Source organism: Onychomys torridus, chromosome 4 (assembly GCF_903995425.1).
Source record: "Onychomys torridus chromosome 4, mOncTor1.1, whole genome shotgun sequence".
Lineage (NCBI taxonomy): Eukaryota > Metazoa > Chordata > Mammalia > Rodentia > Cricetidae > Onychomys > Onychomys torridus.
The window spans coordinates 100,944,589-101,046,747 of record NC_050446.1 but is presented as its reverse complement, the minus strand read 5'-3'; the positions used below and the strand labels follow the sequence as shown (position 1 = coordinate 101,046,747).

At 41.9% G+C, this 102,159-nt stretch overlaps 2 protein-coding genes and 3 non-coding genes across 13 annotated transcripts in view; 4 read left to right on the top strand and 1 right to left on the bottom strand.

Moving 5' to 3' along the window:
• The first annotated feature begins 27,759 nt into the window (after positions 1-27,759).
• On the top strand, positions 27,760-27,919 carry LOC118583328. The gene has a single exon (XR_004944906.1). It is a non-coding gene; the product is annotated as a U1 spliceosomal RNA (small nuclear RNA).
• Positions 27,920-34,842: 6,923 nt separating this feature from the next.
• Positions 34,843-89,959, top strand: Gabpb1 (GA binding protein transcription factor subunit beta 1). 8 transcript variants are annotated; one of them, XM_036184430.1, is made up of 9 exons: positions 34,843-35,074; positions 57,942-58,049; positions 62,841-63,008; positions 64,593-64,787; positions 66,534-66,645; positions 66,974-67,087; positions 72,316-72,498; positions 79,435-79,550; positions 88,493-89,959. In XM_036184430.1, the coding sequence occupies exons 2-9, from the start codon at positions 57,942-57,944 to the stop codon at positions 88,643-88,645; spliced, it is 1,149 nt and encodes a 382-aa protein (XP_036040323.1). In that variant the 5' UTR covers positions 34,843-35,074; the 3' UTR covers positions 88,646-89,959. The 8 variants fall into 8 exon arrangements, with proteins under 8 accessions (XP_036040323.1, XP_036040320.1, XP_036040325.1 ...); XM_036184427.1 differs by having other exon boundaries at positions 72,313-72,498; XM_036184425.1 differs by lacking the exon at positions 34,843-35,074 and adding an exon at positions 35,116-35,135.
• On the top strand, positions 83,953-84,111 carry LOC118583326. Its single transcript, XR_004944905.1, has one exon. It is a non-coding gene; the product is annotated as a U1 spliceosomal RNA (small nuclear RNA).
• LOC118583252 lies at positions 86,749-86,850 on the bottom strand. The gene has a single exon (XR_004944842.1). It is a non-coding gene; the product is annotated as a U6 spliceosomal RNA (small nuclear RNA).
• A 10,845-nt stretch (positions 89,960-100,804) lies between the features above and the next one.
• Hdc (histidine decarboxylase) overlaps positions 100,805-102,159 on the top strand; it is a 20,228-nt gene continuing 18,873 nt past the window's right edge. For both annotated transcript variants that reach the window (XM_036185856.1, XM_036185855.1), the window contains exon 1: positions 100,805-100,850. In XM_036185856.1, the coding sequence (XP_036041749.1) occupies positions 100,820-100,850 (31 nt within the window). In that variant the 5' untranslated portion in view covers positions 100,805-100,819. The remainder of the gene's footprint in view (positions 100,851-102,159) is intronic.

Genomic DNA, 102,159 nt, shown 5'->3' with positions numbered 1-102,159 from the left:
CTTGGGGTTGGGGGAACTGGAGAGATGGCTCAGAGGTTAAGAGCACTGGCTGTTCTTCCAGAGGTCCTGAGTTCAATTCTCAGCAACCACATGGTGGTTCACAACCATCTGTAATGAGATCTGGTGCCTTCTTCCGGCCTGCAGGCATATATGCAGACAGAACACTGGATACATAATAAATAAATAAATAAACCTAAAAAAAAAAAAACCACAAGTTTGGAGATTTAGCTCAGTGGTAGAGTGCTTGCCTGGGTTCGGTCCTCAGCTCTGGCCAAAAAAGTTGCTTAGGGTAGAGTTGTTGGCCCTAGTCACTAAATCCCTAGGGACAGTTCAAATCTTTAATGTTTAATCTCGAAACAAGTCTATAAAATGAAAGTACTTACTAGATAGGCAGCCATTAACCATAAAGAATAATAAGTGTCCAATACACCAACGGTGCTTCACATACAGCCTTTAAAATAAACGTTAATTTCCTTTCCATTACAATTAGGTACATGCAAAAAAATAATCTTGTGGGGCTGGAGAGATGGCTCAGTGTTTAAGCACTGATTACTATTCCAAGGGACCTGAATTTTATTTTCAGCACCCACATGGCAGCTCACAGCTGTCTGTGACTCCAGTTCCATAGCAAAATACCAATGCACGTAAAATAGAAATAAGTAAAAAAAAAAAAAAAAAATTGTATTCATACTTAAAAGCCAACACTAACATACTATTTGTTTTCCCAACATGTAAAGACTGATATAGTAAGATATTGTTGTAATGCTTGAAACTATTCAGTAAAGAGTATTAATAGTTTTTTTTTTTTTTTTTCCATGGGGCCGGGGAGATGGCTCAGTGGTTAAAAGCACTGGCTGCTCTTCTAGAGTAACCCAGGTTCAATTCCCAGCACCCACTAGGCAGCTCACAACTCTGTAATTCCAGTTTCAGGGAATCCAACACCCTCATACAGACATACATGCAGGCAAAAACACCAATGCACGTGAAATAAAGGTAGTTTTTTTTTTGTTTGTTTTTGTTTTGTTTTGTACTTAAGAAATTGTTTTTTGAGGATGGATTTTAGGAAGATTTTTTTCTCTGCTGAGCATTTGTGGAATTGAGTAAGTAAAGAAACACCTAGAGCTGAATTTGAGAACATGGAGAAGAATTTCGGATGTTCTGACAGTTTGAAGGAGCCAGTAATGTAAATTGAAAGAGGAAGAGAGACATTATTGGAGTGAATCAATGAAAAATTTCTCTGGGCCCAACAAGATGAATGAAAGCCTTATCAAGTATGTAAAGACCCACCGGTTTCCTAGTGAGAACTTACTCAGGGTTTGAGAATCTGAGCTTGCCTTACCCAGCAGGGCTGCGTAATGGGATGATTGGACCACGGGTGTGGTTACCAGGTGTTTGGAAGGGTCTGCAGTTGGCTGTGCGGTGTGCTTTGATGGCAAGGGGGAGAGTTTTGCCCCCCCCCGGGGGGGGCATTGCTATAAAAAGCCCTTTGAAGAACCAGAAGGGGCCAGTGGATTTTGATCCAGGTCCTCCCGAAGCTATCCTGTGTTTCTGTCTCCTTTCTGCTATCTTGATATCTAAAAGTTTCTTATTCCTCTCTCCTCATAAAAACCCTTTAAAACGTGGGAGCCGGCCCCCTACAGATGACGCCCCAACTAGGGACTTAGGTTAAGGCGAAAGGATGATAAATGGCGCCGGTTGTGGCGTGTGACACTGGTGACCACGTGGAAAGGTCACAGCCACAACAGAATCCAGTGTTAGCTTTCAGAGCTTTATTAGGAAGGAAAAGGGGGAGGAGGGGAAAGAGGAGAGCCAAGCCCGGAAAGAGAGAAAGATGGTGGTGGGGGGAGCAGAGCAGAGCAGAGAGAGCAGAGAGAGACAGTGGGGTCTGCGTCTGGCTTTTAAGGTGCGTACATAGTCACCAGCACACACTGATGATGTAAGACGAAAGACCCAGAACTGTGCATGTGCAGTCATGTAGCTGGAATGGCGCAGAATCCTAACATAAGGGACCCCCACACAAGCAGATTTGACAATCTGAGTTTGATCCCTGGAAAGCACAGACACACACACACACACACACACACACACACACACACACACACACCTGGTGTTCCAAAAGTTGTCCTCTGATCTCCATGTGCTTCCCCTCCCCAAGAACCATAATTTTTTTTTAAATCTCTGAAGATGAAGTACCAGAAAGGTTTTTAACAAATACTGTTTTTAATATTTACCTATAGTTATTATTTTTATCTTTATGTATGTATGCTTATGGGTGCCTTCTGACGCCAAAACAGGGTGTCCTACCCTCTCGAGCTAGAGTTACAGGTAGTTGTGAGCCGCCCAATGAGTTCTGGGAACCAAACTCTCCTGGAAGATCAGCAAGAGCTCTTAACTATTGAGCCATCTCTCCAGCCCTCACCTACAGTTATTTTAGTTGCATTGATGTAACTCTGCTTCTGTCTCCTTCCACTGCCAGCAAACAATTCTTCTTACTTACTTTTTACCTGGAAAATCCAGTGGCCACACCTATCAGGACCTTAGAAGAATTTCCTACAAGGCAAAACACAGCCACCATACTCTCCTAAGAACCAGAGAGAGGAACAGAAACCAGAGCAAATTACCTACTCAACAAAGGCAAGACCAGATATCAGCACCTAGAATTCCAATCTTTCCAAACACAGATGCCTAGGCACCAGGTAAAAACACAATAACAGCCAGGACAATATATCTCCACCAGAGCCTAGCTACCCTACTATGGTAGGCCCAGAGAGTTGCAACTTAGCTGAAGCAAAGACAAAGACCCTACAATAGCCTTTATAAATATGATAGAAGTCCTTGAAAAGGAAATTAATAAATCCCTTGAAGAAATCTATGAAAACATGAACAGTGGAAGGAAATAGTTCAGTACCTAAAAGTGAAAATAGAATCAATGAAGAAAACCCAAACTGAGGAAAATCTGAAAATGAAAAATTTAGGAATTCTAACAGGAACCTTATAAGCAAACGTCACCACTAGAATACAAGAGATGGGAGAGAAAATCTCATGCACTGAAGAAATGACACACACAACAATAACAACAAAATAACAGGAATCAACAAGCACTGCTCATTGATGTCTCTCAACATCAGTGTTCTCGATGCGCCAGTAAAAACACACAAACTAACAGAATGGACGCAAACATAGGATCCATACTTCTGCATCCAAGAAACAGAACTTCACATCAAGGATAGACACAATCTTAGCTTAAGAGGATGGAAAAAGGTTCCAAGCAAATGGACCTAAGAGGCAAGCTGGTGTGGCCATTTAATATCTAACAAAATAGAGTTCAAATCAAAACTAATCAGAAGAGACAGGGAAGGACGCTACATACTCATCAGAGGAAAAGGCCACAAAAAGGACATTAACATCTATACACCAAACACAAGGGCACCCAATGAAGAGTGATTCTTATTAGTCATAACAATTAAAGCCATGAGTCAGATATCAAGGGTGAAAGCTGAAAGATCAAAGAAGCAGAGTAGCAGCCACTAGAAACTTCTCACCGCTACGAAACCTCAGCCCTAATCCAGCATCCTGTCTCTACAAAACCTCAGACTGAGTGGGCCAGAGATTCTGTCTCCACTTGCCTTATATTCATCTCTACCTCCCTCGTGCTGAGATTAAAGGTGTGTGCCACCACCACCTGGCTCTGTTTCTCTTTTAGATTTGTTCAAGCTCAGGTAGCAAAGGGTGGCCTTGAACTCCTGATCTTCCTGGTTCCTCCTCCCAAGTGCTGGGATTAAAAGTGTGTGCCATCACTGCCTGGCCTCTATGGTTAACTAGTGGCTAGTTCTGCCCTCTAATCTCCAGGCAAGCTTTTTTTTTTTTTTTGTCAGAACACAAACAAAATATCATACAACAACCCAAGTCCATAAAAACTGCATAAATCATATATTGATCTTTACACACTGATAGTGGGAGACTTCAGTATACAACTCTTGCCAACAGACAAGTCATCCAGACAAAAACTAAACAGAAATTCTGACTAACTGACAGTATAAACCAAATGGACCTAATAGATATTTACAGAATATTTCACCCAAACACAAAAGAAAATACCTTCTTCTTATCACCTCATAGAAAGTTCTCCAAAATTGACCACATACTTGGACACAAAGCAAATCTCAATAGATGCAAGAAAATTGAAATAACACCCCACATCCTATCTGACAACAACAGATTAAAACTGGATATCGCCGGGCAATGGTGGCACACGCCTTTAATCCCAGCACTCAGGAGGCAGAGGCAGGTAGATCTCTGTGAGTTTGAGGCCAGCCTGATCTACAGAGCAAGTTCCAGGACAGCCAAGGCTACACAACGAAACCATGCCCCTGTCCTCAAAAAACTAAACTAAAAAAACAAAAACAAAACAAAAACAAACAAACAAACAAACCCCTATACAATACCAAATTGGAAAATCGAAAAGAAATGGATGATTTCCTTGATATATACCACTTAGCAAAGTTAAGTCAAGATCAAATAAGCAATTTAAACAGACCTATAGCCCCTAGTAAAATATAAGCAGTAATTAAAAGTCTCTCAAACAAAACAAAACAAACAATAACAACACAAAACAAAAAAACAGGGCCAGATGGTTTTATCACAGAATTCCACCAGACTTCTAATGAAGAGTTGATGTCAGTAATCCTCAATTTATTCCACAAAATAGTAACAGAAGTGACATTGCCCAATTTATTTAATGAGGCTATAGTTACTGTGATACACAAAGCATATAAAGACCCAACAAAGAAAGAGAATTATAGACCAATTTCCCTTGTGAACATAGATGTAAAAATATTCAATAAAATACTTGAAAACCAATTCTAAGAACACATAAAAAAGAATCATGATCAAGTAGGCTTCATCTCAGAGATGCAGGGAAGGTCCAGCATACATAAATTAATAAACGTGGTCCACCACAAAACTAACTGGGAGTAAAAAACCACATGATCATCTCATTAGATGTAGAAAATGTTTTTGATAAAATCCAATACTCCTTCATGATAAAAGTACTAAAGAGATTAGGGATACAAGGGCTATACCTCAACATAATAAAGGCAGTTGCACAGCAAGCCCATAGACAACATCAACTTAAATGGAGAGAAACTCAAAGCAATTCAACTAGGAAAAGGAAATATAAAAGATAGTATGAATGGGTGGGGGATACTAGAATGGGAGCTTCAAGTTGGAAGGAAGGAGAGAAGAGAGAGGAAATATGAGGAGAGAGCGAAAATTAAGGGCCATTTTAGGGGTAGTATGAAAACCTAATACAGTAGAAGCTTCCTAAAATATATACATATACGACAGTGGTCTAAATGAAATTGCCAAATAATGGGAAGACAAGAGCCCCAACCAGACATCTCTTGTCACCAAATGAAGCTTCTAGTGCTGGGATTGGGTTACATCTAATTGTGTTGTTGGCCAAACTTGTTGGGAACCCCCAGACAATCCAAGCTGTTGCCAAGACTACAGGTTGCTCTCTGAAAACTGATGGTAAGGCCCCATTGCTGAAGACAGCACCTATACAACTCATTGAACATGGAGAAGTCAAGCTAGTGCCTACATATAACCATCACCCTTACATGCTAGCATCTTTGGTACAAGAAGTTACTCTGCATGCTACCTAGGGAGAAATGTAAACACCAACCCGGCCACAAACCCTTTGATCTACAATGATATCTTGCCTGGAAGATATGCTAGGCTTGACTTAGGGCCCATTCCCATGAAATGGAACCTATACCCGACACTGCTTGAGTGACCAAGAACTTGAGACTCGATAGCATAGGGACCTAGGGTAAAACCAAATACTACTGTTCTTAAGAAAACAAAAAGGTAGCCATACATGACTCCTAATGACATTCAGCTATACTCATAGATCAATGCTTTGCTCAGACATCATCAGAGTAGTTTCCTCCTGTAGCAGATGCAAACAAATACGAAGACCCACAGGCAGACAATATGCAGAGAGTGAGAGACCCTAGAATACTCAGTCCTTTATGGGATCTCTCCATCAAATCCCTCCCCGTTGGGCTCAGGGAACCCCATGGAAGAGGTGGAAAGAGTGTAAGAGCCAGAGAGCATGAAGGACACAAGAAAACAGGCCCTCTACATCACCAAGATCCATGCACATGTGAACTAGTAGAGATTGAGGCAGCATACACAGGATCTGCACCAGATGGGGTCATAGAGCTGAAAGGAAGAGTGGACACGTGCTCCCATCCCTAACCCAGAAGCTATATCCTATTGATAACCACTTACAAACGAAAAGTTAGTTTTCTTAGAGTCTCACTGAGGAAAAAAACTTCTCTTAAGGATAGGCTCCAATCCCAGCAGTAGATGGCCAACAGAAAATGAACTCAAGGGCATCTTTGGAGGCTCCTTGTCTCATAATGTCCTGTCAGGGATTTTTCTTTTTAAAAATACTCCACTAATTTAGAAATTTGTCTTCTTTTCTCTTTTTACCCTACATGTCATTTGTGTATATATTATGGCATCCAGTTTAGTGTTTTTATGGGATTCCTGAGTGTGCAAACGAGTGAGTTGCTGTTTCTTGTGCCCTCTCTTAGGCTCTTTTCTTTCTGTCTTGTTTTATCCTATTCTGATGTGTTAGTTTTTGTTTTATCTTATTTTATTTTATTATTATCCCTTAGAAGCTTTTTTGTTTTCTGATGAGAGATAGAAAGGGATGGGATATGGGGGGGGTGTGTGGGGAGGAACTGGGGGAAGTAGAGAGAGAGGAAACCATAGTTAGGATATATTATGTGAGAAAAAAAATCTACTTTCATTGAAAGGAGGAAGAAAGGGAGGGGGTAGATAAATTGTAATTAGGCTCTGGACCTGCAACATTCCAAGCTGTCTACAGTCATTGAGGTTTTAATCATCAGTCAGCTTTTGCAGATACCACTTCTTTCTAGGAATTCTCATTCACTGCAATCATTACTTTGGTCTGTTTAGGGGATAACTAGGTAGGGGTGTGTGTGTGTGTGTGTGTGTGTGTGTGTGTGTGTGTGTGTGTGTGTGTGTGAAGAAAACAGGTTCATATACACACAGAGAGAAAAATTAGAACATGAGCATATGTCCTTTCAGTGTGTCGCTTAACACAGCAACACAGTGTGCATCTTAACACAGCACCACAGTGCGCATCTTAACACAGCAACTCTTAGCTATTCAGAGTGTAACAGAGTGCTTCTGTTTGAGTGAACATGAAAAGATAAGAGAGTGGATGGGTCTGCTTACACATGCATGTGGAAGTAGGGTAGTGATTTAGGATATAAGAGAAATTCGTAAGTAGATTTGTTTACTGCTTTGTAATTGGACTATATGGAAAAGATCAATTAATGCTTACTCTCTCTGCTGTGACTACATATGGCCTGTGTGAGTCTGTCATGTTTGTGTGTTGGAAGCTTGGTTCTCAGTGTGGCGGTGTTGGGCAGTGGTGTGGATCCTTTGTGAATCAGGAGCTAGTGAGAACACTACTCACAGAGGGGACTGAAGTCTTACTGGTGAGACTATAGTTCTTGAGAGACCATTGTTATCCAAGTGAGTGAGCCAGACCACTGACCCTTTCCTTCACTTCTTAAATTGTCAAAAGACCCTCTTTTTGTGCTGTTAGGGGATAGGTGAGTCCTCTTTGCAGCTTTCCTATAGCCTTCTGATTAATGTATCTGTATCTACTGAAAACACACACACACACACACACACACACACACACACACACACACACACACACACCAAAACTACAAAAACCCCAGCAGAGTGAACTGCCCCGACAGAAGGAAGCAGGGAAGCAGCAGCCTGCAAAAGCAGCTGTAGCAACCAAAGAGAGAGAGAGACTTGATTAGGAAGTTTTAGTAACTTTCCCTGGGCTGGGGCGTCTTCTTCTCCCCTGCAGGTTTGACAGCTCTTCCCTGAGTGAGCCTAGCTCTTCACTTTGTTTGCATAGCTACCTTCACCTCACCAGGGACAACTAGGCATGAGAGGAGCCCTATAAATTTGGACTCCAGCAAACAAAAGGTGGCAGAACTGCTATAGGAGGCAGAGGAAGAGGAGAAAGAAGACGTCTGAATCCATCTCCTGACTCGGACTGTGTGAGCAATCAACCCTGATGCTCCTGCTCAATTAGAGGAAGATGCCTGAATAGAGAGACTTCGGAGCTCAGCTCTCAGTTCACTGAAGAGGAAGATACCTTCATAACTCCCTGGAGAAACACTCATTGAGATCCCTGTACCTGAGGTTTCTGCACTGGACAGGAAGCTCACTTGAACCAGCCTCCAGGACTCCACAACTCCTGCCTCAGCCTCTGAGACTGCACTGAATTCATTCCCGCAGTTAACCTGAGTTCTCTGCAAGAACAGCAAGTGCCCTTACTCACCGAGCCACCTCTCCAGCCCCCTGTCAGCTCTCACCTGAATTTCCAGCATGCTGGCTTATTCCATGTGATTTGAACTTGCCAGCTCTAATAATTGCATAGCCCAATTTAAAAAATCTCTCCCCCTTCCAAATAGAAGTTTGTATATACTATACCCTTTATATTTACTATATGTATAGTATATAATTTGATATGTATTTTGTATACAAATGAAATTTATATTTAATATATCCATAGTTGGATATTATATATTTATGTGTTTGTACCACTGGGTAATCAAACCCAGGTCCTTGTGCATGATAGGGAATCAATCTACCATTGAACTACATCCATCTCTGAAAGAGATACTCTTTCTCTCTTTCTCCTTTGAACTCCATTTCTTATCCTTGTTGTCTTCTCTATGTCCCCTGAGTATTGTGCACTTAATTGTTTATTCACTGCAGAGTGTAAATCAATCTATCTTCCCCTCCTTTTCCGAAGCTCTGTGCAACCCCACTTCTGCAAGTGGATTCTGAGTGTCTGAACAGAATTGGGGGATATGAGGCCAGCTAGAGTGGAAGGAGGAATCACACTGGAAGGTTTTGCTGAAAATAAATCAATTTGCCCAACTACAACCTCATGGGCCAGTACTCTACAGAGGAGAGGCTTGGCTTAAGAAGTGCTCAGCAAATGCTATTTCCCAACAGAGCTAATTATCTCACAGTGATCCAGCAAGCTTTTGTAAGCCTCAGGATTGTGAAACCATTCTATGCTGCAATCCAAGTAATAACAGATGGAAAGATTTTTAGAGTTATGAGATGTAAGCAGGGCGTGGTGACACATGCCTTCAGTCCCTTAAGCTCGGAAACAGAAGCAGGCAGGTCTCTATGAATTTGAAACCAGCCTGGTCTTCATAATGAGTTTCATGCCATCCAGGGATATGTAGAGAGACCCTGCCTCAAAAATAATAATCACAAGTTGTCTTTAAGAAACTTGTGATTCCAAGGTTAAGCTTAGAAGTAGTGAAGGAACTAAAGTTATCCCCTTTAAACTGTGTGTCCTTCTGCAGACCCCTCTTCTCAACAAGCTTGTTTTCAGACCATCACCCTGTCACTCATGACCGGCCAACTAGGGCACCAACCTCTACTTTCAAGACTGTGATACCTTCCCTTCAAAGATGTGTCTATCAGAACGATTTCTGTGTCTCACTCTATTACCAGATAACCTATCTAATACCAGTCTGCTAGCCAGGTTATCTCTGCTGGTCATTTATGAATGGCCTTCCAAGAATCTTCATAAACATCATCCCTGAACCTGGGCCAGCCAGATGGCTCAGCTGGTATAGGTATGTGCAGCTAAGCCTGAAGACTTGATGGTGATCCCTGGGACCCACGTGGTAGAAGTAGAGAAATGACTTCTACAAATTGTTTTCTGACCTCCACATATATGCTGTGTCATGTGTGTGCTCCCCTATGCCCTAAAATAAAAACCACTGTCTTTCACCAGACTCTTCCGTTACTAGTTTGCCTCTGTTGTTGGGATACAAAAATGATGCAGACACTCAGCTGAAGTCTCACACTGACTGAACATGTCTTCCCAGTTTACACGTACTGCCACTAGCCTCATACATTTGGTGCTTCTTGTACTGTCTGTTTTTGAAGACTTTTTTCAGATTTATATCTTTGTTTTGTTTTATGTATATAAATATGCAAATGCACCACGTGTGTGACAGGTGCTGCAGTGCTGGACTCTGGACATAGAGTAAGTGATGATTCTGAGTCATCATGTGGGTACTGGGAACGAAACCCTGGGTCCTCTGCAAGAGCAGTAGGTGCTCTTACTTAACCTCTGAGACCTCTGAGCCAACTCTTCATCCCCTTGTTTTTGCCTGATTGAAAGGCCTATTAAGGAACAGTTTTCCTGTACAAATGATGTCAGAGTGAAGAAGTTAAACCTTTGACCAATTATGAGACAACAAAGCCTCAAATTAAGATCAGAATTTGACACATACAGTCTGAGAATCCTTTTAATATTTCTTCTTTCTGTTTCTTCTGTCTGCTTAACAAATACCTTTTGAGTTTGTAACACAGAGGAAATGCTGAGGTGGCAGAGTATAATATTGAAGAGCACACATGCAGGATTGTTTTTGCCCGTGTGTGTGTGTGTGTGTGTGTGTGTGTGTGTGTGTGTGTGTGTGTGTGTAAGCCAGCAGTTGATATTGGGTGTCTTCCTCCATGACTCTCCACCTTACTTTTTTTTTTTTTTTAAGCTGAGGATCGAACCCAGGGCCTTCTGCTTGCTAGGCAAGCGCTCTACCACTGAGCTAAATCCCCAACCCCCACCTTACTTTTTGAGATAAGGTCTTCCATTTAACCCATAGCTCATTGTTTTGGCTAGGATGGCTAGCCAGTGAATTCAAGGAGTCCCCCACTGACCGGGCCTGGATATATACCTGTGTGCTTTCTAATGGACTTTCTGTAGGTGCTGGGATTGGCTCAGGTCCTTATGTTTTGCTGCAAACATTTCACTAACTGATCCATCTCTCCAGCTATGGACATGTGTGTGTGTGTGTGTGTGTGTGTGTGTGTGTGTGTAGTTAACAGCCCTGTCATCCTAACCAAATGGTCCTTTTTTAAAAAAAGATTTATTTATTATGTTTATAGTGTTCTGTCTGCATGCTTGACTGCATGACAGAAGAGGGTATCAGATCTCATTATAGATGGTTGTGAGCCACCATGTGGTTTCTGGGAATTGAACTCAAGACTTCTGGAAGAACAGTCAGTGCTCTTGACCTCTGAGACATCTCTCCAGCCCTGGTTTATCTTTCTTTCTTTTTTTTTCCCTTTCTTTTTTTTTTTTTTTTTTTTTTTCTGAGACAGGGTTTCTCTGTGTGGCTTTGCGCCTTTCCTGAAACTTGCTTTGGAGACCAGGCTGGGCTTGAACTCACAGAGATCCACCTGGCTCTGCCTTCGAGTGCTGGGATTAAAAGTGTTTGCCACCACCGCCCGGCTCTAACCAAATGTTCTTGCACTTCAGTTTTGTCAAGTAGAGATGGTAATAAGAGGATCTATTTCATAGGGTGGTATGAGGATTAAAATATTTAGGACATAAGAAGTTCTTGGCATGTACTTGGTCCTCTACTATATTAGCTAGTTTCATGCTTAACTTTTTGATGTCTAATGGGAGTTAAGTAGCAGGGAAGTGGATTGTGGGAAGAAAGAACTTTCTAGATAAAGGAACATCTTATTTGAAGTTCTCACAGCAAGAAAAAAGGGCATTAAGAGAAGCTGATGGAAACTGACAGTGGCTGGCGAGATGGGCAGGGACCAAATTATTTTTTAATCGTGAAAACTAGGAAAATCATGTGAAGGGTTTTGAACAAAGTGTGGGGGGCACAATCTAATTTTCTTTTCTAAAGAAAATCTCTGTTGCTATGGGACAGAACAGCTTGAAGGTAGAGAAAGGTTGGGAAAACAAGTGAGCCACTAAGTACACTTGACAGGTAATTTACAGTCTTGGATCAGGTTGGAAGTAGAAGAAAGGGAAGTGTACAAGGTCAAGGCTTTGAGTGTTTGTTGGGAGGGAGCGGGAAAATGCCTGGCGGCATTAGCTCTGTTCTAACCTTTGATTACTGACGGGGCCACTCATTAGGAAGAAGAGCCAAAGAGCAAGACATGGGTGAGAAGAGAGGACTCGGTACTGGGCTGTTCAGATGTGGGCTGTGGAGGTGGCCCTCAAACAGATCTCAGTGTGGGGAAACTGGATACCCAGGCCTTGAGTTGAAGGTACAATGTGTCTCATCTGCTCTTCAGAGCACAGAGTCAAGATGGAAAGGGAAGTCCCTTTCCAGTTAAACAAGACAAACTCAGCGCGTGATGGAAAGGGAATCAATATGTGTCTACATTTCCACATCTTTCTCTTATGAACTTTCAGAGGCAAGCAATGACTCAATTCAGGCTGTCCCTGTACTATTTTGAATTAAGAATACGTAGTTTACAGTCAGCTGGGGATAACAAGTCAGTTGTGATGAACAAGAGATCAGCAGCACTGAAGAGACCCTTGCTTCATTGGGACAGAAGCTGCTCATTATCTAAGGCTGAAAAATCAGCTGTGGTTAAGAAGAGACCAGTACCACTTAAGTATTTCCTCTGGGTCTGCATGAAGAAATTGTGGACCAGAGGGCCACCAAAGCTGCATCTCAAGATGGCAACCAAACTTGGAAATACATGAGCCTTCCACATGGTACTGGTTTTAAGGGCAAGAAGGGCTCAGAGAGAACTTGGAGTTCGGTAGCAGGGTTTGAGTCCCCAAAGAGAGGACAACAGAGGTCACTGCTATGGTGCACTGAAAATGCCAGGACTGTGGGATGACAGACAAGAACAATGACAGGTGTAGAGTGGCACCAGCCTGAGCTTATAAAACAAGCTGCGTGTGCTTCAAACCTCAGACCCAGAGAGGTGGGGCTACCAGCAGATCATGGTTGAGTCCCAGATGTTGACCGCTGGACTATTCATACTGGTGGAATTTGGTTTTGCTTTGCTTTGGTTGTGACTGTGCCTTGGGTATTCCCTTTTTGTTTTGTGTTTGTTTTTCTAGACAGAGTTTCACTGTGTGGCCCTGGCTGTCCTGGAACTCACTCTATAAACCAGGCTGGCCTCAAACTCACAGAGATCCACCTGCCTCTGCCTCCCCAGTGCTGGGATTAAAGGTGTAGTCACCTTGCCTGACTGGGTATTTCTTCTTGAAGTAAAATGTATGCAGCTTGATTTTTACAGGAGCTATAGCTGAGAAACTTTGAACTTTAAAAGAGATATTGAATATTTTAAAGAGATTGAACTTTGAAAGTTTGACTTTTTTTTAAACCTTTAAAGTTGAACAGTATTTTATGTTATATTAATATGAGCTGTAGAGGAAAAAGGAAAGGTCATACTTTCTTTGTCTTTTGTTTTGTTTTGTTTTGTTTTTTGTTTTTTGAGTTTTTTTTGGTACAGTGTCTCACTATGCCTGTTGAACTGGCCTGGAACTCACAGAGATCTGCTTGACTCTGCCTTCCTGAGTGCTGGGATTAAAAGTGTGCACCATTAAGCCTGACTAAAAAGGTCATGGTTTAATAGTAATGTATTTGTGTGTTAAGATAACAACAAAGAGTCAACTGTGCTGGTTTAGGGTTTTTTTTTGGGTTTTTTTTGTTTTTCCCAACTTGACACAAACTAAAGTCATCTCTGAAGAGGGAACCTCAATTAAGATAATGCCTCTGTCGCATTAGCCTGTAGGCGAGACTGTGGGACATTTTCTTGATGAATGATTGATGTGGGAGGGTCCAGAGCACTCTGGGCAATGCCAGCCCTGGGCAGATGGTCCTGGGGTATATAAGAAAGCAGGCTGATGACCTGATGAAAGCACACACCTTTAGTCCCAGCACTTGGGAGGTAGAGGCAAGAGGATCTCTAGGAGTTTAAGGACAGACTTACACAGAAAGTTACAGGCCAGCTGGGACTACACAGTGAGACTCTGAGTCTAACAACAACAATAAGAAACAGGGGCTGGAGAGATGCCTCAGAGGTTAAAAGCACTGGCTGTTCTTGCAGAGGTCCTGAGTTCAATTCCCAGAAACCACACGGTGGCTCACAACCATCAATAATGAGATCTGGTGCCCTCTTCTGGCTTGCAGGTGAACATGCAGGCAGAACATTGTATTCATAATAAATACAATAAATCAAAAAAAAAAAAAAGAAAAGAAAAAGAAAAGAAAAGAAACAAGAAACAAGAACAACAATAAAGACAAGGAACCTCCACAATCCCCGACCCCCACCCCAAAAGAAAGAAAGCTGAGCAAGGCTTGGAAAACAAAGCCAGTAAGCAGTGTTCCTCCACATTCTCTGCTTCGGTTCCTGCCTTGAATTCTTCCTTTCATGAATTTCCTTTCATGATGGACTGTAGCTGTAAGATAAAATTAACCTTTTCCTCCCCTGAGTTGCTTTTGGTCATACTCTTTTTTTTTTTCCCCCCAGAGCTGAGGACTGAACCCAGGACCTTGTGCTTGCTAGGCAAGCACTCTACCACTGAGCATCTCTGATAACCAGTCACTCTGAAATCCATTCTTATACACACCACTGCTTTTATTTCTGAAGCCATTGATTCTATCCTTGAAGCGGATTGGTTAAGAAGACAAGATAGGATATTCACTTCAAGGATAGAATCAATGGCTTCAGAAATAAAAGCAGTGGTGTGTATAAGAATGGATTTCAGAGTGACTGGTTATCAGAGAAAGCATAGTCACACAATAGCAGTCTATTGCCTAGAGAACCTGTCAGAACCAGTAGCTCCTCAGCCCAGGAATCTAGATTCCTCAAAAATAAAAGGGATGGATTACGAAGTCCCGGTCCAAGCGTGAAGCCCTGGAAAGTACAAGTCTGCATTCAAAGGCTAAAGAATGTGGCATCTAGCATCTAACATCCCTGGACAACCGCAGCAACAAACAACAGACCTGCCCAAGTATCGTCAAGCGTTGAGCACAGCTGTCAGCCTCTCCTAGTCTCCCATCCTGTGCAAGTCTCGGCCTGCCAGGCATGCTGTTCACTTGGAGGATGACTTTCTTACTCACTTCATGGATCTACATGCCAAACATTTATGGAAGAAATATTCTCAGGGACACACCCAGAAGTGTACTTCCACCAATTTTATAGTCTCTCACCTCAGTCAAGTTGACAACCAAGTTCAACCATCACAACATGATACAGGACATCTTTTATATGTTTATTTGCTGGTTGTGTGTCTTCCTTAGAGGGTATCCTAGCTTACTGTCTATTGCTATGCTAGCTCACTGACCAAAAACAACTTGGGGAGGGTAGGCTTACCTGATCCTGATCACAGTCCTGATCACAGTCCATCAGGAGGGAAGTCAGGGCAGGAACTCAAGACAGGAACTGAAGCAAGGGCCTTGGGGGAGTGCTGCTTATTGGCTTGATCTCCAGCTTGCTTTCTTATACGACCCATCACCTTCTGTCCAGGGTTGGCACTGCCATAGTGGGCTGGGCCCTCCCACATCAATCATTAAAGAAGGAAATGCCCCATGGACCGACTAGAGACCAATCAGCTGGAGGCATTTTCTCAACCAAGGCTCCCTCTTTTCATATTACTTTAGTTTGTGTCAAGTTGACAAAATTCTAATCAGCATGATGACTTATCTGTTTGGGTCTTTGGTTAACTATCTTTAATTTATCTTACTTACAGTACTGAAGATTGAACCCAGGGCCTTGCATACGCAAGGCGAGTCTTCTACGACTAAGCTATATCCCTAGCCTTCTTACATTTTATCTGAGCCCCTGACACTGCTGAGCTCATTCAATGGCTCTGGCAGGCAGGCAGGCCTTGAACTTGTGACCTTCCTGTCTGGGCTTCCTGAGTAGCTGGGACTATAGGGCTGTTCAACTAGGCCTAGCTAGGGTTTAAAATCTATTTTGGAAATTTGAAAGTTCTTTGTACATTTTGGATAATGCCCTTTAATACACATGCCTTTCATGTTTTTTCCTGGCCTGCAACTGCTTTCCTTCTATTGTGTATTCTCAGTTTTTGAGAGTATAAGAGTCTTAAGTTGAGAAGTTTAAGCATCTTTGCTTTGAATCATTTGAAGTGAGTTTTTTGTTTCAAGACAGATGAAGAGATGTGGAGGCAGAAGGACTTCCTGGGAGCTGAATGTACTTAATTATGGGAGTAGTTGTTTACATTTTCACTAGGTGGTGAGTGTCAGAAGCACTCTTGTGTTAAGAATGTTATACACTAGGCATGCTGGTGCCTCAGCACTTGAAAGGATGAGGCAGAAAAATTGTGAGTTCAAGGCCATCCTAGGTTATGTAGCGAGACACTTGTATCTACCCCAGTATTTTTTTTTTTTTTTTTTCGAGACAGGGTTTCTCTGTGTAGCTTTGTTCCTTTCCTGGAACTCACTTGGTAGACCAGGCTGGCCTCGAACTCACAGAGATCCACCTGCCTCTGCCTCCCGAGTGCTGGGACTAAAGATTTGCGCCACCACTGCCTGGCCCCTACCCCAGTATTTTAAGGCCAAGTAGGCACATGCTATATGGCCTAAGCTGCCTGGAACTAACTATTGTAGCTCAAGCAGGCTTCTAACTCCTGCCTCAGTTTCCCTAGTGTTAGGATTATAAGATGAATGACCACACATTTAAAAGAGGTGTGTGTGTGTGTGTGTGTGTGTGTGTGTGTGTGTGTGTGTGTGTGTTATAACACAGGGCCCTCTACAGCACAGTATCTGGTGTGGAGATCTTTTTTCCCAGGCATTATGACAATGCTATAGCAGAAAAGCTAATGAGAAAATTAGCTGGTTAATCATACATATTAAGATTTTTACTTTAAACTGGACAGTGGTGGCACACGCCTTTAATCCCAGCACTCAGGAGGCAGAGACATGTGGATTTCTGTGAGTATGAGGCCAGCCTGGCCTACAAAGCAATTTCCAGGACAGGCAACAAAGCTACAGAGGGAAACCCTGTCTCAAAAAACTAAACAAAACAAAAAGATTTTTACTCTAGTCAGAAAAGAGTGAAATTCAACCTTGTGATCCTCATCTTTATTTTGCCCCATTAAAAAAAAATTTAACCCAGCAGTGGTGACGCATGCCTTTAATCCTAGCCCTTGGGAGGTAGAGGCAGGTGGATCTTTGTAAGTTCGAGGCCAGCCTGGTCTACAAAATGAGTTCCAGGACAGCCAGAGAAACCCTGCCTTGAAAAATCAAAAAAAAAAAAAAGAAAGAAAGAAAGAAAGAAAAAAAATTGACTTGAGATGGCAGGAATTGGAAGAGTTTGTTCTTGAGTTATATTGGGAAATTCACACTTGAATTGTACTGGGAAATGCACACTTGAATTGTACTGGGAAATGCACACTTGAATTGTACTGGGAAATGCACACTTGAATTGTACTGGGAAATGCACACTTGAATTGTACCAGGAAATGCACACTTGAATTTTACTAGGAAGTGCATACTGGAAAAGGAAAAGGATCCATTTTCTTTTGGATTGTGCTCCTTTAGGAAGTCTGAGTCCCAGGAAGGCCTATAAATGATAGTGAAGCCTAAAGGCGAATCATCACAACCTTATATAGGGTCTAGGAATGAGAGGCAGCAGAGAGGACTCAGTGGTTAGGAGCATGGTGCCCTTGCAGAGGCCCCAGATGCAGTTAGTTCCCAGCCCCGACATGGCAGCTCACAACCACCTATAACTCCAGTTCCAGGGGAACTTGTGTCCTCTGCTGAACTTTGTGGGCCCCTTCACACGCATGGTGCACATACAGACACTCAGGCACACACAAACACATAAATATATTTTATTTAAAAAACAGGAACAGGTGGAAAGATACAGTGTGTTCTTGGGTTAGAAGTGCAATGTTATTTGGAATGTCATTTCTCTCCAAATCCCATTTTCAGTGAAAGGAAATTCCCATCAAATTGTACATTCTCTGAGACAATAATGCATTATTTTTAAAATCAAGAATTCATAATACCCAGACATAGTGATTGCTCCTATTCCCAACAGCTGGGTTCCTGAGGTATAAAGACCACAAGCTCAAAACAGATCAAACAAAGAACAACAAAATGAATCTTTAATATGAAGCATACTTTTACTTTTTAAAAATTAGCGCTGGAGGCTGGAGAGATGGCTCAGAGGTTAAGAGCACCAACTGCTCTTCCAGAGGTCCTGAGTTCAATTCCCAGCACCCACATGGTGGCTTACAACCATCTGTAATGAGATCTGGCGCCCTCTTCTGTGTACATAATAAATAAATAAATCTTTTTAAAAAATTGCTGCTTTAAGGGGGCTGGAGAGATGGCTCAGAGGTTAAGAGCATTGGCTGCTCTTCCAAAGGTCCTGAGTTCAATTCCTAGCAACTCCATGGTGGCTCACCACCATCTACAATGAGATCTGATGCCCTCATCTGGTGTTCAGGCATACATGCAGGCAGAACACTAGATACACAATAGTAAATAAATAAATAAATCTTTTGCTGGGCAGTGGTGGCGCACGCCTGTAATCCCAGCACTCGGGAGGCAGAGGCAGGTGGATCTCCATGAGTTCCAGGCCAGCCTGGTCTACAGAGCTAGGCCAGGACAGGCTCCAAAGCTACAGAGAAACCCTGTCTTGAAAAACAAACAAACAAAACATTAGCTTATCAGGACTTTCCCATCTATCACTCACATGCCTATGTTAACGTTGGTGGTTTTTTGTTTTTTGTTTTTGTTTTTGTTTTAACTATTTCTTCTAAATGGTGAGTGATTTATGAGTAAGGAGTTCACTTCTACTACCACACCCTGCCAACACACATATAATTCTTGATCTTTACCCTTCTCCATCTCATCATTATTTTCTCTTAAGCTTCATGAAATACCTACATAATCTCAAGGAGACCAGAAAAGGGTCTCTTTATGTAACCTAGGCTGGTCTCTAACTTTTTTTTTTTTCCGAGACAGGGTTTCTCTGTGTAGCTTTGTGCCTTTCCTGGAACTCACTTGGTAGCCCAGGCTGGCCTTGAACTCACAGAGATACCTGGCTCTGCCTCCCGAGTGCTGGGATTAAAGGTGTGTGCCACTACCGCCCGACTTTTTTTTTTTTTAATTTAAAAAAAAGTTTATTTATTTTATGTATGAATGTTCTGTCTGCATGTATGCCTTTATTCCAGAAGGAGGCATCAGATTCCACTAGAGATGTTTGTGAGCCGCCATGTGGTTGCTGGGAATTGAACTCAGGACCTCTGGAGGAGCAGTCAGTGCTCTTAACTACTGAGCCATCTCTCCAGCTCCCAAGCTTTCTTTTACTTACTAACTTGTAGAAATACTTATTCTGGGCATGAACCTTTTTTTTTTTTTTTTAAGATTTATTTATTTATTATGTGTACAATGTTCTGTTTGCATGTATCCCTGCAAGCCAGAAGAGGGAGCCAGATCTCATTACAGATGGTTGTGAGCCACCATATGGATGCTGGGAACTGAACTCAGGACCTCTGGAAGAACAGCCAATGTTCTTAACCTCTGAGCCATCTCTCCAGCCCAGAGCCTTTTTTTTAAATTTATATATTAACATATCTTATTTCATCCTGTAGCTTGCCTTTTAATATTTTTATTGGTGCCTATTATCGTTCCAATGGAAAACATCCCCACAAGGCTCAGGTATTTGAACACCACCAGATGGTGGTGCTGTCTGGGGAGGTCATGGAACTGTGAGGAGGTGAGACATTCCTGGAGGAAGTGAGCCAAATGAAGGTGGCTGTACAGCATGGTCCCACTCTGTTCTCTCTCTGCTTCTTGACTGTCAGGCTGCCTCCTGCTCCTGCTGCAGTGGCTTCCTCATCATGATGGACGCGATCCCTCTGGAACTGTGAGCCAAACAAAACAAAACAAAACAAAACAAAACAAAACAAAAAAGCAGTTTTCTTCCCCAAGTTGCTTTAAAACAAAAACAACAACAACAAAAAAACCCCTCACTCTGTAGCCCAGGCTGGCCTTGAACTCACAGAGATCCGCCTGCCTGTGCCCCCTCCCCTGATTTAATTTTTTTTTTCCTTCCGAGATAGGGTTTCTCTGTGTAGCTTTGGATCCTATCCTGGATCTCACTCTGTAGACCAGGCTGGCCTCGAACTCACAAACACCCACCTGCCTCTGCCTCCAGAGTGCTGGGATTACAGGTTTGCGCCACCATCGCCCGGCTCCGACTTAATTTTTTAAGAAGGGGAACATTGTGATCTGTGATATGAATTCTGACGGAGTCAGACCAGCAGCTTTCTACAGCAGGAATACAGGGAAAGTGGCTACACAACTCTACTTCAGTGCAGTGTCCCCACTGAAAAGGCCATGTAGCAAGCTATTCAGAAGTCAGCATTTTGGTTAAGTAACTAATAGTTCTTATAAAAGTAAAATGCAGGGCTAAGGTTGTAGCTCAGTTAGCAGAGTGCCTGCCTAGCATGCACAAAGCCTCAGCACTGCATAAAATAGATACGCTTCACATCTGTAATCCTAGCACTTGGGAGGTTCATAGTGAGTTGGAGGCCAGTCTTGGATGCATGTGACTGTAAATAAATATTTTGCAGGTAAACACTGAGACAATCTGAATTAGAATGTGAGATTCTTTATCTCCAGTCACAGAAACATTTTGTCTTTCTAAGGCGAATCTCTTCTTGTGATTTAGATGTGAAATGTCGCCTATAGGCCCCTGTGTTTGAACTAATCCTCAGCTGGTGACAGTGGTTTAGTATGTTGTAGAACCTTTAGGAGGTGGGGGGCCATGCTGGAGGAAGTGGGTCACTTGGGGCAGGGTGGGGAGTATTATAGCTGCCCCCACTTCCTGTCTGCTCTGCTTCCTGACTGAGATCTTGATGTGACCATCTACCTTAAGCTACTGCAACCATGCTCTACCTGCCAGGATATAAGTGAAAACAAATCTTTGTTCTCTTAATTTGCTTCCTGTCGGGTACATGGTCACAGCAACAAGGGAAATTCCTAATAGCATTCCTGCTGTTGTACCCAGAGTCCCCCAAAGACCACCAAGAGACCAAATCTGATGCAAAAGCCAAGAGTCTTTGTACTATTAAGAGTTAACTTGGGACTCAGTCTGATGCAGCAGCAGAGCAGGAGAGACCCTGAGTAGCAATGGGCAGGATTTTTGAAGCAAAGAGGCCCTTGGGGTCTGCAGACTACATAGGAACAGACTCAGGATTGGATTATTCGGGTGGCAATCATGTTAGTAACTTTTAATTGGCTAGGGTTAGCTGGGGGTTACAGTTACCATTTTGGGGCAGGCCTGGACAAGTCCCAGGCTCTGTCCTTGAGCTGCCGGGGAGGCTGGCTGGCCTAGCATGTACTGTGGGGGCTGGCTGACTCAGTGGCCCAGGCTCTGACCTTGACTCATGCACATAGCTCTAAGTTGGTGAGGTGTCCCAGACAGTAAATAACTGACTGAACCTTGAACAGTCAGAGTTTGTGCAGAAAGGGAGCTACTGCAAGGACTATGTCTTTTGTTCATGGCCCTCCCAGAAACTGCTTGCTCAAGTCTCAGGAAACTGACATTGAGGCCTGATCTCTGAGAGAAGACTGAGCAGCCTGCTATGGGGTCGGCTTGGTCCTTTTCCCTACCTCTGACACTGAGCTTTCCCTGTTGTTTATGGCCCCCTCTTCTACCACAGCTCTTGAATCTATGTAACAGCTTCCCTCCAACCTACAAGCCAGTCTCTCCCATTCATTTTACTAAGGAAAGCCTAACTACCGTCCTCACACACTCTTCCTTCACTGCCAAAGTCCCCAAAACAATCACATCTGGTGCCTGTGCTTTCTCATTTCTACCTAATTAGCTGGCCCTGTTTTTTATTGTGCATTTGCTCTTAGAAAACTGGCCAAAAAGCTAGCACATGATCGTATTTGCCTCTTGTCTCTACCAGTGTATAAAAACTATGCTTTTAATGCTTCCCAGAACCAGGATGTCCAAACTGATTTTTCCCATTCCTCCTGAGACTTTTCTCTCATTTCTTCTTTCTGTTGAGATACTCAGGTTGTACTGAATGTATCATTATAACCCAATCGTTCCCCATAAAAAACAAACATACTTCTTGGGACTGTCTTCCCTACTACATTTTTAGTCTCAAAAACAGGTTTAAAATAATTTAAATTCTTGCAAGTCCAGTTTATCTTAATACCTTGCACAGAGATAGCTGTAATCTATTTGAGTGCAGGTAGCCCCAGGCTAGCCCCCAAACCACTGTGAAGCAGAGAATGACCTGAATTCCTCCTGCCCTCACCTCCCAAAAGCTGGAATTACAGGCATGTACCAACATGCCCAGTTTATAGAAATACCTTACATTCTTATTGGTCAGTGTATTCATCCATTTTCTATTGATAACAAAATATCTGAAGTTGAGCAGTTTAAAAAGAAAAGAAGTTTATTTATTTTACAGTTTTGGAGCCTGAAAGCCCCAGATGAGGAAACCTAGGTCTCTTCTCCAGTGGGAGCTTTCTTGTGTTGCAACATGGCGGAGCAAGGGCAAGGCAAACAAGGAAGGAATTCATGTAAGGGCAGCCTCAATCCGTAATTACCGTCTCTCTTGGGATCTACCCAGGGGCCTGGAAGAACTACATTATTTCCTTCTGCGGACAGCGCTCCTTACCTCATCACCTTCTAATGGGCCCTACCCCTTTAAAGTACTCTCTCAACTTTGCTACACTGGCTTCTAAGGTCCAGATAGGAACTCTGGGAAGACACACTCAAACCGTAACAGATGGCAATCATTGAAAAGCTAGAGATATGGCCTTGTCATTAACGGCCTTGTGTAGGCTGGTAGGAAGGTCCTTCCACAGGCTCCCTACACGATTGGCACACTAGACTTGCCTTTTCATCAGGTCAAACTGCCACACCTCAAGAGCACAGTGTTCCAAAGCTAGAATGCTAGAGACAGGCCCAAGGAAATAGCTATAATATCTTCTTTGCACCTGTCTTCAGAAAGTGGTAATTTAGGTTTCTGTTAATAAGTACTGCCGCTTGGGAAAGCTGTTCACTTATTTCTTCATCGTTTTGTAAATCGCTTTGTAGAAAAGGAGGATGTTAATTATTCAGTAACATGGGTGGAACTGTCACAGAACCAAGACTTGAAAGGAGTCTGTACGACTCTTAAGCACAAGCTCTTTTTGCTTCATCTTTAACACACTCATGTTTCTGCAGAAACAGCTTTGTGGAGAGCATAACCCTCCAGGACCAAACATCAAATTTACATAAAAAACGTCTTTGAGGAAATCCTTGGGAAACTTCCAGAAACAAAGATCCTCAATTTATAATAAGAGCACTGGAGACTCACAGCAGGGAAAGTGAGGCAGGTTATTTTGCAAAGCCAGGCATCAGCCTAGAATGGAAGACACACAGATGTAGCCAGCCGCAGTCCCTCCCTCCTTCTCCCCACTTGATGAGTCATCAGTAGGGACCGATCTTAGGTCTTCCTGCTCCCTTGATTGCAATACTTGTCTTTTTCTCAATGAAAACTGGGAGTCATTTCTGCAGTTTATATCCTGTTTATTTTCAAGCTTATCATGCACATGATCTTGTCACCATTTTGGTGGAAGGTTTTGCCCCTTTTTAGTTAGGGTTCTATCGCTGTGCTGGAACACGATGACCAAAAGCAAGTTGGAGAGGAAAGGGTTTATTTCCCTCAGGCGTCAGTATAATAGTTCCTCACTGAAAGCGGTCAGGGCAGGAACTCCAGGAACCAAGAAAGCAGTCAGGGCAGGCATCTGGAAGCAGGAGCTGATCGATGCAAAGGTCCTGGAGGAGTGCTGCTTATTTTCTCTCCATGTCTTGATCAATCAACTTTCTTATAGCCAGGGGTAGCACTACCCACAGTGGGCTGGACCTCTTCCCACCCATCATGAATTAAGAAAATGACCTACAGGCTTGCCCACAGCTGGATTTTATGGAGGCATTTTCTCGGTTGATGCTCCCTTCTCTCGAGTGATTCTGGCTTGTGTCAAGTAGACATAAAATTAGCCAGCACCCCCCCCCTCCAGTTAATCTTTCCAGGAAATACCCTTATAGACTTCCTCAAGCTTGTCTCTTAGTTGATTCCAATGCCGATGCAGCTGATAGCAAAGATTAACCATCACAGTGACTTCCTGATTAAATCGGTGCTCACTATTTTGAGAGCCTGGGTGTTGGTTTGAGTGAAAATGTCCCGTGGGCTCAGATAGTTGAGCACTTGGTCCCCAGTTGGTGGCACTGTTGGGTAGGTTTAAGAGGTGTGCTCTTGCTGGGCGGTGGCGGCGCACGCCTTTAATCCCAGCACTCGGGAGGCAGAGGCAGGCGGATCTCTGTGAGTTCAAGGGCCAGCCTGGTCTATAGAGTGAGATCCAAGACAGTCACCAAAACCATACAGAGAAACCCTGTCTCGAAAAAAAAAAAAAAAAAAACGAAAAAAAAAAGGGGTGTGCTCTTGCTGGAGGGGGTGTGTCACTGGGGTAGTTTCCACATTTGAAAATTTGCTGCTCCAGTCATTGGGCCCGCCTGCTGCTATGCTTCCCACAGTGATGGTCATGGACCACTATCCCCCTGGAACCTAAGCCTAAATAAAACCTTCTTGCTAGAAGTTGCCTTCGTCATGGTGTTTTTGTTTTTTGTTTGTTTTTAGAGCTGAGGATCGAACCCAGGGCCTTGCGCTTGCCAGGCTTGCTTGCCAGGCGAGCGCTCTACCACTGAGCTAAATCCCCAGCCCCCGTCATGGTGTTTTATTCCAATAAGAAAGCAACCAACACAGTGAGCCCTGGAGAAATTTACTTGCTCCATGTTTTAAAAAAATAATAGCACATTTGTTTATAACATAGTTTACTAAAAAGTTTAAGCTGATTGTTGGGACTACTCCAAACACAAAGATTCATTTCAAAGTATCAGTGCTGAGAATGTGGCTGGGGCACTGCCCCCTCCCCCCAAAAACCCCAAACACCCCTCCCAGAAAACAAAACAAAACACAGATCTTGCCTCAAATAAACAGTTTGTTCTGGAACCACGTAAGAGTGATCATGCCTGGGAACAGACTCAAATTGCCCAAAATCCTGTATTTCAACATGGTATCAGTTTCATGAAGTTTTTATAGTAATAGAACAAAGACAGTGATAAATCCAAGCCTTTCGTTTTTTTTCTAGACAAGGTCTCATGGTGTGGTTCTGGCTGGCTTGTAACTCATAGAGATCCACCTGCTTCTGCCTCCCGAATGCTGGGATTAAAGCTTGAGCCAGCATTCACCTTTTTCCCCCACAGCAGTCCTAAGCTGGGGGTGGTGGCAAATGCCTTTAAGCCCAGCACATAGGAGGCAGAGGCAGGAAGACCTTTGTGAGTTTGAGGTCAGCCAGGGCCACATTAGTGAGTTTTTCGAGACAGGGTTTTTCTGTGTTGCTCTGGCTGTCCCAGACCCAGGCTGGGATCTGCTTCCTATGTGCTGTGATCATACCATATGCATACACGACCAAGCCTGGCTTACACACTTTAGTCTTTAATGTTGTTTTATGTATGTTTTCCTAAGTGCATGTATATGTATCACACGTACACAGGTAGCCACAGAAGCCAAATCTTCATGGAAATGGATTTACAGATGGTTGTGACCTATCCAACATGGATTGTGAGAACCAAACACTATAACAGGAGAAAGTGGTCATAACTGCTGAACCACCTCTCCAGTCACTCAAGGCACTTTTAAAATACACTGGTAGAAATGTCTGCTTGCCGGATGGTGGTAATGAATATCTTTAATCTTGGCATTTGGGAGGCAGAGGCTGGAGGATCTCTGTGAGTTTGAGGCTAGCCTGGTCTACAGAGCGAGTTCAAGAACAGCCAGGGCTACACAGAGAAACCCTGTAGTTTTCCAACCCAATCCAACCATCTGCTTCACAGCTTAAAGGAGAGCAGCAAAGTCTGCAGTAGGTCTCAGGTGTAACCTGCACACTCCCAGCTTCTGGGGCAGGAGAAGCTAAGGATCTGCTTGTGCAGCTCAAAAGGATTCACATTAGGTTACACAGAGACAGGCAATAAATTGTTGTGGAGGGGGCTAAGATAGCAAGGAAATTGGGCTCAGGGCCTGCTTATTTCTACTTTCCGCAGTTGAATTTCTGGTCAGTCAATCCATCTTATAGAATGTTTAATGCAGGTGTGGCTCCTTTTTTTTCCACCCCCTTCTGGGGACTTCAGCTAACGTTGTACAAGATCTCCAATGGAGATGGGTGATCAGATATTGCTTTTGCTGACCCAGTATTCATTCTGCAGTCCTCAGAACAAGGAGTAACTTCCACTTGTGTTAGTTAATATTTTGTTTATTATATAATATTGTGGTGCACACTTTTAATTCCAGCACTTTCTGGGAGGCAGAGGCAGGCAGCTTCTCTGTATGAGGCCAGCTTCTGTGAGTTCAAGGAAACCCTGTCTTGAAGCTCCCTAAACCTCACCCCAATTTTATTTTTAAGTATTATTTTTATATGACTTAAGTTGATGTGGTGAGTTCTTTGATTGGTGTAGACAAAGTAACTGAAAGTCTTCTGGAAGGAGTGCACCACTCTGTTGTGGAATATATATGTACTTTAACTACATAAAGGAGTTGTGTTTATTTATGCTGCATTTAATTATGTAAAGACGTGTTGCTGTGTCACTTGCTTGCCTAAGGTACCTGATTGGTCTAATAAAAACCTGAGCAGCCAATAGCTAGGAAGGAGAAGGAAGTCGGGGCTAGCAGGCAGAGAGAATATATAGAAGGGAAATCTAGGCTCCAGAGAGAAGAGGACGAGGGAGAAAGAGAGGGACACATCTGGGGCCAGAAGCCAGGCAGCTGCCAGCCAGCCAGCCACGGAATAGAACATACAGAAAGAAAGGTAAAAAGACAAAATGTAGATGAAAAGAAACAGGACAGCCTAAGTTAAAAGAGCTAGTGAGAAGCATATGATAAGGCCAAACATTCATAACTAATATTAAGTCTCCATGTCATGACTTGGGGGCTAGTTGGTGGACCAAGAGAAAGCCTGCTACATCACTCTAAATGCCATTAAGAAATTTTGGGATTCTTGGGAGGGGCTAAAACTACCATTATGAGAATCTGGAAGATGTTAATTCTAATCCTCATGTGTCAGTTTGAGGGTTTCAAAACTTCAGTGTAGTCAGTAAATGCTGATGTGGTCAAGTAGCAGGGGAGCTAGCAGTGGAGGCTAAGGATTGGACATAATTCCTACTAATAGTTTAGCAAAGAAAGGGATTTCTTGGGTTGGGGATTTAGCTCAGTGGTAGAGCACTTGACTGGCAAGCACAAGTCCCTGGGTTCGATCCTCAGCTTAAAAAAAAAAAAAAAAAAGGATTTCTTTCTTTAAAATTAATTTATGGTGACGCATGCCTTTAATCCCAGCACTCGGGAGGCAGAGCCAGGTGGATCTCCGTGAGTTCAAGGCCAGCCTGGGCTACCAAGTGAGTTCCAGGAAAGGTGCAAAGTTACACAGAGAAACCCTGTCTTGGAAAAACAACAACAAAAGAAATAAAAAACAAAACAAAATTAATTTATTTATACTTATTGCCTCCCATATGCTCATAGGGAGTGGCACTATTAGTAGGTGTGGCCTTGTTGGAGGAAGTGTGCCACTGAGGGGGTGGGCTTTGAGGTCTCATATATATTCAAGATATGCCCAGTGTCTCAGACCACTTCCTGCTGCTTGTGGGACAAGATGTAGGACTGAGCTCCTTCTCCAGCACCATCTCTGTCTGCTCGTCATCATGTTGCACCATGATGATAATGGACTAAACTTGAGAAGGTAAGGCACCCCAATAGAATGTTTTCCTTTGTAAGAGTCGTCATGGTGTCTCTTCACAACAATAGAGACCCTAACCAAGACACTATGATCATATAGGTGGGGTTCTCAGGGCAAGGTTCATCCATTGTAGTCTGGATATGCTGAACCCTACGATTTCTCCCAATGTGGAAAATCTGACTATATTAGTTGTGGCAGTGGGGATTGCATTTATTCTGTCCCTTACAAAAAATAAAATACTTTAAAAATTACATGCATGTATTTTTTTTTTTTTTTTTTGTGCGGGGGAGGGAACAGGTACATCCACATGCCATGGAACACATGTGGCAGTCAGAGGACAACTCACAGGCATCAGTTCTCTTCTACCACGTGGGACATGGGGATCAAACTCAGGCCATCAGGCTCGGTGGCATGAGCCTTGACCTGCTGAACCATATCACTACCTGTCGTTTAGCAGTTTCTTCCAGGATTTGATTTCACATGGGGCAGTTCATTCAGACACAGGATGTTTACAGGGAGCTGAAACAATAAGATGGAGGTGAAACTCTATCCTGCAGGGAAGTCTGTTAATCTCAGGAAGGAAACAACTCAAATAGCCTCAGGAAGTCCCTAAAAACAGAAAGATTCACTAGGCTCCTCCCTCCCCAAATGTGTAGATAAGCAGTAGAGACTCCTGAGACATTCTTAGACAAGACAAGCTGCCTAGAACAGGATTTCAACTTGTGGGTTGAGACCATCTGAGACACTCCCTCAGTAGCAAAATCAGTTACGAACTAGCAACAAAAATAAATGTTTGGTTGGGGATTTCTTCCTCCTTTTATTTTTTATTTTTTAGTCTGGTGTGATCCGACACAGGACAGTCTGGGAATTGAATTCAGGTCCTCTGGAACATCAGTCAGTGCTCTTATCCATTAAGCTATTTCTCTCCTCTCATGGTTGGGGATTCCTAAGACCACTGGAAATATGTATTTTCTGAGGGTCACAACCCACATGTTGAGAACCACTGGCCCAGAAGAATCCCAGACAAGAAACATTGCTTAGAAGAAGCAGAGACCGGCCAAGCTGCCTGGAAGACATTTAGAACAACTGAACTACCTGGAAAGGACATTCTCCAAGCTGTTGAGTGGCCTACAGGCTCTGCAGTGTGCCCCAGGCTTCCAGCTTTTGTGAACTGTCTCCCACGCTGGGTTGGGATTTTGGTAATATAACTGTCTTTGAGTTATTTCTGGCCCTGTAAATAACCCTAATTAAATTCTGGTGTTCACCAACTTGGACTTTGGTGGTATCTTTATTTTGTTCTGCCATGTTCCCCATCTGGTAAGTAGACATTTGTTCACGTCTCTTCCCAGGAATAGTCACACCACATCATCCCAGAAAGCAGTTTCTTTTTTTTCTTTTCTTTTCTTTTTTTTTTCAGAGCTGAGAACCGAACCCAGGGCCTTGTGCATGCTAGGCAAGTGCTCTACCACTGAGCTAAATCCCCAACCCCCAGGAAGTAGTTTCTTAAAATGGATTCTGTTTCTGGTGAAGATGCTACAAACACTACCAAAACAATCGTGAAGGATTCAGAGTATTAGATAATCTGTTGTCATTGCTTTTCTTGGTCACTGTGATCAAATACAGGACAGGAGGCAAACTTATGGAGTGAGGTTTATTTTGGGCACATCTTGGCACGGATGGCATGGTAGTGGGAGCCACTCTTGGCTGCAGCAGAAATGTGAGGCTACTGGCTCACGTCTAAGCAGGTCAGGAAGCAGACAGGACAGGAAGCAGGGTTGGGCTATAAATACGAAGGCTTGCTCCACCCCCTCAACCAGCACTGCCTATAGCTAAGCCCTACCTTCAAAATGTTCTATAACATCTCAAAACAGCATTCTAGCTGGGGACCAAGTATTCAAACATCTGAACTTGGGGGGATCAATTCACATCCAAACCTCAATATTTGCTAAAGCAGCAGCAAGGTGAACAAAATGCTGTCACAGAGTATCTATCGCATGTTACAGGGATGGGGGAGGTGGCTCAGTGGCAAAGTGCTTGCTGTGAAAACACGAGGACCGGGGTTTGGATGCCTACATATAACAGAGCCCAACCTGGACTTCCAGACCCATTCTGCCTACTCACCAGCCTACTCACCAGCCTAACAGCCACCCCAAGCACTGCGCTGCCCAGTGTGTATAGAGTTTAACACAGATCTCCATTCCACCCATCTGCCTACCTAACCATGATGCTCCATTACTGTATGTAAGATGACCTGGTACTCCAGGTGTAGATCCCCAGAGCCAGTTTGCTACCATACCTACATCAGGATACCTCGGGACCATGTGACATGCTGTGTGTCTGACCCAAGATAAAGACTCCAGTGTGGTCTCTACTCATCCCACCCCCATTGTAGGACGTTGTGGCATCTTGTGCCCCACAACCAAAAAGCACTGTCCATTTCAAATATGGCTCCACCCCCTGCCACCCAAAAACCATCTGCAGAAGCCAGCAAGCCCTCTATAGACTTGATGATCAGCAGCAAGAACTTTATAAGCCTACAGAAGGGGGCTGGAGAGATGGCTCAACAGTTAAGAGCACTGGCTGTTCTTCCAGAGGACCAAGGTTCAAGTTCCAGCAACCACATGGTGGCTCACAACTATCTATAACTCCAGTTCCAGGGGATCCGACACCCTCTTCTAGCCTCCTCTGGTCTTTCCAGGCACTAGGCATGGACAGAGACTTACATTCATGCAAAACACCCATACACACACACACACACACACATACACACACACGCGCGCGCGCGCGCGCGCGCAAGAACATGAGATATTCTTGTACTAATAACAGTTCTTACTATAAAGTACAAAAAATAAAATTAGATTTGGCATCTTCTGAAAACTTGATCCTTCTGACTCTCTTCATGCTTCTAGAGTAGCATTATAAAAATGATCTGAAAGGCTGGGATGTAGCTTGGTTAACAGAGATCCAGTCCTGGATTTGAGCCACAGCACCACATGTAGTGGTGTATACCTGTTATCTGGTAGGGACTAGAAGACCAGGAATTGAGGGCCATTCTTAGCTACACAATACCCTTCCTTAAAAAAACAAACAAATGCAGGGCAGTGGTGGTGCACACCTTTAATCCCAGCACACAGGAGGCAGAGGCAGGAGGATCTCTGTGAGTTTGAGGTCATCTGGGTCTACAAAGTGAATTCCAGGAAAGCCAAGGTTGTTACTAGAGAAACCCTGTCTCAAACCAAACCAAACCAAACAACCAAACAAATAAAAAGAGATACATTTATAAAACAAAATTACTGGAAAAGGGAAATTAAAAAAACATCCAAGAGCTAGGCATGGTGATGCATAGGCAGGTGGATCTGTTTGAGGCCAGCTTAGTCTACAGAGTTCCAAGGACAGCCAAAGAAACTGCCTAGAAAAAACAAAAAATCATGCAACAATACAGTTCTGGATGGTACATTTACAGATATTAATCTGCGCTCCATGCTTCTAAATGCTTACTCTTTTTTAAATGTCTTGGCTGGTAACAAAGTGAAGGGTCTGCAGACTGACACTAACTAATGAATTGGACTTTTGGCGGCATTGTTTTAGAATAATCAAAGCTAACTGAACCTCATAAAGTCAAAACAATAGAAGGAAGCATTGGTCTTAGTCAGGAGTCACCACATGGCCACCTAGTGGCCTCTTTCTAGCCTTAAACAGAATGCTGGCCCCCAAATCACTCATGGGTCAGTGTTTCTAGGGTTGAATTCACAATCCTTTAGCTTAGCATTCAAGGCTTTCTGGCCTAGTCTCAAACTTTTTTTGGTAGTGCTATGGATACTCAGGGCTTTATGCTTTAAATATAACTTACACACTAGATTTCAAATAGTGGAAAAAAGAATGTAAAATACTAAATTAGCTGGGCGACGGCGCACACCTTTAATCCTAGCCCCTCAGGAGGCAGAGCCAGATGGATCTCTGTGAGTTCGAGGCCAGCCTGGTCTACAGGGTGAGATCCAGGACAGGAACCAAAACTACACAGAGAAACTGTCTTGGAAAACAAACAAACAAAAATCAACTCTATCTTTATTTATTTATTTAAGATTTTCGAGACAGGGTTTCTCTGTGTAGCTTTTGCGCCTTTCCTGGAACTCACTTTGGAGACCAGGCTGGCCTCGAACTCAGAGATCCGCCTGCCTCTGCCTTCTGAGTGCCACCACCGCCTGGCGGCAATCTTTAAGACATTAATTTCACATTTTTAATGCAACTACTACAAAATTATACGTAGCTTATATTTCTACCTGATGGCAGTAGCTTAGGCAACCATACTCAAAGCTTAGATACGCTATTGGTTCTTCTTCCCCTCCCTCCACACTTAATGGCTTAATGTCTATTAAAGCTGTGTTTTGGATCCATCTGCTCTCTCCATCTCTACTGCCATGGCCACGCCACTCCGTTCCCTACGGCTATCAATGACCTCATCTTCCCAAAGCTGCAGTTATCTCCCACCATCCCTCCTTTGCTCCTTGTCTACTTCAGCCACCTGGATCTCCTTTCTGACCTCCCACCCCCGCTGATTTCACAAACTGCCCTAACTTCTTCCCAGTCAGGGCCTAGCTCAGAGCAAACGGCAGGTGAGCCCACCTCTGACCAAGTGCCAGTATTTAGTCTGCTTTCTCACTTTATCCATCCCCCCCCCCCTTTTCCTTTGTGAAACTATTATGGAACATTATCTCTCTTTGTTTGAAATCTTTAGTCTTTCTTCCCTTGATGTTCTTTGTTGCTACTTTTATCTTTTCTAGTACACAAAACAGTATCAGGCAGAGTGGGTGTTCCAACAAACAACTGCTGAATGAACACAGCTAACGGTTGATTAGACAGGACCGGGCTTTACGTGATCAAAGAGGCGTAGCCTTTCCCAGCACACATTCCTCTCTGCTTCCACTCCCAGTGAACACATTACCATCCTTCAGGTACTCCTCTGACACACTTGACAGTCACCTTTGACATCTTCCAGACAGTCTCTCATCCAGTCAAACAGATTCTCCAAATTCTCAACAAGCAGTTGTGATTTTCTTCATTTCTACTTACGACTACCTCAACCCAAGTCATTATAGCCTTCCCAATGACTATTTCTCATGCCTTAGACTTTATTTATTTTTGCTTTTATGGTTACATGACCAGTCAAAGACATCAATTCATTCATTCATTCACACGGCATTTGAGGCTGTCACTAAACCTCTACAGGTACATCTCTGGGAATGCTTAGAATGATGTCTTTTTTACTTTGCTTGTTTCTTAAACCTTTGCATTATTATTCCTTTGGCTGGGGGGCCTTCACCAATTCCCTTACTAATGTGAACCTGATTCTTCCTTCCCACGTTAGTGTGTGTGTGTGTGTGTGACCCTCCTCCGAAATCACACCAAAATTCGGCAGCTTTCCTGCCATTGTAATCACTGATAATGTATACTCGTTTATGACCTATAGCACAACAAAGGCAAGAATTTTGCGGCAACCATTTACTCAAAATGTTATGGGAAGGTGTGACAATTAAAAAAAACCGTAACAGCTGGATATATTGGCTAAACCTTTAATCTCAGCAACTGGGAGGCAGAGGCAGGTAGATCTTTGTTGAGTTTGAGCTCAGCCAGATCAACATTTTGAGTTACAGGAAAACAGCCAGAGCTTCACATATTCACATAGTGAGGCTCTGTCTCAAAAGAAAAGCAAAACAAAAACTACAAAAAACCCAAAACAATAAAATATTTAAAAAAAAAAAAAGACTATTGTCCCTCCCCCCATATTGCTTACTTTGCTATTCTTTAGTTAAGTCACACTGACTACAAACTTTCACCATGTTAGTAAAAAGGGCAAGTGGAGACACAACGATTACGCATTTGAAGGCATCTTAGGATACATTGCCGGAAGTGTCCCAGATGCCAAAAGTTCCACGGGTAGTGGACTTCCCTGTTGAACATACCAAAGCGAGTAAGTTAAAATTTACGAGGTTTTTTCTTCATAAATCGCCATCTCCCAATACACTTTTGGTACATTAAAAATGAAACTCGCCAGGGGTTGGGGATTTAGCTCAGTGGTAGAGCGCTTGCCTAGCAAGTGCAAGGCCCTGGGTTCGATCCTCAGCTCAAAAAAAAAAAGAAACGAAACTCACTGGGTGGTGGTGGTGCTCACCTGTAATCCAAGCACTCGGGAGGCAGAGGCACTGGGATCTCTGAGTTCAAGGCCAGCCTGGTCTACAAAGCCAGTTCCAGGACAGGCTCCAAAGCTACAGAGAAACCCAGTCTCGAAAAAGAAAAAACAAAACAAAACCCAACCAACCAAAGAAAAAACAACAAAACCAAAAACAAACAAAAACAAAACACTCAACGCCCGGCGAAGTAGCGCACGCCTTTAATCTCAGCAATCCAGAGGCAGAGGCAAGGGGGTCTCTGTGAGTTCAAGACCACTCTGGTATACAAATTGTTAGGACAGCCAAAGGCTCTTACAGAGAAACCCTGTCTCGGAAAATAAAAAAAATCTTGACATTGCAGGCATGGAGAAAAGTGTCACTATTACAACATAAAACAACAACAAAAAACCACCAAAACCGCAGAAACATTCTCCTCACACACGATCAGTTTACGCCAGGTGAAGAGGACACATCTTTTGTTCTGCACTGACACCTCCAACAGCGCCTCCGGGTCTACCTTCCAGGAAGGACCACTCAAAGGTAAATCCTAGGTTCCTAGTGGCCCTTCCGCCTGCCGGGAATCTGCTACAACACCCCACGAGCAAGTTTAAGCTCCAAACGTCCCGCAGTCCCCGGGTTTCGGGTGCCACGCCGGGGAGAAAGGACGCTTAGCACACGCACCCTAGTTCCCACACATCCCGCCCCACGGCGCGGAACACCCGGCCGCGCACATGGCCTCCGCAGCGCTCACCCCGCTGCCGCGCAGGCGCCGGGCGAGCCGGGACTTGCGGTCGCCCAGTGGATCATTCCGCCGCAGCCTTTGTGTGGCCGAGCGCTAGAAATGGCTTATTTCCTTTCTCTCTGTTTAAAGTCAAAACCAGACCCTTTCGTCCCTTTCTCCCGCCGGAACGGGGCTGGGGGAGGGTGGCGGCAGGCCTGCTCCCGGGGGCAGAGGGGCGGAAACCGGCGCGGGCTGGCGAAGCCGCCGCAGGCATGCTGGGAGCTCGCCCGCCGTGTCCCTCCGCGCCGACGGGGACTTTTCGGTGGGGATTTTGGGCGCCGACCAGACGCGGCATTTTCGGAAAATAGCGCCCTGTGCAGCGAAGCGCTCTGTGTGTGGCGGGGCCGCGTCAGCCCTGCCGGCTCCGAGGCGCCGCGGTCCCCGCACCTCCTCCCGCTGCTCCCCCGCCGCCGCTCCCGAAGCTTTTCCAGGTCAGTGCGGGTCTGTGTAGGGCCCTGTTACCACCGGATGTGGAAGTTGATCTCTTCGCTGGTAAAAAATAATTCCACTTCCCCCGGAACCCAGATCATCCCCGCGATTTCCTGTTTATTGCATTAAGGCGCCGGGTTTCCGGGGCTCCCGGCCCCGCTCGTTTCGCGGGGGTCGGCGGGGTCGGCCTCGGTGTCCGCGCCGCCGCCGCCGCCGCGCTTTGTCCGCCCGGCGCTTGGCTTCTGGGAGGGGCGGCAGACATGGTGGCGGCCGCCGCCCCCTCCTCGGTCAGGCGCCGCGGCCTCCTGCGGTCCCCACGGGCCGGGGCTGCGGTGGGGTCGCAATGGCCGTGGGGGTCCGGGCCCGTGGGGCGGGCGGCTGGAGAGGCGGCGCGGCCCCCGCCCGCTCCTTTGTCTCGGCGGCCTGAACGCCGGGCTGGGCCGGGCCGGGCCGACGACAAGCGGGAAGGCCGGGCCCGGCCGCGCTGGGGCCCACGGGGCCGGGAGCGCTCGGGTCTCGGCGGGAGCAGCCGGCCCAGGGCAGGGTAGACGGGAGAGCCCCGAAGGGACGGAGCCTGCCAGTCTCAGTGGTGGAGACTTTTGCCCCGGAGACTTTGCCTGCGGAACCCACGCGAGCGCGGGTGCGGGAAAGAAGCCGCGAGTTTCGTCCGGTGATCTCTTGGCTAGGCACAGATCGGTGTAGAGTGTGCTGTTGTGAACCTCTCTCCCACCGGGTTGAAGCCGCGTGCCTCGCTTGAAGTGTGCATCTCCAAAGCGAAAGCTAAGGGAATGGCACGGGCCTAATTGCTGTGTTTTCCCTTGAAGCTTTTGCTTTTAAGCCCGCTTGGACTGTGTCTGAGCAGACACATCTGTTTAAAGCAGGGGCGAAACCACAGAATTTCCGAAAGCGAGCTTCATAACGTGGAAATAATTTTTTAAGTTCTTTCTCCAGACACTGGTTTGCTGTCTATTCAGGCAAGTTACTTTCTGAAGTGTTAAAGCGTTGGGGTACTAGTCCTTGTGAAATAGTTGCCATTTCCAGAATTTAAAACGGACCGAATTTATTATTATGCGGAAGGTAGTTTATTTCACAGAGATTCGTCCAGGTTAATTTAATTCAACTGATAGATTTTGACTTAGGCCTTCAGACTCTGACTTTGAATTTTAAGGAAACCGATAACTATTATCCCTTTATTATTCTTACTTTGTGAAAAGTGGAATTTCTGTGTAACTCAGGATTTAGGCAAGAGTCACGTTCTTTTGCAATTTTGCAAATTGTTTTAGAGCCTAAACAGAAAACAGATTCTTAAATCTATTTTTTTTGCATGCAGTCTTGTGATATCATACCACGCAACCACTGGAAAGCACTGTACATCATGCTTTTTATTCTTTTTACAAAATATGACACCCTACCCTGTTTCTCACCATGTAAGTACAGTCAGGATATTGTACAAGACAAACTTTAAAAAATATATGAATGAGAAGAATGATTCCTATATTTTGGGAGAGAGGGCTCTAACTTTTTTAAAGATGGGAATTTTAGATACCAAAGCATTACAGAGATTATAATTTGCCGATGGTCTTGAAGTCTCAGGAACATTTGGAAATAGGCAAAGTGACAAGAGATTTTAAAGTTCTAGTTTTTGTTTAATGATGTACACAGATAATAAAGCAGATTTATGAGCATAGTAGATGTGCTTGTAAAGACCTGGGTATAAATAACTTTTTCAAGAGGACACTTTTAAAGCACTGTAGAGTTCCAGACTTCAGTTGAAAATGAGTGAGGCCTTTGAAACAAAGCATAAGTAATATGCATATATACTGTGCATATATACGCTCTTAGCTCCCTCTGAGTCAGTCTGGGTTTCTTAGGTGTGGGTGATTAATGTGTAAAATTTCAAGATGAGTTTGGGCCTCCTGGTTTTGAACGGAAGCTGAGTTTCCAGTGGTTTCTTGTGACCTCTAGTCTGAATCTGTCAGTTGGCCTTTCTCTGCTGTTCCATCAACAGGAAGCATCTGGCCACTCTTCGTATCATTGTCAGAAAGTGCCAGGTACGTTTTTAATGTGTGCTATTCATATAAAAAAGATTGGATCTTAGTTAATTTTATCTGATTTTCGTTGTTTTTTCCCCCCCTCCTTCCCTGGCATTTTGAAAACCTTTAAGTATCTCTTCAGGTAACAGTTAGGGCAAACATCACATACTCAAAATGTGTCAGGTGACATTTTAAGTCAGAAGTTCACTTTTGAGGGAGCTAGAGTTTCTTTCAGGTTGCCTAGTGCCTGTCAACGCACCAATGGGTCCAGCCCTCATTTCACTGTGAGACGTTAGAGACTCTCATGTTCTTGGACATCTGGGAACTTGTTTATAGATCAACACATAAGACAGTTTGACACCTAAAGCCAGGCGGTGGTGGCACACGCCTTTAATCCCAGCACTCGGGAGCCAGAGCCAGGTGGATCTCTGTGAGTTCGAGGCCAGCCTGGTCTACAGAGTGAGATCCAGGACAGGCATCAAAACTACACAGAGAAACCCTGTCTACAAAAACAGATATTTTGACATCTGTATATGATATGTAATGATCTGGCATTTCTGTCTCCTAAACTTTGTGTGTGTGTGTGTTGGGACCTTTTCAATTTCTCTGCTTAGTTTATAAAATAATAATTGTAAACTTTCTACTTGAAGTCAGGTAGCTTTCCAGTGACCCCAACCATGGCTTTACAACTAATAATTATGTTTCTATAGCATTAATGTCTCAACTTTGGGTCAGTGATAATTAGCAGTTTACTTTTCTGAAGATATTTGTTCCTTTATCCCTATAAAAGATACATTTAGTGTCAGAAGAAATTAGAGTTAAGACCTGTTTCCTCAGAACTCAGCATTGTAGTGTTATTCAGACAGGTTAGTGCATCTGTATTTGCTCTGCTTATGTTTATGACATCGAAGTAGAGACTTAGGCTGGAAGTAATTTCTCCAAAGATAAATCTTGATTTATCTTGATGTAAAAAGCTGTGAAGAATTGCAGTTGAAGCATTGTTGATAATCAGAGATGTTCCTGACTCTTCCTGTGTGCCTTGGTTATCTTCTTCGTACAGGAGGGATCATTCTAGCACCTATCATGGTGATGGGAATTGTTAAATGAGTTAGTGCATAGATAACTGGTTGGAATGATGCCTTAGGTCAGTGGTTCTCAATCTTTCTAATGCTCTGACCCTTTGATACAGTTCCTCAGGTGGTGACCCCCAACCATAAAATTATTTTTATTGTTACTTCATAACGGTAACTTTGTTATCGTAATTGTAATGTAAATATCTGTTTTCGGATGGTCTTAGGTGACCCAGTGAAAGGGTCAGTTGACTCTAGGTTGAGAACCATAGCCTTAGTTACCAGACCAGTAAGTTTTACTAGGTGGGTTTTTTTTTTTTTTTTTTCCTTACAGTCTCAATTTAACCTCAGTTTGCCCCAAACTCACTATGTAGTCCAGCTGGCCTTGAACTTGGTGTAAGTACTTGCTTCATCCTCTCAGATGCTGGGATTACAGGGATGAGCCACCATGCCCAACCTAGTGTACATAGTTATCGTGGGGTCTCAGCCCCACTATTCAGAACCCTTGAAATCAATAATCTTGGAGTGTGTGTGCGTGCAGTAATGTTACATAACCTTTGGAAGGAGTCCAGTACAATAGCTCCTTTCAAACATGTCTATTTTAGCTGGAAATTATTAAGATTTTATGCCTAATGGGACTTACTAACTGGCTTGCTGTCAGATTTGGTAAGATTGCTTTGCATTCATTCATTTGTTTGTTCGTTCATTTATTTGCTTTTGTATGGGTGCAAGAGGGCCATGACACTTGGAGATTACAATTTGGGACAGTTAGGGAGCCATCTCACTCCTTTTACCACATGGGGCCTCGGATTAAATTTAGGACTAGCTTGGTGGCAGAGGTCTTTGCCCTGGGGCTGCAGAGAGTCTGAGAGCACTCACTGCTCAATCAGAACATTCAAGTTCAGTTCCTAGCACCCTTGGCAGGTAGCTCACAACTGCTTGTTATTCCAGTTCTAGGGGATCTGACCCAACTCTTCCAAACACTTGTGGGATACATAACATCTTGTTCCTGTGCATCACACACATAGAAAAGCCCCTTTACCCACTGAGCCAACTCACTAGCCACTGTGATTCTACTTTTTAAAATTAGGCTAAATACACTGATACTGTAATTTTATTATACCATACAGCATCTTTTTCTAGAAGTATCTCGAGTGTCTACTAAAGTTAGTTGTTTCAATCTCATTACACTAGAGAGGTAGGCTACTGCTGATCTGGTAGTATATTATAGTAGTGATTCTTTAAAAGAAGTGAGTAGGGGCGTATCATGATACTGCTTTTAACATAGCTCCCACCCATTTGGTAGATGTAGAGAAGTGGTTATCAAGGCCATAAAATTATACTAGACTTAAGTTTCGTTCATGATGAAAAACTATCTGCTGGCACATGGTGGCACACACCTTTAATCCAAGAAGGCAGAGATCTCTTGAGTTCAAGAACAGCCTGGTCTACAAAGTGAGTTCCAGGACAGTCAGGGCTACACAGAAAAACCTTATCTCAGTGTCCCTTTACTTAAAACAAGGTAAGACTATTGGAAGTAGCTACTTTGCTGTATCTCCCTTGTGTCTATAACACTTATATCCAAACAGAAAACATTGGTGTATAAGTGATATAAAAGTTTTCCTTTATATTCAAAATGTTTATGTGAAATCTTTGGCCTTTACCCATGTGACTGATTATTCTTTTTTCCTTAATATTGTGGTCTGAATGTGTCCTGAAATTCATGTTGAGGATACTAGATGATGAATGTAAACCCCTTATGCGTGAGGTTAGTGCCCTTAACTGCAGACAGCCAGTTTGCCCTGTCCGTGTAATGGTGTACACCTTAAATCCTAGTGCTCAGGAGGCAGAGGCAGGTGAATCTCCATGAGTTTGAGGCCATCTTGGTCCACATAGAGAGTTCCAGGACAGCCAGTGCTACACAGAGAAATTCTGCCTGGAAAAACAAAAAACAACAACAAAAGAATGTTGTTGACCCATACTACTGTGATCTTGGACTTTGTCCTCTGGGACTATGAGAGATAGCGTTCTCTTGTTTGCAAACCTCCCAGTTGGGAGTTGTTGAGTCTCTCAGACTGAGACAACTTTGTCCAGTGCATTTTGACATTAGTCACTTTCGTATTTACCGTGCTCCCTTTATCAGAACTTCCCAGCACTGATTGCTTTAGTTTGACCTCAAGTCTTAGCACATGTGAGGTCTAATGGTTAGGATCTTGACCACTTTAAATTGATGGTGAACAATGTCAGTAGTCTCATGCTACTTGGGAATAATTTTGTTAACCTCATGTTTTTGTTTTCTTCTATTCCTCTTTAACTCTCAGTTGATATAGTTGACTTCTACTTACTGGAAAAATACAGAGTATAAGCTTGTACATTGTTTATTGTCACTATGGTGAATTTCAGTTCTGCCATTTTGTAGACTATATGAAAGAGGAATCTTGTATTTTCAGGAACTAGCTGCCATGTGTGACTTTTTCTTTCTGGTTACACCATTATCTGTAAAGGTTTATTCCCCCTGCTTTCAAATATACAAACATAAAATAGGAGACGAAAATAAATTTCAGAATTTACTCCAGTGTCTGCCTCATTCCTTTATTTCATTACTGTTAAGAGCCCAGGTACAATTTTTGTTTAAGGTTCTTTTATTTACTTCCCTAACTTACTGTAACACTGGATATCATATTCAGACTGCTTAAGAGAACTTCTTTTTGTCAGTAATAATGAACTTTATCTTGTTTATATGGAGCTAATATAGATAAATTGCTTGACATTATTTAGGAAAATTTTAGATTTATACTGTATGTATGAGTGTTTTGCCTGCATGTATGTATGGGCATCACTTGCATGCCTGGTTCCTACAGAAATCAGAAGAGGGCTTCATATCCCTGGAATTGGAGTTGTGGCTGGCTGGTACCATCTTGAGGTTCTGGGGATCGAACCCTGCCATCTGCAAGAGCAAGTACTCTTGACTGCTGAGCCCTTACTGCAGCTTCCTGCTGCTTGTCTCCATAAAGGCTCTTGTTTACTTCTCTTGATCTAGTATTCTGTTCTTAAGCCCTTATGATTCTTGTCTTTGTGTTGTGTTCTCTTACCAGTGTTATCATTCCTGCCAATGATAAGGTCCTCTCCTCCCCTTTTTTTCCTTTTCAGATGGCTGTTTTATATGCTGCTGGTGTTTGAGAGTGCTCATGGGTTAGTGGAAAGCGAAAGAATTTTCAGCACCTGTAGATTTATTACTTCCTAGCCTCCTATCAGTCCCCCGTTTTCCTATCTTGAAGTTGTCTGTGATATGTGCTTTTCCTTTATTATATCCACCAAGCAGTAGTTTTCTTAGATTCTCCTTCCTTGAATTCATCCTGCATATAGCTGCCAGGATAATGTCCTTGAAACTTCCAAATCCCATGCTCCTAATCTAAAAGTTTAAGGACAGAATTTGGCTCTGTCCTTTGTCCTCTCCACTGTGCTGTTGACCTTTGCATTCACCACCGTGCCAATCGACATGACTTGAACCTGTGCTGAATAAATGTTTGGGTAGGTAACCCTTTGAATAACCCCCAGTAGTCTTCAGTCTTTACAGGCAAAAGTCAGCTTTCTGATGCTCAGCCTTCTTCATACTGCATACTGTTTCTTTGACCCTATTCATGAAACTTCTCTGTTTGTTGATAATGCTCTTCCCCTTCCTTCCCCTTTAAAACCCAGTCAGATGCTTATCCTATACCAGGCTCTTCAGCTCTCACAGTAATGAGCACAACAAAACAAAACTAGCAGCTGCCTTTTGAGTGTAGGATGTAGTAAACAGTTCTGGTTGGGTGGTAGCTAATGAGTGAAATAGACAGGAATAAAGCTAGGCAAGGGGAGAGATGGTGTGCTGTGGCTGCCACTTGAAGTGGTGAGAAGAATTTATTTAATACCTGGCTGTCAGAGTGAGGGAACATGTTCTGGATTGAGGTCCTAACGAGGGAGCGTGCTTGGCTTGTTAGAAGATGCACTGAGACCTATCTTTGAACTATATCGCAACAATCAGTAGTTTTCAAGTTGTTTTTAAAACTTGGATGGGCCTCATATATCAAAGCAGGTACTATTGAGCTACACTTTCAGTCCCCAGATATCTTAATAGTAGCCCACAGTAGGAAGTATATTATTACACACAGTGGTCATATTACTTTGTTTTTGTGCATATGTGCACATGTAACTTATATGCTCAGATTTTAAAAGAATAGTGGTTCTCTTAACTCATAGAATGATGTGTCATGAATCATGGTCTTGAAAGTAATTGAAATCTGGTATATACCTACTTCTCTTAGTTATGGTTTCTGTTGCTATGAAGAAACACTATGACCACAGCAATTCTTATATGGGGCTGGCTTGCAGAGGTTTAGTCCATTCTTGTCATGGCGGGAATCATGGCAGCATGCTGGCAGACATGCTGGAGAGGTAGCTGGGAGTTCTGCATCTGGATCTGCAAGCAGCAGGAAGAGATGGTGAGCCACTGGGCCTAACTTGAGTTTCTGAAACCTCAAAGCCTACCCCTAGTGACATATTTCCTTCTACAAGGCCATACCTACTCCAACAAAGTGACATGTCCTAATCATTTCAAATAATGCTACTCCCTATGAGCCCATGGGGACCATTTTCATTCAGACCACCACACTAAAGGTTTTTTTTTTTTGGTCTGAACTATATAGGCTGTTTTTCATTATAATCCATATATTATTTTCTTTTCATTGCTAGCAACACATTTTTAAGATTAACACACTGCACATACTGAGTACAGTTGTTTTTAAGTATTGCTGTTTTAAAGTATTCATTTAATAGATATAAATCAATTCTGTGCTATAGAACATGAGAATTCATTCCTTCTCTCCATTGAGAACTTTACCCCTAACTATCCTCTCTATTGCTTCCCAGGCTTTTGTTACCACTATCTCATTCCTAGAGATCATACTGAACTTCTACATGTAAACAGCAGTGTCTTTCTGTGCTTGAGGTCTTAACATAGGTAATCGTGTTGATGCACATGACAGTTTCATTATTTTTCATGGTGAAATACTCCATTTATAGACCACATTTCTTTATCCTTGATGGGCATCTAAGTTGATTCTATGTCTTGGCTGTCCTGAATAAATAATACAATAAACTGAGTGCAGCTCTCTCTTTGGCATGCTGATATGATTTCTTTTAGGATGTCAATCCAGTGGTTGGATTGATTGATCACATGACAGTTCTCTTTAGTTTTTGAGGAATCTCCCATTATTGTTATTAATTTACAATCCTGCCATCAGGGAGTGATTCTCTTTAGTCTTGCTAGGACTTATTTATTTATTGAAATAGCTTTAAAAAAATTTATTTATTTATTATGTGTACAGTGTTCTGTCTGCATGTATCCCTACAGGCCAGAAGAGGGCACCAGATCTCATTACAGATGGTTGTGAGGTATCATGTGGTTGCTGGGAATTGAACTCAGGACCTTTGGAAGAGCAAGTATTGCTCTTCTGAGCCATCTCTCCAGCCCTTGAAATAGCTTTTTTAATTAGGTTGAAATGGTCTTTCATTTTGATTGTGGTATTTGGTTTTTGTTTTATTTTGAGACAAGGTCTCACTTTATCTCTGACTGGGCTGGAACTTGCTTCTTGGAATAGGCTGTCCTTGAACTCTGAGATCCACCTGTATCTGCCTTGTGAGTACTCAGATTAAAGGTGTGTGCCACCATGCCCACTCTTCATTGTTTTTGATTAGCAATTTCTTTAAAGGTCAGTGGTGCTGAATGATTTTTTTTCTATATAATTTTTGGTTGTGTGTGTGTGTGTGTGTGTGTGTGTGTGTGTGGCAAAACCATGCTGAATTTTATTTTATAACACAGATGTGTACATTGGTGAGGTGGGTTTGACTGAAAGCGCTTTTTGTTTGTTTGTTTGTTTGTTTGTTTTTTCGAGGAAGGGTTTCTCTGTGTAGCTTTGCGCCTTTTTCCTGGAACTCACTTGGTAGTCCAGGCTGGCCTCAAACTCACAGAGATCCGCCTGGCTCTGCCTCCCAAGTGCTGGGATTAAAGGTGTACGCCACCACCACCTGGCCTGAATGCTTTTCTAAATGGTACTTTACTTAATCTTGTACCAATGTCTAACCTTTTTCTGCTAGCGTAGACATAAAATATTGCTACACTTTAATTCATAATCTCTAGTCATCATTTTGGTTTAAAAGCTCAATTAGAAAGATACAAGTAGTTTTCAGGGGGGCATCTGTTATGAAGAAAATTCTCTTGCTGTCTTGAAAATCCAAAAGAGAAAAAAGCGGTAAAATAAGGCAGGAGGTGGTAGCATAGACCTGTAACCCAGAATTCACAGGCAGAGGAAAGCGGATCTCTTGACTTCTAGACCAGCCTGGTCTGCAAAGCAAGTTCCAGGATAGTTGGGGCTACATAAAGAAACCCTGTCTAAAAAAACAAAAACAAGAGTGGTAAAATATATAATAATTTCAAAATATGAGGGATTTGTTCTAGTTCTTGTATTAATTGCTGATTTATGGCTGAATTCAAATGTAGGGTATTTTAAATTACTAAAACTTAAATTGTAGGAAATCTAAAGTTATAATAAATCATTTTTAGGATAGTTTCTGTGTTTGCTACAAAGATAAAAATGACAATTTCCTTCCTTGCTTATCTTAATTTTTTCCCCTCTTAAACACTATGCATATTTTGTTATCAAACTCTTAATAAATATTATGTACATGGTAGTGGTTAAGTTTTTAATCATTTTTAGTTTCTAAATTTTCAAAGCATTTTAAAACTAAAGCATACAAAAAATGAATAAAAGATTTTATTTTATGTATGTGTGTGAGCCTGAGTGTATGTATGTGCACTACGTGTCTGCAGGCGTTTGTGGATTCCAGAAGAGGGCATCATATCCCCTAGAACTGGAGTTAACAGGTGCTTGTGAGCCATCAGTGTGAGTGCTGTGAACTGAACCTGGGTCTTCTGCAAAAGCAGTAAGTGCTTATAACTGCTGAGCCATCTCCAGTCCCATTTTATATCATTTTTTTGGTGGTTGTTATTTAAAAAAGAAAGATTGATTTTTATTTTTAAATTTGTGAGTGTAAGATGTCTAAGACATTGGATCCCTTGGAGCTGGAGTTAAAGACAATCGTAGCTGCCCAACATGGGTGCTGGGAACCAAATTTGGGTCCACTGGAAGAGCAATATGTACTCTTTTAACTGCAGAGTTACCTCTAGCCCCCATATTTCTGCTTCTGAGAAATATATATGTTAGCATCATCTGCCAATTTTTCTATGAGATAATCAATACAATCTTTCATGTAAAGTATTTTTGGCTAAAATTGTTACTTTTTTGTGTGAATTTTTTACTAATGTTTTTCCTTTTGACTATACATATACATATGAATATATATATTTGGTTTTTCGAGGCAGGGTTTCTCTGTGTAGCTTTGTGCCTTTCCTGGAACTCACTCTAGTCCAGGCTGGCCTTGAACTCACAGAGATCTGCCTGCCATTGCCTCCTGAGTGCTGGGGTTAAAGGCTTGTACCACTGCCACTACTGCCCAGCTGATTATACGTATATTAAAGTTACAATAATTTTTGATAGTGTGGAGTAGAATGATGTCTTTTGTATCTGAAATTGAGGAAATAGTTTAGAATAAGGAAACTATTATTTTTTAGTAACATCTTTTTTAATTAATTAATTAATTAATTTTTGAGCTGAGGGTCGAACCCAGGGCTTTGTGCTTGCTAAGCAAGCGCTCTACCACTGAGCTAAACCCCCAACCCTAGTAACATCTTTTTAAAAAAACATTTTTATTTTATGTGTATGAGTGTTTTCTTGTAGTACGTATGTGCACCTTGTGTTTGTCTGGTGCTGGAAGACTACAGAAGAGGATGTCAGATCTCTTGGCACTGGAGTTACAGACAGTTGTACGCTGCCTAGTTGGTACTCAGTACTAAACCAGGGACCTCTACAAGAACAAGTGCTCTTAGTTCCAATATCTTTAATATTTAAAACTGAACTTTATGGATGTTTACAGTGTACCTGTATATAAAACAAAGAAGTTTAACTTAATAGAGGGAGAGAATCATAGCATGATGGAAGGCTACCTAAAACAAGGTGTTTGCCTATAAAATTTGAGCTTTAAATTTTTATTTAAGAGTTATAATTCAGGGTTTTTATACTCCCTTTGTTCTGTGGGTTGAGCCTGTGGTCTCATACTTGATAGGTGAGCTGTCTACCCTTTAGCTACTCCCTAGCCCCCGGATTCTGAGGTACTTGTATATTGCTTTTGTTGAATTTTTACTTGGTCATAGTGCAGAGCAGATCCCTCCTTATCAGTGTTCATCTTAGCCTGGGGTAGGAGGTGTGGCAAGGCGGGTGGGAGGGTGCACACCTTTAATCCTAGAGCTGGAGGCAGAGGCAGCGGCAGCTTTGGTCTCTGAGTTTGAGGCCAGCTTGGGCTGCAGAGTGAGTTCCAGCACAGCCAGGGGTACACAGAGAAACCCTGTCTCAAAATACACATGTGTGTGCACAGAGACAAAATCATGCTAATCTTAACAATAGTACATGCTTTGGCTGTATAACATTAAACTTGTCAGTGTTCTTTTCTTTCCAGACCATACATTCTGTATTTCTGCTCCACTTGTTCACTTTTGCCGTAGACCTACATCACTGTTATCCGTATCCATGGCACATACTCAACATTGTGCACTCTTGATGTTTTCTCTGCCAAAATATCTGTTCATTCCTTTTTAATTTGGCCTCAGGCAGCTTCTTAGGACATGAGCAGAAACCAGCCATTTTTTCTTTTGCCATAAATACCTCACAAATGTCGTCTAGCACAGTTGTTGGTATTGTTTTCCTTTGGAACCTTGAATTGGGCCTACACAGCCTGCATTGCCCTCAGAATTACTGTCTCCCAGGCTTTGAGAATGGCTCTTTAAACTCTGATTACAGCATTCAACTGCTTTTCTAGTCCAAAGTTCCAAAGACTTCCACACTCTTCCACACTCTCGTGATCAGATTCTTCATAGCCACAGCCCATTCTAGGTACCAATTTCTATATTAATTACTTTGATGTTGCTATGACAAAACATCATGGCTAAGGCAACTTATAGAAGTGTTTACTTGGAGTGGAATTCCAGCTCCCTTTAGTCACATTTGCAGCATACTTGTGACTTTTTAGTAGCAGAAAATTCTTTTATATTGTTATTATTATTTTGGGCTTTTTTTGAGACAGGATTTCTTGTTATTTTTAATTTAAAAATTTTATTTTTATTTTATTTTTTTAAAGACAGGATCTCTCTGGCTGTCCTGGAACTCCCTGTGTAGACCAGACTGGTCTTGAACTCACAGAGATCCACCTGCCTCTGCCTCCCAAGTGCTGGGATTAAAGGCATGTGCCACCGTGCCTAGCTCTGAGCAGAAAATTCCTTAGGCCTTTACCAGAGTAAAGTCCCCAAGATGCTAGAGGCATGGAGTAATCTGCTAAAGAAAACTGCAAACACAGTATGGAACCAGCCCAAGAGAGAGAAGCGTTTTTTTTTTTTTTTTTTTTTTAAATAAAGAACAGGCTGGTCTTGAACTCAGATCTGCCTGCCTCCCCAGTGCTGGGATTATAGACGTGTGCCACTGCCGCCCAGAGGGAAAAAAAATTCTTAGACTGTATAGATGTAATATATGATATTGTATACATGTGTATACTGTACCATCATTGAATGCTGGTAAATTACTGGTGGGTCAGATAAAGTGCATGCTTCAGGCAGGGTTAGCAGGTACTAGCGAAGAGAGAGGGGCACTGAGCAGGACATGCACTCTAGAGCACAAATGGTTTGGAGCAGGTTTGCATTGCTGAAGTGGGTAAAAGAATGCCACAGAAGAAGAAAGATGAACATTTCCCCTAGATTCTCAGGGACAAGAGGCACTTTTTTTTTTTTTTTTTTAAAAGATTTATTCATTTATTATGTACACAGAAGAGGACACCAGATCTCATTACATATGGTTGGGAGCCACCATGTGGTTGCTGGGAATTGAACTCAGGACCTGTGGAAGAATAGTCGTTGCTCTTAACCCCTGAGCCATCTCTCCAGCCCCACACCCTTCTTAAAAAGCTTTAAGGTGTTAAGGGGCACTTCAGCTGAAATCTGGTGTCTCGTCACAGTTCCTGTAAGTGGGTTAGTTACCCCGAGAAAAAGTTTCTCTGCTTTTTTGTAGACTATTATTTTAAAGTGTGTTACCTTTGTTTATGTTGCATTTGTTGAACACTGTGAAGCTGTGTTACTTTGCTTATTTAAAACACCTGATGGGCTAATAAAGAACTGAATGGCCAATAGGAAGGCAGGGAAAGTGGGGCTGGCAGGCAGAGAGAAGAAATAGGAGGAGAAAACTGGGAGGAGGAGGAGGAGGAGGAGGAGGAGGAGGAGGAGGAGGAGGAGGAGGAGGAGGAGGACTACTCCAGAGGCCAGCCACCTAACTACACAGAAAGCCACAGAGTAAGAAACAATGAAAGGTATACAGAAGTAAGAAAAAGAAAAAGCCCAGAGGCAAAAGGTAGATAGGATAATTTAAAGTTAAGAAAAGTTGGCAAGAAACAATCCAAGGTAAGGTCAGGCATTTATAATTCAGAATAAGCCTCCACGTGTGATTTATTTAGGAGCTGGGTGCGGGCCTCCCTAAAAGAGACAAAGAATAAGAAAACAACTAACAACATTGCTTTCTATGACTTCACAGGATGTTTGGCATGGAGTCCTGAGTTCTGAGATCAAGATTATGGTTGTAGAGAGTGGGGACCTTGTAGATAAATTGATTCTTGTACATTGGTAGTATGGGGTGCACATTGGTATAGTAATACACTTTTTGCTATTTTCTTTGTTTGTCAAGACAGGGTTTCTCTGTGTATCCCTGGCTGTCCTGGAACTCACTCTATAGCCCAGGGTGGCCTCGAACTTACAGAGATCCTCCCGCTTCTGCCTCTGAGCCTGAGATTAAAGGCATGCGCCACCGCCGCCTGTCTTTTGATTTTGGGAGGGGGGTATTTTATTTTCTTTGAGATGGCCCCTTGGCTGGCTTTGAACTCCGTCATCTTGCTGCATTTTCTCCATTGCTGAGATTACAGGGGTTTGTCACTATGTCCAGCTATTTCTTGAATGGTGACCCTTCCAGTGTCTTTAAATTAATGTCAGTTTCAACCTCTCCCTCTCTACCCCTTATCCTCTTATGTTCCATCTTACCTCATCTGCCCACACGTGCACATACACATATACACACTGAAACACCCTATCTACTGTCAATATCATATTATTACCACATAATTCTTAGCCCTTCCTTCCTTTTTTGCATTGGGCTCACCTGGGTAATCATCTACAAAATCTTTCATGTAAGTCAATACAAGTTCTTGGTATAGACATCTTTGGGGGCTATTATTCAGCCTATATTCTGTAATATATGCATATATACAGTATGACTGAAAAACTTACTATTTTTTGCTTTTCTCTGAGAAACAGCCTCTTTTAATATTTTACTTATCCTTTTTATATCCACCGTCACGCTTCTCAGACTCTGACTGGAAGTTTTAGTCCCTTCTCAAGAGGCTTACTGGCCTGTGTTGGAGGACTCCTTCCTGGATTTATTGCTCCATTCTGAATTTGCTTTCCATGTCTGGCACAGTTGTTTCCTTGAGGTCATCAACCTTTTGAATCCTTTCCATTGCCTTTATTTTGGGTCCTTATTTTCTAAGCCATCTATTCTTTCTGGTTTACTCTGCTTTGGTTAGAACAGATACTTTAATGAAAAAGGAAACCATTAGTCTTGCTTTTTGGGTTTTTGAGACAAAGTCTTGCGGTGTAGCCCTGAGTGACTTCAAGTTTGCTATGTAGCCCAGACAGGCTTTGAATTCTTGGTGATTTTTTTCCCCCCTTCTTCAGCTCACTACTGTGTCTACCTCAAAATGGCTACCTGGGGTTGGGGGTAAGGAGATGGCAAGAATGATATTGCACCCAGAGGCCTCTATCTCTGAGATCTATCTTGACTTCAAAATTTAAGTCAAAAGTTATGTTATTTTGGAAGAGGTTCTCTTTTTATTTCCACAGAAAATGAGAGGCTCTGGATTCATTCTGGGTTAAGAAAAATCAGGTTTGATCAAGGAAGATCCCCTGAAAAATCTCCAATGGGAATGGATGACCCAGATGATCCAATGTTTCAGAGGACCTCTGTTGTAGTTTCCTCTGAGTTCTGCATCCAGAACAGGCTGATGGCTGAGATGATCCAGCCTCACAGAATACTCCAGTCAGGACATGACCATAATCTTTAATTTTCTTAGGGTCCCCCAAAGATTACAAGTACCCCCAATCAGCAGGAAGTAGTCTAGAGAACTACACCCAGATTCCCAAAAATAAATTATGTAACATGAATATCAAAGAGTCTTATTAATAAGAACAAACCTGAGGCCAGTTATTGGGGTGAATGCTGGAACATCAGAGACACAGAACAAGCCACAGCTATCTCACCTCTCCAATTCCTCAGCTGATTCTGTTTCCTCAGACTGGAAGCTTCTGTGTCCTCATCCCAATGGCTCTCAGCTGAACTGCTGCTCCAAAGCTTAACCAGCCAAATGCTTAACTAACTCTGGTGCCTGGTTTTCATACCTTATATATCTTTCTGTTCTCTGCCATCACTCCCTGGGATTAAAGGCTGGATTTCTGGGATTAAAGGTGTGTGTCACCATGCCTGGCTGTTTCTAATGTGGCCTTGAACTCAGAGATCCAGAGGTATTTCTGTCTCTGAAATGCTAGGATTAAAGGCGTGTGCTACCACTGCCTATCCTCATGTTTAATATTGTGGCCGTCCTGTTCTCTGGCCCCAGATAAGTTTATTTCGGGGAACACACAATATTTCGGGGAACACAATACCACCACAAAATTATGAATGTTTGTCCTCATTTAAGGGGTTGGTTATAAGTTGTTATTGCTTATGCAGGGAAAAAAGCTAAACAAAGAACTTAAATTCAAGATCTCTTTCTAAAGGAAAAAAGGAGGATATAATGTAGAAATGATGAGATAAAAGGATAGATTGTTGAATCTACTTGAATCCAAAAAACAAGCATTAATCTTAGATTTTTTTTTTTTTTTTTTTCCAAGACAGGGTTTCTCTGTGTAGATTTGCACCTTTCCTGGAACTCACTCTGTAGCCCAGGCTGGCCTTGAACTCACAGAGATACACTTGCCTCTGCCTCCCCAGTTGGGACTAAAGGCATGTGCCACTATCACCAGAATCTTAGATATTTTACAGTGGTATGGATTTTGGGTGATTGATACAGATTTAAAGTTAATTTTGCTATACTATATGTATATTTCTACTCTTTAGGGTACTATGTTTATGCAGGTCATTTAAAATATATAATTAAGAAATACAGGGTTGGGGATTTAGCTCAGTGGTAGAGTGCTTGCCTAGCAAGCGCAAAGCCCTGGGTTTGGTCCTCAGCTCCCTACCCCCCCCCCCCAAAAAAGAATTCTACAGATTAATAGTCATCTATAATAGCAAACTTATAGTCATGTTAGTTAGGATTTCAAGATCATACAGAGATATATTTCAGATAGATAGGCATTCTTCAAACACTTTAAAGACCTACAGAATATGGCATTTAAAATGTTTTAAGAACTTAGACTTCTTGACAGTGAGACATGTTCCTGGTAGCACCAGTTACTTCAAAGAGGATGTTGAGCATCAAAGAAACTACATATGGAGTTTGTTTTCTTTATGGCAAAAGCTAGTCTTGTGGGCAAAGAAACTGCCTTTGCCTCAATTGCTGACAATTACTGTCCAAACTGGACCAGCAGGACATAAGAAAGGTGACTGCCAAACTTTACCAAGACAAGATAGGACAGTCCTTCAAAATTCCCTGCCTCACAGGAAAGTCTGTCAGATATGCTAGGCCTGTAGGCCAAAGATGGATGCCCCAATGTTGGAGAGAAGCTTTGAGTGACTGTCCAGACAGCCTGATGTCCCTGTCATTAGGTAACATTTCATCCTTCTGGGGTCTTTGATGGAGTTGATAATCATAGTTTTCCTTAATTATGATAAAAAGGCAAATTAGATGTAAAACTTTATAGTCGCAAAGATAAAATAGAGAATAGAATTTTTCTCTAATTTTGCCAAATACAAATAGGCTACATATTGTAACTATAATTCTTACTTGATAACTTTTATTGTATATAATCTTACCATGTTAAAGTTAAGAGCTTCCTTTTTTAAGTTAAGAAGGAGGAAGTGCTGTGGAATATTCTTTTACACTGTGTGAATGAATATATGTTGCTGTGATTGGTTTAGTAAACAAGCTGCCTGGCTAATAGCTGAACAGGATAAAGTTAGGAGCAAAAGCCAAAGTGAGAATGATGGGATGAGGAAGGGCGGAGTCATGGGGAATGCCAGCAAGCCGCCCAGGAAGCAAGACATGCCAGAGGACAAGTAAAGTGATGAGTCACATGGCAATAAATAGATTAATAGAAATGGGTTAATTTAAATGTAAGAGTTAGCTAGTAACAAGTCTGAGCTACCGGCTGAGCAGCATTTATAATTCATATTCAGCTTCTGAGTAGGTTATTTGGGACTGGGTAGTCAGGACAGGAAATATACCTTTACAGAAATTCTTTTCATTTTATTTATTTTTATATTATGTGTAAGAGTGTTTGCCTGTATATATGTCTGCACCAAGTGTGTATAGTACCCATTGAGGCCAGGGGAAGGTGCTAGGTCCCCCAGAATTGGAGTTACAGGTGGTTGTGAGTTCCTGTGTGGGTGCTGGGTACTGAACTCAAGTCTTCTGCAAGAGCAGCAAGTGCTTTTAACTGTTCAACCAGCTCCTCAGCCCCTGAGTTCCTTTCTCATGAGAGTGTTGACAATTAAATAGTGATTGCCAAGAATATTTCATACATAGTGCTATATACATGATAATAATTTTACATCTTTTTACTATTTAAAAAAAACCTTTTCAACGTCTAACTTTATATATTAAAGATTTTAAAGCTTACATGTAACCTAGTTTTGATGTAAAGATTTTTAATGAGTTTGTTTTTAATTGCATGAGTAATATATTTTAATTGTAGAAAGCAACAAAATAAATGGGAAATAGCTTTATTGTTTTTAGTTCTTTTTTGTGCATTTTTTACACAGTTCAATATGTTGTATATAAAGTTTAGGGTCTTGATTCTTAAAGCCATTATATACTATTTGTAAATATTTTTAAGTAAAAGTATTAGAGTTATTTTAGTGTGTATGCTTGTATAAGCTGTTCTTGCAGCCACTAGATGGCACTCAGCATGTATAATTCTTATGAGCTGAAGTAGCAGATGTTGAAATTTCTAGGTGGGTCTAGTTTGTTATAATTTAAGTAAAAATGGATTTCTGTTAGACTGAGAAGCATTTCATAAACAGTAAATAAATTCAAGGTAAAACATTGTAATGAGCATTTCTATTTTCTCAAGGAGAAAGGAAGTGTTAAATTAAGTGGTATAATATGCCACATACAGTAGATTCTGGGTATATTAGCAGTCATTAAAATTTATTGAAAATTTTTTTTGATTGGAGAAAATCAAATGATGAGCCATACATTTTAATTGATAACCTTGAATTTTCTTTTTAATATTACTTTTTTTCCCCTGAGGATTTAACATGTACATAATTAGTCTGAATGAACTGATGACTTAACCCAGCATGTGTGTGTATATGTGAGTGGTGTACATGTGTGTATGCATTTACATGTATATGGGCGTGTGTGTGCACACTGCAAGTGCACATTCATGCATTTATGTGAAGGTCTGAGATTGAAATTGGGTGTCCTCAATTGCTCTCTACTATACTTATTGGAAGCAGGGGCTCTCACTGGACTCGGAGCACTCTGAATTTGGCCAGCCTTATCTCCGAGGTGCTAGGTGCTGGGCTACCACAAGCACCTGGTGTTCATGTAGCCTCTGGGGATCTGACTCTGGCCTTCATGCTTCACGGCAATCCCATTACCTGCTGAGCCACCCCAGCCTCCTGGTCATTTTCATTGTCTGGATGCAGCTGGGTTTCTTTAAGAGTCAGAATTATTGCATTGTGTTTTCTTTTCTTTTCTCTCTCTCTCTCTCTCTCTCTCTCTCTTTTTTTTTTTTTTTTTTGGTTTTTCAAGACAGGGTTTCTCTGTGTAGCTTTGTGCCTGTCCTGGATCTCACGCTGTAGACCAGGCTGGCCTCGAACTCACAAAGATCCGCCTGCCTCTGCCTCCTGCGTGTGCCACCACTGCCTGGCTGCATTGTGTTTTCAAGTGATCATAGCATTTTGGTATTTTTCATTATTTAAAGTTTTATTTTTTATTTTTATTTATTTACTTTTCCTCGGAGCTGAGGACCGAACCCAAGGCCTTGCTATTGCTAGGCAAGCGCTCTACCATTGAGCTAAATCCTCAACCCTATTTTTTATTTTTATCTGGACAATAAAATGAGAGCATCTTTGATTTTGGTGTTGCCTGATCTCATACATTTTCTTCCCATAAGATCCATTTCTACCTTTAAAAATAATTTAATTCCTTCTGTTAAGTTGAAATGAAAATTTTAGTTTTAGGGCTGGAGAGATGGCTCAGTGGTTAAGAGTGTATGTATACTGTTCCAGCAGAGGACCCAGAACATGGGACTGTTCTTGTGAGACTTCTAGTATTCTTGAGAGGACCAGGAAATGCTAGAACCTTCCCCGCCTTTATTATCTCAAATGCTTCCCCTACTTATACAAAGGGCCTCTAGGGGACAGTATTGCTACTTTTTTTTTAAAGGTGTATATATGTAATAAGGTATTTTTTATTTTTATTTTTTAGATTTATTTATTATGTATACATTTTTTTTAAAGATTTATTTATTTATTTATTATGTACACAGAAGAGGGCGCCAGATCTCAGTACAGATGGTTGTGAGCCACCATGTGGTTGCTGGGAATTGAACTCAGGACCTTTGGAAGAGCAGTCGGTGCTCTTAACCTCTGAGCCATCACTCCAGCCTTCTTTTGAGACCACTGATTTCTTAGTCTAGTGACATGAATCTGTTACATTGTTTATAGTTTTAAAAAAATCACAATAGCTTCAGTACCCAGGATCTAAATATGATAGGTTCTGAATAACTGAAACATGGGGAGGTTATGGAAGGATGTTTATTCTAATGCTCAACTGTAGTGTAGTGTAGATCATCAGCTCTGCTCTTCGGTACCCTTCATCTTCCTCCACCTGTTTAGTAAGGCAGGCCCATCAGACTTTCTTCAGTGAGACATTTACTTAGTGGACAGTAGCACAATGTAATTCGTTCCTTTATAATTTTTGTTTTTAAATTAGGTAGGCAGAACTAGGTAGTAACATTATAGAAACTGTAAAATGGGAAATTTCCCAATAGTCATACTATTGGATGACTTGCTAATATATACATATGTGTACTTATAGATACTGTATACTATATATTATGTATTATATATAGTACTAAAAGACATCAACAAGTTATCTAATGGTGTGATACACACATATCTAGCCCAGCAGGCTGTGAAGCCCTTATGATCCTTTTATCTGCTCCAGTCTCACAATTCTTGAGATTACATCTGTGTGTCACCACACCTTACTATATTTTGGGTTTTTTTGATATTCAAACTATTGGCTTAGTATCACATAAATCTGTGTTATATAGCTTCAAACTAATTAAATGGTTGCCTCCTGTGATTAGTTTCTTTAATTGAATTACTTTTCAGCCTTTAGATTGTTTCAAATATAACTTACCTGTATTTTCCCTTTAGAATAGGTTCATAGAGAGGTAATAATCCCCCCCCCCCCCAGACAGGGTTTCTCTGTGTAGCTTTGCATTTTTCCTGGATCTCACTCTGTAGACCAGGCTGGCCTTGAACTCACAAAGATTTGCCTGCCTCTGGCTCCTGAGTGCTGGGATTAAAGGTGTGTGCCACCAATTCCCGGCAGATGTAATAATTTAATCAGCGGATTTTTGACATTCTTAAAACTTTTTTTTTTTTAACAATTTATTTATCTTTATGTGCATTGGTGTATGCATGTATGTCTGTGTGAGGGTGTCAGAAAAACCAAAAAAAAAAAAAAGTTTATTTGGAAGATAAGTTTCATTTTTGAGACAGATTTAAATGAAATCTGGCTCATCTACAGTGTAGATACTGTGTTAGATAGTTTGGATTTTGCTGTACTTCTATAGGAGAGGGATCAGCTTTTCCTCTCTTAAAGACTATGGTGTCTTTAGTAGGAATTACTGCTTAAGGCTCCACTGCCTTCTGAGTGTGATGGTGATGTTTACTGTGGAGCTTCAGCACGGTCTCTAGGAAAGACTTTATCAAAGATCAGAAGTTCAGTTTGTTTGCAGGATTAAAGACTTTGGCTTTCAGAGAAAAGTGGAAGGGGAAAGAGAAAACTAGAAGGTCAAAGGTAAAAGAAATGTTGCAAGTGTCACATGCAAACAAACTAAAACACACACACACACACAGACACAGAGAGAGAGAGAGAGAGAGAGAGAGAGAGAGAGAGAGAGAGAGGGGGGGAAACCCATAAAAATTCTACAGCTGCGTATGTTAGTTTTCTCATTCTTCACCATAGAGTATATTATGAATTTCTTTATTGTTGCACACAAAATCACTTTTTAAGAAATCTCATCTGTGTACACCATCATGACTTCTAAGTATGCAGCATCTTTTATCCCTTCCTGGGAGAAATAACCCTTCTAAGCTCTGCCAGTTTCTCTAGTGCTCTTGAGTGACTGCTGTTCACATAAGTTACTCCTGCCCTGTGGTTCTGATCTGACTCTCCATCCCATTTTCTTTGATATCAGATACTATCTTCTATGCATAAGTAATTTAAGTTTTACAAAAAAATGTGAAACTTCTATGTATTAAAAAATAAAAGCCACTCTCCTTTATGACTTTTTACCTTGTGAGTGTTCCTTTTTAGACAAGTTTGAATCCCAGCCACATCTTCTTATTACATCTTGAAAGATTCCCCCACAGAACTGGTTGTCCCTATTCTTTCCGTAGTATATTCTACAGTACCACAGAGGAAGCTTCTGGTTTGGACAACTTGAATATGAGCTCCTTTGATCAGTTCAAGTCCTTGTTCACTTACGGATTTCTTTTTGTCTTCCTTGCCTCTCTCTGCCTCTTCCTTCCCTTGATGGGGACATTAGCCTTTAGAGAATTCTTGAATTCAAGATAAAATCTCTTTGTAGATTCTTAGTGAGACACATGTCCTGCTCATAAGACCATTCAACTCTCTTTTTAGTACTTTCATGGAGTGTGAATTGTGCCCCTTTCTGGAAGTCTGAAGTGTACAGTACACGCACCAGAGCAGAAGACATTTGTTCATTTGTTTTAGAATTTGAGCACACTTACTGTTCTGGAGGAAGTTGGGTAGATTAGTGGACATCAGGGACAGGACACTATCTCATACTTGAACTTCACTTTTATAAGAATGTCACCCGGCTTCAATACAAACAGATGGCACTTTTAATTCTTAGGCTCACTGCACCTGCTGCTTTACATCTTCTGTCATTTACTGACCGTATGTGAAGAATTTTAACCAGTTTTACTCAGGTAAAAACTTAGAAAAGAAATATATTTCAAGAATCGAAATATAAATTACTTTGTGTGATCATTAGTTTTAGATTAACAGTAGCACATTTGAATGGACTTAGGAATGAGGGGGAGTCATGTCACAGTATATAATGGAGATTCTCATATCAGTTCATGTGTTTCATTTAGATGTCCCTGGTAGATTTGGGGAAGAAGCTTTTAGAAGCGGCACGAGCAGGTCAAGATGACGAAGTTCGTATTTTGATGGCAAATGGAGCTCCTTTTACTACAGACTGGGTAAAGCGTGATTTTAATGTCGCAGAGTTGTTTTATTTCTTCCTCCTCTTCTGCTCCTCCTCCCTTCTTCCCAGATGACAATTTAGCTAGTATTTATGCTTATAAATGATATAATGTATATACACTCACTTTTGGGGGTTACTTACTTGTTTAGATTTTATAATTACAGTTATCTTTAAAAAAGATTTATTTTTATAATTTTTAATTTGTTTATGTGTATGGGTATGTTCATGTGAGTGCAGATGCCGGTGAAGTCAGAGGTGTTGGATCCCCTGGAGCTGAGTTATAGGCAGTTGTTAGTTAGCTGACATGGGTGCTAGGAACTGAAGGTGGGTCCTCCGCGGAGAAGTCTATGCTCTTAATGGCTAAGCCATTTCTCCAGCCTTAATTAAACTGTCTTTTAAAGGAATGCATTGCTCATGTTATTTTCTTAACAATAGACAATCTTATCCAATCAACATCTATGAATAAAGATTGTGTGTTTTAGAGACTTTGGACTATACTAGTTTGGTGTGACTAACTATATAATTGCTTGGATTCAGTTTAAAGACACTATAATAGGGAGAGGATCAATAATTCACAAAGTAATGAAGATGGGAGTTTTAACTGTTCCTGAAAAGAAAAAAGTTTGCATTTCCATTGCTGCTTGTGAAATTGTAAGAAATGTGACCAGGGAGGCAGAGGCACATGGATCTGCATAGTGAGTTCTAAGACAGCCAAAGCTTCCTAGTGATACCCTGTGTTTTAAATAAAAAGGAAAGAAAGAATGGAAAAAATGTGACCAAATGGGAAGAAAGGAAAGGAAACAGTTTCTTGCAGTATAGAAGGCAGTGTGGAGAAGGCAGCAGACATGCCTGTTCACTTCTGGGGGTAAGACAAAAGGAGCATGGAGGGTTAGGAATCTGCATTAACTTTATCACTGATAACAATACAAAATTCTGATTTTTAATTTTTTTGTCTTTATTTATTCCTTGTTTTTAAAATTTTCATGTAAAATAAATTTTTTTGTTTGTTTTGGAAAATTTTGTACAAACATCAACTCCTGCATACCTTTCATCCAGCTTCAAAACCAGCAAACCATGTAAAACTTGTTCCTCTGTGTGAACTGTCTTTGTATTGTTTTAAAGCAAATCTTAGGAATTCATCTGTAAGTATGTCAGCATTTGTCTGTGTCAGTTAAGACTTTCTCACTAAATATATTTTCAAGGAAATCTTTTTTTTTTTTTTTGAGCTGAGGATTGAACCCAGGGCCTTGTGCTTGCTAGGCAAGCGCTCTCCCACTGAACTAAATCTCCAACCTATTTTCAAGGAAATCTTGAGTGTTTTGCTAAGAATGAAGAGTGAATCCAAAACATTGAATGTAAGCTGGAATCCAGAGAATTCATTCTCTAGGGACCTTTGCTACATTTAGATTTCCTTGTTGGTTTCCCCAGCTCACCAGCATGGGGTACTGAGATCCCAGAGTACTCCAGGGGCTAACTCTGGTGGGACAGTTTAGGAACTGCACTTGCAACATTCAGCCTATCTCAGAATACCCTCATCTCTCTCCACCTCTTCTCCCTGCTCTTGTGTGGGGCACTGTAAATAAATGACCTGATGTGAACCAGCACTGAGGGAGAGCAGGAAACGTAGATTGAAGAGAATTTGGAGTTACAAGCCATGCCTTGTACAAATACCCGTGTATCTGAGGAACAGTAGGCTGCGGAGTGGGTATAAAGTTCCTCTGCACTAGGGTTCTTTTACCCATGTCTCTGGCAGAAGCAATGCATATCCCCTAAAGAAACCTACCTTTAAGTCCCAGCTTTGTATCTACTAATGAAATTGCAAGGAAAGTGAGTGTCGAGTATTAACACCCGGACACAAAGCAGCGTGAATGTCTTACTGAAACAGCCTTACGGCAGAAGCAGACTTGCTGAGGACAGTGGGTAGAATTCAGTAACAAGTTAGAGACAGCTGCAGACAACTTAGAACCAATGGCAGGAAACCCAGGTGTAATGCAGATGTATGTTAGGACATGTGACTTGTGAGAGATACATGACCCGCAAAATGAGTGTGGGTGAACATTATTCATAGGAACAAAGCTGGAAACAGCCCAATGCTCATAGTATTAGTAGACTCACAGAATGAGTATGGATCAGGGGGAAGTAGTTTGAAGTGCAGTTGCCTAGAATTTCCAGAATTGGTAAGTGCCCACAAATGCAAGTAGCCCAACAAATTTATAGCAGAGTCAGCTTGTTGAAATGCTTATGAGGCTGGATAGTTGTCTCTAGTTAAGAGTACTGTTGCCCTTGAGGAGGACCTGGGTTCATTGCTCAGCACTTAACATGGCAGCTCACAGCTGCCTGAAACTCCAGTTCCAGAGGATTCTTCTGGACTCCACAGGCATTGCCTATATATGGTGCACAGACATACATGTAGATACTTACACATAAGATAAATACTCTTTTAAAGAAAGTGCATACTAGATATGTCACCATGATGCTGTAGTCCATCAAGACAGAAGGACTATAAATAAGGATTAGTGTCCACAGTATGTATACAAGGAGTCCCTGTGGGTCAGAATAGACAGATAGACAGATGACTCAGAGAAAGTTCGAATGGCCAGTAAACATACAACAGTGTTCAACTCTACCAGTGAATGAAGAGTAAAGCCAGAAGCTATTTAACACATCTACTTGGTTAGCAAAGTGATACCTGTAGTGCCAGACTTGGTGAGGAGATGGTACAAAGGTGAATTGATGGAGCCATTTTGGAGGGCAGTTTGACAGTGCTTAGTAAATTTTAAAATGTATATGCCATTTGTCTCAGTTGAGCTAGAATATAGAATAAAATCTTGTTTATGTACTTGAGTTGCTAGAAGACCCCTGTAGCAGAATTGTTTATAACAAAGCTGGAAACAAAAGAGTGTTCATCAGTTGTTTAGTCAAATTAGTTACAGCTTTTTACGGAATGGACTATTATAGAGAGAGTTAGTGTACTACATTTGCCCATTAACATGAATGTATCTTGTAGACAGAATATTAAGCAACTGACAAATCAGAAGTAAATGTGGTAGGATTCTAGTAAAGTTCAAAACAGGAAGAACCAAGCCATACCATTTAAGGATTTGTAATTGATAGAAATTAAAGTAATGCTTGTCAGCAAATTCTGAGGAGGGCCTGGGGAGATGGCTTAGTGAGTAAATGCTTGTCATGTAAGCATGAGGACCTTGGTGCCCAGAACTCCCAACACACGCACGCACGCACGCACGCACGCACGCACGCACGCACGCACGCACGCACGCACGCACGCACTCACTCACGCACACACACACACACACACACACACGCACGCACGCACGCACGCACACACACCCACCCAAACCAATTCTTTTTCTGAGTAGCATTTACCTGAGGGACTAAGGGAAGGACCTGTGATCGGGGAACAACATGTAAGAGGACTTAAAGTTCCTGGAAAGGTTTTCTTTCCAGACCGGGGTTGACTTTACAGACATTGGCCTATTCTTTACACTGCATGTAAGTATGCCATGTTGCATGTGTTGTTTTTCCTTGCATGTGAACCTAAAAGGAAAAGTCTTGAGAATAACAACAGAAATACAGAGTAGAGCTTAGTATGTTACTGAGGAAATCTTAGTGGTTGTTCAGTGCACTGTTGAGAGTAAAGGCCAGGCAGATGAAAATACAACAAAGCATGAAGAAAGGATTATCCAACAATCTCACCTTTGATCTCTGAGGGTCTGTTACAACCTCTATAAATGATTTTTTGTTGTAATAAAATAATTATTTCTAAGGTTGCTTGGTGTTAGGTCACTTGTGTGACGGTAGGCAGCTTTGCTGACCTCTCTCTTCTTCTGCTTCTTTCCCTCCCATGTCAAGGTAGGATTCATACCCGTGCTATGAAGCCAACACGGGAGGTCTTAGAGCAATGTGGTCCGTAGAAGGCGATTTAAAAACTAAGGGGATAGGCTGGAGAGATGTGGTGAAGTATGCTTGCTGCTTCTGCAGAGGACCTGGCTTCAGTTCCTCGGATCCATTTGGTGGCTCACAGCCATCTGTAGCCTCAGTTCTAGGGGTTTTGACATATGTGTGCATTTAGGCAAAACATACACATAAAGAAAAATTAATAAAACATACTTAAAAATAAACAGTTGCTGTCTAACTGACAGGCTGGCAAATTTCATGTGAAATATCTCTTAACATCATTGACTGGCAGTTGGAGTTAGTGGGCTTTTGGTGCTTCTTAATGCATGTAGTATAGTGTAACCTAAACGGCACTATTTGGATATACACCTCTTTTACAACGCTCTTCTTCATTCTCAGGTCATAATTAATTTTTAGTAAATTAATTCAAGTTGTTATTCTGTTAGTAACAAAGTGCCAGGCATGATATAATCCCAGCATTTAGAAAGCTGAGGCAGGATCTCATGTTTGAGACCTTGTTTAAAATAGAGAAAGGGCAAGGAGGAGCAAGAAGAGAGTTTTAATTAGAGGAATCACTGACTTTTCTTGGACCTCTTGAGGGCTTCTGTGAAGATAAGCCTGAGTTGAGTAATTTCTTTTGATGTTTTGAATTACTATGTACACAATGTAATATGCGTCACTGTTTAAAATGTAGTTTGGGATTGGGGATTTAGCTCAGTGGTAGAGCACTTGCCTAGCAAGTGCAAGGCCCTGGGTTCGATCCCCAGCTTAAAATATATATATAGTTTGTAGTAAAAGTATATTAAAAGAACTGAAAATTGGAATTTCTTTTTTGTGTGTGCATGTGTATGTGTGTGTTCCTGTGTTATAGCTGGGAACTTCTCCACTTCATCTGGCCGCACAGTATGGGCATTACTCTACCACAGAGGTACTTCTCCGAGCCGGTGTAAGTAGGGATGCCAGGACCAAAGTGGACCGGACACCGCTGCACATGGCAGCTTCTGAGGGCCATGCCAGCATAGTAGAGGTTTTGCTTAAGGTATGTCTTTTCTCTTTGGACTTAGATTTTGAATCCAAACCCCATACAAACTGTGTAAGATGAAAAAGGGGAAGAGTTTTATTAAGTGTCTACTTTTTATCTTTGATAGAGCATTTGTTATAGATGTGTATAAGTCTGTCAAATGAATATTGCCTTGAATTTTTTTTTGGAGGGAAAAACCTTCCTGTAGGTGAATTCTCAGTTAATTGTCAACCATTGAAAGTCTGTCTTTTGGGTGAAGAACTTTTTTAAAAATTTTTTTTTTAAAGATTTATTTATTTATTATGTATACAGCATGTATGACCAGAAGAGGGCACCAGATCTCATTACAGATGGTTATGAGCCACCATGTGGTTGCTGGGAATTGAACTCAGGACCTCTGAAAGAACAGTCAGTGCTCTTAACCTCTGAGCCATTGAACCATCTCTCGAGCCCGAAGAACTTCTTAATACAGTCAGAATCCTATGCAGGGAAGATTAGTCTTGGATAGCAAGCAAGCAGATTAATAAGTAATTAAATTATCTTCAGTCATCTAAATGTCAAAAGGTCACACAGAAGATTCTAAGGCAGAGTGACAGCCTTTATTCTTGACCCTTTTCATCATAGCCTACAGATGAACCCATCGGAAAGAATGCAAAGTCTAGAGTACAAATTACGTGTAATCCTAGGCATTCTTTAAAGCCACTTTAAAAAGTAAACACTCATTTTAATATTTAATCAGCTGCATTTAAAACACCATTTCAACAGAATAGGAATCATTGCAGAGATGTTTCATACTCTGTTTGTTATTGAACTCCAGTGCTTATGTACACAAAGCACTCCTGCACCCTGACTAGCGGAAGTGTGCTGAATAGCCAGCCACACCTTGCCTGGCATGTCAGACACTGCTGCTGTGTGGTGGTGGCGCATGCATGCCACTCGGGAGGCAGAGGCAGGCAGATCTCTGTGAGTTCTAGGTCAGCCTGGTCTATAGAACGAGATCCAGGACAGGCACCAAAACTACACAGAGAAACTCTGTCTTCAAAAAACAAAAAACAAACGAACATATCAGACACTGCCTTAGACAGCTTCCTTCTGATTCCTTAGCTTGTGCTTGTTTTGAAAGCAAAGTGTATATATATATTTTTAATTTAAAAAAAATTTTTTTTTCCGGAGCTGAGGACCGAACTCAGAGCAAGTGCTCTACCACGGGGCTAAATTCCCAACCTGCAAAGAGTATATTTAATTTTGAGGGATGAGAGGTTCACCCACCATAAACCATTTAAGAGCTCTGAAGAAAAACTCAGTACAGCCCTTCACCTGTAAGGCCACTCACTCCAGCCCTTTGTGCCCCTAACCGAGTAACTAAAAACATAATTGTTTTATTTCAAGAAATTAGAAGGAAAGTAGCTAGAAAACCAGCATGGTAGAAAATTGATTAAGTCACAGATAACTGATGATTACTAACATATATTTAACCCCCCCCCCCAGAAAAAAATTAATGGTGCTTTTTCTTGTGTAGAAGCATTATGGCTGATATTTTCATATCAGGGATTCTTGATACTTCATATCTTGAAATATTACTGATTTTGAAATATTTTTTAGCATGGTGCTGACGTCAATGCAAAGGATATGTTAAAGATGACAGCTCTGCATTGGGCAACAGAACACAATCATCAAGAGGTGGTGGAACTTTTAATCAAATATGGTGCTGATGTCCACACGCAGAGTAAATTTTGTAAAACTGCATTTGATATTTCAATAGACAATGGAAATGAAGATTTAGCAGAGATATTACAGGTAACTTGGCTTTGAGTTTAAGAAAACATGGAAGGCAACTTGCAGATGGATGCTCGTTGTCCTGTAGGTTCTCCTGTGGATTCAGTTCTTGTTCTCTCCACTTCCTCTCTGTTCATTACTGTTCCTACTCTAGAAGGTTAGATGAGGTGCTGTCTGTCTGTGCTTTCAGTTTCTGAATTCTCTTCCTAGACATTTACATTATTGTGTTGCACATTTGGATATCACGTTTTATCAAAACAATTGTAAACTACTTTATAAAGATTTAGTAGCTAATATCCCTTGGTTAAGTGACATAGCCTTTTTGTTTTTAAATCTTTTTTTTGTTTGTCTAAAAAAATTAAAACTTACTGTGTGTACGTGATGTGTGGTGTGTGTGGGGGGGGTGGGCTAGAGAATACTGTGGAGTCACTTCTCCATCTTCACGTGGGTTCTGGGGACTGAACTAAGGTCTTTAAGCTTCTGTGGCAAGCTCCCTTATCCACTGAACCACCCTGATCCCCCTCCTTATTTTAAGTCTACTTTGTCTGACACTGATGTGTCTACATTTTTAAAATGGAAGTTGGGATCTAGCAAGATGGTATGTTTCACTATGCAGGTTTTTCATTTGTCTGGACTTAGATGCCCAGGAGTGCAAATGGAGAGGTTTACTTTAGTAAGGGCTGAGGTGATTGACAGTTGGGTTTTGATTCCTGTCAAGATGACCCTTTCTCTTTCATCCCTTTTCTAATGGTGCAGTTTTGGGGAATTTCCCCAGGCAGCCCCTTCCTCCTGAACCTGTCTCTTCCCTCAGTACCTCAGATATGGCTGAAGCTTTCAGTGGCAAAAACAGTAGATACCCAGGCAGACACGTCTGACTGAAAGTGACCAAACTTTGCCAAGGTTTTGTGATGTAGTCTATTATTCTGGTTTCTTTCTTTTCTTCACCCTCTACAAAACAACTATTTGTAGACATAGTTGTGTTTGGTTTTTCTGGTAGCCAGGATTATTTCTCCCTTGTCCTGTTCTCAGTAAAACTCTCTAAGATTATATGACTTCATTGAACTTCCACAATTTACTTATAAGATGTGATGTGTGCTGGGAAATAATGAGTTTTACGTTGACTCTTCTTGTTTTTCATGTCTAGGAATACAATTTAAGGGTTGAGATATAAAGATTGAGAACAACTCAATGGGAAGGTCATACTTGAATATGTCATGTTATATATTACCTAATGTGGTAGAAATAATTGAAATAATTCTGCAGAACAGTAGACTGTCTTTGGTTGACGACCTTCCTGTGTTCTGTAAGCACCTTTCAGATACTAGTTTCCCCTCCTACGAGGTTTGCTGTCACTCACAGAAGGCCATAGATAGGGAGATTTGCTGTCACTCACAGAAGGCCATAGATAGGGAGATTTGCTGTCACTCACAGAAGGCCATAGATAGGGAGGTTTGCTGTCACTCACAGAAGGCCATAGATAGGGAGGTTTGCTGTCACTCACAGAAGGCCATTAGATAGGGAGGTTTGCTGTCACTCACAGAAGGCCATAGATAGGGAGGTTTGCTGTCACTCACAGAAGGCCATAGGCTACATGGTCACACCTGTACTTAGAGCTGTACTCCCAGTGCTTTATTAACAAGTCTCCCAGTGTAGTGTGTGGCTCTCCTGAGAGACTGTGTCTTCATATGTGTATATATATTCTGCATTGAGAGCCTACCAGATGTGCTGCCTGTAATTCTGAAAATGTTGTGATAATTTGTTCCCTAGATTGCTATGCAGAACCAAATCAATACCAACCCGGAGAGTCCTGACACTGTGACAATACACACTGCCACACCACAGTTCATCATTGGACCAGGAGGGGTGGTGAACCTAACAGGTCTGGTACCTTCAGAAAATTCATCCAAGGTAACAGGTATTGAGATGCATGTAGGACAGCTGTTAGGATGTTGAACATTAGTAGGTATTCATCAGTATAAGGAAGGACAGTTGGAGAAGGAGGGTAAGAATAACATCTGCTCTCCTGGTCTCCTTTTTTCTGAGGTAAATGAATCTAAAGAAAGGCAGTCTTACACAGTGCATGACAATACCACCTTTCCAAACTGATGCTATCCAGTGTCAGTAAGACTTGAGTAAGAAGTAGAAGATGAGCAGGATGCATTGTGTTTGGCAGCCTAAAATTTCAACTCTGTGTTCTTCTCTCCCAGATGAAACAGGAGTATCTGCTGTCCAGTTTGGGAACTCCTCTACATCAGTATTAGCTACATTAGCTGCCTTAGCCGAGGCGTCGGCCCCATTGTCCAATTCTTCAGAAACTCCAGGTTAGAGATCAAGTCAGATCTGTATGCTGAGCGAATCTTTCATAGTTCACTTTCTCAAGGTTTGCCTCTGTGTTAGTACTGTGTGAATCCTGTTTAGAACCTCCCCCTACCCGAAACCTCTTCATAGTTCATTAGAATGTTTTGTTTTGTTTTCTTCTATAGTCTTTACTTATAACTTGTGTTTACCTCTGTAGTTTGTTTAGAATTGATTGGCTGCATTTCTTTCTTATTTCTTATTAATGAAAGTTGCTATTTCTGATTTTTATTTTTGTATCAGCTACCAGTGTGACTCAATATCCTGATCCCATCTTTATTAAAAATAAATAAATAAGGAAAGGTACAGGTCCAAGTGCTTGCAGAGGCTAAGAAGGTAACCTAGAGGACTAAGATGGGATAAACTTGTTTTCAGCTAATGTGAAGTAGGACGAGAGCATCCACTGCTTGGCTCTCCCTAAGTGTAGTGTCCCATCTTGCCAGATGCTGTGTTTACATGGAAAACTGGGGGGGAAAAACCTAGATTTTTTTTTTTTTATTTTTTTTTTAAAGAATATCAAGCCAGGTATTGTCTGTACTACTGTAATCCCTGCATGTCAGGCTGAGGCAGGGGAATCACAAATTCTGTTTCAGCCTGGGCTACACAGTAAAATATAATCTCAAAGAAACGAAGATAAAAACCAAGAGAATAATTGCATAAAAAAATAGTAAATGTTAGTAACAAAATTAAAAGCAAACTTGTAAGGTTTACATAAAACATGTGCTTGCCCTTTTGGCTTTTTTTTTTAAAACTATTTTGTGATTTGTTTATTTTAAATAGAGTAGATCAATATGAATTTGCATTCTTATAAATTTGATTTTGGCAGTCTTAGATAAGAATATGAGAAAAATCTTAATGACTGAAACAATGTATAAAAACCCTGTTAAAAGGGTTAGCTGTGTCCTGTGTGCTGCATGGTGGTACTGACTTGAGTCGGAGCACTGGGGAGGCAGAAGCAGGCGGGTCTCTGAGTTCCAGGCCCATGCAGAGCTGCACAGTGAGACCTTGTCTAAAGGATGGGCTGAGACATTGGTTTAGCTGTGTTCAGTGATGACATACAATATTGACTTAGTTAGTTCCAACATGTTTTGCTTTTATACTCACCTCAGATTGTCTTTTACTATAGTTATTGTGTAAATAAATTATTTTTCTTTAGTTGGAAATTTTAGGAAAGTCTTATGGTAGTAAGGTACCATGGTGCCTGCCAGTAATCTTACTCAAGAGCGAAGACAGAATGGCTAGTTCAAAGCCAGCCTGGATGATTCAGTGTCTTTATAAACAAAACAAAACAAAACAAACCATACACATTACCCCCTCCCCAAAACCTTAAGAAATGTTATTCTAACTGTAATTTAAGTGATCATATTTGCTTGTAAGAGTAAAGAATATTAAATATTAAAAAAGAGTAAAGAATAACCTTTAATTAATTTTTTCCAATTTTTAATTAATAATAATAGTTCACTGACTACATATTCTGTGGGAGAGATGCTGTGATAAATGTTTTTACTTAGGGTGTCATTGAGTCATAGCCAAAAAGCTTTAAGGTAGACATAAATGAATTTCTTTTCACTTGGAAAAGAGAAAAATCTTACCCTTTTCCCCTTTTCTTTGGCTAATTAGTACTGATAAACATGTATGTGTTATCCTTCTTCTTAGTAGGTCGAGATTTTTTTTTTTAAGATTTATTTATTATATAGTGTTTTCTGTCTGCATGTATCACTGCTCACCAGAAGAGGGCACCAGATGTCATTCACATGTGAGCCACATGTGGTTGCTGGGAATTGAACTCAGGACCTCTGGAAGAGCAGCCAGTGCTCTTAACCTCTGAGCCATCTCTCCAGCCCTTGTCTTAAGATTTTTGTGAATTACTTCTGGCCGTTAGCACCTACAAGCACCACCATTTTGACACGCTGCTTTTTTAGCTTGTGCTTAGATTTGCAGAAGCCATCAAAGACAACTGGTTTCAGGGCTATGGTAGCAGCTTTGTGGGAGAACATGTGTTCACTGTGCGTGAGGCGCTGGGTTTGATTTTTCATCACTAATGAAAAGGGGAGGAACCGGGCAGCAGTGGCCCACACCTGTAATCCCAGCACTTGGAGGCAGAGCCAGGCGGAGCTCTGTGAGTTCGAGGTCAGCCTGGGCTACAGAGCAAGATCCAGGACAGGCACCAAAACTACCTAGAGAAGAAACCCTGTCTCAAAAAACAAACAAACAAAACAAAAAAAAAAAAAAAAAAAAAGAAAGAAAGAAAAAAGTAAAAAAAGAAAGGGAGAAAAAACTTTATTTGACTGGTGTTTTAAATTTGGGTACTTCATTTTAATGCTATATCATGATGAAGATTTGGGAGAGTTGGGGGTAGGGAGATATTAAGAGTTTGGATGCAGCAAAAGTTCAGGTGGATATGTCACTGAGATGCATACCAATTAAAGAAATACAGTCTCATGATTCAGTTGGCACATGCTCAGTTTTTTGAGGTGGAGGGTTTACTGTAAAAACAGCTACCACCTTAGATAAGAGTGCTTGCTGGGCAAACATGAGGGGACCTGAGTTTGAAGCCTCAGCACCCAGATGAAAAGCCAGGTATGACTACATGCACCTGTAATCCCAGCATTGGTAGGGCAGAGATAGGTAGATCCTAAGAGTTTGCTTGCCAGCCAACCTAGTCAAAATGGTGAACTTCTGTTCTGTGAGACACCCTGTTTTACGCCAATAAAGTGGATAGCTGTAGAGGAAGATATCTGACAACCTGCCTGGACTCTTCTTGGCTTGCAGATCCATGGGCATACTTGCACATATACATGTACCACACATACCACCCCCGATAGCTTTCCATAAAGCCTTTATTTGTAGCCCTGCCTGTAGGCCTACAACTTTTTTTTTTTTTTTCCTTAGTTGCATTCTGCTCTGTGGCCCAATTATATAATACCTTGATTAAATAGAAATCTATGATTTTCCTTTTTGTACTTAAAAATTTGTAATTGCTAGCTGTATTTGAAAGATATAAAGTATCTAGTGGCAATTGACAATCCTCTTTCTCAAAGTGAAGTTTGTACTAGGAAACTTCTGTACATTATGTTTTGGTTTATTCCAAAATAGGGTAATGAAACTTATTTAGTCTTAGGGGATAAGTTACTGAGTCATGTGAGTCTTTGTGGTTTTACTTTTCTTTGTTCTTAATTTCAGGTTAGATTAGATTATAGGATTCTACCTTCAAAATGCTACATTTTTCTGTATATAGTTTCTGTTTCATGTAAATATTTCTACATAAAAGTGTTCAGTCTTGGTAGTTTTCAAGAAACATTTTCTTACCAACCTTAATTCAGCTTATGGCATGGTAATTTAACCTCAAAGGCATGGGCATTGTTTGGCTCTGCTCATTACAGCCCGACTTTTATATTAGATCAATGAATATTTATGAGATTACAGATACTTTTTATTAGGCCAATTTGTACACATGCACACACTTTATAATCTTCTAAAGTATTAAGGTTGTTTTTTCTCTTACATGTTCCAATGTTTGACTGTTAGATTGTTCTCTAGGTTTGGGATGTGTACTTTGTCTTCTCTAATTGCTTTCCTTTTAATTTTTTCTTAACTTTACCATCACACAACTTAAAAGAGCTTTTTAGATGAAAGATAGGAACTATCATTTTAATGGCAGTCATTGCTAACAGTGCAAAGATGAAAGTTCTTGAGTGGAGCCTTGGCTGTGTGTGATCTCAGAAGTTCCTTACATATGCTGAAGCTTTTAAATAGTAGTAGTTAGTAGTCAACCAGTGAGCCTTTCTTTTTTCATATGGATATTTAAAAAAAAAATCAAAAGCAATAATGCATTGAAAACTTTAATAAGTATTCTATTGAATATACTGCTATTGTGTGCTCTCTATTTTGTTTTGTGACTATTTTCCTGAAATTGCGTGGTAACAAAGCATAATTATTGCCTAGGGCAAACAAAACAAAGAGAATACTCAAAACAAAAGTTCATTCGCAGTTTTGGGTATTCTGGGTTTGTTTTGTGACCCTTGGACCAAATAACACTGTCAAAGTCTTGAAGGCAGGCCTTTTGTCAGGTCTGCCTTGAAAACTAGATACTTCTCACTTCATGCTAGTAATCTTTGATGTGATACTGTGGGAACATTTCAATATCCAATACCAAAACATTTCATCAGTGCATTTGGTACCTACTAGAGATGCTTGCTTGAATCAGCTGTTGTCAGACCAATTTCTTAGTCCTTCTTTGTCTGTGTGCTCGTTGTCATTCTTCTGTCAAAAACTTTCCCTTTTTACTCCCTTTTAAATGTGTTATTTCAGAGAAGTTCAGTCCAGTAAAATCATTATTCAGTTCCTAAGAGAAAGGCAGATAGTACATGTGTTTTTCATTGCTTACAACTGTTTTTATTCATGTTTTACACGTAGTCATTTTAGTGACTTTGTTGTATTTCATTGTATGATGACCACAGTTTATTTACTGCCAACAAATACTTGATTATTTCTAGTTTTACTTTATAGTTACCACTGTGAAGCTGCTAGGAATGCCAATAAGCATGTCTTTACACACAAATTTTTTTTGGATTGATGTAGGAATGCCTGTGGGGAAGGATTTTTGGCAGTACTAATTTGAGGTAGTTTTGTTTTGTTTTTTTAACCTAGGCAAGGCCAAAGGTAAAGTTTTTAACTGTCAGAACTCTCTGTGCACCTCTTATAAATTATTGAGAGCATATTTTGGGGCTTAGTTATGCAAAAGTTAAATTATACATTGCCATATAATGCCAGCTCTGTTTTCTGCAAGTGACCTTGTTCACTTGGTCCAACAGGGACTCCTGTTTGTTCTGTGTATCTCTTGATACATATGATAAATGTGTCTAGAGTAGAATCATAAAGTTCTCATTGGAATTGAGTCATTTTATTAAGTAGCTATAACCTCTGTTATTACGGTCAGTGATCTTATATTGTACTCCATGTAAAGAAGGTACAGGGGAGTGAAGAAGATGATTATTAAAATGCAGCCATAAAAGGTGGTTGGAACTCAATTATAAATTGTGAGACTTGTAGTCACCTACTTATATAGATGTCTATATCACCATTGGCAATGACATTTAAAAACTATGTAAACTTGTCTGAAAAATACAGACAAAGAAAAAATGAAATTCTATTCATATTCAATGACTTTTACTTTCTTTTCCCCCTCTAGTAGTGGCCACAGAGGAAGTGGTTACCGCAGAATCTGTGGATGGTGCAATTCAGCAAGTAGTTAGCTCAGGGGGTCAGCAAGTCATCACGATAGTTACAGATGGAATCCAGCTGGGAAACTTGCACTCCATTCCAACCAGTGGGATGGGTCAGCCCATCATTGTGACCATGCCTGATGGACAGCAAGGTTAGTACTATATGTTTGTGTGAAGTCTGCTTGTATTCAGTATTCAGGACACTGGTTTAAAAAGCACTTATTTATGCACTGAATTTTACTCATAGAGCCTTTTACAATGGATATAATTCCCTGATTTTATTTACTTAGGCTAGTATCAAAATTGCCTTACTTTGAGCACTTAGTAGGTGGAATTAACCTCAAAATATTCTGTTTGGAAAATAAACTTAATATATTGCCACAAACAATACACAAATAATTCAGAATTAGCATTGGACAATATTTTAGATCATTTTATGCAATTTAAATGTCATGAGCACTTTTAAAAAATGCCATGTAAGAAAAAACTACTAAAAGTACAAATTGAGGGTGCAGCCCAGATCACTGGTGGCTGAGAAGTATGGGCAGCTGGGAAGCAGAGCTCTGGAAGTGTGGAGACAAACGCAAGAGGATGTTCCTGTTGGCATGATGGCAGGGTCTTGTCTTTAAGACAGAAGTCTGTATTACACACATGTCCAAGCCTCAGAATGTTGAGTAGAACTGTAGAGAATTGTGCTCAGTATGAACATGTGAGCTATATTCTTTTTCCAGTGGATCTTTTTTTTTCTTTCCATTGGTTTTTTTGAGACAGGGTTTCTCTGTGTAGCTTTGCACCTCGCCTTGTAGACCAGGCTGGCCTCGAACTCACAGAGATCTGCCTGCCTCTGCCTCCTGAGTGCTGGGATTAAAGGCATGCGCCACCACTGCCCACCAGTGGTTCTTAAGATTAACCATACTTCTAGAAACAGCCTAAAAGGTGGAACTGTCGTTTTAAAGAGTGTTTGGGTGCACAAATATGCGTCTTAGCCAGAGATGCTAATGTAGAAACAACCAAGATATGGTTGGTCACTGGTAGGTAATCAGGAAACTTGTCTTTGATTTAAGTGAATTTTAAAACAAAAACAAAAAACCTGGAAGGAAATGCTGATTGTATTCCTAGTTGAGTTTGGAAGAGAAAGCACATTAAAAATGAGCCTGAGGACATGAGATAAGTAGGCATTTGCAAGCTTGGAAAACACCAGTCTGCTGATAACAAGGGTGATTGTGGGGCACTGTTGTCTTGGTACAGCAGCACACTATACAGCTGTGTAAGCCATGACCCAGTGTCTCCTACTCATCAGCACTGAACCCCAGGAACAATGCTTCAAAGCCAGAGGCATTTCTTTGAGGGCACCAAAGCAATATGTACATGCTTCATGAAAAAGTTAGTATGAACATGAAGAGCGTGGTACAAGTTGTCTCATTATACCCATGAAGTGAATGCATGCCATCAGAGTAGGCTATAGGAGGGCAGACAAGACTCACAGCATCCTGTTCCTGTGTGTGTGCATGCTGATCCTGTGTGTGGCTCTAGGACAAACTTCCCAGAGATTTCTTCTACCTTCTTCTAATCCTAGGACAGGTGAGAATCTACCATTGCATGTGAATCCCAGGGATGTGCCCAGAAGACATACCTGTATTGGTATCTTATGAGTTTCATTGGGGCTTTGGTAGTGTGTTCTCTCAAGCAGTAATGGACTAATGGGGTGAATATTTGAAGGTTTGAATTTGATGCTGTGATCCAGCATAATAAAGTCATGAGGAAGGCTGAAATCAGGAGTGTGACAACATAACACCCCCCTCCCCAATCTCGAGGCAGTGTGTCAGTACTAGCTGTTATAGGGGGAGGAAGGGACATGTGGGCACCAGCTGTTTGATATGGTAGATGAACAGACATGACTTTGAGGTGTTCAGGAACTGGGACAATATAGTTTTTAAGTGTGGCAAACTTAATCATTTGCTACTTCAGCTCTATGGAAAGTTCTCCACCAAATTAATTGACTTGACAATGATAGGAAAAAAAATCAAATTATATTTCCTGTTAATAGCAAGAAGACTTCAAAGCTATGGAACCACTTTTCTGTTTGCCTGCAAACTCTTGTAGCATGGTGTGGTTGCACTGTGGTCAGACTGTCTATATGAGCAAGAGGATCACATACCTGGATACCAGCTACTTCCTGAGATACCTTTAGTTCCTCAGCTAGACACTGAAGACCAACATCTCAGAGACCAGGCTACATTTTGGAGTATAGTGCCATCAGGAGCTTTCTCCCTCAGGGACTCCCACTGAAGAGTTTTATAGCTTTTACCTCATTGCAAAAAAAACCAAAACAACCCGCTCCCTCATGGCTGAACTGATTGCCCTTGCCTTTCAGTTCATACTCTTTGTAGACAGTGTTGGTTTTAACTTGCTTGAGTTCTTGATTTCTACTTCTGGCATAGCTATTCCAGGCAGCGTGGAACCAATAATTATGAAGGAATCTGACTGTGGTGTGGTTTGTTTTATGTATTCCTGACCCTTCAAGCTCACTGGGTCACCTTTATATCCATAGTCTAACCTCACTGCTTGTACTATCAGAGTTAAGTACTTTTAGATGTTTCCTAGCTTGACTCTGACAGAGACACAGCATTCAAAGGCAGTTACCTGTTGGGAAGCCTAGGTGACCTTCATTAGTGTCCCAGTTGGCATCATGGTCACTGGCCATCCGAACAGAGAGATGCAGAATGAGGACAGTGCTTGAACATGGTGTAAATGCTTCAGTTATAGGAAGCACCTGACTGTGAACAAGGCCATGCCAATCAGCTAGTGCAGAACTTCCTGAATACTGTATGGATGCTCTACCAGCAGGTCCACTAGGCATCAAAAGAATGTCGAAATGAGAAGTGAGTGGTTAGCGGATGTTCATTGAAAGAACTGTGACTAGTAAGCAACCATGCCGTCTGTTCCACACTCCGAGACCCTTTGATCTAGTGTGCTGGGAGGTGAGCACTCTGTGTCTGCATTGAGCTAGGTTATATGAGCATGCTCTATACATCCTCATCCAGAAAGTTGGGATTCTCTTTGGAGAGGGATGGTAGATATCAGTACTATGCTGAAGTTACTCAAGGAAGCTGCGGCAGTCTGTTCACCACCTTCCATGAGCCCAGGCAGGCTTTGCCACACACACTGCTGGACCCTTGCTACAGAGGACCCTTGGGACAGAGGTTTCCTATTTACCGATGGGGAGTCAGAGCAGTACCTGCAAAACTTCCTCTAGAAGTTAGAAATATACAATTTATACTGTTTCAAGTAGAGGATTGTAGTTGTAAGTTTTCTCTGATCCCACAGCCGCTTTTTTTAGAGCTGAGGATTGAACCCAGGGCCTTGCACTTGCTAGGCAAGCGCTCTACCACTGAGCTAAATCCCCAACCCCGCAGCTGCTTTTAAAATAATCACTCAGAGACTTACATTATTTTCAAGTTATGTGGCCTAATGGCTCAGGCTTTTCACTAGCTAGCTCTTACATCTTAAATTAATCCATTTCTATAAATCTATACTTTGCCATGTGCTTGTGGCTTACCAGTGTCTTTACATCTTGCCTCTTCTGGCGGTGGCTAGAAGCCTCTCCTCTGCTGTCTTTCTCCTTCCTCTCTCTCTAGTTAGAATGTCCCACCTAACCTTATTCTGCCTCACCATTGGCCAAACAGCTTTATTTATCAACCAATCAGAGCAACACATATTCACAGCATACACAACGACATCACCCACCAAGGGATAGGAATTTTTTTCTACTAGATTAAAGAGAAGATAGAAGAGTTCTGTTCTGTAGGCTTTTTATTGAATTGTATAAGAACCACAACAGGAATCCTGCTAACATTGCTTTAAGTGAAACAAAATTGCCTTTGTAGCTGTTGAACAAAAATCTATAAATAAGAAAAGGTGGAGAGACTGGACTGCATAAAGTGAGGTTTTAATTGTAGGTTCCAAAGTGTGTCAATGAGTAGAGAGAGTATTCTTAAGTTTGAAAGCAAAACTGAACTTAGGTATCTATGGAGTGTTAATTATGTGGTTAATTGGTCATGAGAAAGTTCCCATTTCAGGTTTTTGGTTTTTTTTTTTTTTTTTTTTTTTCCCAGAGCTGAGGACCAAACCCAGGGCCTTGCGCTTGCTAGACAAGTGCTCTACCACTGAGCTAAATCCCCAACCCCACCATTTCAGGTTTTACATGGTCAGTTAAATCAGCACTATCTCAGCTCAATACTGTAAGCACTTTAAAATGCATGTCTATGCATTACCTAGTGGCATGTTTGCAGCAGTCCACTGATGAGTCTCTCAGGAGTGGTCTGTGGAAGCTCTGTGCTGACCCTGCCTCCCTCCATCAGATTAGCTGAGATACGAAAGGAGATGGATCAGGGCTCTGTCAGTTGTTTGTGTGTATTTTTCTTGTTGAGGCAGGGTCTCATATAGCTGAGTCTGCCCTCAAACTTAGTGTGTAGCTGAGGCTGGCTTTGAACTCCTGATCTTCCTGCATCCATGTATTGGAGTTCAGTTTTATGCTAGGACTCCCACACCCAGCTGCAGCCTCCCCCATGATAGAGAAGATTGAGCCAACATGGCTATTTTAGATCCCCAAAGACATCATCATGAAAAAGCAGTCGCCAGATTTCTTTTGCTTTAATTTGTAAAAAATGGTATTTCATTTTCTCACTTAAAATCAGTTAAATATTATGGATAGGTTAGAACTTTCATTTATCGATAGCCTTGTAGAAAAGTTGTTGCTTTGGTAAAGTATGCTCAGTTTAAAATTCCAAGGACTATATTTTAGTGTGTTTTTAAATTTACAGTAAGCTTGATTTCTGAAATTAACTTTTTTTTTTTTAAAGCAAAAAACCTAAATATTGGCTTGGGGCTTATAGTAGGAATATGTTGGTGGCAACATTTATGAGCTTCGCTGTGACATTTCCTTCCCCTATTTTTTTTTTTTTTCTCTCCATTTTTCCTTTTGGAAACCACAGAGATTTACAAGGTAGGGAAGCGACAGCTACATTTTTAGTGAAACCAAAAGGCTGAAAACAAAAGTTCCACATTTAAAATGCTGTCGGGCTAGGTATGGTGGCACAGGCCTTTAATAATCCCAGCACTCAGGCAGAGATAGGCAGATCTCTGTGAGCTCAAGGCTAGCCTGGTCTACATAGCAAGTTGCAAGCCAGCCGGTATTACACAGTGAAATCCTGTGTTGTCAACCCAAAAGGGCTTGGAGGGCTGAACCTGGTGGCATGCATCTGTGACCCTAGTGTTGAGATAAGGGTGGGGAAACAGCGACAGGCAGATGGGTCCCTGAAGCTCAAGACTTTAGATATGTCACTAAACTCTACAAGGTCTGGCCTTGACACATTCAAAGATGTGCTTTCACACAGGAGACTTCAGTCACAGAAATGGAGCAACTTGTGTGACGTCATTTTACTTTGATCACATTTTAAGACCTACTTCCAAATGTAATACTGTTCTAAGTTACTGAAGGTTAGGATTTTTTGTTTGTTTTGTTTTGTTTGGTTTTTCGAGTCAGGGTTTCTCTGTGTAGCTTTGCACCTTTCCTGGAACTCGCTCTGTAGTCCAGGCTGTCCTCAAACTCACAGAGATCCGCCTGCCTCTGCCTCCCGAGTGCTGGGATTAAAGGCATGCGCCACCAGCGCCCACCTGAAGGTTAGGGTTTTTATGTACAAATTGGAGAGTAGGGGGACACAGTTTAGTCCATGACAAAGATCATTTTTCTGTAACTAGTCAAATGGATTCTAAAGTCCGTGTTGGTAGAGTAGAAAAGGAGGAAAGCTCTGAAAAAGAAACATAGTGAACTTTAAAAACCTCTATAATTTAAAATGTGTAACATGTACTGTGTTATGTCTAATGAAATAGAATTTCCCTATTCTTTTTTTTGGTTTTTCAAGACAGGGTTTCCCTGTGTAGATTTGCACCTTTTCCTGGAGCTCACTTGGTAGCCCAGGCTAGCCTCAAACTCACAGAGATCCGTCTGGCTCTGCCTCCCGAATGCTGGTATTAAAGGCGTGTGCCACCATCGCCCAGTGAATTTCTCTATTCTTGAGTTGTTATAAACATAATGTAATGTGAATAAAATGAAATAGCACTTTCTTGACATATCTAATGTTTTAAATACTTGTATTTATGTGCACTACATATATGCAATGCTCATGGAGGCCAGAAGGTGGCGTTGGATCCCTTGGAACTGGAGTTACAGACAGTTGTGAGCTGCCATGTGGGTGTTAGGAACTGAACCCTAGTCCCCTGGAAGAGCAGCCAATGCTCTTAACCGTTGAGCTCTCTCTCCAGCCCCATTTCTAATGTTATAAATGACTGTACATTCTACTAAATTAATATTAGTTTCACTACTTTTAAATTTGTTACCTTTCTTGCTGACAATTTTTAATGTTTTGACAAAATTTTAAAAAGCATTTACCTTTACTTGTTGGGAGGAGAATGTGTGCACCATAGCACATGTGTGGAAGTCAGCACAGCTTGAGGGAGTTCATTCTTTTCTTCCACCATGTGTATCCCAGCCATTGAAACCAGGTCATCAGGCTTGGTGTCAAGTGCCCCTTACCTATGGAGACATAATGCTAGACATGCTTTGAAAATAAACAAACAAATAAATAAATAAATAAATAAAATAATACTTATTTATTTATTTTTGAGGCAGGGTCTCACTATGTAGACCAGGCTGGCTTTGAACTCACAGAGATCCACCAGCCCCTCTCCTGGGTGCCTCATCATGCCCCACTTTGACAAAAAGTTTTGGTAGTCTTAGAAAGCAATGGAAAATTTCCTCCATGACCTAAAAACTAATTAATTGTTTTTCTTCCTGGCTATCAAATATGTTAGCCAGGGTATGTACTCTCTGTATGCTCATGTTTATATGGAAACATCAAAAATATAAATAATGCCCACTAATCCAATAGGGACATCTTCATATGAGAGCAGTGTTTGGAAATGGCTGAGGCTGCTTGCCGTAGACAGGTGGCTGGCACCAACAGTACCGAAACTTTGTCTCTTAGTTGTCTGGGGGTGACGTAACGTGTACATCTTTTTCATTTTAGTGTTGACAGTACCAGCAACAGACATTGCTGAAGAAACTGTCATCAGTGAGGAGCCACCAGCTAAGAGACAGTGTATGGAAATAATTGAGAACCGGGTGGAATCTGCAGAAATTGAAGTAAGGAGCCTTTTACCCGGTGTGCTTTGCTGCAGTCATCCAAAATAAATTCTGTTTCTTTTTATTATCACTACTATCATCATTATTATTATTTGTCATTTATATTTATTCCTGGCCATGTTTTGATAAAGAATGAAAGTGAATAGTGTCATCATTTTGTTTTAACTTTTTGGCCTTATACATATGGCAAGCCCTCAATAAATAAATATTGAATGAATGAATGAATGAGCGAAAAATTTGTTTGTAACAAAGTTTGTTATGCTGGTACCATTTGGACTGTCTTTGGTTCTTGGACTCCATGCCTTTTTGTTGTTTTTGTTGTTGTTGTTAAACATGCCATTCTCACAAAGTCACTGAAGGGAAATACTCCTTTATACTGAGAAGTCTTTTCTTTCAAAAGTGCTTCTCCCTGATTGGCCTGGAAATCCTCTTACGGAGAGTTGATGTTTGCTAAACAGATTGTTTGTAAGTGCAAAAGATAACTGCTTATTTTACTAGTATGTCCTTTGAGGAAATTGAATTAATTTATACTTTTGATAACATCTAACCTTTTTCCTCCCCCAGACTCATTTGTTAGTGTAACAAATCATGATCTCTTAGTTTTTCTTACATGACTATAAATAAAGTTCCATCTGCAGAATCTATAGTGTCTCATATAAAACATGATTCTTTAAATATCTTTGAAGAGCAAATGCAATAGAAACAGCTTTGAACTGGAAACTGCTCAAGCTCTTGACCGCTCAACTTTGAGTCTGGATGTTGTTGTGTTCTCCTGAATTGGAATTTAGATGAGCATTACTTCATCTAAGGGTTTTCATGAGAATGGGTCAGGTCAGCACCCTCTTTACTGTCACTAAGGCATCTGATGGGTGTAAAGTTGATGACTGTTTAGTTGTTCTTGACAGAGGCTCTGGTTATTATAGAAAAGGGGTTTGTTTTGTTTGATAAATGAATGGCAACGCAATTCTTACTAAAGACCGAGTATATTCTCATACGTATTTAAACAGCAGACAGGTACATTGTGGGCATAATCACAAGCATTGAACTAAACAGAGTCTAGTTATGAATAAATCCTGTCCTAAAATCCACACAAAACAGTCTATGGCTAATGGTTTAACTAGGATGTTTAGTAAAATTTTAAGTTTTAACTATTGAGTGTGATGTTTTATTTCTCTAAATTGACACCTCTAGGACAGTTCTGATTTGCAAACTAAAAACTCCCTTGACTAAGCAGTGTCTTATTGCTGTCCTCACTTAATACCCTTTCGTGTGTATGTGGGACATGTGTGTATGTGTTGGTGCATGCATGTGGAGGCTAGAGGTTGATGTTGGGCATCTCAGTCTTTCTCTACCTTGTTTTTATTTTTTCTTTTAAAACATTAATTAATGTTATTTTATGTGCAGGAGTGTTTTGCTTGTATGTATGTATGTGTGCCATGTGTGTTCCTAGTGTCTTTAGGACCAGGGTCATTGGACACCCTAAACTGGAGTGAACCACTTGAGCCGTCTCCAGCCTCCACCTTGTTGTTGGGAGACAGGCTCGCTCGCTCACTGAGCCTGGGGCTCACCAGTTCAGCTGGACTGGGCTGGGTTGAGGGCAGCAGCAAGCCTCCTGTGTCCTCCTGTCTCTGCCTCCTCAGCACTTGTGATTACAAGTGTGAACCATGCCCGGCTTTTCACATGGGTCCTGGAGATCCAAACTCGGGTTCTCATGGCTCCACAGCGAGCACATTACTGGTTGAGCATCTCCTCACCCCAAGGTTCTCTTTATTGTCCTTTTTTGATTGTTAGATGGTGTTTGTTTTTAACCTTTTAGAGCTTTATTAGAAGGAGAGAAAGAGAGACAGAGCCAGAGAGCCAGAGAGATGCAGAGAGTTAGAGGGTCTTTTAGGAGCATGGAAAGTGAGAAAAAATTAGAGAGACTTCCATACATAGAATAAGAAGAGATGGAGGCACCTGGAGTCACAGGCTGAGTCACTGTTTCCTATAACACATGAAGTCACTCTTTTACATTTGTGTTCCTTGGTGACAATAAAATTCTCTTTGGAATAAGCTTTTATGCAGTTTTCTTAGATGACATCTTAGCCAGACTTTAACTCTAATAAAAGTTTTTGTAAAACTTGATTCTCAAGTGGGGAGATTTTTGACCCTAAGGGATATTTGGCAATGCTTAGAAACATTTTTGGTTGTTGCAACTGTGGGTAGAAGTTAGGTTGGTGTCCTGTGATACTTAGGACAGCATTAAGAATTTATGTCATTCAAGCATATTAATAGTACTTAGATTAAAAAAACTGTAAAGAAATATAAAAGTTTAACCCATGAACAATTTGACGGGCCTTGCTCAGTATTGTGCTCACAGTTGACAGAGTGACTGTCTCTAAGAATTTTCCTGCAGTGGGACAATTTCCCCAGTAATCTCTGGAAAAATTCATTGAACTGTTAAAAGTTGATTGTAGATGTTGTAGATTCTCCATGTGCATTGTGACAATGAGGAGCATGAAATGGCTTCAATTTTGGAGGGGCAGATACAAATAAAGATGGCAGACATGCTGCATTAGTGCATGCAACTTTGCTTCTGCTTCTTGGCTCTTCATTGAAGATGCTTTGAAGGGAAGTGTGTCTTTTACAGATATTCCCCCAAAATAAGCAACATTGAGCTGTCCAGTGGAAATAAATCTGTGTATGTTGGAGGGAGACAGTGTACCACACAGGTTAGGAGCCAGGTTTCTATGCTTCTTAGGTAGTTATATGAATTCCGGTTAGAGGTGACTTTTTGTTTTTATTTTATCTGCATTGGTGCTTTTGCCTGCATGTATGTGTGAGGGTGTCCCATCTTGGAGTTAACAGGCAGTTAGCTTCTTTGTGGTTGCTGGGAATTGAACCTGGATCCTCCGGAAGAGCAGTCAGTGCTCTTAACTGCTGAGCAATCCCTGCAGCCCTCTAGAGATGATTGTTTATTAGTCAGTTTTCCTGTTTGTTTTGAGACTCATTTTTTTGAGTAGATTTTTTTTGTGTTGTGGGGGATGGAGGGTGCTCAGGATCAAGCCTGATGCATGCTAAGCAAGTGCTTCCATCTCTTCTTATTCTGTGTATGGAAGTCCACTCTGCCTTGTTTTTCTTCCTTTTCTTCCTCTGCCTTCTGTTTTTTCCTCTTTTTTATCTATCTATCTATCTATCTATCTATCTATCTATCTATCTATCTAATTGTTGAGATTTTTGAGGCCAGACCTCACTAGGTAGATCAGACCAGTCTGGCCTCAAACAGATTTGCCTGCCTCTGCCTCTCAAGTACTGGGGTGCCTATCCTGGATCTCGCCCTGTAGACCAGGCTGGCCTTGAACTCAGATCAGCCTGGCTCTGCCTCCCAAGTGCTGGGATTAAAGGCGTGTGCCACCACCACTGGCTGGATTGTTTATTTTGTAAATGAAATGTGTGTGTCTTTTAGCCAGGCGTGAATTAAGGGTCCTTTGTGTTAGTGCTCTTGTAAAAATTGATCTGTAAGTTGTTTTTTTGTTTTGTTTTTTCGAGACAGGGTTTCTCTGTGTAGTTTTGCTCCTTTCCTGGGACTTGCTTTGTAGACCAGGCTGTCCTCAAACTCACAGAGACCCGCCTGGCTCTGCCTCCTGAGTGCTGGGATTAAAGGCGTGCGCTAACCACTGCCTGGCCTTGATCTGAAAATTTTAAGTGGTATCTTACTTGATACCATTTTTTTTTTTTTTCCAAAATCATTTTTATTTACTTCATTTATTTTCTTTGTTTTCTTGGTTTTGTTTTGTTTTGGGTAGGGTTTTGCTGTGTAGGCCTGGCTGGTCTGGGGCCTTGAATTTACAACAGTCCTCCCTACCTCAGCCTCCAGGGTGCTGAAATCACAGCTGAGTTTCCAGCCATGCTTGGCTTGTCTTCCTTCTGCCAGGATTTAAAGCTCTGTTAGTCACATGCCCTCTCTCTCAGGTCTTTCTCCAGAGCCAGGGAACAAGAGGGGCTTTTATGGAGAAGGCCAGGGAGAGGTATGGCTTTATGAGCCACGTGACTCCTGCAACTGTCCAGGTCTTTGTGTTCAGACAGCAGCCACAGACAGTTCAGAGAGTGGGTGTGGCTGTGTGTCAAGAACTGGTTGATAAAAGTCACATCATTTATCACATTTGGACAGTTGATTTTTAGGTGCAAACAAATAGCACAGATAGATACCTGGCCTAGCTTTTCTCCTTAAAACAAATGGGGACTTTAGGCTAAAGGGACAGTGCAGCAGTTGAGCACGGGCTGCTTTTCCGGAGGACCTGAGTTCACTGTCCAGCACCTGCGAACAGCTCACAGCTGTCACAGGCACCTGTTTGTACTCAAGCACATATACCCACACAGACACATGCACATCCACAGAAATAAAAATAATTAAAAATACATCTTTAATACCTGCCAAGGGAGAGACCACAGTCATAAAGCTGGTTTTCCCAAGGCAAGACTCATCCATAACAGCGTGGATGTGCTGACTCCTATGATTTCTCCAAAATGTGGGGAACTTGGTGTAATTTGTGGTAGTGGGGGCTGCATTTACACTCTCGAGGAGAGGTGGCTCAGGGATTAAAATCATGCACTGCTATTGCAGGGAACCAAATTCCACTCACGGCGCTCGCTGGTGTCAAGCAGCTCCAGGGGAACTACAGCTTCTGGCCTCTGTAGGCACTTACACTCACATGCACATAACCCTACACAGACACATAAGTACCACAGAATTAAAAATAAAATGTGTATCGTGTGTGTGTGTGTGTGTGTGTGTGTGTGTGTGTGTGTGTTGGGCTGGCAAGGTGGCTCAGCAAGTAATGATTGCCATGTCAACCTGTTGATCTGAGTTAGGTCCTTGAAACCATACAAAGGTGACAGGAGAGAATCAACTCTACAGAGTAGTCCTCTGACTTCCACACATGCCTATACACACATTGTACACACACAGTAATAAATAGTAATAATAATACATTAAAACTTAAAAATAGACCTAATTTTTAGGGATATGGTTCTGGACTCAACTATATGTTTGAATTTTCTGATATTTGGAGTGTGTGACCTTGGCCCTCTTGTTGGCATTTCAAGGCATAGCCTAGCCTCTCCATCAACCAGACAGAAAATGAATAGTGTCAGCAATTGATTGCTTTAAAGACAGAGTGAAAGAAAAGCCTGGTGTGGTGGTGCATGCCTTCAATTCCCTCTTGTGAATTTGAGCCTAGCCTGGTCTACATAGTAAATTGCAGGCCAGCCTGGGCTACATAGTGAGACTGTGTCAAAGAAGAGAGAAAGATGAAAGGAGGCAAATGCAGGGTGAGTACAGTGGTGAGCACAGAGCAGATGCTCAGCAAGTGACAGGAGCAGGAGTCCCCTAAGTGTGTGTGGAGGGGGAAGATAAAGAATCATCTCTGGGGCTGGGGAGATGGCTCAGAGGTTAAGAGCACTGGCTGCTCTTCCAGAGGTCCTGAGTTCACTTCCCAGCACCCACATGGTGGCTCACAGCCATCTGTAATGAGATCTGGCGCCCTCTCCTGGCCTGCAGGCATACATGCAGGCAGAACACTGTATATATAATTAATAAATAAAATCTTAAAAAAAAAATAAAGAATCATCTCTGAAAATAAAGAGAGCTGAAATCACCTGTTGCCCACTGTTACCCAATATAATACTTTAGGGTTATGGTGTATGTTGTTGCCATCAATCTTGATTATTACTAGGGTTTAGTTTTCTTAGAGGTCTGTGATGGTAGACTTCTTGCTTTTCTTCCAGTGCTAGGAGTTGAATCTGCTTCCTGCATGATAAACAGCTACAACCCAGCTCTAGAACAGTACCTTAGTATCACCTATTAACTAAGTTATTGCTACATGAAAATATCAGAATTGGAGGCTGGAGAGATGGCTCAGCAGTTAAGAGCACAGGCTTATTTTTCAGAGGACCAAAGTTCAATTCCCAGCACCTACATGGCAGCTCACAATAGTCTGTAACTCCAGTTCCAGGCGATGTGATGCCCTCTTCTGGCCTCCTAAGGCACTGCATACTTACGGTGTACAGGCACACATGAAGGCAAAACACCTGTACCATTTATATACAATAACAATAATATATCAAAATTGGGCCAACAGGATGGCTCAGCAGATAGAAGTACTCACTATGCAAGCCTGACATAATTGGGTTTGATCCCAAGTCCTTGTAAGGATAGAAGGAAAAAAAACTGACCCCAGAAAGTTGTCTTCTGACCATATATGTGCAGTAAGTAGCACATGAGCACACACAAACTCACATATTAAAAATATCAAAGTCAGTGTGGTTAATCCATAGGATTAACATTTATATTTAAATAAAAATGTCAGCTGTCAGCCTGTTGCATTATTAATGTGTGAAATATTGCTATGTAAAGAAACTGTCTTTCATGAAGTATGTTTAGTAACTATGACATCAGAAATAAAGGTCTCTGGTAAAATAAATAACATTGTCCATTTCTCAGACTTTTATTTACTTTGAAAACTTGAGACGGCAAACAAGTTCTAGTTCAATATTCCTGTTTCTGAGAAGTCAAAGGCAACACTGAAAGGCTATATGTTAATCATCTATTTAACAAGTACTAAAGGCCTTGTCATTACTCTACAGATTCAGACAAAATGTAGCTGAAATGAGTCTTTTATTTGGCCTAGTGGTGAAAGGGAGCTATTTATTTGTATTAAAATGTATTTTATTTACTGCTCAGTGGTTGAACACTTGCCTAGAATGTATGAGGTCCTGTGTTTGATCCCTAACTCTGTGTGTGTGCGCGTGCATGTGTGTGTGTGTGTGTGCGCGCGTGCGTGCGTGCGTGTGTGTGTGTGTGTGTGTGTGTGTGTGTGTGCGCGCGCACGCGCGCGCGCAAAATAGGAAGATAGGATTAAGCCATTTCATTTTTCCATTGCCTCATTCCATTTGCTTTCATCTTCTGCAGTAATAGTAAGCCCCTTGCAAATGCCAGGTGTTAATACATAGCTAATACTAGATGATCCCTTAGAGTCAGTTTTTTCTAATAGTTCCTATGCATGTATATTCTAAACATTGACTACCAAAAGATCTTATTTCTTAACACGTAAACCTAAAAAGATTTATTTTTATTATTTTTTTAGTTATGTGTATGTGTGTATCTATAGTGCTGGTTCCTGGTGAGATCAGAGGCATCAGATCCCCATGGAGCTGTGGGGAAATTATGGAATGCTTCTTGAGTTTGTGTGTTGTCCTTGGGCAAGGGCCATGCTAATCTCTGTATTGTTCCAATTTTAGGGTATGTGCTGTCAATGTGAGCTAAGGCCGCTGCTCCCAGAAGTAGGTCTTGCTCCTGGGGAAACACAACCAAGGCCTATCCTTCACCTCTACCCTGATCATTGGCAAGCTCAGAGTCCTTCATAGGCCACGGCCAGTTCTAGAGATCCTTGCTTACCTGAGGCTTGATTCCCAGGTGTTACCAACTTCCATCCTTCTGGCCGCCTTCTTTTCTAGCATTAGGGAAGGGTGTAAGAAGGAAGCATTAGGGTTGGGCCTGGGTATTGCTGAAACTGGAAATAAAGGACATTCCTTTGTTGGGCTTCTCAGGCACTCCCATATCTGGTGGACCCGTAGGAATCAGAAAAATATTTAATCTAACTTCATTCTCAGGATAGGACAGTGGGTGGGATCATAGGGTGAGGGTGGGGGTGTGTGGAGAAGGGAGGGAGAGCTGCATGTTCTTCCTGGTAGGAGCCACTGAGCAGTAAGGCAGAGGCAGTCTTTGGGTGCTTCCAATGAGCCTGTGTCAGGAAGCCCAGGACATAGAGGGAGAGACCCTCAGACGGTCCTCAAGGACCTCCCTCACCTGCTCCCTTGGGGCACGTGTGCTGCGCAGTGTGAACCTGGCCTTTTCTGTAATATATGGTTATGTTCTGGCTCCTACCTCACTAGCAGATCATAGGTCTTTGTGATGAAGTTACTTCATTCCTAAGACAGGAAACGTCCCTGGGCCTGGGCCTTTGTGGAGTAGGTTTTCTCCATGTGCTTACTACAGGTAGACAAAAGGGTTCTTTAAAGTGTTGGTCTCTTTTTTCCTTGATAATAGAGGTGTGGTGAAGAGAAGAAGGTAGAGTCTTTTAGTGAACTGGCTTGTGTATACTGGCTCTCAGTAATTGAGGATTTAGATTTTTATACCCGATTAACAGTAGAAGGTTGTAAGAGTAGCCTTTTATGGATTGCCCACCGTATGACTTTGCAAGTCCAGACCAGCACCCATTGTGATGGAGTTCAGGTATTTTCCTTGGTAGTGTAGAGGAGCATGGGTTGTTTTGGAATTAGTGACATTTGAGTCCCATAAACCCAGTTCTCATGGTGTTCTTGGGAAGACCACATCATTTCTGAGCACTGCTTTTCTCCTTCATAGCCTGACACATGAGAAGTGAGTCGTGGAATTGCCTTTGCCCAGCCCTGTGGTAGGTGCTCAGCTGTGTGATGGTTATCTGAGTAGAGATAAGGTTGTGTTTGTATAGTTTCCTTTTAAATCTTCTGTTTCTTCAGTCCACAGAGAAGTACAGGTGCACGTTTTATGTTTATTCCATTCTTTTTTTGTTTGTTTGTTTGGTTTGTTTGAGCTGAGGATCGAACCCAGGGCCTTGCGCTTGCTAGGCAAGCGCTCTACCACTGAGCTAAATCCCCAGCCCTCTATTCTTAATTATAAGTTAGAAATAGTTTTCTTGAGAATTATCACCATCTTATAATTCAGAGGACAAAACTAGGTGTTTACTTGTGAATTGGTTGAAAAGGTACAAACGTCTTGAAGGTACCAATAGGTAGCTGCTGTGGCCATTGCATAGTCTCTTGTCTGTCTGTCTGTCTTTTTTTTTTTTTTTTTTGGAAGGCCACATGATTATGTTAATATATCTGTGCAAAACTTGAAAACACGACTTTCTTCTCTAAATTAGGAGAGAGAAGCACTTCAGAAACAGCTAGACGAGGCGAACCGGGAGGCGCAGAAGTACCGACAGCAGCTGCTCAAGAAGGAGCAGGAGGCCGAGGCCTACAGGCAGAAACTGGAGGCCATGACGCGCCTCCAGACCAACAAGGAAGCCGTCTAGCCGCCGGGCACGCGACTCTGATTTTACCTTTTGTCCAGAAAAAATGCAGTCTTGAACTGTACACAGTAAGGACACAGCTATGGGAATACCGGATGATAGAAAATACTACGCATTGATAATGGGACTTAAGCCATGAGCTCTGAATTCTTGTAATATAAAACTTTAGAACTTGTGAGATGTATTTAAACCGAATTCTGTAAATAGTTTTTGGTTGTTTCTTTTTTTACAGTTACAAATGAGTTGATAAAGATTGTTGAGGAGATCCAAAAACCACAGTAAGGCACTGTTACAGGCAATTCTTCTTGATTTGGGTACAGACTTCAATTCTCAGAAACAGAAGTTTTAAGGGTGGTTGTTGTTGGTTAGACCAAATGTGTAATAATTATGGTGGACTGATGCTGGAAATAACTCTTTGAAGAGATTTCTCCCAGGAACTTTTGTACAGCTTTTAAGTTGTCTCAGGTTCTCTGAAAACATTTTTTAGGAAGCAGAAATTTTATATTTGTTCAATTTCAGCTACATGCAAGTAGATTTACATGTATATGAAGCAAATATTTTTAAAATTTTGTTTGTACATATTCTGCATGTTTTATGATTTTAAAATGCATCACTTGCTTAGATATGATTCCCACAAAGACGATGAAAGTTACCAAGAAATAAAAAGGCACTACTGTTGTGTTGGTCACTGAAAGTAAGTAAGCTAGCAACTGGTTCTACTGGCAGCCATGACAGTGTTCTTGGAAGGAGCAGCTTGCAAGAGAACTTGAATCTGCAAAATCTATGCTTTTTTGAAAATTCCATTGTGGGGATGTGAGACTGTATTCTGTGCCTTCCATCATGATTTCCACATGAGCACTTTGAGGCGCTGGATTTTAAGATAATGTTTTTGGCAAACTCAGTGCATTTGGGTTTCTGAAATATTTCATGGACTTAACTACTCCTCTCCTCTCCCCTGCCCCCGCCCAAAAAATTATTCTTATGGAAATTGCTTTTGTATGTAGAACAGGAACTTTTTGTACTCAGTGATGCTATGACCTGTCTAATGTAACTTTCGCTATTGCCTGGGAAGCTCCAGGTCTGTGCTGCAGCTCGGTCTCGTCACAATGTTGTCCGTTCTACAGTGTGTGGACATTTGACAGACTTCCATTCTGTTTGGTTAAAATGTAACTTCAAGCTCTTTGTTTTTTTGTTTTATTGCTTTATGAAAAGTTTAACTCCAAAACTATTCTAGATTATCTGTATAAAGAACCAATTACCTTCAAGACTGTACTCTGGCCTCTTTTTCTATTTTACAATTAAATAACTTTCCACATATGCTCAGTGCAGATTTGTGTTTTGATTGTACATTCTTCTTATATTAAAATGTGGGCGAGATAGCTCAGTGGTGGAACAGGTCCTTGGCACTTTCAGACTCTGATTCAAATCCTATCACACACATAATCTGAGTTACATTCTGCAATATGAAAACAATTGGATTCTTCATGTCTTAAAAACCCCAGAGTGACTCCTTGGAAATGTGAAGGTTCTCTCACCCAGGTCATCCTTCCAGGAGTTAATTAATGAAAGGTTCTGGAGCTTTAGCCTGATCTTGCTGCTTTTCTAGAGAGCACAGGGAGTCTCTATGACAAATATAAAAAGACTGTAAGTAAGAGAATACCTTCTAGTGTTTTGCTAAATTTGACATTAAATTTATTCATTTTGAAATGTAATCTCACTTCTGGTCTAGTCTCTAGCTCATGAATTCTGGTGACCTTCCCACCTCAGCCTACTTAGTTCTGGGGACATAAACGCATGACATTACACTTGTATAGGTGTGGTTTTCCTGTTCCAACCTCCTGCTCCCAATTAACTGGCAGCTGCTTCCCAAATAACTGGCTCAGAGACTTAATATAAATTATAAAATGCTTGGCCAATAGCTCAGGCTTGTTACTAGCTAACTTTTACATTTGAATTAACCATATTTCTTATCTATGCTTTGCCGTGTGGCTCATGGCTTGTTACCTCATTTTCTAAACACCTAGCTGGCATCTCCTCTGTCTCTTCCTTTCTTCTTCCCAGCATCCTCAGTTTGATCACCCCATTTATACTTCCTGCCTGACTACCAGCCAATCAGTGTTTTATTAAACCAATTCAGATGATAAATCTTTACAGAGTACAAAATGATTATTTCACAGCACACTCAGCTTTGACAAACATGGAGAGAGATCTCTCACCGTGTTGACCCAGCTACTCTTGAACTTTTGAATTCAATTGATCCTCCTCTAGGTAGCTGAGTGACAGGTGTATCCCTCCACCATCTTTATATGAATGTTAAATGATCTGACATTAGATTTTAGGGCTAGGGCCTATAGCTCAGGAGTGGAATGCTTACCTAATACCCATGAGACCCTTGGCTCAGTCTTCAGCATGACAAAAACAAAATCTGTAATGCTGAGTTAAAAAAAGATTGTAAGCCACATTTCAGCATCATGAAGCTGCTTGCTCTTCCATTGTAAGTCACTGGAGAATGTGCGGTTTGGGCTTGTGTAGTAATTAATATTAAGCAGAAAGCTGGTGCACATTTAATTCCACAGCACGCAGTGTTGGAACAGAGGGACCACTGTGTTCAGGGAGTGGCCAGTGCGGTTTTGTTCCCAGGTCAGATCAGCTCTGAAAAACCTCAAGTGGTGACAGAAAAAGCATCTGCAAGCTGAAGTGTGCTGCTTTCTCTCCCAGCCTTCGGTTCTGCTGGAGAGTGTGGTACAAGGTGTAGTTTTGATCTCCGATAATAACAGCAAGCCAGTTGGTGTGAGAAAACAATTGGTTGTGGTATATCAGGATTCTGGTAGCTTTGAGATGTTCACTGTTTTTAGAGTCTCAATCTTCATCTGACTGCTGAGAAAGCAATCCTTAGATGAGACTCTCTAACGGAAGCGGGATGCCCCATTCCCTATCCCACCCCTTTTTTTTTTTTTTTTTTTTCAAATGTAGAGCTGAGGATGGAACCCAGGGCCTTGGGCTTGCTAGGCAAGTGCTTTACCACTGAGCTAAATCCCCCACCCCACCCACCCCTCTTCTTTTCTTCTACTTTTAAGTTTTCAGGTAGGCTAGAAAAGCCTGTGTTGTTTTGTACTGAGGGCTAAAAGTGACTGACAAAATATGAAATAAAGTTTTTCAGAAATCTACAGTTGTTTCCTAGTTCACAATGATGGGTTTGCAGTTCGCAGCTGTCTGATTGCCATGGGCCAGCCCTTCCCATTTGTATGTAAACAAGTACCTGAGACCAGCCTTTCTCTGCAAGAATGAAGCCATTAACTAACTGTAGGGTCTAATTAATTCTTTGTTTCATTTTCATCTTTTGCTGTGCATCCAGAATACTTTTGTTTTGTATTCTCTAGATACTGAGCTCTTAGGATTTCTCCAGCAAGTGTGTGTGTGTGTGTGTGTGTGTGTGTGTGTGTGTGTGTGTTCTTGTCTCCACCTCCCGAGTGGTGGGCCTCAGGAGCATACCATCATACCTGGCTTTTTTGCTGTGTGTGTGTGTGTGTGTGTGTGTGTGTGTGTGTGTAAAGGAGGGGGAGGCCAAATGATGTGCAGCCTGAGCTTCCCACACGCATCACCATACTTGGCTTCACAGTGTGTCTAGTCGCTGGACCTCTAGGGTTAGTCTGTGCTCTCAGAAAGTCTCATTTGAGGGATATCTGCAAGGATTGTGCTTCTCAACTGATTTTCGTTCGTTGCTCTTCATTAACATCTTACGTTTCCTAAAGACCTATGATGCCGGTTGTCTTTGGCTCTTGGGGCTATCTTACATCAGTCTTTCATGGTGTAAATGGCATATTCATCAAGCTCTTACTCTGCACTGGCTTGCTGTGTGTGTGTGTGTGTGTGTGTGTGTGTGTGTGTGTGTGTGTGTGTTGCGCATGCCCATGCTCTTGCCACTGTGTGCTGAAGTTGGCCCTCTTCCACCATGTGGAATCTAACTGGATCATCAGGTTTGGTAGCAAGTGCCCTTACTCCCTGAGCCATCTTGAAGGCCCACCCTTGGCTTTTTCTTTTTTAAAGATTTTAAGTTTATTTTTATTTTATATGCTTTTTTTTTTTTTTTTTCCTGTTTGTAAGTGCATGTAGTGCCCACAGAGGCCAGCAGAGGGCATTAGATCACCTGGGAACTGGACTTACAGGCCATTGTGAGCTGCCATGTGGGTGGTGAGAATTGAACCCAGGTCCTCTGGAAAAGCAGCAAATGCTTTTTACTTGCTGAGCCATCTCTCCAGCCCCCACACTTGGCTTTTTAGATGTGGGTTCTGGATCCCGTTCAGGTTCTCAGGCGTGCACGTTAAGTACTTTATTGACTGAGCCTTCTCTGTTGCCCTGGGTTGCTCCAGTTTCTTGGTGGTGGGAAGGTGGGAGAGCTTTCTTGATAGTGGAACAAAATTCCTGAGAAGGGACTCAAGAGGAAATAGGTGAACTAATTCCAGTCTGCAATAAAGATCTATATACAAATACTTGTTTAAAACATAGGCTTAATGGAAAGTCTGCCAGGATATGTTCACTATCATCAGTTATGGTGATATTTATTGACAACAGGAAGACATCCTTGGTCATAACAGAAACTGATGCAGTGACAAGAATAGATATGGGAGCTTTATTCTGAGGAGCCTTTTTCTTTCTGTGTTACGGTTTGAATTACGTTGTGCTTTTGAATACTGGGAAGGCTTTGATGCTTGACTCAAAGTAAAAATACAACAAGAAGGAAAACACTTTCAGATAAAACCACAAAGCAGTTCTAGGAGCCCTTGTGCCATATGGAGAAGCTCCCAAGCATTAGTATTTGGGCTTATATAGCAAACAGGAAAAGAATTTTTTTCTAATCATCTGGTTCCTACTGAATAAATAAACTGCTTCGTCTTGTCAAATCAACTTAGGAATGGATTCACTAATAGGCTCGTCAGTTCATAAGTAATATTTGCTGTCCTTGGAGCTCATTATAGATAACTCGTCTGTTGTGGTTTTAAACCATGCTTGCTATTTGTTTTTCCCCCCAGGTTAAATGGGAACACCTGATGCACATAGATTTACTTTGACGAAAGCACTCCTGGTTCATTCTCAGCTTGCTTTCCAGACTACCATGAAAAGCACAGTATTATCACTGGAAATGTGCTAGTTCCAAATTAACATTTGAATACCGATATTTTGGTGACTTCTTAAAACAAATTTCTTGTATGCACAGATAGTAGACATGGCCTTGTGTCTTCTGCTCATTTGATGCCTTACATTTCTTTGAAAACATTTGACTTAAATGAAAATAATAAGTGATGACCAAATGTGGAATACAATCTGGTTACAGTTCCTAGGGCCTCTTACTTTTTAGCTAAATATCACTAAAAAAAAAAACAACAACAACAAACAAAAATCGCTTTTGTTTTCCTGGGGGGAAAAAGAGCTTTGTTGTGTTGATTTTTTGGGGGAGACATGAACAAATGTCTGTTCACCCCAAATAGGACATCAACCAGTAACCAGTGGTTATATTGGTGTTACTAACAGGGGTATGGGTGACTCAAAGGCTGCTGCATTACCAAAAAGCCGCCCAGCATCCTGATGACTCCCCAAAGCTGCATGCTTGGAGCTGTGGGAACAGCTTGAAGGTAGCTGCACCTGGGGGTCTCTTCCCACCCAACAGCCTGTGACTGTCTGCTGTTTCATAACTCGCTGTGGTGGGCTGGGGCTTGAGATTCTTTTAACTTTCTGAGCTTCGTAGGCCTGTGTCTCCTTAGTTTTCTTGAATCAAATGGGGACTGTTTCAATCAGAAAGAGATAGTCACATTTTTTAAAGGTGCTGTCCACCGTATTTTATTATTTGCTTACTTGGCATTTTTTGGAATAGTTTTGACCTCATATGCATAGTAATATATGATATGTTTCATTCCTTTAAAATATGCACTAGGTTGGGGATTTAGCTCAGTGGTAGAGCACTCCCTAGCAAGTACAAGGCCCTGGGTTTGATCCTCAGCTCAAAAAAAAAAAAATGCACTACTACATAATACAGCTTCATCCTTACCACTGATTGTATGGATTACCATTTTGAATGTCATGGATTATTTCAATACCTTGACTGCTCTGTGAGAATGATTTTCTTTTTTTTTCTTTTTCTTTTGTTTGTTTGTTTTTTTGAGACAGGGTTTCTCTGTAGCTTTGGAGCCTGTCCTGGACTAGCTCTGTAGACCAGGCTGGCCTTGAACTCACAGAGATCCACCTGCCTCTGCCTCTCAAGTGCTGGGATTACAGGCGTGCACCGTTGCTGCCTGGCGAGAATGATTTTCTTATGCACTTTAGCACACCAGTTAAATCATTTGTTTCTATTTTTCATGATTGGTCTAGCCCTTCCATTTTATTCACAATGCTAAAGAGTTAGATGTAAACTACAAATCTCTATAGGAAAATACTGTATTTTAAGAAAGCCAATTTGAGTGAGGAACACGTTCTGAACACGACAAATCCACAGAAGAGCTGTTTATTAATGAGGATAGAGGGTAGAGGTGACAGGCCTGTGTGAAGCACACATGTGAGTGAGGAGAGAAGAAGAGAGAGAGAAGAGAGAGAGAGAGAGAGAAAGACCTGTGCAACATGGTGCCGGCTTTTTAAAGAGTGAGCTGTGCATGCTTTATGCAACCATGTAAAGCCACAGAGTCCTAGCCATGCGAGATGTTCTGACCTGGAAATAGCTATTTTGAACCGGAAATAATTAGGCGGTCCACCGGGAAAGCCCAACCGTGTGGACATGTTGTGATTTCCTATCATTCCCAACTCTTATGTTCTTAAAAAAAGAAAAGAAAAAAATGGGATGAATGGGTATGGGGCGCCGTTTCTCTCAAAGACTGCTTCAGGCTGAATGGTGGACGTCGATTTGGTCCTTGAATGGAAATGGGGAGGCTGGCTCCTGAAGTCCTGGGATGAAGTTCTGTCATGCCTTGTTCTGCAGCTGTCCGTCCTTCATGGTGTGGCTGGGAACCTTCTGTCTGACAGGACACTGTCAACATAAAAGCTTGGAGAAAAGACTCATTATTATTTTGTTTTTAGAGTTGACATTTATCTGAGGTAGATCTGGCCAGTCTGGATGGAGACGTGTTAAAAAGGTGGCTGTGATGTTTTAGTACTCTGCTTAATTTTTACCTGAGACAAGCCTTATTTAAGGTAGTTTATTTAAGGCACCTGTTTGTTTTGTTAGTTTAGTATTTAGGAAACACAGGTGATCAGTTGCTGAGTATTGAATAGTGATAGACTGTTATATCCTTACCGCTTGGATATTTTGATGGTCCCTTTTGCCTCCGGCCCTGTGTGGCCCTAGTCAGGAAAGGGGTGATACCTTATTCCTCTGGAATTGGTGACAAGGCAGTGGATCCTGGTGTCCTCTGGAGCTTGAGAGTGGAAGAGAACTTTTTTTTTTTGAATTAGGGACAAGGCAAAGATCATGGCCCTGTCTGTATGCACATGAGAAACACAGGCGGTAACCTTAAAGTGAGACAATGAGCTCTTATCTTAGTTGGAAATCTTTTTCATTAAGTAACTCTGAAAGTACAATTAAATCTGGTGAGGTAAGCAAGGCTGTCCTCTGTTCCCGACAATAGAAAGGAGGAGTGACATCCTAAAACTCCCAGGACTGAGTCAATGGCTCTGGTGTCCAGAAGGAAAGAAATTGATCGCTTCCCTGCTGAGTTCTGGGTTCCCTGCTGTGTCTGTAGCCAAGCCTAGGTTTGCTGGAGCTCTTAGCTTGATGTACCCAAGTGTCTTGGTGCCTGGGGGCAGTCAGCTGACTGGTTGTCTTTCTAGGCAGCACAAGGACAAGGCTGTTGATGGGCAGGGCATTCGCTAGCCCATGGCCTTTTTCACTTAAAACAGGGACCCAGCAGCTTTTGGGAGTCAGCAAGTGCCAGCATTTGGCAATTTTGTTTTCGGGCTTCTATCTCTTCCCTGGCACACCTTAAACGCCACAGATGACTTGGGTCCATGGGGTCAGGAGCCTTGTTCTCCAGATACTTAACGGAAGACTTGCCTAAGGCTATAAGCTGATTTTTTTTTTTTTTTTTTTTTTTTTTTTTTGCTTAGGAGCCATCCCATTGTAAACTTAATTGTTTAGATCTCAGCTGCTTTTAGACCCGTCTGTGGTTCTCAAGGCAGTTTGAGAATGAGTGGGTGGAGTTAAGGTGAGTTAGGGTGAGTCTTAGAAACCGCCCAAGCCCACGCATTTGAGCCCGCCCACCGCCATTTCGGAAGTCAAACAGAAAGGTTACACGTGGCAGACGCCTTAGTGGGAAAGGAAAGAAAGGGTTTAGAGCTTTAGCAGAAAGCTTGGAGATGAAGCAACTCTTATTTTCCCGTTTGCTGGCTGAAGTACCTGCCACACTGTTATGCGGTCAGGTTTACTGGTACCGCAAAGCTGTTAAGCGGCCAGATTTACTGGTACCCGCCCCATCCGCCAATATAAGTGGTGGTTTCTGCCCTCTGTCCCATGGCTGTAGCTGAGTGGAAAATAAAAAATTAAAATAACAAACCGGGATCAGACGTCAATCTTGGGCATCCCCAAAGAATGGAGAGAGATCTAAGAATCAGCTCAAGTTCGCCATCCTCTTCGTCAAGGGATGGGAAGGGCTGAGACTATGCTGCAGTGGTCTACCTGGTAGACCCCAGACGCCATATTTGCTCCGAGCAAAAATGTGCCAGCCGTTGCCAGCACAGCCTGAGGACAACCCCCAGGATTGTCCGTCGCAAACATATAGCTCAGATTTCAGGCATTGGAACAGCAGACTCACTGTGAAAAATCATGGCGGTATCAGTAGTGGAAAGCTGCGCTTCTCGTGGCTGGCCACCACCCTCGGCGACCAACTGGAGATGTGTGCTGGTTAGCGGAAGAATCACAAGCCATAGTTACCTTTCTAGACCTTTATTGAGTGAGAGAAAGCTAAGATAAAGAGCAACTCTTTCCATTTGCCTGTTTGCTGGCCAGAATTAGATAACTCCCGTAAAAGATTGGGATTTTTGTTATTTTTTTAAAGCATACTTGGGCCATCTCTCAGTACAGAGACAGATAAGCTTAGGAATCTTTAAGTAAAGCTTCAAGAAGACAGCCTAAGGGAGAATTAGGACTGATTGAGTTGGAAGCCTTATTTCCCATGTCTGCAGCGGAGAGGCAGAAAAATAAAAAATTAAAAAAATAAACGTGATCCGGAGCTGGACAGATCTCGGGCACAAGCCGCCTTATCAGCTCGTCAGCTGATAAGTGCCCCCCCATGTGAAGCAAGAAACAAGGACTCCCCGGGACCCCTTAATGCCCAGCCGCAGGACGCACCTGATGGTGGTGGTCCTTTCTCGAAAAATATCTCAAGCTGCAGACGTGGGAGATGGCTGGAAATTTGGGCCTGCGACAGGGGCCGACCGTGGCTAGTGAAGACCGTGGCCGGGGTTCCCCCGGTCTCAAGAATAACCAGTGAGGCGCCGGACACTCAACGGTCGTTCTCACGGATTCAAGAAACCGTTTAGGCTAGCCGAAAAGGGGAAAACTCACCAATCAGTAGCGGTGTTGCATGCGGATTTGTGCGACCAGGCTAATGGAGAGTGATCTGTCACGAACGGAGCAGAGTTCCCGGATTGTGTAGCGCAGAGTCTCTGTCCCAGGTTCCCAGGTTTCCAGGTGCAGAGCGCCCAGAAGCACCCGTTCCCTCAGAGCACCAATGTTAGTTATTTATGGCGCTCTTACCCCCCAGGAACACGTCCCGAACACGACAAATCCACAGAAGAGCTGTTTATTAATATAGGATAGGAAGAGACGTGACAGGCCTGTGTGAAGCACACATGTGAGTGAGGAGAGGAGAGGAGAGAAGAGAGAGGAGAGGAGAGGAGGGGAGAGAGGAGGGGAGAGGGGAGAGAGGGAGAGAGGAGAGGGAGACCTGTGCAACATGGAGGCGGCTTTTTAAAGAGTGAGCCGCGCATGCGTACAGGACGCATGTGGCTACTCCACGCATGTGCATAGATTACATGGCCGCACGCACTTTACGCAATCATGTAAAGCCAGGGAGTCCTAGCCACGGAGATGTTCTGACCTGGAAATGGCTATTTTGAACTGGAAATAATTAGGCGGTCCGCCGGGCAAGCCTGACCGTGTGGACGTGTTGTGGTTTCCTGTCACTCTTTTTCACCTTCTTGTTGGCAAAGCAGCTGCCCCTTTCCCTTTCTTATGTGTGACGTTTTCCCGGTACACCAAACAATCCCTAGCAGACGCCAACTGCGTGACCTCTAATTCAATCCACTTACGACACTGGAAGGAGTTGGAGGGCTCAGCCTTACAAGTCTACTCCACCTTCAGACACAGGTTGCCAGTAAGGAGTTTGCCATTTGTGTTTGTGACCTATGTGCTATAGACCAGATTCCCACATCCTTCTTGGGTTTAATTAATTTACCGGGATGGCTTATAGAACTATCGTAGACACGCTTCCCATTGATCACAAGGATACCATGTAGGGTACACTCAGCAGCCAGGTGAAGAGTGCCACATGGGGTGTGGAGCTGCCTTCTCTGGGTGCTGTCCTTCAGGTAGCCCCGTGTGGTTGGTGACTCCAAATTCTTCGAATCTCTTCTTCCGGAGGTACTGTTTTTTTCCCCAAGGGGAAGTTGGGGACTGGGGATCAAACTCAGGGTCTTGGGTATGTGGGGTAAGTGATCTGTACTGAGTTGCACCCATAACTTAACCTCTAGTTCTTTCTATTCTTCCCTCTGAGCACCCCATGAATTCTGTTGTCATAGATACGGATGACGTTTTAGATGGAGACTGTTTGGCTCGGGTTGGGCTTGAACTCTTGGGTTCAAACATCTTCAGGCTGGAGCCTCTGAGGAACAAACAAAACCCTCTTGGTATTTGGGAAACTCTAAGTTTTTTTTTTTTTTTTTTTTTTGATGTTTTGTGGCAGTGTTGGGGTTCAGGACAAACATACCACTCCAGAATATGATTTCAGGAGAGGAGGATTTGCCACCCCCAATAGGCTTCCTTTGTGCTATTCTGAGAAGCCCTGGGCACAGAAGTAGCTCTCAAAAGATGTCCCTTCAGGGCTAGGGATTTAGCTCAGTGGTAGAGTGCTTGCTTAGCAAGCACAAGGACCTGGGTTCGGTCCTCAGCTCTGAAAAAAAAAAAAAAAAAAGATGTCCCTTCATAGTTGACATTCAGGAAGAAACCTCTGTTAGGAAAACTGCTTGCCTCAGGAAGAGGAGGGCTCCAGATAGCCGCCATCATCAGAAAGATTTTCATCTGGCACAGGACAGTGTTTCTTCCTCCTCTGAGAACGTGTGCGTCCTGCACTCTGCTGCACGGAGTCCCCTCTCTGCTCTGTAGCTCTGCCTTCTGTGGAAGCTTCCATCAGCTGAAGGACTTTTATGCTTTCATTTGCCTGTCTCATGTTGGTTTAAATTATAGCCTAGGCAAAGAACCCAGAACAAGTATTATGTAGTGATGGAAAACATAATCCTTTGTGTCCATTACCAGCTCCTGCCTCTTGAACTCAGCCTGGCTAGCTATGGGCCTCACAGAGCCTGCTCTTCCCTCACCTCAGAGCGAAGCCAGAGCAGGAGCAACCTAATTATCTGTGCTGCTTGTTGTGGATGCCCTTGGCCTTCTTCTGGCTCCTGTGCTAGGATCTTTGCTCGAGGCTGGGGCTCTGGTTTCTGAGTGCAGGGACAGAAATGTGGAAGGCTCTTTTGTTTTGTTTTTTGAGTCAGGGTTTCTCTGTGTAGTTTTGGTACCTGTCCTGGATCTCACTCTGTAGACCAGGCTGGCCTTGAACTCACAGAGATCTGCCTGGCCCTGCCTCCCTAGTGCTGGGATTAAAGGCTCTTTTACTTTGTCTACCTGGGGCTGCTTGTGGGCTTGGGTTGGTAGGTGCCCTGATTGGTCTAAAAAACAATTTCCTCTGGGTCTTTTGATCAAAGTTCTAATCAAGGACTGGGAGAAAAGAGGCTGAAATTAAGCCGGCTGGAAGGGACGTTATGGGGCGGGGCTAAAGCAGGGGAGTGGAGAACTCTTTAAATAAGAGGCGCACTGGCTGCCAGGGAGTGCAGAGCACAGAGGAGTAGAGAATCAGGAGCCAAGCTGATAGCTGCCTTCCACAGAGTCTTCTCCACCACCTGTCTGCCAGCAGCAAGCCAAGGGAGATGATGGAGCCCCAGGAATACCGAGCTAGAGGTGAGTGATGGGTACCCTGTGTGTCTTCCCTGATGATAAGGCTGTGGAAACTGCTGGCCCCACCAGGTGAGTGTTGAACGGCTTTGGGAGGACTGGCTTCAGCACTGTTTCTCCTGAACGGGATCTAGGTCAGAGTTTTCAGCTGCCCCGTTCTCTGACCCTCATGTACCCACTCCTATGTACACTGCCTGTGCCTTGCATTTTGTTTCCTCTCTATCTGCCCACAAAATAAACTATTTGCATTTGTGATCCACTCAATTTTCTTATGAAATAAGAAAAAAAAAAAAACCCAAATAGTCTCCAAGTGCCCACTTGTGTACAGGGTTTCACATAAAAGCAAAACCCAGCAGTTACCCCGTTTTCAGGCCTGGCAGAGGGGAAATGGGGGAGTTCCCGAAAGGGAATTCTTAGAAGGACAGACAAATCCAGCAAAGCCACATGTGATTATGATGACTTTGGTCCAGCTTCTTCCACTTAGTACACATTAACTTAAAACAAAGCCTCTTGTAAAAGCCTATGTGACAAAAGAGAAATTTGAGTGTCTTTATAATTTTGTAATATTTGTGTCTTCACACTGGGGCAGATTGCCTAAAATTTCTTGGCTGTAAGGTAATAAATATCCTGTCTTAAAACTAACCTTTCCTCTGTCTCCCCTAGCGATAAGTGGCTGTCAACCTTTGAAGCAGTGTGTATTAGATCACCACGCTGCCTTTCAGTGGTGTGCTGGGCTGAGAGCCAGCAAGGGTCCTTATCCTGCAGTGGAACACACACTCCTTTGAGACTCCCTGGATGAGTGGCAGCTCTCTTATGTCTGATGGGCATCACTGCTGGGTGCCCAAAGCCATGGAGGGCTGAAGGAGTCCAGTCCCCTGACTCCTCAGTTTTTGTCTAGGCCTAGTTCTGTGTGTAGGAACTTCACAAGCAGATGAAGAGAGAATAAGTCGGGCTCCTTTTCTTCTCTGCTCACTTTCTCCTTTGCAGGGAGAAGGCAAGGAGGGGGCTTAGGGAGGACTTCCTGTTCTTCACAGCTGCTGTACAACACAAGGGTGGGGGGAGATGAGTGAGTGCAAGAGAGTGCCTGTGAAGACGGAGACCCCTGAAGAAATGAAAGGGAAGAATAGCTTCCCCTCAGAAATTCTTCTTTATGTAGTCTTCCATCATTTGGTACATTTCTTTGAATATGAAAGGCATGTTACAAGCCCCAAGGAATAGCATCAAGGAGCTGCGGGCCACACATCTTGGGTCCAGGTTGGTTCACGAGCTCTTATCTGAGCTCCTGGTTGTGCTTTAGATATGTCTCATATACCTT

Excerpts from the sequence above, each read along its gene's own strand:
- Gabpb1 (XM_036184427.1), top strand. The coding sequence starts at position 57,942 with ATGTCCCTGGTAGATTTGGGGAAGAAGCTTTTAGAAGCGGCACGAGCA. Across the intron at positions 63,009-64,592 it reads TAGTAGAGGTTTTGCTTAAG|CATGGTGCTGACGTCAATGC; the intron begins GTATGTCTTTTC and ends AATATTTTTTAG. Across the intron at positions 64,788-66,533 it reads ATTTAGCAGAGATATTACAG|ATTGCTATGCAGAACCAAAT; the intron begins GTAACTTGGCTT and ends TTTGTTCCCTAG.